Source organism: Delphinapterus leucas, chromosome 2, assembly GCF_059928025.1.
Source record: "Delphinapterus leucas isolate spDelLeu-1000000601 "Yukka" chromosome 2, BTC_Dleu_Yukka2, whole genome shotgun sequence".
Taxonomy (NCBI): domain Eukaryota; kingdom Metazoa; phylum Chordata; class Mammalia; order Artiodactyla; family Monodontidae; genus Delphinapterus; species Delphinapterus leucas.
This window is the reverse complement of record NC_143130.1, coordinates 42050991-42195169: the sequence shown is the minus strand read 5'-3', so window position 1 is coordinate 42195169 and position 144179 is coordinate 42050991. Positions and strand designations below refer to the sequence as shown.

Sequence of the window (144179 nt, the reverse complement as noted above, 5' to 3'; positions counted from 1 at the left end):
TCGATATTTTGTCAACATCGTCGGCACAGCAGACTTCACATGTTCCATGATCTTGTCCTTGTTCTTTAGATTCGTGCCAATGATTGAATGATTCATGTTATAAGAATGAGCAATGTCTAACATCTTTTTACCTCACTTCACTCTCTCAATTACTTTCACTTTTGTTTCCATCATTATCGCTTGGCCCTTCTTAACAGTACCAGCTCCATCACCGCTGCTTTTACGCTTGCTTCCAGACATCTTGGGCTTGAAACAAAGGTACTGTACTACTGTATACAGTACTGTAAAGTACACAAAAGCACAACCACTTATTGAGGATGCACACACGTGACAACGTATGCCAGACACGTAAACTAACTTACATGATTGGACATGCGAATGGACGTTTGCATCTTTGAAAGTTTGCAACTTGAAGGTTTGTATGTAGGTGACTTACTGTATTTGTACTGCCTAGGGAGAACTACCTAGGAAAACTGTGGTATGATTTATGTCAGAGAATGTTTTGCTTATGTTCTCTTCTAGGAGTTTTAAGGTGTCTTCTCTTATATTTAAGCATGTAAGCCGTTTTGAGTTTATTTTTGTGTATGGTGTGAGGGTATGTTCTGACTTCACTGATTTGAATACGGCTGTCCAACTTTCAAAACATCACTTGCTGAAGAGACTGTCTTTTCCCCATTGTATATTCTTGCCTCCTTTGTCGAAGGTTAATTGACCATAGGTGTGTGGGTTTATTTCTGGGCTCTCTATTCCATTCCATTGATCCATGTATCTCTTTCTGTGCCAGTACTATGCGGTTTTGATTACTGTAACTTTGTAGTATTGTCTGAAGTTTAGGAGGGTTATGCCTCCTGTTTTGTTCTTTTTCCTCAGGGTTGTGTTGACAGTTCTGACTTTTTATGGTTCCAGATACATTTTAGGATTATTTGTTCTAGTTCTGGGGAAAATGTCATGGGCAATTTCATAGGGATCACATTAAATCTGTAGATTGCTTTGGGTAGTATAGCCATTTTAACAGTATTAATTCTTCCCATCCAAGAGCATGGGATGTTTTTCCATTTCTCTGAATCATCTTCAGTTTCCTTTACTAATGTTTTGTAGTTCTCAACATATAAGTCTTTCACCTCCTTGGTGAGGTTTATTCCTAAGTATTTTATTTTTTGATGCCATTTAAAAAGGATTGCTTGTTTACATTTCCTTTCTGATATTTCATTGTTAGCGTAAAGAAATGCAACCAGGGACTTCCCTGGTGGCTCCATGTTGAGAATCCGCCTGCCAATACAGGGGACATGGATTTGAGCCCTGGTGCAGGAAGATCTCACATGCCGTGGAGCAACTAGACCTGTGTGCTACAAGTGCTTAGCCTGCACACTAGAGCCCGTGAGCCACAACTACTGAGCCCGTGTGCCACAACTACTTAAGTCCGCGCGCCTAGAGCCCGTGCTCCGCAACAAGAGAAGCCACTGCAATGAAAAGCCTGTGCACCACAATGAAGACTAGCCCCCACTGGCCACAACTAGAGAAAGCCCGTGCACAGCAATGAAGACCCAATGCAGCCAAAATAAATAAAAAAAAAAGAAAAACCAAGAAATGCAACCAATTTATGTATGTTAATCTTGTATCCTGCTACTTTGCTGAATTTATCAGTTCTAGTAGTTTTTGTGTGGAACTTTTAGGGTTTCCTTTATATATATTATCATGTCATCTGCATATAATGACAACTTTACCTCTTCCCTTCCAATGTGGTTAGATTTTATTTCCTTTTCTTGTCTGATTGTTGTGGCTAGGACTTCCAATACTATGTTGAAGAGAAGAGGTGACAGTGGGCATCCTTGTCTTGTTCCAGATTTTAGGGGGAAGGCTTTCAGCCTATGAACATTGAGTATTATATTCCTCTATACCCACTTTGGTAAGTGTTTTTTATTTTATTTTATTTTATTTTTGCGGTACGCAGCCCTCTCACTGTTGTGATCTCTCCTGTTGCAGAGCACAGGCTCCAGACGTGCAGGCTCAGTGGCCATGGCTCACGGGCCCAGCCACTCCGCAGCATGTGGGATCTTCCCGGACCGGGGCACGAACCAGTGTCCCCTGCATCAGCAGGCGGACTCTCAACCACTGCGCCACCAGGGAAGCCCCTGGTAAGTGTTTTTATCATGAATGGATGTTGAACTTTTTCAAATGCTTTTTCGGCATCTATTGAGATGATCATTTGTTTTGTGTTTTTCCTTTGTTGATGGGGTGTATCATGTTGATTGATTTGCATATGTTGAAACAACTTTGTGACACTGGGGTGAATCAAATTTGGTCATGGTGTATGATCCTCTTATGTGTTGTTGGATTCGGTTTACTAATATTCAGTTGAGAATTTTTGCATCTATATTTATCAAAGATATTGGCCTGCAATTTTCTTTTCTGGTAGTGTCTTTCTCTGTGTTTTTTTTTTAAGTCTTTATTGAATTTGTTCCAATATTGCTTCTGTTTTATGTTTTGGTTTCTTGTTTGTGAGGCATGTGGGATCTTAGCTCCACCATCAGGGATTGAACCCGCCCCCCCTGCACTGGAAGGCGAAATCTTAACTGCTGGACCATCAGAAAAGTCCCCATCTGTTTTTTGTTTGTTTGTTTTAGTAAATTTCTTTCTTTCTTTATTTTTGGATGCATTGGGTGTCCATTGCACTGGCTCTCTCTAGTTGTGGCAAGTGGGGGCTACTCTTCATTGTGGTGTGCAGGCTGTTCATTGCAGTGGCTTCTTTTGTTGCAGAGCATGGGCTCTAGATGCGCAGGCGTCAGCAGTTGTGGCTATCAGGCTCAGTAATTGTGGCTCCTGGGCTGTAGAGCGCATACTCAGTAGTTGTGGCACACAGGCTTAGTTGCTCTGCGGCATGTGGGATCTTCCCAGACCAGGGCTTGAACCTATGTCCCCTGCATTGGCAGACAGATTCTTAACCACTGTGCCACCAGGGAAGTCCCCCCGATCTGTTTTTGATATCAGGGTGATGGTGGCTTCATAGAATGTCTTTGGAAGTATTCCTTACTCTTCAATCTTTTCAAAGAGTTTGAGAAGAATCAGTATAAGTTTTGCTTTGTATATTTGGTAGAATTTGCCTGTGAAACCATCTGATCCTGGACTTTTGTTGGTAGGGAGTTTTTTTAAATTACAGATTCCATTTTGTTTTTAGTGATCAGTATGTTCAAGTTATCTATTTCTTCTTGATTCAGTTTTGTTTGGCAGTAAAAATACAACATATATTTTTAGGTTATGTTAGCACCTAAATACTTACCATGTATTAGACCACAAAAGAGTGAAGAAAAAAATATTAAAATATTTTTTCAAATAGAAAAAGTATTGAAATATTTTTAAGAAATTGGGGTAATAATACTAATTACAATAATGACAAATTGTTCTGAACTTAAACACTACTTTATCTAAGATGCTTATTATAAACATGATATTATATGCTTATTGTTTTAAAATACATGGAATGTTTTCTCCTTTCTAATGTAATTCTTTTATTTTACCTGTATATTGTGAAAAAACTTTAGTTGCACATAATATAAAAAATTACACTTTAATAGGAGATATTTATCCAGTTACATTTACTATAGTACTGAAAATACTTAGGTTTAGGGTTACAATGTTATTGAGTGCTCTTTTTTCTATTTATTTTTTAAAAGATTTAATTTCGGGGGGGCATAAAATGTTTGTTTATTTATTTATTTATATCACCTTATTGGACTATAATTGGTTTACAATGGTGTGTTAGTTTCTGCTTTATAACAAAGTGAACAAGCTATACATATACATATATCCCCATATCTCTTCCCTCTTGCGTCTCCCTCCCATCCTCCCTATTCCACCCCTCTAAGTGGTCACAAAGCACTGAGCTGATCTCCCTGTGTTATGCAGCTGTTTCTTACTAGCTATCTATTTTACATTTGGTAGCATATATAAGTCCATGCCACTCTCTCACTTCGTCCCAGCTTACCCTTCCCCCTCCCCATGTCCTCAAGTCCATTCTCTATGTCTGTGTCTTTATTCCTGTCCTGCCCCTAGGTTCTTCTGAACCATTTTTTTTTCTTTTTTTTAGATTCCATATATATGTGTTAGCATACAGTATTTGTTTTTCTCTTTCTGACTTACTTCACTCTGTATGACAGACTCTAGGTCCATCCACCTCACTACAAATAACTCAATTTCATTTCTTTTTATGGCTGAGTAATATTCCATTTTATATTGAAGATGTGCAACATCTTCTTTATCCATTCATCAGTTGATGGACACTTAGATTGCTTCCGTGTCCTGGCTATTGCAAATAGAGCTGCAATGAACAATGTGGAACATGACTCTTTTTGAATTATGGTTTTCTCCAGGTATATGCCCAGTAATGGGATTGCTGTGTCATATGGTAGTGGTAGTTCTATTTTTAGGTTTTTAAGGAACCTCCATACTCTTCTCAATAGTGGCTGTATCAATTTACACTCCCACCAATGGTGCAAGAGGGTTCCATTTTCTCCACACCTCTGCAGCATTTATTGTTTGTAGATTTTTTTGATGATGTCCATTCTTACCTGTGTTTGGTGGTGCCTCATTGTAATTTTGATTTGCATTTCTCTAATGATCAGTGATGTTGAGCATCCTTTCATGTGTTTGTTGGCAATCTGTATATCTTCTTTGGATAAATGTCTATTTAGGTCTTCTGCCCATTTATGGTTTGGGTTGTTTGTTTTTTTGATATTGATCTGCATGGGCTGCTTGTAAAGTTTGGAGATTAATCGTTTGTCAGTTGCTTCGTTGGCAAATATTTTCTCCCATTCTGAGGGTTGTCTTTTCGTCTTGTTTATGTTTTCCTTTGCTGTGCAAAAGCTTTTAAGTCTCATTAGGTCTCATTTGTTTATTTTTGTTTTTATTTCCACTTCTCCAGGAGGTGGGTCAAAAAGGATGTTGCTGTGATTGATGTCATAGAGTGTTCTGCCTATGTTTTCCTCTAAGAGTTTTATAGTGTCTGGCCTTATATTTTGGTGTTTAATCCATTTTGAGTTTATTTTTGTGTATGGTGTTAGGGAGTGATCTAATCTCATACTTTTACATGTACCTGTCCAGTTTTCCCAGCACCACTTATTGAAGAGGCTGTCCTTTCTCCACTGTATATTCCTGCCTCCTTTATCAAAGATAAGGTGACCATATGTGGGTGGGTTTATGTCTGGGCTTTCTATCCTGTTCCATTGATCTATCTTTCTGTTTTTGTGCCAGTACCATACTGTCTTGATTACTGTAGCTTTGTAGTATAGTCTGAAGTCAGGGAGCCTGATTCCTTCAGCTCCATTTTTCGTTCTCAAGATTGCTTTGGCTATTCGAGGTCTTTTGTGTTTCCATACAAATTGTGAAATTTTTTGTTCCAATTCTCTGAAAAAATGCCATTGGTAGTTTGATAGGGATTGCATTGAATCTGTAGATTGCTTTGGGTAGTATAGTCATTTTCACAATGTTGATTCTTCCAATCCAAGAACGTGGTATATCTCTCTATCTGTTTGTGTCATCTTTGATCTCTTTCATCAGTGTCTTATAGTTTGTTGAGTAAACGTCTTTTGTCTCCTTAGGTGGTTTATTCCTAGGTATTTTATTCTTTTTGTTGCAGTGGTAAATGGGAGTGTTTCCTTAATTTCTCTTTCAGATTTTTCATCTTTAGTGTACATGAATGAAAGAGATATCTGTACATTAATTTTGTATGCTGCAACCTTACCAGATTCATTGATTAAATCTAGTAGACTTCTGGTAGCATCTTTAGGAGTCTCTATGTATAGAATCATGTCATCTGCAAACAGTGAGAGTTTAACTTCTTCTTTTCCGATTTGGATTCCTTTTATTTCTTTTTCTTCTCTGGTTGCTGTAGCTAAAAATTCCAAAAGTGTGTTGAATAATAGTGGTGAGAGTGGGCAACCTTGTCTTGTTCCTGATCTTGGTGGAAATGGTTTCACTTTTTCACCATTGAGAATGATGTTGGCTGTGCGTTTGTCATAGATTGCCTTTATTATGTTGAGGGAAGTTCCCTCTATGCCTACTTTCCGGAGGTGTTTTTTTTTTTATCATAAATGGGTGTTTAATACTGTCAAAAGTATTTTCTGCATCTATTGAGCTGATCATATGGTTTTTATCCTTCAGTTTTTTAATATGGTGTATCACATTGATTTGCATGTATTGAAGAATCCTTGCATCCCTGGGATAAACCCCACTTGATCTTGGTGTATGATCCTTTTAATGTGCTGCTGGATTCTGTTTGCTAGTATTTTGCTGTGGACTTTTGCATCTATGTTCATCAGTGATATTGGCCTGTAGTTTTCTTTCTTTGTGGCATCTTTGTCTGGTTTTGGTATCAGGGAGATGGTGGTCTCATAGAATAAGTTTGGGAGAGCCCCTCCCTCTGCTATATTTTGGAAGAGTTTGAGAAGGATAGGTGTTAACTCTTCTCTAAATGTTTGATAGAATTTGCCTGTGAAGCCGTCTGGTCCTGGGCTTTTGTTTGTTGGAAGATTTTTAATCACAGTCTGAATTTCAGTGCTTGGGATTGGTTTGTTTATAGTTTCTGTTTCTTCCTGGTTCAGTCTTGGAAGGTTGTGCTTTTCGAAGAATTTGTCCATTTCTTCCAGGTTGTCCATTTTATTGGCATATAGTTGCTTGCAGTAATCTCTCATGATCCTTTGTATTTCTGCAGTGTCAGTTGTTACTTCTCCTTTTTCATTTGTAATTCTATTGATGTGAGTCTTCTCCCTTTTTTTCTTGATGAGTCTGGCTAATGGTTTATCAATTTTGTTTATCTTCTCAGAGAACCAGCTTTTAGTTTTTTTGATCTTTGCTGTTGTTTTCTTCATTTCTTTTTCATTTATTTCTGATCTGATCTTTATGATTTCTTTCCTCTGCTGACTTTGGGGTTTTTTTTTCTTTCTTTCTCTAATTGCTTTAGGTGTAAGGTTAGCTTGTTTATTTGAGATGTTTCTTGTTTCTTGAGGTAGGATTGTATTGCTATAAACCTCCCTCTTACAGCTGCTTTTGCTGCATCCCATAGGTTTTGGGTCTTCATGTTTTCATTGTCATTTGTTTCTAGGTACTTTTTTGTTTCCTCTTTATTTCTTCAGTGATGTCTTGGTTATTAAGTAGTGTATTGTTTAGCGTCCATGTGTTTGTATTTTTGTACAGATTTTTTCCTGTAATTGATTGTAATTGTAGTCTGATAGCATTGTGGTTGGAAAAGATACTTGATACGATTTCAATTTTCTTAAATTTACCAAGGCTTAATTTGTGACCCAAGATATGATCTATCCTGGAGAATGTTCCTCGAGCACTTGAGAAAAAGCGTATTCTGTTGTTTTTGGATGGAATGTCCTATAAATATCAATTAAGTCCATCTTGTTTAATGGGTCATTTAAGCTTGTGTTTCCTTATTTATTTTCATTTTGGATGATCTGTTCATTGGTGAAAGAGGGGTGCTAAAGTCCCCTACTATGATTGTGTTACTGTCGATTTCCCCTTTTATGGCTGTTAGTATTTGCCTTATGTATTGAGGTGCTCCTATGTTGGGTGCATAAATAGGTATAATTGTTATATCTTCTTCTTGGATTGATCCCTTGATCATTATGTATTGTCCTTCTTTGTCTCCTGTAATAGTCTTTATTTTAAAGTTTTTTTGTCTGATATGAGAATTGCTACTCTAGCTTTCTTTTGATTTCCCTTTGCATGAAATACTTTTTCCATCCCCTAACTTTCAGTCTGTATGTGTCCCTAGGTCTGAAGTGGGTCTCTTGTAGACCACATATTTACTGGTCATGTTTTGGGATCTATTCAGCCAGTCTATGTCTTTTGGTTGGAGCATTTAATCCATTTACATTTAAGGTAATTATTGATATGTATGTTCTTATTACCATTTTCTTAATTGTTTTGGGTTTGTTATTGTAGGTCTTTTCCTTCTCTTGTGTTTCCTGCCTAGAGAAGTTCCTTTAGCATGTGTTGTAAAGCTGGTTTGGTGGTGCTGAATTCTCTTAGCTTTTGCTTGTTTGTAAAGGTTTTAATTTCTCTGTCAAATCTGAATGAGATCCTTGCTGTGTCGAGTAATCTTGGTTGTAGCTTTTCCCCTTTCATCACTTTAAATATGTCCTGCCAGTCCCTTCTGGCTTGCAGAGTTTCTGCTGAAAGATCAGCTGTTAACCTTATGGGGATTCCCTTGTGTGTTATTTGTTGTTTTTTCCTTGCTGCTTTTAATATTTTTTCTTTGTATTTAATTTTTGATAGTTTGATTAATATATGTTTTGGCATGTTTCTCCTGGGGTGTATCTTGTATGGGACTCTCTGCACTTCCTGGACTTGATTAATGATTTCTTTTCCCATATTAGGGAAGTTTTCAACTATTATCTCTTCAAATATTTTCTCAGTCTCTTTCTTTTTCTCTTCTACTTCTGGGACCCCTATATTCGAATGTTGGTGTGTTTAATGTTGTCCCAGAGGTGTCTCAGATTGTCCTCAATTATTTTCATTCTTTTTTCTTTATTCTGCTCTGCAGTAGTTATTTCCACTACTTTGTCTTCCAGGTCATTTATCCATTCTTCTGCCTCAGTTATTCTGGTATTGTTTCCTTGTAGAGAATTTTAATTCCATTTATTGTGTTGTTCATCATTGTTTGTTTGCTCTTTAGTTCTTCTAGGTCCTTGTTAAATGTTTCTTTTATATTCTTCATTCCAGTTCCAAGATTTGGGATCATCTTTACTATCATTACTTTGAATTCTTTTTCTGGTAGTCTGCCTATTTCCTATACATTTGTTTGCTCTGGTGGGATTTTACCTTGCTCCTTCATCCGCTGTGTGTTTCTCTGTCTTCTCATTTGGCTTTGGGGACTGTGTTTGGGGTCTCCTTTTCGCAGGCTGCAGATTCGTAGTTCCCGTTGTTTTTGGTGTCTGCCCCCAGTGGCTGAGGTTGGTTCAGTGGGTTGTGTAGGCTTTCTGGTGGAGGGGACTGGTGCCTGTGTTCTGGTGGGTGTGTCTGGATCTTGTCTTTTTGGTGGACAGGTCCGCATCCGGTGGTGTGTTTTGGGGTGTCTGTGGCCTTATTATGATTTTAGGCAGCCTCTCTGCTAATGGGTGGGCCTGCATTCCTGTCTTGCTAGTTGTTTGGCATGGGATGTCCCGCACTGGATCTTGCTGGTCTCTGAGTGGAGTTGGGTCTTTGCATTGAGACAGATATCTCTGGGAGGCTTTCGCCATTTGATATTACAAGGTGCCGGAGGTCTCTGGTAGACCAATGTCCTGAGCTTGGCTCTCCCAACTCAGAGGCACAGGCCTGACACCCGGCCGGAGCACCAAGACCCTGTCAGCCACATGGCTGGGGGTGAGAGCAAGAGGTAGCTTTGGTACATCTCAAAGACCACCAATGAGATTCACTGACCATTTTCTCTCCAGAAGTGAAGAAAACAAAATTCAGTCTTTGGTTAGTCAGCCACTTTGGTAGCCAGCCTCCAAGATGGCCCTAATTATCCCCTAATTATCTCCCAGTCTTCATGTACCTGTGTGGCTCCTCGCACTTGAAAAGGGCTGACTGTTTAACTAATAAGAAATTGCAGAAATGACAAAGCGCAGCTTGCAAAGTTATAAAAGGCATTGCAGCTTCTGGTTTGGTTTCTGCTAGATCACTCAGCCTGGGGTAAGCCAGCTGCCATGTCATGAGGACACTCAAGCAGCTCTAAGGAGAGATCCGTGTGGTAAGGAACTGAGGCCTTTTACCTACAGCCACGTGAGTGAGTCATCTCAGAAGTCAAAAGATTTAATTTTATTTATTTTTGGTTGCGTTGTGTCTTCGTTGCTGCACAAGGTTCCTCTAGTTGTGTCAAGCAGGGATTACTCATCGTTGTGGTGCACGGGCTTCTCCTTGAGGTCGTTTCTCTTGTTGTGGAGTATGGGCTCTAGGTGCATGGGCTTCAATAGTTGTGTCATGCAGGCTCAATAGTTATGGCTTGCAGGCTCTAGAGCGCAGGCTCAGTAGTTGTGGCACACGGACTTAGTTGCTCTGTGGCATGTGGGATCTTCCCAGACCAGGGACTGAACCCCTGTCCCCTGCATTGGCAGGCAAATTCTTACCCACTGTGCCACCAGGGAAGTCCAGTGTGCTCTTTTTTAAGCCTAGTCTGTTTTCATTATTTTCTATCTTAACGATTCTGTATTAAATAAAAAAAATAATATTCCTTTCTACCCTTCCTCTTTGAGGATTATATATGAAGAAGTATGTCTTATTTATTAATCTCAAATTTTCACCTTACTTTTAAGAAGTAATCACAATGTCAAGTATTTAATACTTTTCACTTCCACCTTGAAAAGCATGGATATTAAAGTGCTAATATAATTACTTTTCCTAGTCTATCGTTTTTACTTTTTGTTATGTATACAAAACAACTAAAAACATGCATAGTTTGTAAGGAAATGACAAATTTCAGAAAATTCAGAATCTGAATACACTCTATACATAGCTTCTAGATAAAGACACAGAAAATTGCCAGATACTCAGAGGCCCCCTGGTGCCATTCTAGCGACTCCCCTTAAGGTTTAATATTGTTCTTGTATCTAACAAAAAGATCATGTTACCTGTATTTTGTAGTTTATATAAATGTTATGGCACAGTAAAATCACTTATGGATTGGGCTTTTTTATTTTATGTTGCTTGTGAATATGCCTATATGGCTGCCTGTTGTTGTGATCATGCATTGCCACTGTTGCATAGGATTCCATAGTGTAAATATTTAACTATTACTTAATCTATTCCAATGTGTATTACAATATGAGTGATTTTCAGTTTGTGTCTATTGAGAATAGCACTGGTATATAAATTCTAGAACTTGAGCTTTGGTGGTGTGTGTATAAATTATTGTTCAGTATACATGTAGCAGTAAAATTTTCGAGTCATAGCTTTCATGTGTTTATCTTTTTAGATATTTCTAAATATTTTCAAAAAATTTGTATGATTTTTCATCCTCAGCAACAGTGAATGAGATTCAAGGGTTATACACATTCTTGTCAAACTTCATAATACCTGTCATTTTCATTTGAACTTTCTGGTTGGTGAGTGATAATTCCAGGTATTACTTTTTTGCATTTAATTGACTACTAGGAAGCCAAGCATCTTTTGATATGTTTACTTAACATTCTGTACTCTCTTTTTTGAAATATCTTTTGGTATATTTTCCCCATTTTTGCTATTACATTATTTTCTTATTGAAGACTTCTTTTTTTTTAACATCCGAAGACTTCTTATTTAGGAGTTTTTAATATATGCTTGCTATGAGTTCTTCTCTCTGTCTCTCCCTCTCTTTCTTTAGATGAGTGTCAGTTTTTAATGTTAATAACATCTAATTTGTTATTTTCCTATTTATTTAGTCTTTTTTCTATTTATTTATGTAGTCTTCTTATCTGTAGCAGAACACATTATTTATTCTAAACCACAAATATGTTTTCATTTCTTCAATAAGTCTAATTATTAAGCTTTAAATTTAAATTAACTTTCTAAACTAAATATGTTGTATCATAGTAAGTATTAATTTTTCTATGACAGCTGAAAGGTTACATTTATTCAGAAAATGTTGTATTCAACTTTCTTTTCAGTTGCTCCTACTTCTCATTGGTTCACAGAGGTAAACATCACTTCATCCATGGGTCTGACTTTTCTCTGATTTCTCATGGTCATTCTCACTAATTCGTCTGGCCTCCTGAAATCTTTAGCAATCCCATTATTCCACAGAAGCAAAAACCTTCCTTGGGCCTTTTTCCTCAGAAGATTGATTATTCCCACATTTTAAATGGGAGATTGCAATAAGTTAGGAGAAAATGCCACAAGGGTCTCTCATTTTTTTTTCACATCTTGTATCAGCCTCTGCTTGCAGTCTGTGTTCAAATATTTTTGTACAACACATTGATGGAAGATGCCAGTTGTTTCTCCCCTTGGGGCAAAAGACAGATTAATTACCTGACAAATAAAATAAAGACAGTGTCTTGCTCTGTTCAAATGTTGGACAGGATTGCTTGCATTCTAATTTAAAAGTTTCAGGAGACTGAAGCTTAAGATTCCTAAGCTTTAATCCATACTTGCACCATGCACAGCACCCAATAGGACTGCTTTACATAACCCCATGAGACTTTTGTGTGCAAGTGGAACAGATAAAAATATAAAACTATTGCTGTCTTTTTGTGTCATAAAAATGATTTTTTGTCTTATTTAAAATATTTTTTCTAAAATCCAAAAACGTGTCAGGCTAAAATATTGGAATTTCAAATATGGTAAAATCTAAGACCCTTCAAATTTCTTTCCAGTTTTGTTGATGATGGGATGCCGTCAGAGATATGACTTCATTAAACACAATAGGTAAGATTCCTTCATAAGCCTGATTGGGTAATATGAAAATAATCCCCGGAAAAATCTGCACATTTTCTAGTTCTCAAGTATTGGTTAAGATGGTAGAAAGGGCCCTTCATTGTCCTATATGTGAATGCAGATCAGTTGAGGGAGGTGGGGATAAAACAAGCAGCCTAAATACCCTTTATGTTTGTTGTACTACTGGTAGAAAGAGGAAGGGTCAACATGTCACCATGGTTGACATAGCAAATAAGCTGCTTGAAACTACACAGAAATGTACCTGCTTGTACTTTCTGTGCAGTTACCCTCTCTTTTGGTGTGCCCTGATACCTCCCTCAACTTATGTACCAACTCCACCAGCATTAAGCAGAAATCCAAAGAAATCTATTATTTGGAATTATGAGGAAGAGAAGACTCGAAAATTTTATAGCATGCTCTATACGAGTATACATGTCATCATCCTTATCTATGTCATGCCATGCATGGAGGGTCAGTAGGTTCAGGGGATTCTGGAAGCACCAAGGTCTGTGGGGTTAATCACAGCTGCATTCATGGGCAGTAAAAGAGAAGGGCCTTACCTTGGTCACTTTCCCAATGCTAGTAGCTACAAAAAGAAGAGGACAGCAGACATCTTAGGGAGAAGAGCGAACATTAAATGAAATGTCCTAATTACTCTAGGCAACCTCTCATGATAGCCTCCCATAGCTCCTCAAATCCCTACATCCTTGCACAAGGGATAGTGTAATATTACTGGAGTGTGTGACTGCAGATTAACATTATTTTTGTTGAAAAAAATGAAAGTAGGTTCAAGTGATAGTGTTTGAAAAGTGTTCACAGTGCGAGGGAAGCTGTTGTAACAATGTGGACAGAACCCTTTGGATGGATTCATCATATTTTTGTTGTTGTTTTTTCTTTTGCTGCTTCAGAATCTGTAGTAGAGATTGGTGTGTTCCATGATGCATTGCCGCTTCTTATAAGTTTTAGATGGAATACCCCATTAGGAAGAAGTGCACATAAGGAAGATTAGTGAGTCAAACTCCTCTGCTCTCTGTCAGCAGTGGGTGCAAAGGGATTTAGACCAAGTTCTTTCATCCTTTGATGTGCAAAGTTTTCACTATATGAATGATGTTTTGTTTGTTTGCAGGTCAGGAGCCTTGGTCTCAATATCCCTGTTTAAATAGTGTTATCACATGTCTGCCAGAAAGAATTTCTGATGATGCTGGAAAAAATTGAGAGTTATCATTAACAATTAAGGGTTTTGTAGCAACATGGCTGGACCTAGAGTTTGTTATACTGAGTGAAGCAAGTCAGACACAGAAAGACAGATATCATATGATATTGCTTATATGAGGAATCTAAAAAAGAAAAAAAAAGGTACAAATGAACTAATTTACACAACAGAAATAGAGTCATGGATATAGAAGACAAACTTAGGGAAGGGATAAATTGGGAGATTGGGACTGACCTATACACACTAGTATATATAAAATAGATAAGTATTGATAAGGACCTGCTTTATAGCACAGGGAACTCTACTCAATGGTGTGTACTGGCATATACGGGAAAAGAATCTTAAAAACAACAACAAGGGTTTTGGGATTATATAATAAATATAAATGTGCAACCCTTTAACATGAAAGGAAGAATCAGTTAACTCTGTGGTCCCTGTTATGGTGTAAACATTTTGTACCTCTAATTTAAAAATTTTGAAACCCAGCTCCCATGTTGATGGTTTTAGGAGGTGGGGCTTTTGGGAGGTGATTAGGTCATGAGGCCAGAGACCTCAAACATGGGATTAGTGACCTAATAAATGTAGCACACAGAAGATCTGATGCCCATCACATGATTTCATTGCCAAGCGAGAAGACCCACATTATGAACCAGATATTGTTCCCTCACCAGACACTAAGTCAGCTGGCAACTTTTTTTTTAAATTAATTAATTAAGTAATTTCTTGGCTGCGTTGGGTCTTTGTTGCAGTGTGAAAGCTTCTCATTGGGTGGCTTCTCTTGTTGTGGAGCACAGGCTCTAGGCGTGCGGGTTTCAGTAGTTGTGGCACACGGGCTCAGTAGTTGTGGCCTGTGGGCTCTAGAGTACAGGCTCAGTATTTGTGGTGCATGAGCTTAGTTGTTGCATGGCATGTGGGATCTTCCCGGACCGGGGCTAAACCCGTGTCCCCTTTATTGGTAGGCAGATTCTTAACCACTGTACCACCAGGGAGCCCCTGGTAACTTGTTCTTGAACTTTTCAGCCTCAGCAATTATGAGAAAACAAAAATATTCTGTTGTTTGTAAAATACCAAGTCTCTCGTATTTTGTTTTAGCAGTCAAAGAGTTGGCTGAGGAGAAATATCTGTGAGCTTGAAGACATATCAAGAGAAACCTTTAAATCTCAAAAGAGAAAATGGGCAGGAAAGAAATCAACAGAACAGAGTAATCAATAATTGTGGAACAATGAAAATGCTGTGACCTATACATAATGGGTATAGTAGGAGGAGAATAAAGATAACAAAGAACAGAAAATATTTTTTAAAAAAATGACTGAGAATCTCCCCAAATGAATGTCTGACACTAAATCCACAACATCCAAACTTAGAGGAACATATGAATAGTAAAGAAAACTGACCAATATCTCTCAGGAACATCAATGCAAAAATCTTCAACAAAATATTAACAAATCGAGTCCAACAATATTTTGAGAGAATTTTATATCATGAATGAGAGGGAATAATCCCAGGTATGCAAGGCTGGTTCAACATTCTAAAATCAAATAATTATATCCATCATATCAGCACCCTAAAGACAATCATTAGGGTATCAATAGATTCAGAAGACCTTTGAAAAAATCTAACACCCATTCTTCATAAAAACTCTCAGTTAAAGAAATAGACTGGAGCTTTCTAAAGTTGATAACAAAGATCTACAGGAAACTTTTGTCTTACATCATGATTAATGGTCAAAAACATGAAGCTTTTCCACTAAGTTCAGGTAAAAGCAAGGATGTCCCCTTTCATGCCTCCTTTTCCATATTTTACTCCAAGTCCTTGCTAATTCAATAAGGCATGAAAATAAATAAAACAAATACAGGTTGGGTAGAAAAAAATGAAAGCAGCCTAAATAAAATGTGGACCAATATACTTATGGACACCTCACCAAAGAAAATAGACACTATGCATATAAGTATACAGAATAATAATCCAGATTACATGCTGCCATGAAAAAGCAAATTAACAATACAATTACATACGATTTTAGCCATTAGAATGGCTAAAATGTGAACAATGACAAGAATAAATTCTGTAGGGGATGTGGAACAATAGGAAATGTCATTTGTTATTGGTGGAAAGGAAAAATAATACAGCTACTTCGGTAGTCTGATTGGCACTTGCTATAATATTGAACATTCCCTTACTGTACAATCCGGCAAGTGTTCTCATGGATATTTACTGAAAGTAGTTTAAAACATACTTCCAGACGAAAACCTGCATATGGATATTTATAGCACCTAATTCAATATTGCCAAAATGTGAATGAAACTAAGGTGTCCTCCAATAGGTGAATGAAATGATATAGTGTTAATATATTCTGGGAATGGGATAATATTGAGCACTAAAAAAGTAAGCTATCAAGCCATAAAAATATATGGGAATTCTTATTTTCTTTTGAAATATAGGTGATTTTCTTTATTTTGTAATTTTAATTTTCTTGGAGTATAGTTGATTTACAATGTTGTGTTCATTTCAGCTGCACAGCAAGTGATTCAGTTACACATATGCATATATTCATTCTTTTTCAGATTCTTTTCTGATAAAGGTATTCCCAGAATATTGAGTAGAGTTCCCTGTGCTGTACAGTAGGTCCTTGTTGCTTGTCTATGTTATATAGAGTAGTATTCATATGTTTACCCCAAGTTCCTGATTTATCCCTACCCCCACCTTTCTCCTTTGGTAACCATAAGTTTTGTTTTCCAAGTCTACCTCTGTTTTGTAAGTTAGTTCATTTGTATCAATTTTTAGGTTCCACCTAGAAGTGATATCATACAATATTTGTCTTACTGTGTCTGACTTACTTCACTTAGTACAGTCATCTCTAGGTCCATCCATGTTACTGCAATTGGCATTATTTTCTTCTATTTTATGGCTGAGTCGTATTCCATTATATATATGTACCCCGTATTCGTTACCTATATTCATATGTTGATGGACATTTTGGTTGCTTCCATGTCTTCGCTATTGTAAAGAGTGTTGCAGTGAACATTGGGGAAGATGTGTCTTTTCGATTTATGGTTTCCTCCAGATATGCGCACAGGAGTGAACTTGCTGGATCATCTGGTAGCTCTATTTTATTTTATTTTATTTTATTTCATTTCATTTCAATTTCAATTTTTTTGGAGTATAGTTGATTTACAATGTTGTGTTACTTTCTGCTGCACAGCAGAGTGAAGCAGTTATACATATATCCAATCCTTTTTGGATTCCTTTCCCATACAGGTCATTACAGAGTATTGAGTAGAGTTCCCTGTGCTATACAGTAGGCCCTTATTTGTTATCTCTTTTATATATAGTGGTGTGTATATGTCAATCCCAATTTCCAGTTTATCCCTCCCGCCTCCCCTTACTCTGGTAACCTCCATTCTGTGCCCCATAGTGGCTGTTACCAATTGGCATTGCCACCAGTAATGTAGTATTCATGGCGCAGTGGTTAAGAATCGGCCTACCAGTGCAGGGGACACAGGTTCGAGCCCTGGCCCAGGAAGATCCCACAGGCCACAGAGCAACTAAGCCCGTGCGCCACAACTACTGAGTCTGCGCTCTAGAGCCCACGAACCACAACTACTGAGCTCACATGCCACAACTACTGAAGCCTGTGTGCCTAGAGCCTGTGCTTCACAACAAGAGAAGCCACCACAAACAGAAGGCTGCGTACCACAACAATGAGTAGCCCCCGCTTGCTGCAACTATAGAAAAGCCGCACGCAGCAACAAAGACCCAACGCAGATTAAAAAATAATAATAATAAGTAGTAGGTTTCTCTTTTTTCCACACCCTCTGAAGTATTTCTTGTTCGTAGACATTGTGAGGATGGCTATTCTGACTGGTTCCTGGTGATACTTCTTTGTACATCTGATTTGCATTTGTCTAACATAAAGCAATGGTGAGCATCTTCATATGTGCTTTATTTTTTTTGAAGTGTGAGTAAAATTTACCCCTTGAAAAAGGGTTATTGAAAGGTTGCCTGGTTCTGAAGTCTATTTCGATTACCTACCCCAAGACATTTTTTGAGGGCTGTTGTCATTTACAGCTCCCCAGGCATTGTGAATATGAAGTGCCTATAAGGTCCAGTTTTAGAATTGTTGTTATGGGAAACAGAAGGCGGCAGGATTTCTACTGTCCCTCTCTGGTTACTGACACAACCTTAGATGTAGGGAAAGTCTTGTTCCTGGGTTGTAAATTAGAATGGAATGTGCCTGACCAAACATGTAAGGGCTTCTGTCCCATTCCTTCTTCCCCCTTACCCTTCATCCCCCAAACAAGTATAAACCCCTGCAAAATCACCTGTTGAGGGTGCTTTCTTGTAGAGTGGGATGACCCTAACGAAGGAGTCGGGAGGTTGGAACCCAAACACCAGGATATGTTGAGACAGGTGATTTTCCAAATGTTATCCAGCCCAGAGAGTCCACCATCCTTTGGGTGTCAGAGGGTTGGTTTAGTAGTATGAGGGCACACTTAGATCTGGAGATTGTGATCCCATGCAGAGGGGACCAGGTACTACAAGTTCAAGGGGTCGAAGTAGCCGGCGTATCCTCCCGAGGTCCTCAGGCCCTCAATAGTCCAGCCTTGGGACCAAATTGGGTCTGTGTCCAGGGATGTGACACTAGCACGTTCACCACGACTAAACGAATTTAGTGATCATTTTTCTTTTCTGTAATTTAATTTTAAATTTATAATGGAGTATAGTTGATTTATCATCTTGTGTTCGTTTTTGATATACACCAACATGATTCATTTATACAGAGATGACTATATATTCTTTTTGGAATTATTTTCCCATTGTGGTTACTAAAGGGTGTTGAGAAGAGTTCCAAGTGCTCTACAGCAGGTCCATGTTGATTACAAGTTTTCCCTCTGTAAATATGTATATACTAACTCCAACCTCATGATTTATGCCTCCAACACAGCTTTCCAGTTTGGTAACCATAGGTTTGTGTTCTAAGTCTGGGACTCTGTTTCTGTGTTGTAAGATAGTACCTTTGTATCAATTGTTAGATTCCACCGATAAGTAATATCATATGACATTTATCATTGTCTGATTTATGACACTTAGTATGAATGTATCTAGGTCCTTCCGAGTGGCTGCAAATGGCCTTATTTCATTCATTTCATGGCTGAGTAATATTCCATTGTACATATCTACCATAATTTCTTTACCCAGTCTTCCTTCCAAGGACGTTTAGGTAGCTTCCAAGTAGAGGCTTTTGTAAACAGGGCTGCATAAATTTTGGAGTGCCTGGGTCCTGTCAATTTATTTTTTTTCCAAGATACAGGCCCAGGAGTGGAAGCGCCATATGCTCTGAAGCTCTGTTTTTTAGATTTTTAAGGAATCACCACCCACTTCTCCCCAGTGGCTGTTAGCAATTTACATTCCCACCATCAGCTTGTCAGGGTTCCCTTTTCTCTACACCCTGCATTTCAGGTTTTACACTTTGTGAGCTTGGCCATCCTGACTGGTGCGAAGTGATACCTCTTTGTAGTATAATTTACATTGCCCGCCTGTTTTGTTGGGCAAATATGGAGTAAGGGTTTTTCCTGAATATATTAAGGAATAACGCATATGGCCTTTTTGGCCAACTGCATCATTGGCGATGTTCAGCAGCTTTGCATGTGCTTTAATGGCGAGTGCAAACTACCTCTTGAAATCCCTTTCCTGCAATTCTGCCTTGCTTGCAAGGCCTTTACGAATACTTGGCTCAAGAAATGACTCCATTAGAGGTGTCAATTACAACCCTGCATGTTTGTGAATTGCAGTGCCCCTGAGCACCAGTTTTCAACTTGTTGTTTAGGGAAGCAGCCACAAAGGGGCAGGATTTCTACCGACCCATTCCGGTTACTGGGGCACCTGAAGGGATAGGGAAATTCTTCTTCCAGATTAGGAAACTAGAGTGGCATATGCCTGTCCAAACATCTAGGGCTTGTGTCTCATTCCATCCCCCCAATCCCCTTCTTCACACGGAAAGTTCCAAGCTGTGCAAAACTGGCTGTTGAGTGTGCTGCCTTCCCGAAGTGGGGAGACTCCAAGGAAAGGAGCTGGGGAACCTGAATACCAGGAGAAGTGGAGATGAGGTGACTTTCCCAAACGCTTCCCGAACAGACGGTGTACCATCCTCTGGTTGTCCCATTCATGTTTTAGCTGTAGGAAGAGTCCCCTGCACCTGGAGATTTGGGACCCATGGAATGGGGGCCAAGCAGTATTACTCTAAAAGGGCTGCATTTGCTGTCCCATCCTCACCAAGCCTCTCAGACCCACGAGTGTAGAGCCTTTGGTCCCATCCAGCTGTGTGTCTAGATGTGTTCAGTCCAGGTTGCATCACAGCCCTTGAACAAATTTTGTAAGAATTTCTCTCTCTCTCACTTTTTTTCTTGTTCTTGTTATTTAATTTTATAATGGGGTATAGCTGATTTTCAATACTGTGTTTCTTCCTGCTATACATCTATCCACTTGATTCACTTAAAGAGAGACACCAATAAATTTTTTACAGATTCTTACCAGTCTCATGTATCCTTTTCTGGTGACAACAGTGTGCTGAGTCCAGCTCTTTGAGCTATACAGTAGTTCCTGTCGATTACCTATTTTGTTTATGGAACCGTATCTATGCTAATTCCAACCTCCTGGTTTATGCATCACCCCACCCCACCTTTCTCCTTTAGCAGCCAGAAGTGTGTTTTCTAAATGTGTGACTCTGTTCCTGTGTTGTAATTGAGTTCATGTGTAGCCATTTTTAGATACCATCCATAAGTGATGCCTTATGATAAGTCTCTTTTTATGTCTGACTTTATGTCACTTAGAATGATTGTACCTCAGTCTCCACGAGTTGCTGCAACTGGCCTTATTTCACTGATTTAACTGCTCAGTCATATTCCATTGTACATAAGTACCACATCTTCTTTTTCCATTTTTTACTTCCAAGGACATGTAAGTTGTACCCAAGTCGAGGCATTTCTAAACAGAGCAGCACTAAACGTAGGGGTGCCTGTGTCCTGTCGATTTTTGGTTTTCCCAAATATATACGCCCGTGAGTGGAAGTGCCCTATGCTCTGTAGCTCTGTTTTTTTAGATGTTTTAGGAAACACCATACACTTCTCCAGAGTGGCCGTTGGCAATTTACATCCCGCCCATAAGCCTAACAAGGCTCCCTTTTCTCCACAGCCTGTCCTGCATTTCTGTTTTTTACACATTTTCAGGATGGGCCTTTAGACAAATGCGAAGTGAGACTTCTTTTTAGTGCTGATTTGCAGTGCCCACTTGTTTGGTAGGCCAAAAAGAACGTATGCCTTTTTTCCTGAATATATTCAGGAAAAAACGGATATGCCCTTTTTGGCCAACTGCATCATTGTCGAAGTTCTGCCGCTTATCATGTGATTTAAAGGCGAGTCCAATCTACTTTTTGAAAACTGTTTCCTGTAATTCTGCTTTGCTTTCAAATCCTCTCCGTTGCCTTACCTCAATATATTTTTGGATTATAGCTATCATTTATATCCCTGCAGGTTTGAAAATTGCAGTGCCCCTGAGCTCCATTTTTCAAATCGCCATTTTGGAAGCTGGCTGCAAAACCACAGGATTGCTTCAGGCCCTATTCTGGTTCAGGGGGGCAGGCTGACCCTTTGGTTCATTCTTCTTCCTGATGGGAAATTAGACTGACATGTGCCTGTCGAAACAGCTACAGCTAGTCTCTCATTGGTTCCCCCTCTTCCGATTCATCCTCCGGACAAATTGCAAACTGTGCGAAACAGGAGGTTAAAGGTGCTGATTGCCCAAGTGGGGAGATTGTCAGTAAAGCGGCTAGAATGGCAAACCCGAGCACCAGGAGATGAAAAATGAGGTGCGTTTTAGAGACCTTTCCCGATCATACAGTGTACCATCCTCTGGGTTTCCCATGCATGTTTTAGCTGTAGGAAGATTCCCTTCAACCTGGAGAGTTGGGACCCATGAAATGGGTAGCACGCAGTATTACTTGAAAGGGTCTGCCTTTGCTCACCCAACCACACCAATCCTCTCAGCCCCAAGATGTCCAGACTTATGTCTCATCCAGCTGTGGGTGTAGATGTGGTCAGTCCAGGTTGCATCACAGCCCCTGAACGAATTTTGTAAGAATTTCTCTCTTTCACTGTCTTTGTGTTTTGTTATTGAAATTTATTTTTATAATGGGGCTTAGCTGAGTTTCATTGCTGTGTTTATGCCGCTTTACACACACTTGATTCACTTACAGAGAGATACGAATACATAGGTTTTAAGATTCTTACTAGTCAGATATATTGTTCTGCGGTGAATAGGGGATGTTGCATTCAGTTCATTGAGCAGGGAGTAGGTCTTGTCTATTACATATTTGGTTTATGGAACGGTATCTGTGCTAATTTAAAACTCTTGTTTTATGCATCACCCCACCTCATCTTTCCACTTAAGCAGCCATAAGTGTGTTTTCTAAATGTGTGACTCTGTTCTGGTTTGTAATTCAGTTCATGTGTAGCCATGTGTACATTCTCTCTCTAAGTGATATTTTATGCTAAGTTTATTTTTCTGTGTGACTTATTTCACTTAGAATCATCGTACCTAAATCCATTCATTATGCTGCTACTAGCCTTATGACGTTGATTTCATGGCTGAGTGATATTCCACTGTACATAATTACCATAATTTCATTATCCATTTTTGTCTTTCCTGGGATATTTAATGTGTACTGAAGTCGAGGTTCTTATAAACAGAGCAGCCCTAAACTTTGGAGTGCCTGTGTCTTGTTAATTTTTAGTTTTCCCAAGACAAATGCCCATGAATGGAAGTGCCCTATGCACTGTAGCTCTGTTTTTTAGATGTTTTAGGAAACACAATACTGGTCTCCAGAGTGGCTGTCTGCAATTTACATCCCGCCCGTCAGCACAACAAGGCTCCCTGTTCTCCATGGCCTGTCCTTCATTTCTGGTTTTTACACTTTTTTCCGATGGCCCTTTTGACTGGTGGGAAGTGACACTTCCTTGTAGTGCGGATTTGCCTTGCCTGCTTGCTTGCTTGGCCAAAAACGGCATGTGCGTTTTTTTACTGAATATATTCAGGAAAAAATGCATACACCGTTTTTGGCCAACGGCATCATTGTCGAAGTTCTGCCACTTTTCCTGTGCTTTAAAGGCGAGTCCAATGTACCTCTTGAAATCTGTTGCCTGCAATTCTGCCTTGCTTTCAAATCCTCTTCGTTGCCTTACCTCAATATATTTTTGGACGACAGTTGTCCTTTAACTCTGCAGGTTTGTGAATTACAGTGCCCCTGAGCTCCATTTTTCAACTCGCTTTCTTGTGAGCTGGCTGCAAAACCGCAGGATTGCTTCAGGCCCTATTCTGGTTCGGGGCGGCAGGCTGCGCCTTTGGTTAATTCTTCTTCCTGATGGGAAATTAGACTGACATGTTCACGTCCAAACACCTACAGCTCGTCTCTCACTGGTTCCCCCTCTTCCAGTTCATTCTCCGCACAAATTGCAAACTGCAAAACAGGAGGTTAAAGGCACTGACTCTCCAAGTGGGGAGATTGTTAGTAAAGTGGCTGGAATGGTGACCCCCAGCACCAAGAGAGGAAAAGTGAGGTGCGTTTTAGAAACCTTTTCCGATCACACGGTGTACCATCCTCTGGGTTTCCCATGCATGTTTTAGCTATAGGAAGATTCCCTTCAACCTGGAGAGTTGGGACCCATGGAATGGGTAGCACGCAGTATTGCTTTAAAGGGTCTGCATTTGCTCACCAAAACTCACCAATCCTCTCAGCCCCAAGTGTCCAGCCTTATGTCTCATCCAGCTGTGGGTGTAGATGTGGTCATTCCAGGTTGCATCACAGCCCCTGAACAAATTTTGTAAAAATTTCTTTCTCTTTCACTGTCGCTGCGTTTTGTGTTTGAAATTTATTTTTATAATCGGGTTTAGCTGAGTTTCAGTGCTGTGTTTATGCCGCTTTACACACACTTGATTCTCTTACAGAGAGATATCAATACATAGGTTTTAAGATTCTTACTAGTCCCATATAGTCTTCTGCGATGAATAGGGGGTGTTGAGTCCAGTTCATTGAGCAAGGAGTAGGTTTTGTCTATTACATATGTGGTTTATGGAATGGTATCTGTGCTAATTTCAAACTCTGGTTTTATGTATCACCCCACCTCACCTTTCCCCTTAAGCAGGCATAAGTGTGTTTTCTAAATGTGTGACTCTGTATGCTTTGTAATTCAGTTCATGTGTAGCCATGTGTACATTCCCTCTATAAATGATATCTTATGATAAGTTTCTTTTTTTGTGTGACTTATTTCACTTAGAATCATCGTACCTAAATCCACTCATTATGCTGCTACTGGCCTTATGACATTGATTTCATGGCTTAGTGATATTCCATTGTATATAAGTGCCAACATTTCTTTATCCATTATTCTCTTTCCTGGGATATTTAAGGTGTACCGAAGTCAAGGTTCTTGTAAACAGAGCAGCCCTAAATATTGGGGTGGCTGTGTCTTTTTGATTTTTAGTTTTCCTAAGACATATGCCCATGAGTGGAAGTGCCCTATGCTCTGTAGCTCTGTTTTTTAGGTATTTTTGTTTGTTTGTTTGTTTGTTTTCCGGTACGCGGGCCTCTCACTGTTGCGGCCTATCCCGTTGCGGAGCACATGCTCCGGACGCGCAGGCTCAGTGGCCATGGCTCACGGGCCCAGCCGCTCCGCGGCATGTGGGATCTTCCCGCACTGGGGCACGAACCCATGTCCCTGCATTGGCAGGTGGACTCTCAACCACTGCGCCACCAGGGAAGCCCTCTGTTTTTCAGATATTTTAGGAAACACTATACACTCCTCCAAAGTCGCTGTTGGCAATTTACATCCCGCCCATCAGCGTAACAGGTCTCCCTGTTCTCCATGGCCTGTCCAGCCTTTCTGATGTTTACACTTCTTTCCGATGGCCCTTTTGACCGGTGGGAAGTGAGACTTCTTTGTAGTGATGATTTGCATGGCCCATTTGCTTGGTTGTCCAAAAAGGGCGTATGCGTTTTTTCCTGAATATATTCAGGAAAAAACGCATACGCCCTTTTTGGCCAACGGCATCATTGTCGAAATTCTGCCGCTTTTCATGTGCTTTAAAAGCGACTCCAATTTACCTCTTGAAATCTGTTGCCTGCAATTCTGCCTTGCTTTCAAAACCTCTTCGTTGCCTTACCTCAATATATTTTTGGACGAGGGTTCTCCTTTATAACTGAAGGTTTGTGAATTGCAGTGCCCCTGCGCTCCATTTTTCAACTCGCTTTTTTGTGAGCTGGCCGCAAAACCGCAGGATTGCTTCAGGCCGTGTTCTGGCTCCAAGGCAGCAGGCTGAGCCTTTGGTTAATTCTTCTTCCTGATGGGAATTTAGAGTGACCTGTGCCTGTCCAAACACCTACAGCTAGTCTCTCACTGGTTCCCCTTCTTCCAGTTCATCCTCGGCACAAATTGCAAACTGCAAAACAAGAGGTTAAAGGCACTGACGCTCTAAGTGGGGAGATTGTTAGTAAAGCAGCTGGAATGGCGAACCCGAGCACCAGGAGAGGTAAAATGAGGTGCATTTTAGAAACCTTTCCCGATCACACCGTGTACCATCCTCTGGGTTTCCCATGCATGTTTTAGCTGTAGGAAGATTCCCTTGAACCTGGAGAGTTGGGACCCATGGAATGCGTAGCACGCAGTATTACTTTAAAGGGCCTGCATTTGCTCACCCAACCTCACCAATTCTCTCAGCCCCAAGACTGTCCAGCCTTATGTCTCATCCAGGTGTGGGTGTCGATGTGGTCAATATAGGTGGCATCACAGCCCCTGAACGAATTTTCTAATAATTTTTCTCTCTTTCGCTGTCTTTGTGTTTTGTTATTGAAATTTATTTTTATAATGGGGTTTAGGTGATTTTCACTGCTGTGTTTATGCTGCTCTACACACACTTGATTCCCTTACGGGGACATATCAATACATAGGTTTTAAGTTTCTTACTAGTCAGATATATTCCCCTGAGGTGAATAGGGAGTGTTGAGTCTAGTTCATTGAGCAAGGAGTAGGTCTTGTCTATTACATATGTGGTTTATGGAATGGTATCTGTGCTAATTTCAAACTCTGGTTTTTTGCATCACCCCACCTCACCTTTCCCCTTAAGCAGGCATAAGTTTTTTTTTCTAAATGTGAGACTCTTGTTCTGCTCTGTAATTCAGTTCATGTGTAGCCATGTGTACATTCCCTCTATAAATGATATCTTATGATAAGTTTCTTTTTTTGTGTGACTTATTTCACTTAGAATCGTCATACCTAAATCCACTCATTATGCTGCTACTAGACTTAGAACATTGATTTCATGGCTGAGTGAAAATCCGTTCTACATAATTACCGCAACTTCTTTATCCATTTTTCTCTTTCCTGGAATATTTAAGGTGTACTGAACTTGAGGTTCTTGTAAACATAGCAGCCCTAAATTGTGGGGTGCCTGTGTCTTTTTGATTTTTATTTTTTGCAAGATATACGCCCATGGGGGAAGTGCCCTATGCTCTGTAGCTCTGTTTTTGAGATGTTTTAGGAAACACCATTCACTTCTCCAGAGTGGCTGTTGGCAATTTACATCCCACCCATCAGGGTAACAAGGCTCCCTGTTCTCCATGGCCTGTCATTCCTTTCTGGTTTTTACACTTTTTTTGGATGGCCCTTTTGACCGGTGGAAAGTGAGACTTCTTAGTAGTAAGGATTTGCATTGCCCACTTGCTTGGGTGGCCAAAAAAGGCGGATGCTTTTTTTCCTGAATATATTCAGGAAAAAACGCATCCGCCCTTTTTGGCCAATGTAATCATTGTCGAAGTCCTGCCACTATTCATGTGTTTTAAAGGCAACTCCAATCTACCTCTTGAAATCCGTTGCCTGCAATTCTCCCTTGCTTTCAAAACCTCTTCGTTGCCTTACCTCAATATATTTTTGGACGACAGTTGTCCTTTATAACTCTGCCGTTTTGTGAATTGCAGTGCCCCTGAGCTCCGTTTTCTAACTCGCTTTTTTGTGAGCTGGCCGCAAAACCGTAGGATTGCTTCAGGCTCTATTCTGGTTCCGGGGCGTCAGGCCGAGCCGTTGGTTAATTCTTCTTTCTGATGCGAAATAGAGTGACATGTGCCTGTCGAAACACCTACAGCTAGTCTCTCATTGGTTCCCCCTCTTCCCATTCATCCTCTGGACAAATTGCAAACTGTGCGAAACAGGAGGTTAAAGCTGCTGATTCTCCAAGTTGGGAGATTTTTAGTAAAGCAGCTGGAGTGGCGAACCCGATCTCCAGGAGATGAAAAATAATGTGCATTTTAGACACCTTACCCCATCACATGGTGTACAGTCCTCTTGGTTTCCCATGCATGTTTTAGCTGTAGGAAGATTCCCTTGAACCTGCAGATTTGGTACCCATGGAATGGGTACCAGGCAGTATTACTTTAACGGGTCTGCATTTCCTCACCCAACCTCACTAATTCTCTTAGCAAGAATAGTTTCCAGACTTATGTCTCATCCTGCTGTGGGTCTAGATGTGTTCAATCCATGTTGAATCACAGCTCCTGAGCGAGAGTTATAAGAATTTTTCTCTGTCTCACTGTCTTTTTTTTAAATTTATTTTTACATGGGTTACAGTTGATTTTCAATGCTCTGTTTCTTGCTGCTGTACATCTACTTGATTCACGTACAGAGAGACATCAATAATTTTTTTTCAGATTCTTACCAGTTGTATATATTCTTTTCCGGTGACTTGACTGTGCTGAGTGCAGTTCTTTGAGGTACCATGTAGGCCTTGTCGATTATCAATTTGGTATTTGGAACAGTGTCTTTGCTAATTTCAACCTCCTGGATAATGCCTCACCCCTCCCCACCTTTCCCGTTTAGCAGCCTTATGTGTGTTTTCTACATATTTGACTATGTTTCTGTTTTGTAATTTATTTCATCTGTAGCTACGTAGCTCTTCCGGAGTTGTTGCAACTGGCCTTATTTCATTGATTTCCGGGCTGAGTAATATTCCACTCTACGTAAGTACCACATCTCTCTTATCCATTTTTTCCTTCCAGGGTCATTTAGGTTATATCCAAATCGAGGCTTTTTTAAACAGAGGTGTGGTAAATGTTGGGGTGCCTGTGTCCTGTCGAGTTTTGTTTTTCCCAAGATATACGCCCATGAGTGCAAGTGCCCTATCCTCTGTAGCTCATTTTTTAGATGTTTAGTAAACACAACACACTTCTCCAGAGTGGCCGTTGGCAATTTACATTTCCACTATCAGCCTCACAGGGCTCCCTTTTCTCCTCGCCCTGTCCTGCATTTCTGGTGTTTACACTTTATGAGGACGGCTCTTCTGACTGATGCGAAGTGATGCCTTTTGTAGTATTGATTTCCAGTGCCCACCTGTTTGGTTGGCTAAAAAGAGTGTATGCTCTTTTCTTGAATATATTCAGAAAAAACGCATATGCCCTTTTTGGCCAACTGCATCGTTGGAGATGTTCAGCCCCTCTTCTTGTGCTTTTATGGCGAGTCCTTTCTACCTCTTCAAATCCCTTTCCTGCCATTCTCCCTTGCTTACAAGTCCTTTTTGGTGACTTCCCTCAAGACATTTTTTGACGATAGATATTTTCAACTCTGCAGTTTCATGAATTTTAGTGCCCCTGAGTTCCATTTTTCAACTTGTGTTTTTGGGAACTGGCCACAAAACAGCGGGATTTCCTCAAGCCCTATTCTGTTTCCGTGGGCAATCCTAGCCTTTGGTCAATTCGTCTTCCTGATTGGAAATTAGAGTGACATGTGCCTGTCCGAACATCTAGGACTTGTCTCTCATTGTTTCTCATCCTTCCGCTTCATCCTCTGGACAAATTCCAAACTGTGCGCAACAGGATGTTGACGGTGCTGACATCCCCAAGTGGGGAGATTGTTAGGAAAGACGCTGGAGGGGTGAACCCAAGCACCGGGAGATGCGGAGATGAGATGCGTTTTCCAAACTCTTCCCGATCAGACAGTGTACCATCCTCTGGGTGTGACAGGCATGTTTTAGCAGTAGGAAGGGTCCCGTGCATGTAAGGAGAACACCAGGATTTTTTCCAAATCAGTGTCTCCCCGAACCCCAAGCTGGGGAATTTTTAAGCTACGGCTACACGTATGTTCATTAAGGGCCTTGGGGTGTAGGCAGAGTCCGAACTTTAGATGATTGAAGTCTTCAGGGTCAGAAGCGCTCACCATCGGCTTCCATTAGGTTACATTTTATCTGTAGTTGATAGATGATGTCGATAAAAATATTTATTCTTTTTCAGATTATTTCCCCTTATAGGTTATTGCAAAATATTGAGTGTAGTTCCCTGTGCTATACAGTAGTTCCTTGTTGATGATCTATTTTATACATAGCAGTGTGTATGTGTTAATCCCAAACTGTTCATTTATCCCTCCTCCCACCTTTCCCCTTTGGTAATAATAAATTATAAGATTTTATACTTCTCAGAAATGGGGGAGCTGAAAGAGAGGTATCATTTTCAATGGAAAAGCATTCAAAACAAGATTGAAGCTTCAGCCAAGATTATTAGATGTACATCCTTGGAAAGAAATCACTTCATTTCTCTAATGTTGACCTGACAAATAAGACAAACCTCTTCACTGAACTTGCTTGTAATAAAGTGGTGGAAATATCAAATGGAAGTGTTGGAAACATCTTATTTTACCCGAGCCTTACACACTGCTCTATGTTAATTACAGTTTGGCTCACACATCTGTTCATTGAAGTTACAATGTTCTCAAATTCTGTTACTGATCCTCCAGAGTGGGCCCCAACAAGGGTCTCCCTGCCCAGTGTCATTGGAGCCAACAGATCGAGACTGAGTTTGGTTCAGAAGCAAAGGAAACTTTATATTTTGATCAGAGAATGGAGAGGTGATAGCGTGTGCTCCTCCGCGGGCTGTGTAGGGATCCCGGCAGCGTCAGCAGCAGGGAGGGGGCGGAGCTCTCAAGGGCCGTATTGGCTGCAGCTTAGGCTCTATGTCGCGGAGTCTGCACGGGGCCCTCGAGCTGAGGTGTCGACCCAGCCATTCTGCACTAGGAAATCGGGTCTGAAGTGCCGGGTGTGGGACCTCTGCATGCGGAACCCTAGGAGCACGTGAGATTAGACAAAGCACAAAGGAAAAAAAGGTTAGACTTTATTTTATTGCCCAGATTCTATTTTTATCTCCCAGAAATTTTTAATGGGCTTTGCCGGTGACAAACCCCTCCTCTGCCTTTTGTCCTGTTCCTCATTCTTGGGGCGCTGAGGGTGCAGACCCCTCTTCTGTAACTGCTTCGTGCTGAGCTGGGAGTCCTCATACCCGGGTGGGAGGGGGCAGAACTTCTCCCTAGCAGCCTCCAGGTGACGTTGGTTGTCCCCAGGCCTCCTGCCTCACTGCTCGTCCGCCTGAGCACCAGCATTGGAAGTGTTATACATTCTAATGACCTTTAAGGGTCCAGGAAACAGATGCGCAGAGACGCTGGGGGGGCCGGTTTAACCCCGCCCCACATTTGTTCGGCCACCTTAGGCTGACGGTTTCTGCCAGCCTAGATGCTCGGACCAGTAGTCTGCGCTTTCTTCAATTAGGCCCCTGAATTAACGTACAAACAGCACCAGGTGTCACAGCCCTGCCTGCTCAACTCCCAGACGGTCCAGGGTCAGTGGTGATCCTGGACCATGACGGCCACTGAGTCAACGGCCTTTTGAAGCAGCCAGGAGTCCAGCCGGTCTTATTGGCCGCCGTCACCGCGGTGTCTGTAGGCTTTTCTATGGTGACAGCGTGATATACGGTTCCCCCGCCAAGCTTATTAGCTCCCCTCTGGGTGCAGTAAGTCCTGCAAGCAGTAGTCTGCTCTTTTGGGGCACACTCTTGTTGTTTTCTGAGAGAAACTCCAGGTTAAGTGATGGTCACACGAGTCGTCATGGGGGCCCGTTGCCCCCGGTTGTCTCTCTGGAGGTTGGAGTTGGAGGGCCTCCTCACTCGAGGTCAGTGTGCCCACGGAGCGACCCCTGCAACTTCAGGGCATGGTGGGTGGTTAGGATCACCACGTGGGGTCCTTTTCCCTTAGGAGGGAGCTGGCCTTGTGGGCTGCTGATTTCCAGGTTTTTAGATACCCCCAGTATCCTGGCCGGATGGGGCGGCGGGCCAAGCCCTTGATGACTGTAGTTTATCCTACCTGGAGGGCATTCTTGCATTGTTCAATTTCAAGTGGTCCCAGTTTTTACACTAATACTCCAAGGGCGATTCACCTTCGACCGGGAATGCAAAGGTCAAAGGGTTTAGCTAAATTAGGGAGTTCCAGGGCAAGGATCTGAATTAACTGCTCTTTCCATTCTTGAAAGGCCTCTTCTGGATTCTATTCAAAAGGATCATCATCTTTTCCTTTCAGTGTTTCATACAGAGGCCCAGCTATTAGACTGTAGTTAGGGATCCAGATGCAGCAAACCCCGGCCTCCCCAGGAACCCCTAAACTGTCTTCTAGTTTTAGAAGGGGTAAGGCTGCAAATGGCTTCTTCCCTTTCCTGGGATGCGCTTCTCCGACCTTCTGTGAGAATGAAGCCCAGGCAGGTCACCTTAGTCTGTGATATTTGAGCCTTTCTCTTGGACACCTTTTATCCTTTATTGGCTGGGTAGTTCAGAGGCCTCCTTAGTAGGGCTGGCGATCAGAATGTCATCTGCATATTGAAGAAGGGTTCCCTTTTCCAGAGGTAGAACTTTTAGGTCTTTAGCTAACGTTTCCCCAAAGATGGTGTGGGAATTTTTGAACCCCTGGGGCAGGACAGCCAGCAGTATTGTTTTTGTTGTATGTTGAGTCCTGCCACTCACAAGCCAAAATTTCTTGTGACTCTGGGACTAATGGAATACAGAAGAAGGCATCACTGAAGTCTAATACAGAATACCATGTCCTGGTGGATGGTAGAATGACCAGCAGGGTGTAGGAATTAGGAACTACTGGATGTATATCCTCGGTGGCTTCACTGACTGTCCTGACATCCTTTACCACATCCCCAGCAGCCCACGGGGCTCTCGTGGTCAGGCCAATCCCAGGATATGGAGCTCACCTGGGCAGGTCCCCCCGCAGCCCATGGGGCTCTCATGGTGAAGCCCCTCCCAGGATATTGAGTTCACCTGGGCAGGTCCTCAGCAGCCCACGGGGCTCTAGTGGTTAGGCCCCTCCCAGTATATGGGGCTCACCTGGGCAGATCCCCAGCAGCCCACGGGGCTCTCATGTTCAGGCCCCTCCCAGGGTATGGAGCTCACCTGTGCAGCTACCCAGCAGCCCATGGGGCTCTCGTGGTCAGGCCCCTCCCAGGATACGGAGCTCCCCTGGGCAGGTACCCCGGCAGGGCTGGGCACACAGGAACCGTGCACATAGCCCTCAGTGCAGAGCACCCCCAGCTCACCTGTCGCTCAGAGATGACAAAGAGCACCTCAGAGCAGGACTTGAACTAACAAACAGCAGCTCTGACAGGTCTGTGACCCTGGGCATCACTCTGTGCGGCCTCCCTCCGCCTGGTCTTCCAGAGACTTCCACTGCAGCCGGGGCACCAGGCCTCTGTCTCCACCCACCACCCCTCCTCTCCCTGACTCCTGGGTTCCTCTCATTAGGAGAGGGTCTTCTTGAAGTTGTCTCGCACTCATGGGCCAGATAAAATGATTAGAAAACAAGCCGGAGCTGCAGTCCCTTGTCTATCCTGACTCTCAGGAGCCCATACCTGTTCCTTGGACCTGGCCAGTTCAGCAAGGTCCATTTTCTGCAACTGTGAGCCCCTGAAGGGTGAGGATTGGCTGACCTGGGCAGCCTGACCCTGCCGGCCAGCCCTCCCCAGGTGTGCCTGGGTTGAGGTCAATATAAACACCGCTCCAGGCAGCAAGAGCCCCTGCAGCTGTGCCTGACGCCATATTCTCTGCTCCGTCAGCAGTCTCGGGGCTGTGCTGGTGGGAGGGAGTGAGGGGCCACGGCTTTGTGGGTGGCCCGGTGTGAGTGGGGCTCTGCTGGACTTTCTGCAGGAGTTGCCAGGCTGCCACCTCCTAAAGAAGAGGATGTGTCACCCATACCTGCCGCTGTAATTTCTCCCCGAGCAGAGGTGAGGAAGGAAAAAAGCAGTGGGGGCCGGGGCAGGAGGGGTACCTCAGGGAAATGGAAAGCTTCCAGAAGAGCGCCCGGGGCCAGGACCATCCTGGCTGGCCTGCAGGCACCAAGTTGGCCGGCCTGCTGTCGCTGGTGTGGCTCCACGGCCCTTCCTCTAGGATTTCAAGTCCTTATACACATTCAGGTGTTTTACCTGGGAAGGGTGGGAACAGTTCAGCAGCATCTACTTGGGGCTCAGCTCACGTTTACTCAGAGACGCCTCAGCACGGTCCCCCAGCTTTGCAATGAGGACGCTTATTGCGGGGGGCGGGGCTGCTGGCTGCATGGGAGATTTCCCCACCTCTGACCAACTTCAGAATTGTTTACCACTGGAGCAAGTGCCCTGATAGGGTTTTCCTTGTATAACTGGTGGGTTCTGTTTTTTTTTTCTTTTTTTCATTTTTGGTTCAAGGTAGATTTTATTCCTCTTTTTTGTATTTATAGATACAAGCATGGAAATCATTCATTCATATAAATACATCTATGTGAAGGGAAGAACTTTTTCTGTTTTATTTTTATTTTTTTAATTTTTTAATTTTATTTTTATTTTTTTATACAGCAGGTTCTTACTTGTTATCTATTTTATACATATAAGTGTATACATGTCAATCCCAATCTCCCAACTCATCCCACCACCACACCCCCACAGCTTTCCCCCCTTGGTGTCCATACGTTTGTTCTCTACATCTGTGTCTCTATTTCTGCCCTGAAAACTGGTTCATCTGTACCATTTTTCTAGGTGCCACATATATGCATTAATATACAATATTTGTTTTTCTCTTTCTGACTTACTTCACTCTGTATGACAGTCTCTAGATCCATCAACATCTCTACAAATGACCCAATTTCATTCCTTTTTATGGCTGAGTAATATTCCATTTTATATATGTACCACATCTTTATCCATTCGTCTGTCTGTGGGCATTCAGGTTGCTTCCATTACCTGGCTATTGTAAATAGTGCTGCAATGAACATTGTGGTGAATGTATCTTTTTGAATTATGGTTTTCTCTGGGTATATGCCCAGTAGTGGGATTGTTGGATCATATGGTAATTCTATTTTTAGTTTTTTAAGGAACCTCCATACTGTTCTCCATAGTGACTGTATCAGTTTACATTCCCACCAATAGTGGAAGAGGGTTCCTTTTCTCCACACCCTCTCCAGCATTTGTTGTTTGTAGATTTTCTGATGATGCCCATTTAGCAGGTGTGAGGTGATACCTCATTGTAGTTTTGATTTGCATTTCTCTAATAATTAGTGATGTTGAGCAGCTTTTCATGTGCTTCTTGGCACATGAAAAAATTCTTGCATCTTCTCGATCTTTGCCTACATTCTTTTTCCAAAGTCTTGGATCATCTTCACTATCATTATTCCAAATTCTTTTTCTGGAAGGTTACATATCCCCACATCATTTCATTGTTTTTCTGGGGATTTATCTCGTTCCTTGATCTGGTATAAAGTCCTCTGCCTTTTCATTTTCTCTATCTTTCTGTTAATGTGGTTTTCCTTCCACAGGCTGCAGAAATGTAGTTCTTGCTTCTGCTGTCTGCTCTCTGGTGGATGAGTCTATCTTAGAGGCTTGTGCAAGCTTCCTTATGGGAGGGACTGGTGGTGGGTAGAGCTGGGTGTTGCTCTGCTGGGCAGAGCTTTACTGCTTGTCTGTGGATTAAATAAAATGTAATAAAAAGTTTAATCCGCTTGTCTGCTGATGCATGGGGCTGGGTTCCCTCCCTGTTGTTTGTTTGGCCTGAGGCGACCCAGCACTGGAGCCTACCTTGCTCTTGGTGGGGCTAATGGCGGACTCTGGGAGGGCTCACGCCAAGGAGTATTTCCCAGAACTTCTGCTTCCAGTGTCGTTGTCCCCATGGTGAGCCACAGCCACTCCCCACCTCTGCAGGAGACCTCTAAAACTAGCAGGTAGGTCTGGTCATTCGCCTATGGGGTGACTGCTCCTTCCCCTGGGTCCTGATGTGCACACTACTTTGTGTGTGCCCTCCAAGAGTGGAGTCTCTGTTGAGACTCTGAGTCTCTGAGTGCAGTTGAGACTCTGAGACTCGGGGTGGAGTCGCACAGACTCTGGGTCCTGTGAAGCTTCGATGCTTTGTGGTTCTAGAAATCCTATAAGAGACAGTCCACAGCAGGTGAAGCTAATGCTGTTAGTAGAGGTGGTGAAGCCAAAGATCTGCAGTTCCGACTAGAGGTGCCGATGTACATACAGGGCAAAATCATCTCCTGTGAATATAGTTCAGGCATGTTTAAGATGAATGCAGTCATGTTAATGCCTAACATCTTCTATCTTGTGCCTCTCCTCAGGGACCCCATCCTCAGTTCCTGAGTCTCCTGTAAGTCATGTACAGGGGAATGGAGAGTGAGCTCTGTCCAGTCTGAGCCCTGAGTTACTTTGTGTGTATCTTAGGATACTTTGTATTTCTGTGGTGGCTGTTGTAACATCATCTCTTTCATTTCTGATTTATTTGGGCTCGCTTTTTTTAAAAAAACATACTACTGTTGTCTTTTACTCTTTACAGAAATTGAATAAGTGTTTGATCTACTACCCTTACTCTATGTATACTTTTTGCAGTGTGATTTTTACTTTTGTTTGTTTTCTTGTTACTATCAATAATTAGTGAGACTTCTTTTAAGCTACCTTCAGCATTGCTTATAAAGCTGCTTTATTAGTGATGACAGAGCTTTAATGGAAGTTGTGTTCTGGTTGTAAAGTAGAATGCAATGTGCCAGCAAAAAGCCCCTTAAGTTTATGTCTCATTACTTCTTGTTCTTTTTTTAAATTAATTTTTATTTTTTATCAGAGCAAATATGATTAAAATGTTTTGTTTGTTCTAGGTGTGCAAGACTTGGTTCTTTTACACATATTCATGTATCTATACTTCTTCAGATCGTTTTCTCATGTAGGTTATGACACAATGTTGAGTAGTCTTCTCTTGGTATTCCGTAGGTCTTTGGTGATTATATATTTAACATGTGTTTCTATGTCTATGTTAACCCCAATACCCTAATGTATCCAATCCTCACACCTTTCCATTTGGTGAACCATAAGTTTGTTTAATGAATCTGTGATTGCCTTTCTCTGTGGAAATATCTTCATTGGTATCACTTTTAGCTAACACCTATTAAGTGATATTATAGGATATGTGCCTTTTGCTGTCTGACTTAGTACAATTTGCCTGATGACCTCTAGAACCATCTATGGTGCTGCAAATGGCATTGTTTCATTTTTTTCCCTAGGTAATACTCCATCTGTACATGTACCAGTTCTTCTTTGTCCACTCACCACTTGATGAACTTTTTGGTTGCCTCCATGTCTTGGCTATTGTAATACTGCTGCAATGCACATTTGCCTGGCTGTGTCTTTCCAATTCTGTCTTCTTATGTTATCGGCCCAGGAGTGGGCCTCCTGTATCACATGGTATGTCAGGGTTTACCTTTTAAAGGCACCAAGTATCTGTTCTCACTACTGGCTATTTCCAGGTTACGTCCCACTTAAAGTTGAGGGTATGCATTTCTCCACATCACCTTCAGCATTTATTGTTTGTAGTTTTCTTGCTGATGGATATTCTGAATGGTGTGAGCTGATACTTCTTTGTGGTTGAATTTGCATGTGACTCATAATCCGTTGAAATTGAGCTTTAAGGCATGTCCTTTTTATTTTTCAAACTGTGATTACAGCTTAGTTCTTCTAAGTGTTTTCTTAAAGTATGTGTCACATTTTGAAATTTATTGGCCATTACCTCTCTCAAGACATTTTGAGGGCAGATTTCATTTACAGCCCTGCAGTACGTGTTCACATGAAGTGACCATTAGCACAGGCTTTAAAGTTGCTTTTGCAGGTAACGGCCAGAGTGCAGCAGCCTTTCTTCGTTCACCATGCTGGTACTAGGAAAACAGACCTTCCGGCCAGTGGTCTTCCTCGGCTATAAATTAGAGTGGAATGTGCCCAGATAAACTCCCCAAAGCTGATGTCTCCTTACTTATGTTTGTTATTTAATTTGAATTTATATATATACACGTATATATATATATATATATACGTGTATATATACATATATATATATATATATATATATATATATATATTTCTTTTTTTCGATACGCGGGCCTCTCACTGTTGTGGCCTCTCCCTTTACGGAGCACAGGCTCCGGACATGCAGGCTCAGCAGCCATGGCTCACAGGCCTGGCCGCTCCACGGCATGTGGGATCTTCCCAGACCGGGGCACGAACCCATGTCCCCTGCATCGGCAGGCGGACTCTCAACCACTGCGCCACGAGGGAAGCCCTGAATTTATATTTTTTATTGGAGTCATATGCCATTGTGTACATGGACCACTTCTTCTTTGTGCATTCCTCTGTTGATGGACATTTTCGCTGCTTCCAAGTGTTGGCTATATTATATATTGCTGGAGTGCAAGATTGCCAGCCTGTGATTTTTTGATTCTCATTTTCTCAGGTGATAGGCCCAGCAGTGGGTGTGACTGATTGACTAGTAGCTCAATGTTTACCTTTTCAAAGCACCTCTATTGTGTTTTCATTAGTGGCTCTTACCACATCCCCCTTATAACCGAGGGTATGCATTTCTCCACAATCCCTTCAGCATTTATTGTTTGCAGCATCTTTGCTAATGGCCATTCTGACTGCTGTGACCTGATAGGTTTTTGTAATTTCGGTTTGCCTGTCTTTAAAAATTCCTAAAATTCATCATTTTTCCACGCCTTTTTCTTTTATGTTAAAAAGAAAAACTGTGAGTACAATATATCTCTTCAATTTGTCTTCTTGGAATGTTGACCTCTTTTGAATTTTTGGTCGATATTCGACCCCAGGATTTTTTGGAGGGCAGTTGTCATTACAGAACTGCAAGTTTGGTGAATATTTAGTGACCTTTAGCACTGGGTTTAAAGCTGCTGCTGTGGGAAAGGGCCACAAGGAGGCAGCATTTCTCCATTCCCAAACCTGGGTACTAGGGCAGCAGAGCCTTTCTGGAAGTCATGTTCCTAGGTTGTAAGTTAGAATGGAATGTGCCAGGAGAAACGCCCATAAGTTTATGTCTCATTACTTCTTCTTGGTTTTAAATTTTTTTTTAATTGGGGTAATGATTACAATATTGTTTGTCCAGGTGTACACAATCTGGTTCATTTGTACAATATGTATGTCTATTCATGTTCAGATCCTCTTCCCATGTAAAATATTACAGAGTGTTCCGTAGACCTCCCTTGCTATATGGTCAGTCTTTTTGATATATGTTTATAATATGTATTTGTATATGTACGGTAACACTAATTTTAATTTATCCGTTCTGCCCTTTGCTTTTCGATAAGCATACTTAATTTCTAAGTCTGTGAGTATCTTTCTCTGTGGAAATATGTTCGTGTTAGTTATTAGATAACGCCTATAAGTGATATCATAGGATATAGGTCTTTTGCTTTCTGACTTACCTCATGTTCTGTGCTTATCTCCAAGCTCCTCTATGGTGCCTCAAATAGCAGTGTTTCATTGTTTTCCATGGCTAATATTCCATTGTGTATATGGACCATTTTTTCTTTAACCATTCATCTGTTGATGGACATTTTGGTTGCTTCACTCTTTTGGCTATTGTGAATAAGGCTGCAGTGCAGCTTTTGCAGCCCGGGTCTTCTCGATTCTGGTCTTCTCAGGTGAGAGGCCCAGTGGTGTGATTGCTGGATTGAATGGTACCTCAATTTTTACTTTTAAACGCAGCTCCTTTCTGTTCTCATTATTGGCTGTTACCACTTTACATCTCATCAGCAGCTAGAGGGTACACAGTTCCCTAAAACCCCTCCAGTATTTATTGTTTGTAGACTTTTTGCTGATGGTCATTTGACTGGTGTGAGTTGAAACTTTTTTGTAGATTAGATTTGCATGATTCTAATAATTCCTGAGGTTGAGCTTTTATCCATTTTCCTTTTTTTAAAACACAGTGAGTAAAACTTGTCTTCATACTATCTTCTTGAAAAATTTGCCTGTTTTGAATTTTTTCACCATTCCCTCCCTCAGCACGATATTTGAGGGCAGGTGTCCTTTACAGCCCTGAGTCCTTGTGAATGTTAAGTGACCATTAGCTGTGGGTTTAAAGCCGCTCTTGCGGGAAACGGCCACAAGGCGGCAGCATTTCTACATTTCCAATTCTGGGTTTTGGGGCAACAAAGCTTTCCTGGAAATCGTGTTAGTAGGCTTCAAATTAGAGTGGATTGTGCCAGCGCAAACCCCCAAGAGCTTATATCTCCTTACTTGTTTGCTTTTTAAATTTAATTTTTATTAGGTATCACAGAAAATTTAATAAAAATGTTGTTTCTCCTAGGTGTACAGAATCTGGTTCATCATATCAACGTATCTGTCTATTCATCTTTGGATCCTTTCCCGTGTAGGTTATTACAGAGTGTTGAGTAGACCTCTCTTGGTATTCCATAGGTATTTTGTGATTATATATTTCATATGTATTAATACATGTCTGTTAACCCCCATATCCTAACTCATGCATACACCTTTCCATTTGGTTAAACATAATATTTTTTTCTTAATCCATGCTTTTTCTTCTCTTGGAAATATGTTCATGTGTATCAATTTTTAGGTAACACCTAGAAGTGATGTCATAGGATATCTGTTTTTCAGTTTCTTTCTTACATCAAGTTGGGTGATTATCTCTAGGTCCTTATATGGTGGTGCCAACGGCACTGTTTCATTGTTTTCCATGGCTAACATTCCATTGTTTACATGGACCACTTCCTCTTTGTGCATTTTTCTGTTGATGGACATTTTGGTTTCTTCCAAGTCTTTGCTATGTTAAATGTTCCTGCAGTTCTGGTTTGGCAGCCTGTGTCTTTTCCATTCTGCTCTGCTCAGGTGATAGGTGCATCCAAGGACCTACCAGATCACACGGTAACTCAATTGTTACCCTTAAATGCACCTCCATTATGTTCTCAATACTGGCTGTTACCAGTTTACAACCCCCCAGCAGCTAGAGGGTACACAGTTCTCTGAAACCCCTTCAGTATTTACTCTTTGTAGACTTTTTGCTGAAGAAAATTCTGATGGCTGTGAGGTGAACATTTCTCTAATTGGATTTGCATGGCTTTATTAATTGCTGATGTTTAGCATTTTTCAATTCCATTTCATTTTAAAGAAAAAAAAAGAAAAGACAAAATGTGCGTAAAATATGCCTCTTGAAATTGTCTTCTTGAAATGTTGACGTCTTTTGAATTTTCTGGTCGATTTTACGACCCCAGGATTTTTTGTGATGGCAGGTGTCATTTACAGGCCTGCAATTATTTTGAATATTAAGTGACCATTAGCACTGTTGTGTGAAATGGCCAGAAGGCGGCAGCACTTCTCCTTACCAAATCTGGTTACTAGGGCAACAGAGCCATAATGGAAGTAGTGTTGTAGGTTGTAAATTAGAACCAAATGTGCCAGGAAAAGCCCCTTAAGATTATGTCTCATTACTTCTTGTTCGTTTTTTTAATTTAATTTTTATTTTTTATCACAACAAGTTTGATTACAATGTTTTGCTTGTTCTAGGTGTGCAAGATGTGGCTCTTTTACACACACACACACACACACATATATATATATTCTTCAGATCCTTTTACCATGTAGGTTATGACACAATGTTGAGTAGCCTTCTCTTGGTATGCCGTAGGTCTTTGGTGATTATATATTTCACATGTGTTTGTATATCTCTGTTAACCCCAATATTGTAATGTATCCAATCCTCACACCTTTCCATTTGTTGAGCCATATGTTTGTTTAATGAATCTGTGATTGCCTTTCTCTGTGGAAATATCTTCACTGGTATCAGTTTTTAGGTAACACCTATAAGTGATAGGATATTTGTCTTTCGCTTTCTCACTTACTACAAGTTGCATGATTACCTCTAGACTCCTCTATGGTCCTGCAAATGGCATTGTTTCATTTTTTTCCTTGGCCAGTATTCCATCTGTACATGTACCAGTTCTTCTTTGTCCACTCATCTCTTTTTTTTTTTTTTTTTTTTTTTTTGCGGTACACGGGCCTCTCACTGTTGTGGCCTCTCCCGTTGTGGAGCACAGGCTCTGGACGCGCAGGCTCAGCGGCCATGGCTCACGGGCCCAGCCGCTCCACGGCATGTGGGATCCTCCCGGACCGGGGCACGAACCTGTGACCCCTGCATGGGCAGGCGGACTCTCAACCACTGCGCCACCAGGGAAGCCCTGCCCACTCATCTCTTGATGGACGTTTTGGATGCTTCCATGTCTTGGCTATTGTAATGCTTCTACAGTACAGATTTGCCTGCCTGTGTATTTCCAATTCTGTCTTAGGATATAGCCTGAGGAGTGGGCCTGCTGGATCATATCATAGCTCAAGGTTGACCTTTTAAAGGCACCTCCATTCTGTTCCCATTAGTGGCTCTTACCAGGTTACGTCCCACTTCAAATTGAGGTTATGCATTTCTCCACAACCTCTTCAGCATTGATCATTTGTAGTTTTTTTGCTGATGGCTATTCTGAGTGGTGTGAGCTGATACCTCTTTGTGGTTGGATTTTCATGTGTCTCATAATCCCTTGAAATTGAGCTCTCAGGCATGTCCTTTTATTTTTCAAACTGTTATTACAGCTGACTTCTTCAAATTGTTTTCTTGAAGTATGTGCCATATTTTGAAATTTTTTGGCCTTTACCTGCGTCAAGACATTTTAAGGGCAGGTTTCATTTGCAGCCCTGCAGTACTTGTGCATATGAAGTGCCCATTAGCACAGATTTCAAAGCTGCTGTTGCACGTATCGGCCAGACGGCGACTGCATTTCTACGTTCCCCACTCTGGTACCTAGGGAAACAGACCTTCCTGCCAGTGGTATTCCTCAGTTATAAATTAGACTGCAGTGTGCCCTGATATACCCCCAAAAGCTTATGTCTCCTTACTTATGTTTGTTTTTCAAATTTAATTTATATTTTTTAGTGGAGTAATATCCCATTGTGTACATGGACCACTTCTTTGTGCATTCCTGTGTTGATGGACATTTTCGTTGCTTCCAAGTGTTGGCTATGGTAAATATTGCTGGAGTGCAGTATTGCCAGCCTGTGACTTTTGATTCTCATTTTCTCAGGTGATAGGCCCAATAGTGGGTATGATTCATTGACTGGTAGCTCAATGTTTACCTTTTCAAAACACCTCCATTGTGTTCTCACTAGTGGCTCTTACCACGTCCATTTAACACCGAGCGTACGCATTTTTCCACAACCCCTTCAGCATTTATTGTTTGCAGAATGTTTTCTCATGGCCACTCTGACTGGTGTGAGCTGATAGGTTTTTGTAATTTGGATTTGCATGTCTTTAATAATTCCTAATATTCAGCATTTTTCCACACCTTTCTCTTTTCTTTAGAAAAAAAAGTGTGAGTACAATATACCTCTTGAAATTGTCTTCTTGGAAGGTTGCCCTCTTTTGAATTTTGTGGTCTACTTTCAGCCCCAGGAATTTTTTTGAGAGCAGGTGTCATTTACATGCCTGCAATGATTGTGAATATTTAGTGACCATTAGTACTGGGTTTAAAGCTGGTGTTGTGGGAAATGGCCACAAGGCGGCAGCAATGGAATGTGCCAGGAAAAAGTCCCTGAAGTTTATGTCTCATTACTTCTTGTTCATTCTTTTAATTGTTTTAATCGGGGTAATGATTAGGATACAGTTTGTTCTACGTGTACACAGTCTGGCTCATTTGTACATCATATATATCTATTCATGTACAGATCAGTTTCCCATGTAAAGGATTGCAGAGTGTTCTGTAGGCGTCTCTTGCTATGTGCTCGGGCTTTTTGATATATGTACTTAATCTGTATTTGTATAGGTATGGTAAACCTAATCTTAATTTATACATTGCCACCACCTTTCCTTTTAGATACGCATAGTTTATTTTGTAAGTCTGTGTGTGTTTTTCTCTGTGTAAATATGTCCATTTTTGTCAGTTGTTAGGTAACACCTATAAGTGATATCATAGGATATATGTCTTTAGCTTTCCAACTTACCGCATGTTCTGTGATTATCTCTAGGCTTATCTATGGTACCTCAAAGAGCAGTGTTTCATTGTTTTCCATGGCTAATATTGCATTGTGTACATGGACCACTTCTTTATCCATTCATCTGTTGATGGACATTTAGGTTGCTTCCATGTCTTGGTTATTGTGAATAAGGCTGCAGTGCAGCTTTTGCAGCCTGTGTCTTCTGGATTCTAGTCTTCTCATGTGAGAGGCCCAGCAGTGGGCCTGCTGCATTCAATGGTAGCTCAATTTTTACTTTTAAATACAGCTCCTTTCTGTTCTCATTATTGGCTGTTACCACTTCACATCTCATCAGCAGCTAGAGGGTACACAGTTCTCAAAAACCACTTCAGCATTCATTATTTGTAGACTTTTTGCTGATGGTCAGTCGACGTGCGTGAGTTGAAACCTTTTTGTAGATTAGATTTGCATGAGTGTAATAATTCCTGAGGTTAAGCTTTTATCCATTTTCCTTTTTAAAAAAAGACAGTGAGTAAAACTTACGTCTTCATACCATCTTCTTGAAAAATTAGCCTCTTTTGAATTTTTTTAGCCATTCCCTCCCTCAGCACAATTTTTTTAGGGCAGGTGTTCTTTACAGCCCTGAGGCCTTGTGAATGTTCAGTGACCATTAGCTGTGGGTTTAAAGCTGCTCTTGCGGGAAACGGCCGCAAGGCGGCAGCATTTCTACATTTCCAACTCTGGGTTTTGGGCAACAGAGCTTTCCTGGAAATCGTGTTAGTAGGCTTCAAATTAGAGTGGAATGTGCCAGCGCAAATCCCCAAGAGCTTATATCTCCTTACTTGTTGTTTTTTAAATTTAATTTTTATTAGGTATCAGAGCAAATTTGATAAAAATGTTATTTTTCCTAGGTGTACAGAATCTGGTTCATCATATCAATATATCTGTCTATTCATCTTTGGATCCTTTCCCGTGTAGGTTATTACAGAGTGTTGAGTAGACCTCTCTTGGTATTCCATAGGTATTTTGTGATTATATATTTAATATATGTTAGTACATGTCTGTTAACTGCCATATCTTAATTCATTCATTCCTTACACCTTTCCATTTGGAGAAACATAATTTTATTTTCTTAGTCCATGCGTGTCCTTCTCTTGGAAATAATTTCATGGGTATCAATTTTTAGGTAACACCTAGAAGTGATGTCATAGGATATCTGTCTTTCGGTTTCTTTCTGACTTCAAGTTGGGTGATTATCTCTAGGTCCTTATATGGTGGTGCAAACAGCACTGTTTCATTGTTTTCCATGGCTAATATTCCATTGTGTACATGGACCACTTCTTCTTTGTGCATTTTTCTGTTCATGGACATTTTGGTTTCTTCCAAGTCTTGGCTATGTTAAATGTTCCTGCAGTGCAGGATTGCCAGCCTGTGTCTTTTTCATTCTGGTCTGCTCAGGTGATAGGTGCATCAAAGGACCTACCAGTTCACATGGTAGCTCAATTTTTACCTTTAAACACACCTCCATTATGTTCTCACTACTGACTGTTACCAGTTTACATCCCCCCAGCAGTTAGAGGGTACACAGTTCTCTAAAACCCCTTCAGCATTTATTCTTTGTAGACGTTTTGCTGATGGTCAGTCGACTAGTGTGAGTTGAAACTTTTTTGTAGATTAGATTTGCATGAGTCTAATAATTCTTGAGGTTGAGCTTCTATCCATTTTCTTTTTTTGAGAAGAGAGTAAGTCAAACTTACCTCTTCATAGTACCTTCTTGAAAAATTTTTCTTTTTTGATTTTTTTTGCCCGTTTCTCACCTCAGGACATTTTTTGAGGGCAGGTGTCCTTTACACCCCTGAGTCCTTGTGAATGTTAAGTGACCATTAGCTGTGGGTTTAAAACCGCTCTTGCGGTAAACGGCCACAAGGCGGCACATTTCTACATTTCCAACTCTGGGGTTTGGGGCAACAGAGCCTTCCTGGAAGTCGTGTTAGTAGGCTGCAAATTAGAGTGGAATGTGCCAGGGCAAATCCCCAAGCGCTTATATCTCCTTACCTCTTGTTTGTTTTTTAAATTTAATTTTTATTATCAGAGCAAATTTGATTAAAATGTTGTGTTTGTTCTAGGTGTACAGAATCTGGTTCATTATATGTGTGTATCTATCTATTCATCTTTGGTTCCTTTCCCGTGTAGGTTATTACAGAGTGGTGAGCTCAATTTTTTTTTTTTTTTGCAGTACGCTGGCCTCTCACCGTTGTGGCCTCTCCCGTTGCGGAACACAGGCTCCAGACGCGCAGGCTCATCGGCCATGGCTCACGGTCTTAGTTGCTCCGCGGCATGTGGGATCTTCCTGGACCGGGGCAAGAACCCGTGTCCCCTGCATCGGCAGGCGGACTCTCAACCACTGCGCCACCAGGGAAGCCCGGTGAGCTCAATTTTTAACTTTAAACACACCGCCATTCTCTTCTCACTACTGGCTGTTACCATTTTACGTCCCACCAGCAGCTAGAGGGGTCACAGGTCTCTAAAACCCTTTCAGCATTCATGTTTTGTAGACTATTTTGCTGATGATCATTCTGAAGGTAGTAAGGTGAACATTTTTGTAGATTGAATTTGCATGACTTTATTAGTTCCTGTTATTGAGCATTATTCCATCATATTTTTTAAACAAAAAGAAAAAGAAAGAAAAGACAAAATGTGCGTAAAATATGCCTCTGGATATTGTCTTTTTGAAATGTTGACGTCTTTTGAATTTTCTGGTCGATTTACGACCCCCGGAATATTTTGAGGCCCGGTGTCCTTTACAGTCCTGCACATATTTTGAAAATTAAGTGACCATTAGCGTTTGGTTTAAAGCTGCTGTTGTGTGAAACAGCTACAAGGTGGCAGCATTTCTCCTTTACCAAATCTGGTTACCAGGGCAACGGAGCCTTAATGGAAGTCCTGTTCTACGTTGTAAATTAGAATGGAATGTGCCAGGAAAAATTCCTTTAAGTTTATGTCTCATTATTTCTTGTTCATATTTTTAATTTAATTTTTATTTTTTATCGCAGCAAATTTGATTACAATGTTTTGTTTGTTCTAGGTGTGTAAGATGTGGTTCTTTCACACATATACATATATCTATTCTTCTTTGGATCCTTTTCCCATGTAGGTTATGACACAATGCTAATAACACCTTTCGATTTGGGGAACCATAAGTTTGTTTAATGAATCTGTGATTGCCTTTCTCTGTGGAAATATCTTCATTGTTATCAATTTTTAGGTAACACCTATAAGTGATATCATACGCTAGGTGTCTTTCGCTTTCTCACTTACTACAAGTTGCGTGATTACCTCTAGACTCATCTATGGTGCAGCAAATGGCATTGTTTCACTTTTTCCTTGGCTAATATTCCATCTCTACATGTAGCAGTTCTTCTTTGTCCACTCATCTGTTGATGGACTTTTTGATTGCTTCCATGTCTTGGCTATTGTAATACTGCTGCAATGCAGATTTGCCTGCCTGGTCTTTCCAATTCTGTCTTCTTAGGTTATGGGCCCAGAAGTGGGCCTGCTGGATCGTATAGTAGCTCAATGTTTACCTTTTAAAGGCAACTGCATTCTGTTCCTATTAGTGGCTCTTAACAGTTTACGTCCCACTTCAAATTAAGGGTATGCATTTCTCCAAACCTCTTCAGCATTGATCGTTTGTAGTTTCTTTGCTGATGGTTATTCTGAGTGGTGTGAGCTGATATCACTGTGTGGTTGGATTTGCGTGTGTCTCATAATCCCTTGAAATTGAGCTTTCAGGCATGTCCTTTTATTTTTCAAACTTTTATTACAGCTTACTTCTTCAAATGGTTTTCTTGAAATATGTGCCACATTTTGAAATATTTTGGCCTTTACCTCCCTCAAGACATTATGAGGGCAGGTTTCCTTTACAGCACTGCAGTACTTGTTCATATGAAATGACCATTGGCACAGGTTTTGAGCTGCTTTTGCAGGTAACAGCCAGAGGGCAGCAGCATTTCATAATTCTCTGAAATGTAATTAAACACACAATATATATATTTTTTCTTTTAAATTTCCATTTTTATTTTTTTAAAGTATAATTATAATTCGAGTTCTTTGTAACAAGTGAAATTTTAAAAGATTAAAGGAAAAGATAATATTTTACCACTTGCCATCCTTTCCCATTCCGTGAAACGAGCAGCATAATGTGTAGATTTCTCACTTTATCCAGGTGTTCTATTCATCTGTAACATCATGTTTCTCACGGTAGAAAAACAGATTTATCTCTCACACTTTTTATAGGCTACAAAAGAGTCCATAGAACAGAAGTACCAAGCATTTCAGACTTATATTTTTGAGGGACACTCATTTACTTTCTGTTTTATTTTGTTGTTCTGCTAATTTGTTTTCAACCCAGAAAAATATTTTTTAAAAAACAAAAAACCAAAATTTAGTTAGGGGTAAGGATTAGGGTTTAGGGTATGGGTTAGGGTACAGTTTAGGATTAGGGTACAGGTTAGGGATAGGGTACGGGTTAGGGTTACGGTACGGGTTAGGGTACAGGTTAGCGTAAGGGTTAGGGTTAGGGTATGGGTTAGGGTATGGCTATGGGTTAGGGTGCGGGGTAGGGTTAGGGTATGGGTTACGGTACAGTTTAGGGTACGGCTATGGGTTAGGATTAGGTTATGGGTTAGGCTACGGGTTAGGGTATGGGTTAGGGTTAGGATACAGGTTAGGATTCGGGTACGGGTTAGGGTTAGAGTACAGGTTAGAGTACGGTTACAGGTTAGGGTTAAGGTGTGGGTTACGGTGTGTGTTAGTCTTAGCGTACGGGTTAGGCCTTGGGTCTGGGTTAGGTTATGGGTCAGGGTTAGGGTACGAGTTAGTGTTAGGGTCCGGGTTAGCTTTAGGGTACGGGTTAGGGTTAGGACAGGTTAGGGTACGGCTATGGGTTAGGTTTAGGGTTAGGTTATGGGTTAGTGTTAGGGTACGGGTTAGGGTTCGGTTACAGGTTAGGGTTAGGGTATGGGTTAGGGTTAGGGTACAGATTAGGGTTAGGTTAGGGGTAGGGTTAGGGTACGGTTTAGGGTACGGGTTAGGTTTAGGGTATGCGTTAGGGTTACGGTATGGGTTAGGGTTAGGGTAAGCTTTACGGTTAAGGTATTTATTAAACCTCTACCACTCTCCAGATATCACTTAGCACGTAAAGGAATATTATGTGTGGTCCAGCCATGGAGAACACTTTAGACACTAGGATAAGACAAAGAACACACACATTATAAATCACATTAGGATTTTGTTTTTAACCTGTACATTAAAACACTAGTGCTTAGGAAATCTAATGGAGGCAGAAGCAGTAAAGGATAGTTTTATGGGAATAAAATAACACATTTTCTGTAGAATCCACAGATTTTGACTGGTTAGAAAGTCAAAGAGGAATGCTTTTATTCTGAAGATGTAAACCCTCTTTTAAATTGAACTGTTATTGGAAGTTAGAAATTTTTTGTTGCTGTTGTATCGCTTTGTGTTTTCATGATTATTCTGCTTGCATCTCCCTTGTTAAACCTTTGATATGGGGAAGAGTGCCATTACTGGAAATGAGTTTACAGAATTATTCTCAAAAACAGAAGGAAATGGTTCTCACCTAAATATTAAGAAATAATCTCTAAACTGGTATACTAACAGAATTATGATTTAGGGATAATAATTCTATGAAATGTAATTAAACACACAATGTATATTTTTTCTTTTAAATTTACATTGTTATTTTTTTAAAGTACAATTATAATTCAAGTTCTTTGTAACAAGTGAAATTTAAAAAGATTAAAGGAAAAAATAATATTTTACCACTTGCCATCCTTTCCCACTCCCTTAAACGACCAGCATAATGTGTAACTTTCTTATTTTATCCAGGTGTTCCTTACATCTGGAGCATCATATTTCTCACTGTAGAAAAACAGATTTAGCTCTCACACTTTTTATAGGCTACGTAACAGTCCATAGAACAGAAATATCAAGTATTTCAGACTTCGCTTTTTGAGGGACACTCAGGTTACTTTCTGTTTTATTTTGTTGTTCTGGTAATTTGTTTAAACCCCAGAAAAATAGTTTTTAAAATACAAAAAAAAATAAGTTAGGGGTAAGGATTAGTGTTTAGCATATGTGTTAGAGTACGGGTTAGGGTTACTGTCAGGGTTAGGGTACGGGATAGGGTTAGGGTACAGGTTAGGGTACGCCTATGGGTTAGGGTTAGTGTATGGGTTAATGTTAGGATACGGGTTAGGGTATTCATTATGGTTAGGTTTAGGGGACGGATTAGGTTTAGGGTTAGGGTATGCTTTAGGGTTAGGGTATTTATTAAACCTCTCCAACTCTCCAGATATCACATAGCACGTAAAGGAATATTATATGGGGTCCAGCCATGGAGAACAATTTGACACTAAGGTAAGACAAAGAACACACACAGTATGAATAAGTCACATTATGATTTTGTTTTTAACCTGTATATTAAAACACTAGAGCTCAGGAAATCTAATGGAGGCAGAAGCAGTAAAGGGTAGTTTTATGGGAATAACATCACAGATTTTCTATAGAATACACAGGATTTTACTGGTTAGAAAGTCAAGGAGGAATGCTTTTATTCTAAAGATATAAACACTCTTCTAAAGTGAGCTGTTATGGGAAGTTAGATTTTATTTTTTGCTGTGGTATTGCTTTGTATTTTCATGATTATTCTGCTTGCATCTCCCTTGTTAAACCTTTGATTTGGGGAAGAGTGCCATTACTGGAAATGAGTTTACAGAATTATTCTCAAAAACAGAAGGAAATGGTTCTCACCTAAATATTAAGAAATAATCTCTATACTGGTGTACTAACAGAATTATGATTCAGAGATAATTCTATGAAGTGTATTTACACACACTATACTTATTTTTTTTCTTTTAAATTTCCATTGATACTTTTTTTAAAGTACAATTATAATTCAAGTTCTTTGTAACAAGTGAAATTTAAAAAGATTAAAGAAAAAGATAATATTTTACCACTTGCCATCCTTTCCCACTCCCTGAAACGACCAGCATAATGTGTAGCTTTCTTATTTTATCCAGGTGTTCCTTACATCTGGAGCATCATATTTCTCACTGTAGAAAAACAAATTTAGCTCTCACACTTTTTATAGGCTACATAACAGTCCATAGAACAGAAGTACCAAGTATTTCAGACTTAGCTTTTTGAGGGACACTCAGGTTACTTTCTGTTTTATTTTGTTGTTCTGCTAATTAGTTTTAACTCAGAAAAATATTTTTTAAAATACAAAAAGAAATAAATTAAGTTAGGGATAAGGATTAGGGTTTAGGGTACGGGTTAGGGTACGGGATAGGGTATGGGTTAGGGTTAGGGTACAGGCTGGATTAGGGTACAGGTTAGGGTTAGGGTATGGGTTAGAGTTACAGTACGGGTTAGGGTTAGGGTAAAGTTTAGGGTATGGTTACGGGTTAGGGTAAGGGTACGAGTTAGGGTATGGGTTAGTGTTAGGGTATGGGTTAGGATTAGGGTACGTGTTAGGGTATGGGTTAGGGTTAGGGTACAGGTTAGGGTAAGGATACAGGTTAGTGTTAGGGTATGGGTTAGTGTATGGGTTATGGTTTGGGTACGGTTTATGGTTAGGGTATGGCTTAGGCTTAGGGTACAGGTAAGGGTTAGGGTACAGTTTAGGGTACGGCTACGGGTTAGGGTTAGGGTACGTGTTAGAGTATGGTTTAGGGTTAGCGTACGGGTTAGGGTTATGTTATTGTTTAGGTGTATGGTTAGGGTATGGGTTAGGTTTAGGGTATGGGTTAGGGTTAGGTTATGGGTTAGGTTTTGGATTAGGGTACACTTTAGGGTTAGGGTACGTGTTAGGGTTAGGGTACGAATTAGCGTACAGGTTAGGGTACGGCTAGGGGTTAGGGTTAGGTTATGGGTTAGGATATGGTTTAGGGTTAGCTTATGGGTTAGGGTTATTTTATGGGTTAGGGTACGGCTTAATGTTAGGGTACGGGTTAGGACTAGGGTAAGGGTTAGGGTATAAGTTAGGGTTTAAGGTACAGGTTAGAGTATGGCTACAGGTTAGGTTTAGGGTACGGGTTAGGGTATAGTACGGGTTAGGGTTAGGGTATGGGTTAGGGTAGGGTTAGGGTTAGGGTACGCTTTAGGGTTAGGGTATTTATTAAACCTCTCCCACTCTCCAAATATCACTTACCATGTAAAGGAATATTATTTGGGGTCTAGCCCTGGAGAAACTTTAGACACTAGTATAGGACAAAGAACACACACATTATAAATAAATCACATTAGGATTTTTTTCAACCTCTGCATAAAAACACTAGTGCTTAGGAAATCTAATGAAGGCAGAAGCAGTAAAGGGTAGTTTTATGGGAGTAACATCACAGATTTTCTGTAGAATACACAGATTTTGACTGGTTAGAAAGTCAAGGCAGAATGCTTTTTTTCTGAAGATATAAACCCTCTTCTAAATTGAGCTGTTATTGGAAGTTAGAAACTTTTTGTTGTTTTGTATTGCTTTGTGTTTTCATGATTATTCTGCTTGCATCTCCCTTGTTAAACCTTTGATTTGGGGAAGAGTGCCATTACTGGAAATGAGTTTACAGAATTATTCTCAAAAACAGAAGGAAATGGTTCTCACCTAAATATTAAGAAATAATCTCTGTACTGGTGTACTAATAGAATTATGATTTAGGGATAATAATTCTATGAAATGTAATTAAACATACAATATATATATTTTTCTTTAAATTTCCATTGTTTTTTACAGCTTTATTGGAGTATAATTGCTTTACAATGATGTGTTAGTTTCTGCTTTATAACAAAGTGAATCAGTTATACATGTAGATATGTTCCCATATCTCTTCCCTCTTGTGTCTCCCTCCCTCCCACTCTCCCTATCCCACCCCTCTAGGTGGTCACAGAGCACCGAGCTGATCTCCCTGTGCTATGTGGCTGCTTCCCACTAGCTATGTAATTTACGTTTGGTAGTGTATATATGTCCATGCCACTCTCTGTTTGTCACAGCTTACCCTTCCCCCTCCCCATATCCTCAAGTCCATTCTCTAGTAGGTCTTTGTCTTTATTCCTGTCTTACCCCTAGGTTCTTTATGACATTTTTTCTTAAATTCTATATATATGTGTTAGCATACGGTATTTGTCTTTCTCTTTCTGACTTACTTCACTCTGTATGACACACTCGAGGTCCATCCACCTCATTACAAATAGCTCAATTTCGTTTCTTTTTGTGGCTGAGTCATATTCCATTGTATATATGTGCCACATCTTCTTTATCCATTCATCCGATGATGGACACTTAGGTTGTTTCCATCTTCTGGCTATTGTAAATAGAGCTGCAATAAACATTTTGGTACATGACTCTTTTTGAATTATGGTTTTCTCAGGGCATATGCCGAGTAGTGGGATTGCTGTGTCATATATTTGTATATTCTATTTGTATATGTTCTATTTGTAGTTTTTTAAGGAACCTCAATACTGTTCTCCATAGTGGCTCTACTAATTCACCTTCCCACCAGCAGTGCAAACGTGTTCCCTTTTCTCCACACCCTCTCCAGCATTTATTGTTTCTAGATTTTTTGATGATGGCCATTCTGACTGGTGTGAGATGATATCTCATTGTAGTTTTGATTTGCATTTCTCTAATGATTAATGATGTTGAGCATTGTTTCATGTGTTTGTTGGCAGTCTGTATAAATTCTTTGGAGAAATGTCTATTTAGATCTTCTGCCCATTTTTGGATTGGGTTTTTTGTTCTTTTGTTATTGAGCTGCATGAGCTGCTTGTAAATTTTGGAGATTAATCCTTTGTCAGTCGCTTCATTTGCAAACATTTTCTCCCATTCTGAGGGTTGTCTTTTGGTCTTGTTTATGGTTTCCTTTGCCGTGCAAAAGCTTTGAAGTTTCATTAGGTCCCATTTGTTTATTTTTGTTTTTATTTCCATTTCTCTAGGAGGTGGGTCAAAAAGGATCTTGCTGTGATTTATGTCATAGAGTGCTCTGCCTATGTTTTCCTCTAAGAGTTTGATAGTTCCTGGCCTTACATTTAGGTCTTTAATCCATTTTGAGCTTATTTTTGTCTGTGGTGTTACGGAGTGATCTAATCTCATACTTTTACATGTACCTGTCCAGTTTTCCCAGCACCACTTACTGAAGAGGCTGTCCTTTCTCCACTGTACATTCCTGCCTCCTTTATCAAAGATAAGGTGACCATATGTGCGTGGGTTTATCTCTGGGCTTTCTATCCTGTTCCATTGATCTATATTTCTGTTTTTGTGCCAGTACCATACTGTCTTGATTACTGTAGGTTTGTAGTATTGTCTGAAGTCAGGGAGCCTGATTCCTCCTGTCGGCTTTTTGTTCTCAAGATTGCTTTGGCTATTCGGGGTCTTTTGTGTTTCCATACAAATTGTGAAATTTTTTATTCTAGTTCTGTGAAAAATGCCAGTGGTACTTTTATAGGGATTGTAAATTACTTTGGGTAGTAGAGTCATTTTCACAATGTTGACTCTTCCAATCCAAGAACATGGTATATCTCTCCATCTATTTGTATCATCTTTAATTTCTTTCATCAGTGTCTTATAATTTTCTGCATAGAGGTCTTTTGTCTGCTTAGGTAGGTTTATTCCTAGATATTTTATTCTTTTTGTTGCAGTGGTAAATGGGAGTGTTTTCTTGATTTCATTTTCAGATTTTTTCATCATTACTGTATAGGAATGCCAGAGATTTCTGTGCATTAACTTTGTATCCTGCTACTTTACCAAATTCATTGATTAACTCTAGTAGTTTTCTGGTAGCATCTTTAGGATTCTCTATGTATAGTATCATGTCATCTGCAAACAGTGACAGCTTTACTTCTTCTTTTCCGATTTGGATTCCTTTTCTTCTCTGATTGCTGTGGCTAAAACTTCCAAAACTATGTTAAATAAGAGTGGTGAGAGTGGGCAACCTTGTCTTGTTCCTGATCTTAGTGGAAATGCTTTCAGTTTTTCACCATTGAGGATGATGTTGGCTGTGAGTTTGTGATATATGGCCTTTATTACGTTGAGGAAAGTTCCCTCTTTGCCTACTTTCTGTAGGGTTTTTATCATAAATGGGTGTTGAATTTTGTCGAAAGCTTTCTCTGCGTCTATTGAGATGACCATGTGGTTTTTCTCCTACAATTTGTTAATATGGTGTATCACATTGATTGATTTGCGTATACTGAAGAATTCTTGCATTCCTGGAATAAACCCCACTTGATCACAGTGTATGATCCTTTTAATGTGCTGTTGGATTCTGTTTGCTAGTATTTTGTTGAGGATTTTTGCATCTATGTTCATCAGTGATATTGGCCTGTAGTTTTCTTTCTTTGTGACATCCTTGTCTGGTTTTGGTATCAGGATGATGGTGGCTTCTTAGAATGAGTTTGGGAGTGTTCCTTCCTCTGCTATATTCTGGAAGAGTTTGAGAAGGATAGGTATTAGCTCTTCTCTTAATGTTTGATAGAATTCGCCTGTGAAGCCATCTGGTCCTGGGCTTTTGTTTGTTGGAAGATTTTTAATCACAGTCTCAGTTTCAGTGCCTGTGATTGGTCTGTTCATATTTTCTATTTCTTCCTGATTCAGTCTTGGCAGGTTGTGCATTTCTAAGAATTTGTCCATTTCTTCCAGGTTGTCCATTTTATTGGCATAGAGTTGCTTGTAGTAATCTCTCTTGATATTTTATATTTCTGCAGTGTCAGTTGTTACTTCTCCTTTTTCATTTATAATTCTATTGATTTGAGTCTTCTCCCTTTTTTTCTTGATGAGTCTGGCTAGTGGTTTATCAATTTTATCTTCTCAAAGAACCAGCTTTTAGTTTTATTGATCTTTGCTATTGTTTCCTTCATTTTTTTCCATTTATTTCTGATCTGATCTTTATGATTTCTTTCCTTCTGCTAAGTTTGGGGTTTTCTTGTTCTTCTTTCTCTAATTGCTTTAGGTGCAAGGATAGGTTCTTTATTTGAGATGTTTCCTGTTTCTTTTGTTTTAACATCTTTATTGGAGTATAATTGCTTTACAATGGTGTGTTAGTTTCTGCTTTATAACAAAGTGAATCAGTTATACATATACATATGTTCCCATATCTCTTCCCTCTTGCGTCTCCCTTCCTTCCACCCTCCCTATCCCACCCCTCCAGGTGGTCACAAAGCACCGAGCCAATATCCCTGTGCCATGCGGCTGCTTCCCACTAGCTATCTACCTTACGTTTGTTAGTATATATATGTCCATGCCTCTCTCTCGCCCTGTCACAGCTCACCCTTCCCCCTCTCCATATCCTCAAATCCATTCTCCAGTAGGTCTGTGTCTTTATTTTTGTCTTATCCCTAGGTTCTTCATGACATTTTTTTTCTTAAATTCCATATATATGTGTTAGCGTACGGTATTTGTCTTTCTCTTTCTGACTTACTTCACTCTGTATGACAGACTCTAGGTCTATCCACCTCATTACAAATAGCTCAATTTCGTTTCTTTTTGTGGCTGAGTCATATTCCATTGTATATATGTGCCACATCTTCTTTATCCATTCATCCGATGATGGACACTTAGGTTGTTTCCATCTTCTGGCTATTGTAAATAGAGCTGCAATAAACATTTTGGTACATGACTCTTTTTGGATTATGGTTTTCTCAGGGCATATGCCGAGTAGTGGGATTGCTGTGTCATATATTTGTATATTCTATTTGTATATGTTCTATTTGTAGTTTTTTAAGGAACCTCAATACTGTTCTCCATAGTGGCTGTACTAATTCACCTTCCCACCAGCAGTGCAAGCGTGTTCCCTTTTCTCCACACCCTCTCCAGCATTTATTGTTTCTAGATTTTTTGATGATGGCCATTCTGACTGGTGTGAGATGATATCTCATTGTAGTTTTTCCTGTTTCTTAAGGTAGGATTTTATCGCTATAAACTTCCGTCTTAGAGCTGCTTTTGCTGCATCCCATAGGTTTTCGGCTGTCGTGTCTCCATTGTCATTTGTTTCTAGGTATTTTTTGATTTCCTCTTTGATTTCTTCAGTGATCGCTTCGTTATTAAGTAGTGCATTGTTTAGCCTCCATGTGTTTGTATTTTTTACAGATCTTTTCCTGTAATTGATATCTAGTCTTATAGCATTGTGGTCAGAAAAGATACTTGATACAATTTCAGTTTTCTTAAATTTACCAAGGCTTGATTTGTGACCCAAGATATGATGTATCCTGGATAATGTTCCCTGAGCACTTGAGAAAAATGTGTATTCTGTTGTTTTTGGATGGAATGTCCTATAAATATCAATTAAGTCCATCTTCTTTAATGTATCATTTAAAGCTTGTGTTTCCTTATTTATTTTCATTTTGAATGATCTGTCCATTGGTGAAAGTGGCGTGTTAAAGTCCCCTACTATGAATGTGTTACTGTCGATTTCCTGTTTTATGGCTGTTAGTATTTGCCTTGTATATTGAGGTGCTCCTATGTTGGGTGCATAAATATTTCCAATTGTTATATCTTCTTCTTGGATCGATCCCTTGATCATTATGTAGTGTCCTTCTTTGTCTCTTCTAACAGTCTTTATTTTAAAGTCTGTTTTGTCTGATATGAGAATTGCTACTCTGGCTTTCTTTTGGTTTCCATTTGCATGGAATATCTTTTTCCATCCCCTCACTTACAGTCTGTATGTGTCTCTAGGTCTAAAGTGGGTCTCTTGTAGACAGCATATATATGGGTCTTATTTTTGTATCCATTCAGCCAGTCTGTGTCTTTTGGTGGGAGCATTTAATCCATTTACATTTAAGGTAATTATCGATATGTATGTTCCTATTCCCATTTTCTTAATTGTTTTGGGTTTGTTATTGTAGGTCTTTTCCTTCTCTTGTGTTTCTTGCATATAGAAGATCCTTTAGCATTTGTTGTAAAGCTGGATTGGTGGTGCTGAACCCTCTCAGCTTTTGCTTGTCTGTAAAGGTTTTAATTTCTCCATCAAATCTGAATGAGATCATGCTGGGTAGAGTAATCTTGGTTGTAGGTTTTTCTCCTTTATCACTTTAAATATGTCCTTCCATTCCCTTCTGGCTTGCAGAGTTTCTGCTGAAAGATCAGCTGTTAACCTTATGGGGATTCCCTTGTGTGTTATTTGTTGTTTTTCCCTTGCTGCTTTTAATATGTTTTCTTTGTATTTAACTTTTTACAGTTTGATTAATATGTGTCTTGGCCTGTTTCTCCTTGGATTTATCCTGTATGGGACTCTCTGTGCTTCCTGGACTTGATTAACTATTTCCTTTCCCATATTAGGGACGTTTTCAACTATAATCTCTTCAAATGTTTTCTCAGTCCCTTTCTTTTTCTCTTCTTCTTCTGGAACCCCTGTAATTCGAATGTTGGTGCATTTAATGTTGTCCCAGAAGTCTCTGAGACTGTCCTCAGTTCTTTTCATTCTTTTTCTTTATTCTGCTTGCAGTAGTTATTTCCACTATTTTTTTTTCCAGGTCACTTATCCGTTCTTCTGCCTCAGCTATTCTGCTATTGATCCTTTCTAGACCATTTTAAATTCCATTTATTGTGTTGTTCATTGTTGCTTGTTTCATCTTTAGTTCTTCTGGGTCCTTGTTAAATGTTTCTTGCATTTTCTCTATTCTATTTCCAAGATTTTGCATCATCTTTACTATCATTATTCTGAATTATTTTTCAGGTAGACTGTCTATTTCCTCTTCATTTGTTAGGTCTGGTGGGTTTTTATCTTGCTCCTTCGTCTGCTGTGTGTTTTTTTGTCTTCTCATTTTGCTTATCTTACTGTGTTTGGGGTCTCCTTTTTGCAGGCTGCAGGTTCGTAGTTCCCGTTCTTTTTGGTGTCTGTCCCCAGTGGCTAAAGTTGGTTCAGTGGGTTGTGTAGGCTTCCTGGTGGAGGGGACTAGTGCCTGTGTTCTGGTGGATGAGGCTGGATCTTCTGGTGGACAGGTCCACATCTGGTGGTGTGTTTTGGGGTGTCTGTGGACTTATTGTGATTTTAGGCAGCCTCTCTGCTAATGGGTGGGGTTGTGTTCCTGTCTTGCTAGTTGTTTGGCATAGGGTGTCCAGCACTGTAGCTTGCTGGTCGTTGAGTGAAGCTGGGTGTTGGTGTTGGGATGGAGATCTCTGGGAGATTTTCGCCGTTTGATATTATGTGGAGCTGGGAGGTCTCTTGTGGACCAGTGTCCTGAAGTTGGCTCTCCCAACTCAGAGGCACAGCACTGACTCCTGGCTGCAGCACCAAGAGCCTTTCATCCACATAGCTCAAAATAAAAAGGAGAAAGGTAGAAAGAAAGAAAGAGGATAAAATAAAATAAAATAAAGTAAGGTAAAATAAAGTTATTAAAATAAAAAAATTATTATTAAGAAAAAAAAATTTTTAAGTAAAAAAAAAAAACAAGCAGACAGATAGAACCCTAGGACAAATGGTGAAAGCAAAGCTATACAGACAAAATCTCACACAAAAGCATACACATACACACTTACAAAAAGAGGAAAAGGGGAAAAAATAATAAATCTTGCTCTCGAAGTCCACCTCCTCGATTTGGGATGATTCGTTATCTATTCAGGTATTCCACAGATGCAGGGTACATCAGGTTGATTGTGGAGATTTAATCGGCTGCTCCTGAGGCTGCTGGGAGAGATTTCCCTTTTTCTTCTTTGTTCGCACAGCTCCTGGGGTTCAACTTTGGATTTGGCCCCACCTCTGCATGTAGGTCGCCAGAGGGTGTCTGTTCTTCGCTCAGACAGGACGGGGTTAAAGGAGCCGCTGATTCGTGGGCTCCGGCCCACTCAGGCTGGGGGGAGGGAGGGGTATGGAGTTCAGTGCGAGCCTGCGGCAGCAGAGGCCGGCATGACGTTGCACCACGTTGCACCAGCCTGAGGCGCGCTGTGCGTTTTCCCGGGGAAGTTGTCCCTGGATCCTGGGACCCTGGCAGTGGTGGGCTGCACAGGCTCCCCGGAAGGGAGGTGTGGATAGTGACCTGTGCTCGCACACAGGCTTCTTGGTGATGACAGCAGCAGCCTTAGCGTCTCATGCCCGTATCTGGGGTCTGGGCTGTTCGCCACGGCTCGCGCCCGTCTCTGGAGCTCCTTTAAGCAGTGCTCTTAATCCCCTCTCCTTGCGCACCAGAAAACAAAGAGGGAAGAAAAGGTCTCTTGCCTCTTCGGCAGGTCCAGATTTTTACCAGACTTCCTTCCGGCTAGCCATGGTGCACTAACTCTTTCAGGCTGTGTTCATGCCGCCAGTCCTCTCCCTGCGCTCCGACCGAAGCCCGAGCCTCAGATCCCAGCCCCGCCCACCCCGGCAGGTGAGCAAACAAGCCTTTCTGGCTGGTGATTGCCAGTCGGCACCGATCCTCTGTGCGGGAATCTCTCCGCTTTGCCCTCCGAACCCTGTGGCTGTGCTCTCCTCCGTGGCTGTGAAGCTTTCCTGCTCCGCCACCCTCAGTTTCTGGCAGCGAAGGGGCTTCTAGTGTGTGGAAACCTTTCCTCCTCCTCAGCTCCCTCCCACTGGTGCAGGTCCTGTCCCTATTCATTTGTCTCTGTTTTTTCTTTTGCCCTACCCAGGTACGTGTGGAGTTTCTTGCCTTTTGGGAGGTCCGAGGTCTTCTGCCAGCATTCAGTAGGTGTTCTGTAGGAGTTCTTCCACATGTAGATGTATTTCTGATGTATCTATGGGGAGGAAGGTAATCTCCACGTCTTACTCTTTCGCCATCTTCCCCTAGATACTCATTTTTCCTCTCCTGGTGCTCGGGTTTGCCATTCCAGCAACGTTACTAACAATCTCCGCACTTGGAGAGTCAGGGCCTTTAACCTCCTATTTCGCACAGTTTGCAATTAGTGCGGATGATGAACGGGAAGAGGGGGAACCAATGAAGACTACCATTGTTACTTTTTAAAAGCACAATTATAATTCAAGTTCTTTGTAACAAGTGAAATTTAAAAAGATTAAAGGAAAAGAAAATATTTTACCACTTGCCATCCTTTCCCACTCTCTGAAACGACCAGCAAAATGTGTAGCTTTCTCATTTTATCCAGGTGTTCCTTACATCTGGAACATCATGTTTCTCACAGAAGTAAAACTGATTTAGCTCTCACACTTTTTACAGGCTACATAACAGTCCATAGAACAGAAGTACCAAGTATTTCACGCTTAACTTTTTGAGGGACACTCAGGTTAGTTTGTTTTATTTTGTTGTTCTGCTAATTTGTTTTAACCCCAGAAAAATATTTTTTAAAATACAAAGAAAAAATTAAGTTAGGGGTAAGGATTAGGGTTTAGCATACAGGTTAGGGTATGGGTTAGGGTTAGGGTACAGGTTAGGATTAGGGTACAGGTTAGGGTTAGGGTACGGGTTAGGATACAGGTTAGGGTATGTCTATGGGTTAGGGTTAGGGTACGGGTTAAGGTATGGGTTAGGATTAGGGTACGGGTTATGGTACGGTTTAAGGTTAGGTTTAGAGTATGGGTTAGGGTTAGGGTACAGCTTAGGATTAGGGTACGGGTTATGGTACGGTTTAGGGTTATGGTTAGGGTGATGGTAAGGTTACGGGTTAGGGTTAGAGTACAGTTTAGGGTATGGCTATGGGTTACGGGTAGGGTACAGGTTAGGGTATGGGTTAGTGTTAGGGTAGGGGTTAGGATTATGGTACAGGCTAGGGTACGGGTTAGGGTTAGGTTTAGGGTTAGGGTACGGCTTAGGGTACAGCTATGGGTTAGGTGTAGGGTACGGGTTAGGGTTAGTGTATGGGTTAGGGTATGGTTTAGGGTTAGTGTATGGGTACGGGTTAGGGTACGGGTTAGGGTTATGGTACAGTTTAGGGTTAGGGTACACTTTACAGTATGGCTACGGTTTAGGGTTAGGTTACAGGTTAGGGTATGGTGTAAGGTTTGGGTTAGTGTTATGCTACGGGTTAGGATGAGGGTTACTGTATGGTTTAGGGTACAGGTTAGGGTATGGCTACAGGTTAGGGTTAGCATATGGCTTAGGGTATGGTTTGGTGTTAGGGTACTGGTTATGATTAGGGTACAGTTTAGGGTACTGGTTCGGGTTAGGGTAAGGTATAGGGTTAGGGTATGGGTAAGGGTTGGTACAGTTTAGGGTATGGCTATGGTTTAGGGTTAGGGTACGGGTTATTGTTAGGGTACGGGTTAGGGTACGGGTACAGGATAGGGTTAGGGTACAGTTTAGGGTGTGGCTATGGTTAGGGTGAGGGTACATGTTAGGGTACAGGTTAGTGTTAGTGTATGGGTTAGGATTAGGGTACAGGTTAGGGTACAGCAATGGGTAAGGGTTAGGGTACGTGTTAGGGTACGGGTTAGTGTTAGGGTACGGGTTAGGATGAGGGTACTGTTTAGGGTACGGGTGAGGGTTAGGGTTACAGTACGGGTTAGGGTTAGGGTACAGTATAGGGTATGGCTACAGTTTAGGGTTAGTGTACCGGTTAGTGTTAGGGTACGCATTAGCATTAGGGTAACGGTTAGCGTATGACTTAGGGTTAGGGTTAGTGTATGGCTTAGGGTTAGGGTACAGTTTAGGGTATGGCTACGGGCTAGGGGTAGGGTACCAGTTAGTGTTAGGGTACGGTCTAGGGTAGAGTTTAGGGTTAGGGTACGGGTTACGGTTAGTGTATGGCTTAGGGTTAGGGTATGGGTTAGGATTAGGGTACGAGTTTGAGTTAGGGTACGCTTTAGGGTTAGGGTATTTGTTAAACCTTTCCCACTCTCCAGATATCACTTAGCACATAAAGGAATATTATTTGGGATCCAGCCATGGAGAAGACTTTAGAAACTAGGATAAGACAAAGAACACACACATTATAAATATATCACATTAGGATTTTGTTTTTAACCTGTACATTAAAACACTAGTGCTTAGGAAATCTAATGGAGGCAGAAGCAGTAAAGGGTAGTTTTATGGGAGTAACATCACAGATTTTCTGTAGAATACACAGATTTTGACTGGTTAGAAAGTCAAGGCAGAATGTTTTTGTTCTGAAGATATAAACCCTCTTCTAAATTGAGCTGTTATTGGAAGTTAGAAATTTTTTGTTGCTGTTGTATCACTTTGTGTTTTCATGAATATTCTGCTTGCATTTCCCTGTTAAACCTTTGATTTGGGGAAGAGTGCCATTACTGGAAATGAGTTTACAGAATTATTCTCAAAAACAGAAAGAAATGGTTCTCACCTAAATATTAAGAAATAATCTCTATACTGGTATACTAACAGAATTATGATTCAGGGATAATACTATGAAATGTAATTAAACACACAATATATTATTTTCTTTTAAATTTCCATTGTTACTTTTTAAAAGCACAATTATAATTCAAGTTCTTTGTAACAAGTGAAATTTAAAAAGATTAAAGGAAAAGAAAATATTTTACCACTTTCCATCCTTTCCCACTCCCTGAAACGACCAGCATAATATGTAGCTTTCTCATTTTATCCAGGTGTTCCTTACATCTGAAACATCATGTTTCTCACTGTGGAAAAACAGATTTACCTCTCACACTTTTTATAGGCTACTTAACAGTCCATAGAACAGAAGTACCAAGTATTTCAGACTTAGCTTTTTGAGGGACACTCAGGTTAGTTGCTGTTTTATTTTGTTGTTCTGCTAATTTTTTTTAACCCCAGAAAACTATTTTTTAAAATACAAAAAAAAAATTAACTTAGGGGTAAGGATTAGGGTTTAGTGTACAGGTTAGGGTACGGGTTAGGGTTATGGTACAGTTTAGGATTAGGGTACAGGTTAGGGTTAGGGTACGAGTTAGGGTTAGTGTATGGGTTAGGATACAGATTAGGGTACGGGTTAGGGTTAGGGTTGGGTACGGTGTAGGGTTAGGGTTTGGTTTAGGGTTAGTGTACAGTTCAGGGTACAGGTTAGGGTACGACTATGGGTTAGGGTTAGGATACGGATTAGGGTACAGTTTAGTGTTAGGGTATGGGTTCAGATTAGGGTACAGGTGAGGGTACGGGCTAGGGTTAGGGTACAGGTTAGAGTTAGGGTACAGTTTAGGGTATGGCTACGGGTTAGGGGTAGGGTACATGTTAGGGTACAGATTAGTGTTAGTGTACGGGTTAGGATTAGGGTACGGGTTAGGGTTAGGGTTAGGGTTAGGGCATGGGTACAGTTTATGGTACAGGTTAGGGTACGGCAATGGGTTAGGGTTAGGGTAAGTTTTAGGGTATGGGTTAGTGTTAGCATACGGGTTAGGATTAGGATACGGTTTAGGGTACGATTTTGAGTTAGGGTTAGGGATACGGTACTGGTTAGGGTTAGGGTACAGTTTAGGGTATGGCTACGGTTTAGGGTTAGGGTACAGGTAAGGGTATGGGTTAGTCTTATGATACGGGTTAGGATTAGGGTACGCGTTAGGTTACGGTTTAGGGTTAGGGTTAGGGTATGGGATAGGATTAGGGTACAGTTTAGGGTATCGGTATGGGTTAGCGTTAGGGTATGTGTTAGTGTATGGGTTAGTGTTAGGGTACGGGTTAAGATTAGGGTACATTTTAGTGTACGGGTTAGGATTAGGGTAAAGTTTAGGGTGAGGTTTCAGCTTAGGTTTAGTGTTAGGGGTAGGGTACAGTTTAGTGTATGGCTACGGGTTAGGGGTAGGGTAAATGTTAGGGTTAGGGTTAGATTTACGGTACAGGTTAGGATTAGGGTACAGGCTAGTGTACATTTTAGGGTTAGGGTTATGGTACGGGTTAGGGTACAGGTTAGGGTTAGTGTTAGGGTATGGCTTAGGATTAGGGTACAGGGTTGGGTACAGTTTAGGGTTAGGGTTAAGGTACGAATTAGGGTTAGTGTATGGTTTAGGGTTAGGGTACGGGTTAGGATTCGGGTATGGCTTAGTGTACGCTTTAGGTTTAGGGTATTTATTAAACCTCTCCCACTCTCCAGATATCACTTAGCATGTAAAGGAATATTATTTGGGGTCCAGCCAGGGAGAAGACTTTAGACACTAGGATAAGACAAAGAATACACACATTATAAATAAATCACATTAGGATTTTGTTTTTAACCTGTACATTAAAACACTAGTGCTTAGGAAATGTAATGGAGGCAGAAGCAGTAAAGGGTAGTTTTATGGGAATAACATCACAGAGTAGAATACACAGATTTTGCCTGGTTAGAAAGTCAAGGCGGAATGCTTTTTTCTGAAGATATAAACCCTCTTCTAAATTGAGCTATTATTGGAAGTTAGAAATTTTTTGTTGCTGTTGTATTGCTTTGTGTTTTCATGATTATTCTGCTTGCATCTCCCTTGTTAAACCTTTGATTTGGGGAAGAGTGCCATTACTGGAAATGAGTTTACAGAATTATTCTCAAAAACAGTTCTCACCTAAATATTAACAAATAATCTCTATACTGGTGTACTAACCGAATTATGACTCAGGGATAATAATTCTATAAAATGTAAATAAACACACAATATATATTTTTCTTTTAAATTTACATTGTTTTTTTAAAAGTACAATTATAATTCCAGTTCTTTGTGACACATTAAATTTAAACAGATTAAAGGAAAAGAAAATATTTTAACAGTTGCCATCCTTTCCCACTCTCTGAAACGACCAGCATAATGTGTACCCTTCTCATTTTATCTAGGTGTTCCTTACATCTGAAACATCATGTTTCTCACTGTAGAAAAACAGATTTAGGTCTCACACTTTTTATAGGCTACATAACAGTCCATAGAACAGAAGTACCAAGTATTTTAGACTTAGCTTTTTGAGGGAACTCAGGTTACTTTTTGTTTTATTTTGTTGTTGTGCTCATTTATTTTAACCCCAGAAAAGTATTATTTTAAAATACACACACAAAAAATTAAGTTAGGGGTAAGGATTAGGGTTTCGGGTATGGGTTGGGGTATTGGTTAAGGTATGGGTTAGGGTAAGGGTACGGGTTAGGGTGCCATTTAGGGTTAGGGGTAATGTTAGGTTTAGGGTTAGTGTACGGTTTAGGGTAAAGGTTAGGGTTAGGATATGGGTTAGGGTTAGGATACGGGTTAGTGTACAGTTTAGTGTTAGGGTTCAAGTTAGGTTTAGGGTACAGGTTAGGTTACAGGCTAGGGTTAGGATTAGGGTACGGGTTAGAGTACAGTTTAGGGTTACGGTTAGGGTTTTTCTACGGGATAGAGTTAGGGTACAGTGTAGGGTAAGGCTAGGGGTTAGGGTTAGGGTATGTGTTACGGTACGTGTTAGTTTTAGTGTATGGGTTAGGTTTAGGGTATGGTTTAGGGTACAGGTTAGGGTTACAGTACGGATTAGGGTTAGGGTACAGTTTAGTGTATGGCTACGGTTTAGGGTTAGGGTATGGGTTAGGATATGGGTTAGGGTACAGGTTAGTGTTAGCATACGGGTTAGTATTAGGGTATGGTTTAGGGTATTGGTATGGGTTAGCGTTACGGTACGGGTTAGGGTTAGGGTACAGTTTAGGATATGGCTACGGTTTAGGGTTAGGGTATGGGTTAGAGTATGGGTTAGTGATAGGGTACAGATTAGAACTAGGGTACGGGTTAGGGTATGGTTTAGGGTTAGGGTTAGAGTACAGGATAGGGTTAGGGTACAGTTTAGCGTATGGATACGGGTTAGGCGTAGGGTATGTGTCAGTGTTAGGGTAGTGATAGGGTGTGGGTTAGGATTAGGGTACAGGCTAGGGTACAGTATAGGGTTAGGGTTTGGGTTAGGGTTAGGGTTAGTTTATGGGGTAGGGTTAGGGTACGGGTTAGGGTTAGAGTATGGGATAGGGTTAGGGTTAGGGTATGCTTTAGGTTTAAGGTATTTATTGAACCTCTCTCACTCTCCAGATATCACTTAGCACGTAAAGGAATATTATTGGTATCCAGCCAGGGAGAAGACTTTAGACACTATGAAAGGACAAAGAACACACACATTATAAATAAATCACGCTAGGATTTTGTTTTTAACCTCTACTTTAAAACACTAGTGCTTAGGAAATCTAAGGGAGGCAGAAGCAGTAAAGGGTATTTTTATGGGAATAACATCACAGAGTTTCTGTGGAATACACAGATTTTGCTTGGTTAGAAAGTCAAGGCGGAATGCTTTTGTTCTGAAGATATAAACCCTCTTCTAAATTGAGCTGTTATTGGAAGTTAGAAATTTTTTGTTGCTGTTGTATCGTTTTGTGTTCTCATTATTCTGCTTGCATCTCCTTGTTAAACCTTTGATTTGGGGAAGAGTGCCATTACTGGAAATGAGTTTACAGAATTATTCTTAAAAACAGAAGGAAATGGTTCTCACCTAAATATTAACAAATAATCTCTATACTGGTGTACTAACAGAATTATGATTTAGGGATAATAATTCTATGAAATGTAATTACACACACAATATATATATTTTTTCTTTTAAATTTCCATTGTTACATTTTAAAAGTACAATTATAATTCCAGTTCTTTGTAACAAGTGAAATATAAAAAGATTAAAGGAAAGAAAATATTTTACCACTTGCCATCCTTTCCCACTCCCTTAAACGATCAGCATAATGTGTAGCTTTCTCATTTTATCCAGGTGTTCCTTATATCTGGAACATCATGTTTCTGACTGGAGAAAAACAGATTTAGCTCTCACACTGTTTATAGGCTACATAACAGTCCATAGAACAGAAGTACCAAGTATTTCAGACTTGGCTTTTTGAGGGACACTCAGGCTAGTTTCTGTTTTATTTTGTTCTGCTAATTTGTTTTAACCCCCAAAAAATATTTTTTAAAATACAAAAAAAAACACAAGTTAGGGATAAGGATTAGGGTTTAGGGTACGGGTTATGGTACGGGTTAGGGTATGGGTTAGGGTACAGGATAGGGTATGGGTAAGGGTTAGGGTTAGGATACGGGTTAGGTTTAGGGATAGTGTATGCTTTAGGGTACAAGTTAGGGTACGGCTACAGGTTAGGGTTAGGGTACCGGTTATTGTACGGTTTAGTATTAGGGGACGGGAAAGGATTAGGGTACAGGTTCGGGTACGGTTTAGGGTTAGGTTTGGGGTATGGGTTAGGGTATAGTTTAGGGTATGGCTATGGTTTAGGGTTAGGGTACGGGTTAGGATACGGGTTATTGTTAGGCTACCGGTTGGGATTAGGTTACGGTTTAGTGTACTGGTTAGGGTTAAGGGATTGGTTAGAATTAGGGTACAGGTTAGGGTTAGGTTTAGGGTTAGTGTATGGTTTACGGTACAGGTTAGGATACGGGTTAGGGTTAGGATATGGGTTAGGGTACAGTTTACTGTTAGGGTACAGGTTAGGGTAAAGGTAGAGTTTAGGGTATGGCTGTGCGTTAAGTGTAGCGTAGGGGTTAGGGTTAGGGTTAGTGTTAGGGTACGGGTTAGGATTAGGGTACGGGCTAGGGTACAGTTTAGGGTTAGAGTTAGGGTTAGGGTTAGTGTATGGGCTATGGTTAGGGTACGGGTTAGGGGTAGGGTACGCTTTAGGGTTAGGGTATTTATTAAACCTCTCCAACTCTCCATATATCACTTAGCACGTAAAGGAATATTATTTGGGGTCCAGCCAGGGAGAAGGCTTTAACACTAGGATAAGACAAAGAACACACACATTATAAATAAATCACATTAGGATTTTGTTTTTAACCTGTACATTAAAACACTAGTGCTTAGGAAATGTAATGGAGGCAGAAGCAGTAAAGGGTAGTTTTATGGGAATAACATCACAGAGTAGAATACACAGATTTTGCCTGGTTAGAAAGTCAAGGCGGAATGCTTTTGTTCTGAAGATATAAACCCTCTTCTAAATTGAGCTATTATTGGAAGTTAGAAAGTTTTTGTTGCTGTTGTATTGCTTTGTGTTTTCATGATTATTCTGCTTGCATCTCCCTTGTTAAACCTTTAATTTGGGGAAGAGTGCCATTACTGGGAATGAGTTTATAGAATTATTCTCAAAAACAGAAAGAAATGGTTCTCACCTAAATATTAAGGAATAATCTCTATACTGGTGTACTAACAGAATTATGATTTAGGGATAATAATTCTATGAAATGTAATTAAACACACAATATATATATTTTTTCTTTTAAATTTCGATTGTTACTTTTTTAAAGTAAAATTATAATTCAAGTTCTTTGTAACAAGTGAAATTTAAAAAGATTACAGGAAAAGAAAATATTTTACCACTTGCCATCCTCTCCCACTCCCTCAATCGACCAGCAAAATGTGTAGCTTTCTCATTTTATCCAGGTGTTCCTTACATCCGGAACATCATGTTTCTCATTGTAGCAAAAACAGACTTAGCTCTCACACTGTTTATAGGTTACATAACAGTCCATAGAGCAGAAGTACCAAGTATTTCAGACTTAGCATTTTTTTAACATCTTTATTGGAGTATAATTGCTTTACAATGGTGTGTTAGTTTCTGCTTTACAACAAAATGAATCAGTTATATATATACATATGTTCCCATATCTCTTCCCTCTTGCATCTCCCTCCCTCCCACCCTCCCTATCCCACCCCTCCAGGCGGTCACAAAGCACCGAGCTGACCTCCCTATGCTATGCGGCTGCTTCCCACTAGCTATCGACCTTACGTTTGGTAGTGTATATATATCCATGCCTCTCTCTCGCTTTGTCATAGCTTACCCTTCCCCCTCCCCATATCCTCAAGTTCATTCTCTAGTAGGTCTGTGTCTTTATTCCTGTCTTACCCCTAGGTTCTTCATGATATTTTTTTCTTAAATTCCATATATGTGTTAGCATACGGTATTTGTCTCTCTTTCTGACTTACTTCACTCTCTATGACAGACTCTAGGTCTATCCACCTCATTACAAATAGCTCAATTTCGTTTCTTTTTATGGCTGAGTAATATTCCATTGTATATATGTGCCACATCTTCTTTATCCATTCATCCGATGATGGACACTTAGGTTGTTTCCATCTCCAGGCTATTGTAAATAGAGCTGCAATGAACATTTTGGTACATGACTCTTTTTGAATGATGGTTTTCTCAGGGTATATGCCCAGTAGTGGGATTGCTGGGTCATATGGTAGTTCTATTTGTAGTTTTTTAAGGAACCTCCATACTGTTCTCCACAGTGACTGTATCAATTTACATTCCCACCAACAGTGCAAGAGTGTTCCCTTTTCTCCACACCCTCTCCAGCATTATTTGTTTCTAGATTTTTTGATGATGGCCATTCTGACTGGTGTGAGATGATATCTCATTGTAGTTTTGATTTGCATTTCTCTAATGATTAGTGATGTTGAGCATTCTTTCATGTGTTTGTTGGCAGTCTGTATATCTTCTTTGGAGAAATGTCTATTTAGGTCTTCTGCCCATTTTTGGATTGGGTTGTTTGTTTGTTTTTGTTATTAAGCTGCATGAGCTGCTTATAAATTTTGGAGATTAATCCTTTGTCAGTTGCTTCATTTGCAAACATTTTCTCCCATTCTGAGGGTTGTCTCTTGATCTTGTTTATGGTTTTCTTTGCTGTGCAAAAGCTTTGAAGTTTCATTAGGTCCCATTTGTTTATTTTTGTTTTTATTTCCATTTCTCTAGGAGGTGGGTCAGAAAGTATCTTGCTGTGATTTATGTCATAGAGTGTCCTGCCTATATTTTCCTCTAAGAGTTTGATAGTTTCTGGCCTTACACTTAGGTCTTTAATCCATTTTGAGCTTATTTTTGTCTATGGTGTTAGGGAGTGATCTAATCTCATACTTTTACATGTACCTGTCCAGTTTTCCCAGCACCACTTACTGAAGAGGCTGTCCTTTCTCCACTGTACATTCCTGCCTCCTTTATCAAAGATAAGGTGACCATATGTGCGTGGGTTTATCTCTGGGCTTTCTATCCTGTTCCATTGATCTGTATTTCTGTTTTTGTGCCAGTACCATACTGTCTTGATTACTGTAGCTTTTTAGTATAGTCTGAAATCAGGGAGCCTGATTCCTCCAGCTCTGTTTTTCGTTCTCAAGATTGCTTTGGCTATTCGGGGTCTTTTGTGTTTCCATACAAATTGTGAAATTTTTTATTCTAGTTGTGTGAAAAATGCCAGTGGTAGTTTCATAGGGATTGCACTGAATCTGTAGATTGCTTGGGGTAGTAGAGTCATCTTCACAATGTTGATTCTTCTAATCCAAGAACATGGTATATCTCTTCATCTATTTGTATCATCTTTAATTTCTTTCATCAGTGTCTTATAATTTTCTGCATAGAGGTCTTTTTTCTCCTTAGGTAGGTTTATTCCTAGATATTTTCATTTTGTTGCAATGGTAAATGGGAGTGTTTTCTTGATTTCACTTTCAGATTTCTCATCATTAGTGTATAGGAATGCCAGAGATTTCTGTGCATTAACTTTGTATCCTGCTACTTTACCAAATTCATTGATTAACTCTAGTAGTTTTCTGGTAGCATCTTTAGGATTCTCTATGTGTAGTATCATGTCATCTGCAAACAGTGACAGCTTTACTTCTTCTTTTCCGATTTCGATTCCTTTTATTTCCTTTTCTTCTCTGATTGCTGTGGCTAAAACTTCCAAAACTATGTTAAATAAGAGTGCTGAGAGTGGGCAACCTTGTCTTGTTCCTGATCTTAGTGGAAATGCTTTCAGTTTTTCACCATTGAGGACGATGTTGGCTGTGGGTTTGTCATATATGGCCTTTATTACGTTGAGGAAAGTTCCCTCTATTCCTACTTTCTGCAGGGTCTTTATCATAAATGGGTGTTGAATTTTGTCGAAAGCTTTCTCTGCGTCTATTGAGATGACCATATGGTTTTTCTACTTCAATTTGTTAATATGGTGTATCACGTTGATTGATTTGTGTATATTGAAGAATCCTTGCATTCCTGGAATAAACCCCACTTGATCATGGCGTATGATCCTTTTAATGTGCTGTTGGATTCTGTTTGCTAGTATTTTGTTGAGGATTTTTGCATCTATGTTCATCAGTGATATTGGCCTGTAGTTTTCTTTCTTTGTGACATCCTTGTCTGGTTTTGGTATCAGGGTGATGGTGGCCTCATAGAATGAGTTTGGGAGTGTTCCTCCCTCTGCTATATTTTGGAAGAGTTTGAGAAAGATAGGTATTAGCTCTTCTCTAAATGTTTGATAGAATTCGCCTGTGAAGCCATCTGGTCCTGGGCTTTTGTTTGCTGGAAGATTTTTAATCACAGTTTCAATTTCAGTGCTTGTGATTGGTCTGTTCATATTTTCTATTTCTTCCTGATTCAGTCTTGGCAGGTTGTGCATTTCTAAGAATTTGTCCATTTCTTCCAGGTTGTCCATTTTATTGGCATAGAGTTGCTTGTAGTAATCTCTCATGATCTTTTGTATTTCTGCAGTGTCAGTTGTTACTTCTCCTTTTTCATTTCTAATTCTGTTGATTTGAGTCTTCTCCCTTTTTTTCTTGATGAGTCTGGTTAATGGTTTATCTATTTTGTTTATCTCCTCAAAGAACCACCTTTTAGCTTTATTGATCTTTCCTATCATTTCCTTCATTTCTTTCTTCATTTCTTTCTGATCTTATTTTTATGATTTCTTCTAACTTTGGGGGTTTTTTGTTCTTCTTTCTCTAATTGCTTGAGGTGCAAGGTTAGGTTGTTTATTCGAGATGTTTCCTGTTTCTTAAGGTAGGATTGTATTGCTATAAAATTCCCTCTTAGAACTGCTTTGGCTGCATCCCATAGATTTTTGGGTCGTCGTGTCTCCACTGTCATTTGTTTCTAGGTATTTTTTGATTTCCTCTGTGATTTCTTGATTGATCACTTCATTATTAAGTAGTGTATTGTTTAGCCTCCATGTGTTTGTATTTTTTACAGATCTTTTCCTGTAATTGATATCTAATCTCATAGCGCTGTGGTCGGAAAAGATACTTGATACAATTTCAATTTTCTTAAATTTACCAAGGCTTGATTTGTGACCCAAGATATGATGTATCCTGGATAATGTTCCCTGAGCACTTGAGAAAAATGTGTATTCTGTTGTTTTTGGATGGAATGTCCTATAAATATCAATTAAGTCCATCTTCTTTAATGTATAATTTAAAGCTTGTGTTTCCTTATTTATTTTCATTTTGGATGATCTGTCCATTGGTGAAAGTGGCGTGTTAAAGTCCCCTACTATGAATGTATTACTGTCGATTTCCCCATTTATGGCTGTTAGTATTTGCCTTATGTATTGAGGTGCTCCTATGTTGGGTGCATAAATATTACAATTGTTATATCTTCTTCTTGAATTGATCCCTTGATTATTATGTAGTGTCCTTCCTTGTCTCTTCTAATAGTCTTTATTTTAAAGTCTATTTTGTCTGATATGAGAATTGCTACTCCTGATTTCTTTTGGTTTCCATTTGTATGGAATATCTTTTTCCATCCCCTTACTTTCAGTCTGTATGTGTCTCTAGGTCTAAAGTGGGTCTCTTGTAGACAGCACATATATGGGTCTTGTTTTTGTATTCATTCAGCCAACCTGTGTCTTTTTGTGGGAGCATTTAATCCATTTACATTTAAGGTAATTATCGATATGTATGTTCCTATTCCCGTTTTCTAAATTGTTTTGGGTTCGTTATTGTAGGTCTTTTCCTTCTCTTGTGTATCTTGCCTAGAGAAGTTCCTTTAGCATTTGTTGAAAAGCTGGTTTGGTGGGGCTGAACACTCTCAGCTTTTGCTTGTCTGTAAAGGTTTTAATTTCTCCATCAAATCTGAATGAGATCCTTGCTGGCTAATCTTGGTTGCAAGTTTTTCTCCTTCATCACTTTAAACATGTCCTGCCACTCCCTTCTGGCTTGCAGAGTTTCTGCTGAAGATCAGCTGTTAACCTTATGGGGATTCCCTTGGGTGTTATTTGTTGTTTTACCCTTGCTGCTTTTAATATGCTTTCTTTGTATTTAATTTTTGACAGTTTGATTAATACGTGTCTTGGCGTATTTCTCATTGGATTTATCCTGTATGGGACTCTCTGTGCTTCCTGGACTTGATTAACTATTTCCTTTCCCATATTAGGGACGTTTTCAACTATAATCTCTTCAAATATTTTCTCAGTCCCTTTCTTTTTCTCTTCTTCTTCTGGAACCCCTGTAATTCAAATGTTGGTGCATTTAATGTTGTCCCAGAGGTCTCTGAGACTGTCCTCAGTTCTTTTCATTCTTTTTTCTTTATTCTGCTCTGCAGTAGTTATTTCCACTATTTTATTTTCCAGGTCACTTATCCGTTCTTCTGCCTCAGTTATTCTGCTATTGATCCCATCTAGAGTATTTTTCATTTCATTTATTGTGTTGTTTATGGTTGTTTTTTTTTTTAAACATCTTTATTGGGGTATAATTGCTTTACAATGGTGTGTTAGTTTCTGCTTTATAACAAAGTGAATCAGTTATACATATACATATGTTCCCATATGTCTTCCCTCTTGCGTCTCCCTCCCTCCCACTCTCCCTATCCCACCCCTCCAGGCTGTCACAAAGCACCGAGCTAATATCCCTGTGCCTTGCGGCTGCTTCCCCCTAGCTATCTACCTTACTACGTTTGTTAGTGTGTATATGTCCATGACTCTCTCTCGCCCTGTCAAAGCTCACCCTTCCCCCTCCCCATATCCTCAAGTCCGTTCTCCAGTAGGTCTGCTTCTTTATTCCTGTCTTACCCCTAGGTTCTTCATGACATTTTTTTCCCCTTAAATTCCATATATATATGTGTTAGCATACGGTATTTGTCTTTTTCTTTCTGACTTACTTCACTCTGTATGACAGACTCTAGGTCTATCCATCTCATTACAAATAGCTCAATTTCATTTCCTTTTAAGGCTGAGTAATATTCCATTGTATATATGTGCCACATCTTCTTTATCCATTCATCCGATGATGGGCGCTTAGGTTGTTTCCATCTCTGGGCTATTGTAAATAGAGCTGCAATGAACATTTTGGTACATGACTCTTTTTGAATTTTGGTTTTCTCAGGGTATATGCCCAGTAGTGGGATTGCTGGGTCATATGGTAATTCTATTTGTAGTTTTTTAAGGAACCTCCATACTGTTCTCCATAGTGGCTGAACCAATTCACATTCCCACCAGCAGTGCAAGAGTGTTCCCTTTTCTCCGCACCCTCTCCAGCATTTATTGTTTCTAGATTTTTTGATGATGGCCATTCTGACTGGTGTGAGATGATATCTCATTGTAGTTTTGATTTGCATTTCTCTAATGATTAATGATGTTGAGCATTCTTTCATGTGTTTGTTGGCATTCTGTATATCTTCTTTGGAGAAATGTCTGTTTAGGTCTTCTGCCCATTTTTGGATTGGGTTGTTTGTTTTTTTGTTATTGAGCTGCATGAGCTGCTTGTAAATTTTGGAAATTAATCCTTTGTCATTTGCTTCATTTGCAAATATTTTCTCCCATTCTGAGGGTTGTCTTTTGGTCTTGATTATGGTTTCCCTTGATGTGCAAAAGCTTTGAAGTTTCATTAGGTCCCATTTGTTTATTTTTGTTTTTATTTCCATTACTCTAGGAGGTGGGTCAGAAAGCATCTTGCTGTGATTTATGTCATAGAGTGTTCTGCCTATGTTTTCCTCTAAGAGTTTGATAGTTTCTGGCCTTACATTTAGGTCTTTAATCCATTTTGAGCTTATTTTTGTGTATGGTGTTAGGGAGTGATCTAATCTCATACTTTTACATGTACCTGTCCAGTTTTCCCAGCACCATTTATTGAAGAGGCTGTCCTTTCTTCACTGTACATTCCTGCCACCTTTATCAAAGATAAGGTGTCCATATGTGCGTGGGTTTATCTCTGGGCTTTCTATCCTGTTCCATTGATCTATCTTTCTGTTTTTGTGCCAGTACCATACTGTCTTGATTACTGTAGCTTTGTAGTATAGTCTGAAGTCAGGGAGCCTGATTCCTCCAGCTCCTTTTTTCGTTCTCAAGATTGCTTTGGCTATTCGGGGTCTTTTGTGTTTCCATACAAATTGCAAAATTTTTTGTTCTAGTTCTGTGAAAAATGCCAGTGGTAGTTTGATAGGGATTGCATTGAATCTGTAGATTGCTTGGGGTAGTAGAGTCATCTTCACAATGTTGATTCTTCCCATCCAAGAACATGGTATATCTCTCCATCTATTTGTATCATCTTTAATTTCTTTCATCAGTGTCTTATAATTTTCTGCATACAGGTCTTTGGTCTCCTTAGGTAGGTTTATTCCTAGATATTTTATTCTTTTTGTTGCAATGGTAAATGGGAGTGTTTTCTTGATTTCACTTTCAGATTTTTCATCATTAGTATATAGGAATGCCAGAGATTTCTGTGCATTAACTTTGTATCCTGCTACTTTACCAAATTCATTGATTAGCTCTAGTAGTTTTCTGGTAGCATCTTTAGGATTCTCTATGTATAGTATCATGTCATCTGCAAACAGTGACAGCTTTACTTCTTCTTTTCCGATTTGGATTCCTTTTATTTCCTTTTCTTCTCTGATTGCTGTGGCTAAAACTTCCAAAACTATGTTGAATAAGAGTGGTGAGAGTGGGCAACCTTGTCTTGTTCCTGATCTTAGTGGAAATGCTTTCAGTTTTTCACCATTGAGGATGATGTTTGCTGTGGGCTTGTCATATATGGCCTTTATTATGTTGAGGAAAGTTCCCTCTATGCCTACTTTCTGCAGGGTTTTTATCATAAATGGGTGTTGAATTTTGTCGAAAGCTTTCTCTGCATCTATTGAGATGATCATATGGTTTTTCTCCTTCAATTTGTTAATATGGTTTATCACATTGATAGATTTGCGTATATTGAAGAATCCTTGCATTCCTGGAATAAACCCCACTTGATCATGGTGTATGATCCTTTTAATGTGCTGTTGGATTCTGTTTGCTAGTATTTTGTTGAGGATTTTTGCATCTATGTTCATCAGTGATATTGGCCTGTAGTTTTCTTTCTTTGTGACATCCTTGTCTGGTTTTGGTATCAAGGTGATGGTGGCCTCGTAGAAGGAATTTGGGCGTGTTCCTCCCTCTGCTATATTTTGGAAGAGTTTGAGAAGGATAGGTGTTAGCTCTTCTCTAAACGTTTGATAGAATTCACCTGTGAAGCCATCTGGTCCTGGGCTTTTGTTTGTTGGAAGATTTTTAATCACAGTTTCAATTTCAGTGCTTGTGATTGGTCTGTTCATATTTTCTATTTCTTCCTGATTCAGTCTTGGCAGGTTGTGCATTTCTAAGAATTTGTCCATTTCTTCCAGACTGTCCATTTTATTGGCATAGAGTTGCTTGTAGTAATCTCTCATGATTTTTTTTATTTCTGCAGTGTCAGTTGTTACTTCCCCTTTTTCATTTCTAATTCTATTGATTTGAGTCTTCTCCCTTTTTTTCTTGATGAGTCTGGCTAGTGGTTTATCTATTTTGTTTATCTTCTCAAAGAACCAGCTTTTAGTTTTATTGATCTTTGCTATTGTTTCCTTCATTTCTTTTTCATTTATTTCTGATCTGATCTTTATGATTTCTTTCCTTCTGCTAGCTTTGGGGTTTTTTTGTTCTTCTTTCTCTAATTGCTTGAGGTGCAAGGTTAGGTTGTTTATTCGAGATGTTTCCTGCTTCTTAAGGTGGGCTTGTATTGCTATAAACTTCCCCCTTAGAACTGCTTTTGCTGCATCCCATAGGTTTTGGGTCGTTGTGTCTCCATTGTCATTTGTTTCTAGGTATTTTTTTATTTCCTCTTTGATTTCTTCAGTGATCACTTCATTATTAAGTAGTGTATTGTTTAGCCTCCACGTGTTTGTATTTTTTACAGATCTTTTCCTGTAATTGATATCTAGTCTCATGGCGTTGTGGTCAGAAAAGATACTTGATACAATTTCAATTTTCTTAAATTTACCAAGGCTTGATTTGTGACCCAAGATATGATCTATCCTGGAGAATGTTCCATGAGCACTTGAGAAAAATGTGTATTCTGTTGTTTTTGGATGGAGTGTCCTATAAATATCAATTAAGTCCATCTTGTTTAATGTATCATTTAAAGCTTGTGTTTCCTTATTTATTTTCATTTTGGATGATCTGTCCATGGGTGAAAGTGGGGTGTTAAAGTCCCCTACTATGAATGTGTTACTGTCGATCTCCCCTTTTATGGCTGTTAGTATTTGCCTTATGTATTGAGGTGCTCCTATGTTGGGTGCATAAATATTTACAATTGTTATATCTTCTTCTTGGATCGATCCCTTGATCATTATGTAGTGTCCTTCTTTGTCTCTTGTAATAGTCCTTATTTTAAAGTCTATTTTGTCTGATATGAGAATTGCTACTCCAGCTTTCTTTTGGTTTCCATTTGCATGGAATATCTTTTTCCATCCCCTTATTTTCAGTCTGTATGTGTCTCTAGGTCTGAAGTGGGTCTCTTGTAGACAGCATATATAAGGGTCTTGTTTTTGTATCCATTCAGCCAATCTGTGTCTTTTGGTGGGAGCATTTAGTCCATTTACATTTAAGGTAATTATCGATATGTATGTTCCTATTCCCATTTTCTATATTGTTTTGTGTTCGTTATTATAGGTCTTTTCCTTCTCTTGTGTTCCTTGTCTAGAGAAGTTCCTTTAGCATTTGTTGTAAAGCTGGTTTGGTGGTGCTGAACTCTCTCAGCTTTTGCTTGTCTGTAAAGGTTTTAATTTCTCCATCAAATCTGAATGAGATCCTTGCTGGGTAGAGTAGTCTTGGTTGCAGGTTTTTCTCCTTCATCACTTTCAGTATGTCCTGCCACTCCCTTCTGGCTTGTAGGGTTTCTGCTGAGAGATCAGCTGTTAACCTTATGGGGATTCCCTTGTGTGTTATTTGTTGTTTTTCCCTTGCTGCTTTTAATATGCTTTCTTTGTATTTAATTTTTGACAGTTTGATTAGTATGTGTCTTGGCGTATTTCTCCTTGTATTTATCCTGTATGGGACTCTCTGTGCTTCCTGGACTTGATTAACTATTTCCTTTCCCATATTAGGGAAGTTTTCAACTATAATCTCTTCAAATATTTTCTCAGTCCCTTTCTTTTTCTCTTCTTCTTCTGGAACCCCTATAATTCGAATGTTGGTGCGTTTAATGTTGTCCCAGAGGTCTCTGAGACTGTCCTCAGTTCTTTTCATTCTTTTTTCTTTATTCTGCTCTGCAGTAGTTATTTCTACTATTTTATCTTCCAGGTCACTTATCCGTTCTTCTGCCTCAGTTATTCTGTTATTGATCCCATCTAGAGTACTTTTAATTTCATCTATTGCGTTGTTCATCACTGCTTGTTTCATCTTTATTTCTTCTAGGTCCTTGTTAACTGTTTCTTGCATTTTGTCCATTCTACTTCCAAGATTTCGGATCATCCTTACTATCATTATTCTGAATTCTTTTTCAGGTAGACTGCCTATTTCCTCTTCATTTGTTAGGTCTGGTGCATTTTTATCTTGCTCCTTCATCTGCTGTGTGTTTTTCTGTCTTCTCATTTTGCTTATCTTACTGTGTTTGGGGTCTCCTTTTTGCAGGCTGCACGTTCGTAGTTCCCGTTGTTTTTGATGTCTGTCCCCAGTGGCTAAGGTTGTTTCAGTGGGTTGTGTAGGCTTCCTGGTGGAGGGGACTAGTGCCTGTGCTGTGGTGGATGAGGCTGGATCTTGTCTCTTTAGTGGGCAGGTTCACGTCTGGTGGTGTGTTTTGGGGTGTCTGTGGCCTTATTATGATTTTAGGCAGCCTCTCTGCTAATGGGTGGGGTTGTGTTCCTGTTTTGCTAGTTGTTTGGCATAGGTTGTCCAGCACTGTGGCTTGCTGGTCGTTGAGTGAAGCTGGGTGCTGGTGTTAAGATGGAGGTCTCTGGGAGATTTCTGCTGTTTAATATTATGTGGAGCTGGGAGGTCTCTTGTTGACCAGTGTCCTGAAGTTGGCTCTCCTACCTCAGAGGCAGAGCCCTGACTCCTGGCTGGAGCACCAAGAGCCTTTCGTCCACACGGCTCAGAATAAAAGGGAGAAAAAGTAGAGAGAATTAGTAGAAGTATGAGGAAAGAAAGAAGGAAAGGAGGAAAGGAAGGAAGGAAGAAAGAAGCAAAGAAGGAAAGAAAGGAGGGAGGGAGGGAGGGAGGAAGGAAGGAGGGAAAGAAGGAAAAAAGACAGAAAGAAAGAAGATAAGTAAAAATAAAATAAAGTATAATATAGTTATTGAATTAAAAAATATTTAGAAAAAAAAAAGGGACGGATAGAACCTTAGGACAAATGTTGGAAGCAAAGCTATACAGAGAAAATCTTACACAGAAGCAGACACATACACCTTCACAAAAAGAGGTAAAGGGGGAAAAATCATAAATCTTGCTCTCAGAGACCACCTCCTCAATTTGGGGTGATTCGTTGTCTAAAGGAGGGAAGGAAGGAAGGAAAGAAAGAAAGAAAGAATGAAGGTAAAGTATAATAAAGTTATTACAATTAAAATTAATTATTGAGAAAAAAAAATTTTTTTTAAAACCATGGACAGATAGAGCCCTAGGACAAATGGTGGAAGCAAGAGTATACAGGCAAGGTCTCACACAGTAGTATACACATACACATTCACAAAAAGAGGAAAAGGGAAAAAAATCATAGATCTCGCTCCTAAAGTCCACCTCTTCAATTTGGGATCATTCCTTGTCTATTCAGGTATTCCACAGATGCAGGGTATATCAAGTTGATTGTGGAGCTTTAATCCGCTGTTTCTGAGGCTGCTGGGAGAGATTTCCCTTTCTCTTCTTTGTTCTCACAGCTTACAGGAGCTCAGCTTTGGATTTGGCCCTGCCTCTGCGTGTAGGTCGCTGGAGGGCGTCTGTTTTTTGCTCAGACAGGACAGGGTTAAAGGAGCCGCTGATTCGGGGGCTCTGGCTCACTCAGGCCGGGGGTGGGGGGGGAAGGAGGGGCACTGTGTGCGGGGCGGGCCTGCGGCGTCAGAGGCGGCGTGACGTTGCGGCAGAGGCCGGCGTGACGTTGCACCAGCCTGAGGCCCGCCGTGCGTTCTCCCGGGGAAGTTGTCCCTGGTTCCCGGGAACCTGGCAGTGGCGGGCTGCACAGGCTCCGCGGAAGAGGGGTGTGGAGAGTGACCTGTGCTCGCACACAGGCCCCTTGGTGGCGGCAGCAGCAGCCTTAGCGTCTCCCGCCCGTTTCTGGGGTCCGCGCTTTTAGCCGCGGCTCGCGCCCGTCTCTGGGGTTCGCGCTTTTAGCTGCGGCTCGCGCCCGTCTCTGGGGTTCGCGCTTTTAGCCGCGGCTCGCGCCCGTCTCTGGAGTTCCTTTAAGCAGCGCTCTTAAACCCCTCTCCTCGCGCACCAGGAAACAAAGAGGGAAGAAAAAGTCTCTTGCCTCTTCGGCAGGTGCAGGCTTTTCCCCGAACTCCCTCCCGGCTAGTCGTGGTGCACTAACCACTTCAGGCTATGTTCAAGCCGCCAACCCCAGTCCTCTCCCTGCGCTCCGTCCAAAACCGAAACCTGAGCCTCAGCTCGCAGCCCCGCCCGCCCCGGCGGGTGAGCCGACAAGCCTCTCGGGCTGGTGAGTGCCGGTCGGCACCGATCCTCTGTGCGGGAATCTCCCGCTTTGCCCTACGCACCCGTCGCTGTGCACTACTCCGCGGTCCCGAAGCTCCCCCCTCCGCCTCCCGCAGTCTCCGCCCGCGGAGGGTCTTCCTAGTGTGTGGAAACTTTTCCTCCTTCACAGCTCCCTCCCACTGGTGCAGGTTCCGTCCTTATTCTTTTGTCTCTGTTTTTTCTTTTTTTCTTTTGCCCTACCCAGGTACGTGGGGAGTTTCTTGCCTTTTGGGAGGTCTGAGGTCTTCTGCCAGCCTTCAGTAGGTGTTCTGTAGGAGTCGTTCCACGTGTAGATGTATTTCTGGTGTATCCGTGGGGAGGAAGGCGATCTCTGCGTCTTACTCTTCCGCCATCTTCAAGGTCCCCCCTATGGTTGTTTTTCATCTTTAGTTCTTCTGGGTCCTTGTTAAATGTTTCTTGCATTTTCTCTATTCTATTTCCAAGATTTTGCATCATCTTTACTATCATTATTGTGAATTCTTTTTCAGGTAGCCTGCGTATTTCCTCTTCATTTGTTAGGTCTGGTGGGTTTTTATCTTGCTCCTTCGTCTGCTGTGTGTTTTTCTGTCTTCTCATTTTGCTTATCTTACTGTGTTTGGGGTCTCCTTTTTGCAGGCTGCAGGTTCATAGTTCCTGTTGTTTTCGGTGTCTGTCCCCAGTGGCTAAGGTTGGTTCAGTGGGTTGTGTAGGCTTCCTGGTGGAGGGGACTAGTGCCTGTGTTCTGGTGGATTAGGCTGGATCTTGTCTCTCTGGTGGGCAGGTCCACATCTGGTGGTGTGTTTTGGGGTGTCTGTGGACTTATTGTGATTTTAGGCAGCCTCTCTGCTAATGGGTGGGGTTGTGTTCCTGTCTTGCTAGTTGTTTGGCATAGGGTGTCCAGCACTGTAGCTTGCTGGCCGTTGAGTGAAGCTGGGTGTTGGTGTTGGGATGGAGATCTCTGGGAGATTTTCACCATTTGATATTATGTGGAGCTGTGAGGTCTCTTGTTGACCAGTGTCCTGAAGTTGGCTCTCCCACCTCAGAGGCACAGCACTGACTCCTGGCTGCAGCACCAAGAGCCTTTCATCCACACGGCTCAGAATAAAAGGGAGAAAAAGTAGAGAGAAATAATTAGTATAAGTAGGAAGAAAGAAAGAAAGGAAGGAAGGAATAAAGAAAGAAGAAAAGAAGGAAAGAAAGGAGGGAGGGAGGGAGGGATGGTGGGAAGAAGGAAGAAAGGAAGGAGGGAAGGAAGGAAAAATGAAAGAATATAAAGTAAAATAATAATAGTTATTAAATTAAATAATAATTATTAAGAAAATTTTTTTTAAAAAAACAGATTGAACCTTAGGACATATGGTGGAAGCAAAGCTATACAGACAAAATCTCATACAGAAGCATACACACTCACAAAAAGAGGAAACGTCCCTCTCAAAGTCCACCTCCTGAATTTGGGATGATTTGCTGTCGGAAGGAAGGAAGGGAGGGAGGGAGGGAGGGAGGAAGGAAGATAAAGCAAAATAAAATAAAAAATAATTATTTAGAAGAAAATTTAAAAAAAACAGATGGATAGAACCCTAGGACAAATGGTGGAAGCAAAGCTATACAGACAAAATCTCACACAAAGCATACACATACACACTCACAAAAGAAAATGGGAAAAAATCATAAATCTTGCTCTCAAAGTCCACCTCCTGAATTTGGGATGATTCGTTGTCTAAAGGCGGGAAGGAAGGAAGGAAGGAAAGAACGAAGGTATAGTAAAATAAAGTTATTAAAGTAAAAGTAATTATTAAGGAAAAAAATTAAAAGAAAAAACAGACTGATAGAACCCTCGGGCAAATGGTGGAAGCAAAGCTATACAGACAAAATCTCACACAAAAGCATACACATACTCACAAAAAGAGGAAAAGGGGAAAAATCATAAATCTTGCTCTCAAAGTCCACCTCCTTAATTTGGGATGATTCGTTGTCTATTCATGTATTCCACAGATGCAGGGTACATCAAGTTGATTGTAGAGCTTTAATCCGCTGCTTCTGAGGCTGCTGGGAGAGATATCCCTTTCTCTTCTTTGTTCTCACAGCTCCCAGGGGCTCAGCTTTGGATTTGGCCCTGCCTCTGCGTGTAGGTCGCCGGAGGGCGTCTCTTCTTCGCTCAGAGTTAAAGGAGCCGCTGATTCGGGGGCTCTGGCTCACTCAGGCCGGGGAGAGGGAGGGGCACGGAGTGTGGGGCGAGCCTGCGGTGGCAGAGGCCAGCGTGACGCTGCACCAGCCTGAGGCACGCTGTGCGTTCTCCCAGGGGAGTTGTCCCTGGATCCCGGGACCCTGGCAGTGGCGGGCTGCACAGGCTCCCCAGAAGGGGGCTGTGGATAGTGACCTGTGCTCGCACACAGGCTTCTTGGTGGCGGCAGCAGCAGCCTTAGCGTCTCATGCCCGTCTCTGGGGTCTGCGCTTTTAGCCGCGGCTCGCGCCCGTCTCTGGAGCTCCTTTAAGCAGCGTTCTTAATCCCCTCTCCTCGCACACCAGGAAACAAAGAGGGAAGAAAAAGTCTCTTGCCTCTTCGGCAGGTCCAGACTTTACCCCGGACTCCCTCCTGGCCAGCCGTGTCGCACTAACCCCCTGCAGGTTGTGTTCACGCCGCCAATCCCAGTCCTCTACCTGCGCTCCGAACAAAGCCCGAGCCTCAGCTGCCAGCCCCACCCGCCCCGGCGGGGGAGCAGACAAGCCTCTCGGGCTGGTGAGTGCCGGTCGGCACCGATCCTCTGTGAGGGAATCTCTCCGCTTTGCCCCCCGCACCCATGTTGCTGTGCTCTCCTCCGCGGATCCGAAGCTTTCCCCTTCCACCACCCGCAGTCTCCGCCCGCGAAGGGGCTTCCTAGTGTGTGGAAACTTTTCCTCCTTCACAGCTCCCTCCCACTGGTGCTGGTCCCATCCCTATCCTTTTGTCTCTCTTTATTCTTTTTTCTTTTGCCTTACCCAGGCATGTGGGGAGTTTCTTGCCTTTTGGGAGGTCTGAGGTCTTCTGCCAGCATTCAGTACGTGTTCTGTAGGAGTTGTTCCATGTGTAGATGTATTTCTGGTGGATCTGTGGGGAGGAAGGTGATCTCCGCCAGACTTAGTTTTTGAGAGACACTCAGGTTAGTTTCTGTTTTATTCTGTTGTTCTGCTAAATTGTTTTAACCCCAGAAAAATATTTTTTAAAATAGAAAAACAATTAAGTTATGGGTAAGAATTAGGTTTTAGGGTATGGGTTAGGTACCAGTTAGGGTTAAGGTACAGGTAAGGATTAGGGTACAGGTTAGGGTTAGGGTATGGGTTAGTGTATGGGTTAGGGTTAGGATTAGGGTAAGGGTTAGGTTTAGGGTTAGCGTATGGTTTAGGGTACATGGTAGTGTACGGCTACGGTTTAGGCTTCGGATACGGGTTAAGGTATGGTTTAGTGTTACTGTACGGGAAAGGATTAGGGTAGAGATTAGGGTATGGTTTAGGGTTAAGTTTAGGGTTAGGGTATGGGTTAGGGTATAATTTAGGGTATGGCTATGGTTTAGGGTTAGTGTACGGCTTAGGGTATGGTTTAGGGTTAGGGTTAGGATACTGGATAGGGTTAGGGTACAGTTGAGGGTATGGTTACGGGTTAGGGTACTTTTTAGGGTATGGTTTATTGTTAGTGTATGCGTTAGGATTAGGGTATGGGTTAGGGTAAGGGTTAGAATTAGGGCACAGGTACAGTTTAGGGTACAGGTTAGGGTATGGCAGTGGGTTAGGGTTAGGGTACATGTTAGGGTACGGGTTAGTGTTAGCATACGGGTTAGGATTAGGGTACGGTTTAGCATTAGGATTAGGGTTACGGTATCGGTTAGGGTTAGGGTACAGTTTCGGGTATGGGTATGGTTTAGGTTTAGGGTACGGGTTAGGGTATGGGTTAGTGTTAGGGTACGGATTAGGGTTAGGGTACGGGATAGGGTTAGGGTACAGTCTAGGGTATGGCTACGGGTTAGAGTTAGGGTACATGTTAGGGTACGGGTTGGTGTTAGTGTACAGGTTAGGATTAGGGTATGAGTTAGGGTAAGGATTAGGGTTAGGGTTAGGGTGATGGAACGGGTATGGTTTAGGGTAAAGGCTAGGGTCAACAACGGGTTAGGGTTAGGGTACGTGTTAGGGTACGGGTTAGTATTAGCGTACGGGTTAGGATTAGGGTACGGGTTAGGGTTAGGGTTATGGTACGGGTTAAGGTTAGGGTACAGTTTAGGGTATGGCTATAGGTTAGGGTAAGTTTTAGGGTATGGTTTATTGTTAGTGTATGGGTTAGGATTAGGGTATGGGTTAGGGTAAGGGTTAGGGCACGGATACAGTTTAGGGTACAGGTTAGGGTATGGCAACGGGTTAGGGTTAGGGTACGTGTTAGGGTATGGGTTAGTATTAGCGTACGGGTTAGGATTAGGGTGCGGTTCAGTGTACAGGTTAGCGTTAGGATTAGGGTTACGGTATTGGTTAGGGTTAGTGTACAGTTTCAGGTATGGGTACGGTTTAGGGTTAGGGTGTGGGTTAGGGTATGGCTTAGTGTTAGGGTACGGATTAGGGTTAGGATATGGGATAGGGTTAGGGTACAGTCTAGGGTATGGCTACGGGTTAGAGTTAGGGTACATGTTAGGCTACTGGTTAGTGTTAGTGTACGGGTTAGGATTAGGGTACAGGCTAGGGAAAGGATTAGGGTTAGGCTTAGGGTGATGTCATGGGTATGGTTTAGGGTAAAGGCTAGGGTCAGCAACGGGTTAGGGTACGAGTTAGTGTTAGCGTACGGGTTAGGATTAGTTTATGGTTTAGGGTATGGGTTAGGTTTAGGGTTACGGTACGGGTTAGGGTATGGGTTAGGGTACGGGTTAGTGTTAGGGTATGGCTTAGGATTAGGGTACATGTTAGGGTCCGGTTTAGGGTTAAGGTATGGGTTAGGGTTAGGGTACAGTTTACGGTATGGCTACGGGTTAGGGGTAGTATATGGGTTAGGTTTAGGGTTAGTGTTAGGGTACGGGTTAGGATTAGGGTACGGGCTAGGGTATAGTTTAGGCTTAGGGTTAGGGTTAGGGTACAGCTTAGGGTTAGAGTATGCTTTAGGCTTAGGGTTAGGGTATGCATTAGGGTTAGGTTATTTATTAAATCTCTCCCACTCTCCAGATATCACTTAGCACGTAAAGGAATATTATTGGGGTCCAGCCATGGAGAAGTCTTTAGACACTAGGATAAGACAAAGAACTCCCACATTATAAATAAATCACATTAGGATTTTGTTTTAACCTGTATATTAAAACACTAGTGCTTAGGAAATCTAATGGAGGCAAAAGCAGTAAAGGGTAGTTTTATCGGAGTAACATCACAGATTTTCTGTAGAATACACAGCTTTTTACCTGTTAGAAAGTCAAGACAGAATGCTTTTGTTCTGAAGATATAAACTCTCTTCTAAATTGAGCTATTATTGGAAGTTAGAAATTTTTTGTTGCTGCTGTATTGCTTTGTGTTTTCTTGATTATTCTGCTTGCATCTCCCTTGTTAAACCTTTGATTTGGGGAAGAGTTACGGGTATGGGTAAGGTTTAGGGTTAGTGTACGGGTTAGGGTACGGGTTAGTGTTAGGGTACGGATTAGGGTTTGGGTACGGGTACAATTTAGGGTTTGTGTACGGGTTAGGGTATGGGTTAGTGTTAGGGTATGGATTAGGGTTAGGGTTAGGGTATGGGATAAGGTTAAGGTACAGTCTAGGGTATGGCTACATGTTAGAGTTAGGGTACATGTTAGGGTACGGGTTAGTGTTAGTGTACGGGTTAGGATTAGGTTACGGGTTAGGGAAAGGATTAGGGTTAGGCTTAGGGTGATGTCACGGGTATGGTTTAGGGTAAAGGCGAGGGTCAGCAATGGGTTAGGGTAAGGGTTAGGGTATGGGTTAGTGTTAGCATACGGGTTAGGATTAGGGTATAGTTTAGGGTACGGGTTAGGGTTAGGGTTACAGTGCGGGTTAGGGTAATGTTTAGGGTATGGCTATGGTTTAGGGTATGGGTTAGGGTTAGGGTACGGGTTAGGATTAGGGTTAGCATTAGGGTACTGGATAGGGTTAGGGTACAGTTCAGGGTATGGCTACAAGTTAGGGTTAGGGTACGTGTTAGGGTACCCGTTAGTGTTAGTGTATGGGTTAGGATTAGGGTACAGGTTAGGTTAAAGTTAGGGTTAGGGCATGGGTACGTTTCAGGGTTCAGGTTAGGGTACGACAATGGGTTAGGGTTAGGGTACATGTTACGGTACCGGTTATTGTTAGGTTACAGGTTAGGATTAGGGAACGGTTTAGGGCACGGGTTAGGGTATGGGTTAGGGTTAGGGTACAGTTTAGGGTATGGCTACAGTTTAGAGTAAGGGTACGGGTTAGGGTACAGGTTAGTGTTAGGGTATGGTTTAGGATTAGGGTACATGTTAGGGTCTGGTTTAGGGCTAGGATATGGGTTAGGGTACAGTTTACGGTATGGCTATGGGTTAGGGGTAGTATATGGGTTAGGTTTAGGGTTAGTGTTAGGGTACAGGTTAGGATTAGGGTACGGGCTAGGGTATAGTTTAGGGTTAGGGTACGCATTAGGGTTAGAGTATGCTTTAGGGTTAGGGTTAGGGTACGCATTAGGGTTAGGTTATTTATTAAATCTCTCCCACTCTCCAGATATCACTTAGCACGTAAAGGAATATTATTGGGGTAGAGCCATGGAGAAGCCTTTAGACACTAGGATAAGACAAAGAACTCCCACATTATAAATAAATCACATTAGGATTTTGTTTTTAACCTGTATATTAAAACACTAGTGCTTAGGAAATCTAATGGAGGCAGAAGCAGTAAAGGGTAGTTTTATGGGAATAACATCACAGATTTTCTATAGAATACACAGATTTTGCCTGGTTAGAAAGTCAAGGCGGAATGCTTTTGTTCTGAAGATATAAACCCTCTTCTAGATTGAGTTGTTATTGGAAGTTAGAAATTTTTTGTTGCTGTTGTATTGCTTTGTGTTTTCATGATTATTCTGCTTGCATCTCCCTTGTTAAACCTTTGATTTGGGGAAAAGTGCCATTAGTGGAAGTGAGTTTACAGAATTATTCTCAAAAACAGAAGGAAATGGTTTTCACCTAAATATTAAGAAATAATGTCTATACTGGTGTACTAACAGAGTTATGATTCAGGGATAATAATTCTATGAAATGTAATTAAACACACAATATATATTTTTTCTTTTAAATTTCCATTGTTACTTTTTAAAAGCACAATTATAATTACAGTTCCTTGTAACAAGTGAAATTTAAAAAGATTAAAGGAAAAGAAAATATTTTACCACTTGCCATCCTTTCCCACTCCCTGAAATGACCAGCATAATGTGTAGCTTTCTTATTTTTTCCAGGTGCTCCTTAAAATCTGGAACATCATGTTTCTCACTGTAGAAAAACAGATTTAGGTTTCACACTTTTTATAGGCTACATAACAGTCCACAGAACAGAAGTACCAAGTATTTCAGATTTAGCTTTTTGAGGGACACTCAGGTTAGTTTGTTTTATTTTGTTGTTCTGCTAATTTGTTTTATCCCCAGAAAAATATTTTTTAAAAGACTAAAAATAATTCTTAAGTTAGGGGTAAGGATTAGGGTTTAGGGTACGGTTTAGGGTATGGGTTACGATTAGGTTACAGGTTAGGATTAAGATATAGGTTAGGGTTAGCGTACGGAAGGAGTTAGGTTACGGGTTCGGGTACAGATTAGTGTACGGGATAGAGTTAGGGTTAGGGTGTAGGTTAGGGTTACGTTTAGGGTTAGTGTTCGATTTAGGGTACAGGTTAGGGTATGGCTACAGGTTAGGGTTAGGATACGGGTAAGGTCACGGCTTAGTGTTAGGGTATGGGTTAGGATTTGCGAACAGGTTAGGGTACGGGTTATGGTTAGCATTAGTGTTAGGATATGGGTTAGGTTTAGGGTACCGGTTAGGGTACGGGTTAATGTTAGGGTACAGGTTAGGATTAGGGTATGGGTTAGGGTATGGTTTAGGGTTAGGGTTAGTGTACGGGATAGGGCTAGGGTACAGTTTAGGCTATTGCTACAGGTTAGGGTTAGGGTATGGGTTAGGGTTAGGGTTAGGGCACGGGTACTGTTTAGGGTACAGGCTAGGGTATGGCAACGTGTTAGATTTAGGGCTTTAGGGTATGGTTTAGTGTTAGGGTACGGGTTAGGATTAGGGTATGGTGTAGGGTACGGGTTAGGGTTAGTGTTGCAGTATGTGTTAGGGTTAGGGTACAGTTTAGCATATGGCTACAGGCTAGGGTTAGGGTACTTGTTAGGGTACGAGTTAGTGTTAGTGAACGGGTTAGGGTAGAGTACGTGTTAGGGTAACGTTTAGGGTTAGGCATGGTTCAGGGTACAGTTTAGGGTATAGCAATGGGTTAGTGTCAGGGTATGTGTTAGGGTATGGGTTAGTGTTAGGGTATGAGTTAGGATTAGGGTACTCTTTAGGGTAAGGGTTAGGGTTAGTTTTAGGGTATGGGTTAGGGTTAGGGTACAGTTTAATATATGGCTACGTGTTAACAGTAGGGTACAGGTTAGGGTTAGGTTTAGTGTTAGGGTACAGTTTAGAGTTAGAGTTAGGGTTAGGGTTAGCGTATGGGTTAAGCTTAGGGTACAGGTTAGGGTTAGAGTACGGGTTAGGTTTAGGCTTAGGGTACAGTTTAGGGTTAGAGTACGGGTTAGGTTTAGGTTTAGGGTACGCTTTAGGGTTAGGGTATTTATTAAACCTCTCCCACTCTCCAGATATCACTTAGCACGTAAAGGAATATTTGTGGTCCAGCCGTGGAGGAGACTTCAGAAACTAGAATAAGACAAAATACACATATTATAAATAAATCACACTAGGATTTTGTTTTTACCCTGTACAACAAAACACTAGTGCTTAGGAATTCTAATGGAGGCAGAAGCAGTAAAGGGTAGTTTTATGGGAGTAACATCACAGATTTTCTGTAGAATCCACAGATTTTTGCTGGTTAGAAAGTCAAGATGGAATGCTTTTGTTCTGAAGATATACACCCTCTTCTAAGTTGAGTTATTATTGGAAGTTAGAAAGTTTTTGTTGCTGTTGTATTGCTTTGTGTTTTCATGATTATTCTGCTTGCATTTCCCTTGTTAAACTTTTGATTTGGGGAAGAGTGCCATTACTGGGAATGAATTTACAGAATTCTTCTCAAAGACAGAATGAAATTGTTCTCACCTAAATATTAAGAAATAATATCTATACTGGTGTACTAACAGAATTATGATTCAGGCATAATAATTCTATGAAATGTAATTAAACACAATATATATTTTTCTTTTAAATTTCGATTGTTACTTTTTAAAAGTACAATTATAATTCAAGTTCTTTGTAACAAGTGAAATTTGAAAAGATTAAAGGAAAAGAAAATATTTTACCAATTGCCATCCTTTCCCACTCCCTGAAACGACCAGCAAAATGTGTAGCTTTCTTATTTTATCCAGGTGTTCCTTACATCTGGAACATCATGTTTCTCATTGTAGAAAAACAGACTTAGCTCTCACACTGTTTATAGGTTAGTCCACAGAACAGAAGTACCAAGTATTTCAGACTTAGCTTTTTGAGAGACACTCAGGTTAGTTCTGTTTTATTTTGTTGTTCTGCTAATTTGTTTTAGCCCCAGAAGCATATTTTTAAAAATAGAATAAAAAAATTAAATTAGGGGTAAGTATCAGGGTTTAAGGTATGAATTAGGGTACTCATTAGGGTTAGGGTACAGGTTAGGATTAGGGTACAGGTTAGGGTTGGGGTATGGGTTAGGGTTAGGGTACGGGTTAGGTTTAGGGTTAGCGTACCGTTTAGGGTACAGGTTAGGCTTAGGATACGGGATAGGGTACGGTTTAGTGTTACTGTACGGGATAGGATTAGGGTAGAGGTTAGGGTATGGTTTAGGGTTAAGTTTAGGGTTAGAGTATGGATTAGCGTTAGGGTATAGTTTAGGGTATAGCTACGGTTTAGGGTTAGGATACTGGATAGGGTTAAGGTACAGTTTAGGGTATGGCTACGGGTTAGGGTACGTGTTAGGGTATGGTTTATTGTTAGTGCACAGGATAGGTTTAGGTTACGCTTTAGGGTACGGGTTAGGGTACAGTTTCGGGTATGGGTACAGGTTAGGGTACAGGTTAGTGTTAGGGTACGGGTTAGGATTAGGGTTAGGGTAAGGGATAGGGTTAGGTTACAGTCTAGGGTATGGCTACGGGTTAGAGTTAGGGTATGTGTTAGCGTACGGGTTAGTGTTAGTGTACAGGTAAGGATTAGGGTACAGGTTAGGATTAGGGTACGGTTCAGTGCTAGGGTATGGGTTAGGGGTAGGGTATGGGTTAGGTTTAGGGTTAGTGTTAGGGTTAGGGTTAGTGTATGGGTTAGGGTACGGGTTAGCATACAGGTTAGTGTTAGTGTACGGGTTAGGAATAGGGTACGGTTTAGGGTAAGGGTTAGGGTTAGTGTTTGGGTTAGGTTTGGGTACAGGTTAGAGTTAGGGTACAGTTTAGGGTTATGGTACGGTTTAGGGTTAGTGTATGGGTTAGGGTATGGTTTAAGTTTAGGTTATTTATTAAATCTCTCCCACTGTGCAGATATCACTTAGCATGTAAAGGAATATTATTTGTGGTCCAGCCATGGAGAAGACTTTAGACACCATAAGACAAAGAACACACACATTATAAATAAATCACGCTAGGATTTTGTTTTTAACCTCTACATTAAAACACTAGTGCTTAGGAAATCTAACGGAGGCAGAAGCAGTAAAGGGTAGTTTTATGGGAATAACATCACAGATTTTCTGTAGAATACACAGATTTTTCCTGGTTAGAAAGTCAAGGCGGAATGCTTTTGTTTTGAAGATATAAACCCTCTTCTAAATTGAGCTGTTATTGGAAGTTAGAAATTTTTTGTTGCTGTTGTATTGCTTTGTGTTTTCATGATTATTCTGCTTGCATCTCCCTTGTTAAACCTTTGATTTGGGGAAGAGTGCCATTACTGGAAAAGAGTTTACAGAATTATTCTCAAAAACAGAAGGAAATGGTTCTCACCTAAATATTAAGAAATAATGTCTATACAGGTGTACAAACAGAATTATGATTCAGGGATAATAATTTTATGAAATGTAATTTAGCACACAATGTTTTTTTCTTTTAAATTTTCATTGTTACTTTTTAGAAGCACAATTATAATTTAAGTTCTTTGTAGCAATGAAATTTAAAAAGATTAAAGGAAAAGAAAATATTTTACCACTTGCTATCCTTTCCCACTCCCTGAAACGACCAGCATAATGTGTAGCATTCTCATTTTTTCCAGGTGCTCCTTAAAATCTGGAACATCATGTTTCTCACTGTAGTAAAACAGATTTAGCTCTCACACTGTTTATAGGCTACGTAACAGTCCATAGAACAGAAGTACCAAGTATTTAAGACTTAGCTTTTTGAGGGACACTTAGGTTATTTTGTTTTATTTTGTTGTTCTGCTAATTTGTTTTAACCCCAGAAGCATACTTTTAAAAATAGAATAAAAAAATTAAGTTAGGGGTAAGGATTAGGGTTTCGGGTACAGGATAGGGTACCGGTTTGGGTTAGGGTACAGCTTACGGTATGGCTACAGGATAGGGTTAGGATATGTGTTAGGGTACTGGTTAGTGTACATGTTATGATTAGGGTACGTGTTAGGTTTAGGGATAGGGCTAGGGTTAGGGTTAGGTTTAGGGCACGGGTACATTTTAGGGTACAGGTTATGGTACGGCAATGTATGAGGGTTAGGGTATGTGTTAGGCTACACATTAGGATTAGGGTACGGGTTAGGTTTAGTGTTAGGGTTACAGTATGGGTTAGGCTTAGGGTACAGTTTAGGGTATGGCTGCAGTTTAGGTTTAGAGTACGGTTTAGGGTATGGGTTTGTGTTAGGGTACGGGTTCAGATTAGGGTAAGGGGTAGGGTAGAGTTTAGGGTACAGGTTAGGATACGGCTATGGGTTATGGTTAGGATTAGGATATGCTTAAGGGTTATGGTATTTATTAAACCTCTCTCACTCTCCAGATATCACTTAGCACGTAAAGGAATATTATTTGGGGTCCAGCCATGGAGAAGTCTTTAGGCACTAGGATAAGACAAAGAATACACACATTTTAAGTAAATTACATCAGGATTTTGTTTTTAACCTGTACATTAAAACACTAGTGCTTAGGAAATGTAATGGAGGCAGAAGCAGTAAAGGGTAGTTTTATGGGAGTAACATCACAGATTTTCTGTAGAATACACAGATTTTGACTGATTGGAAAGTCAAGGCGGCATGCTTTTGTTCTGAAGATATAAACCCTCTTCTAAATTGAGCTGTTATTGAAAGTTAGAAATTTTTGTTGCTGTTGTATTGCTTTGTGTTTTCATGATTATTCTGCTTGCATCTCCCTTATTAAAACTTTGATTTGGGGAAGAGTGCCATTACTGGAAACGAGTTTACAGAATTATTCTCAAAAAAAGAAAGAAATGGTTCTTACCTAAATATTAAGAAATAATCTTTATACTGGTGTACTAACAGAATTATGATTCAGGGATAATAAGTCTATGAAATGTAATTAAACACACAATATATATTTTTTCTTTTAAATTTCCATTGTTACTTTTTAGAAGCACAATTATAATTCAAGTTCTTTGTAACAAGTGAAATTTAAAAAGATTAAAGGAAAAGAAAATATTTTACCAGTTGCCATCCTTTCCTACTCCCTCAATCGACCAGCATAATGTGTAGCTTTATTTTATCCAGGTGTTCCTTACATCTGGAACATCATGTTCCTCACTGTACAAAAACAGATTTAGCTCTCACACTTTTTTTTTACATCATTATTGGAGTATAATTGCTTTACAATGGTGTGTTAGTTTTTGCTTTATAACAAAGTGAATCAGTTATACATATACATATGTTCCCATATCTCTTCTCTCTTGTGTCTCCCTCCATCCCACCCTCCCTACCCCAACCCTCCAGGCGGTCACAAAGCACTGAGCTGATCCCCCTGTGCTATGCGGCTGCTTCCCACTAGCTATCTACCTTACGTTTGGTAGTGTATATATGTCCATGCCTCTCTCTCGTATTGTCACAGCTTACCTTTCCTCCCCCACATACCCTCAAGTCCATTCTCTAGTAGATCTGTGTCTTTATTCCTGTCTTACCCCTAGGTTATTCATGACATTATTTTCTTCTTAAAATCCATATATATGTGTTAGCATATGGAATTTCTCTTTCTCTTTCTGACTTACTTCACTCTGTATCACAGACTTTAGGTCTATCCACCTCATTACAAATAGCTCAATTTCGTTTCTTTTTATGGCTGAGTAATATTCCATTGTATATATGTGCCATATCATCTTTATCCATTCATCCGATGATGCACACTTAGGTTGTGTCCATCTCTGGACTATTGTAAATAGAGCTGAAATGAAAATATTGCTACATGATTCTTTTTGAATTATGGTTTTCTCAGGGTATATGCCAATACATGGAAGCAATGAAAAAGTCCATCAACAGATGAGTGAACAAAGATGAACTGGTACATGTAAAGATGGAATATTAGCCAAGGAAAAAATGACACAATGACATTTGCAGTATCGTAGATGAGTCTAGAGGTAATCAGGCAACATGTAGTAGGTCAGAAAGAGAAAGACACATGTCCTAGGTTATCACTTCACTTATAGGTGTTACCTAAAAATTGATACCAGTGAAGATATTTCCACAGAGAAAGGCAGTCACAGATTCATTAAACAAACTTATGGTTCACCAATGGAAAGGTGTGAGGATTGAATATATTAGGATATTGGGGTTAACAGAGATATACAAACACAGGTGAAGAATATAATCACCAGAGACCTACGGAATATCAAGCGAAGACTACTCAATATTGTGTCATAACATACATGGGAAAAGGATGCAAAGAAGGATAGATACATGTATATGTGTAAAAGAACCACATCTTGCACACCTAGAACAAGCAAAACACTGTAATGAAACTTGCAGTGATAAAAAATTCAAACTAATTTAAAAAAACGAACAAGAAGTAGTGAGAAATAAACTTAAGTGTCTTTTGCCTGGCACATTCCATTCTAATTTACAACCTAGAACACGACTTCCATTGAGGCTCTGTTGCCCAATAACCAGATTTGGTAAAGGAGAACTGCTGCTGCCTTGTGGCTGTTTCACACAACAGGAGCTCTAAACTCAGCGCTAATGGTTACTTGATATTCAAAATAATTGCAGGCCTGTAAATGACACCTGCCCCCAAAACAAATCCTTGGGTCGAAAATCGAGCAAAAGTCTCAAAAGACGTGCAAATTTCAAAACGACAATTTCAAGAGGCATATTTTACGCACATTTTGTCTTCTCTTTCTGTTTCTTACTTTTTTTGTTAAAAAAAAAAAGGGCATGGAAAAAGGCTCAACATCAGGAATTAATAAAGCCATGCAAATCCAGTCTACAAAAACGTTCACCTCACCACCGTCAGAATTATCATCAACAAAAAAGTCTACAAATAAAAAATGCTGAAGGGGTTTTAGAGAACGGCGTACCCTCGTGCTGCTGTTGGGATGTAACCTGGGAACAGCCAGTAGTGAGAACAGAATGGAGGTGTGTTTAAAGGTAAAAATTGAGCCACTATGTGGTCTGGTAGGCCAACTGATGGGTCTATCTCCTGAGTAGACTAGAATCAAAAAGACACAGGCTGGCAATCCTGAACTACACCAACATGTACCATAGCCAAGAATTGGAAGAAACCAAAATGTCCATCAACAGAGAAATGCACCAAGAAGAAGAGGTCCATGTACACAATGGAATATTAGCCAAGGAAAAGAATGAGACATTGCTGTTGGCACCACCATAGAAGGATCTAGAAATAATCAGACAACTGGAAGTAAGAAAGAACCCAAAAGACAGATATCCTCTGACGTCAGTTATAGGTGTTACCTAAAAATTGATACCCATGAATTTATTTCCAAGAGAAGGACACGCATGGATTCAGAAAACAAAAGTATGATTAACCACATGGAAAGGTGTAATGAATATATGAATTAGGGTATGGGGGTTAATAGACATATACTAATACTTATGAAATATATAATCACAAAATACCTATGGAATACCAAGAGAGGTCTACTCAACACTCCGTAGTAACCTACACGGGAAAGGATCCAAAGATGAATAGATTGATGCATAGATATAATGAACCAGATTCTGTACACCTAGAGCACACAATGTTTTTATCAAATTTGCTCGGATAATAGATAAAAATTAAATTTAAAAACCATACAAGAAGTAAGGAGATTTAAGCTCTTGGGGGTTTGCACTGGCACATTCCGCTGTAATTTGCAGCCTGCTAACACGATTTCCAGGAAGGCTGTGTTGCCCAAAATCCCAGAGTTGGAAATGTAGAAATGCTGCTGCCTTGTGGCCGTTTCCCAAAAGAGCAGCTTTAAACCCACAGCTAACGGTCACTTAACATTCACAAGGACACAGGGCTGTAAAGGACACCTGCCCTCAAAATTTGTGCTCAGGTAGGTAATCGCCAAAAAAATTCAAAACTGGCAAATTTTTCAAGTACATAGTATGAAGAGGTAAATTTTACTTTTTCCAAAAAAAAAGAAAATGGATAAAAGCTCAATATAAGGAATTATTAGACTCATGCAAACGTAACCTAAAAAAGGTTTCAAGTAACATAAGTAAACTACCATCAGCAAAAAGTCAACAAACAATAAACTGTGAAGGGGGTTAAGAGAACTGTTCCCTATAGCTGCTGGTGAGATGTACAGTGGTAACAGCCAATAATGAGAACAGAAAGGAGCAGCATTTAAAAGAAAACATTGAGCCACCATTCCATCCAGCAGAGCCACCGCTGAGACTCTCACCTGAGAAGACCAGACCTGAGAAGACACAGGCTGCAACAGCTGCACTGGAGCCATTTTCACAATAGCCAAGACATGGAAGCAACCAAAATGTCCATCAACAGATGAATGGATAAAGAAGTGGTCCATGTACATAAAGGCATATTAACGATGGAAAACAATGAAACACTGCTCTTTGAGGCACCATAGATGAGCCTAGAGATAATCACAGAACATGAGGTAAGTCGGAAAGCAAAAGACATATATCCTATGATATCACTTATAGGCGTTATCTAACAACTGACAGAAATGAACGTATTTCCACAGAGAAAGACACTCACAGACTTAGGAAACAAACCACGCTTATCTAAAAGGAAAGGTGGGGGGAATGGATAAATTAAGATTAGGGTTACCATAGGTACACAAATACATGTTAAATATATATATCAAAAAGACCGACCATATAGCAACGGAGGTCTACGGAACACTCTGCAATAATTTACATGGGAAGAGGAACTGTACATGAATATATATACACACACACACACACACACATATATATACAAACACACATATATAGTACAAATGAAACAGATTGTGTACACCTAAGAGAAAAAATATTCTAATCGTTACGCTGATTGAAAAAATTAAAACATCGAACAAGAAGTAATGTGACATAATCTTATGCGGGGTTTTCCTTGCACAAACCATGCTAATTTACAACTTGGGAACACAACTTCTAGAAAGTCTCTCCTGCCCTAATAATCAGGTTTGGAAATGGAGAAATGCTGCCGCCTTGTGGCCATTTCCCACAACAGCAGCATTAAACCCAGGGCTAATATTCACTAAATAGTCACACTCATTGCAGGCCTGTAAATGACACCTGCCCTCACAAAAAATCCTGGGGTCCAAAATCGACCAAAAAATTCAAAAGAAGGCAATGTTCCAAGAAGACAGTTACAACAGGTTTATTGTACTCACAGTTTTTTTTTCTGGTTTTGTTTAACAGATATAAAATTGGCGTGGAAAAATGCTGGACATTAGGAATTATTAAAGACATGCAAATCCAAATTACAAAATCCTATCAGCTTACATCACTCAGAATGGCCATGAGCAAAATTTCTGCAATAAAATAAATTCTGTACGGCTTGTGGAGAAATGTGTACCCTCGGTTCAAAGTGGAACATGGTAAGAGCCAGTAATGAAAACACAAACAAGGTGCCTTGAAAAAGTAAATATTGAGCTACCATTCAAGCAGGCATACCGACTACAGGGCCTATAGCCTCAGAGGATGAGAATGAAAAAGACACAGGCTGGCAATACTGCACTCCAGCTATATTTACCATAGCCAACATTTTGAAGCAACGAAAATGTACATCAACAGAGGAATGCAAAAAGAAGAAATGGTTCATGTACACAATGGCATATGGCTCCAATAAAAAATACAAATTCAAATTGAAAAACATAAGTAAGGAGACACCAGCATTTGGGGGATTATCCGGGCACATTCCACTCTAATTTATAACCGAGGAACACCACTGGCAGGAAGGTCTGTTTCCCTAGTTACCAGAGTGGGGAAAGCAGAAATGCTGCCACCCTCTGGCCGTTACCTGCAACAGCAGCCTTAAAACCTGTGCTAAGTGCCACTTCATATGCACAAGTACTGGAGGGCTGTAAATGAACCTGCCCTCAAAATGTCTTGAGGGAGGTAATGGCCAAAATATTACAAAATGTGGCACATACTTCAGGAAAACAATACGAAGAGGTAAGCTGCACTCACAGTTTGAAGAAAAAACGGACATGCCTGAAAGCTCAATTTCAAGGGATTATGAGACCCATGCAAACGCAACCACGAAGAGGTATCAGCTCAAACCGGTCAGAATAAACATCAGAAAAAAGGTACAAACAATAAATGCTGAAGGGGTTGTGGAGAGGTGCATACCCTCAACTTTAAGAGGGACGTAACCTGGTAAGAGCCACGAATGAGAACAGAATGGACGTGCCTTTACAAGGTCAACATTGAGCTACCGTATGATCCAGCAGGCCCACTCCTGGGCCTATAACCAAGGAAGACAGAATTGGAAAGACACAGGGAGGCAAATCTGCATTGCAACAGTATTACAATAGCCAAGACAGGAAAGCAACCAGGAAGTCCATCAACAGATGAGTGGACAAAGAAGAACTGGTATATGTACACACGGAATATTAGCCAAGGAAGAAAATGACACAGTTCCATTTGCAGCACCATAGATGAGTCTAGAGGTAATCACACAACTTGCAGGAAGTCAGAAAGAGAAAGACACATGTCCTAGGATATCACTTATAGGTGTCACCTAAAAATTGATACCAGTGAAGATATTTCCACAGAGAAAGGCAACCACAGCTTCATTAAACAAACTTATGGTTCACCGATGGAAAGGTGTGAGGATTGGATACATTAGGATATTGGGCTTCACAGACATACACAAACACAGGTGAAGTATATAATCACCAAAGACCATGGGAAAAGTATCCCAGGAAGAACAGACACATGTATATGTGTAAAAGAACCACACCTTGCACACGTAGAACAAGCAAAACATTGTAATCAAACTTGCTGTGATAAAAAATAAAAATGAAATTAATAAAACAAACAAGAAGTAGTGAGACATAAACTTAAGGCGCTTTTTCCTGGCACATTCCATTCTAATTTACAACCTACAACATGTCTTCCATTGAGGTTCTGTTGCCCTAGTAAACAGATTTTATAAAGGAGAACTGCTGCCACATTGTGGCCGTTTCACACAACAGCAGCTTTAAACCCAGGGCTAATGGTCCATTCATATTCAAAATAATTACAGGCCTTTAAATGACACCTGCCCCGAAAACAAATCCTGGGTTCGTGTATCAACCAAAAAATTCAAAAGACATCCACAATTCAAAACAATTTCAAGAGGTCATTTTACGCACATTTGTCTTCTCTTACTTTTCCTTTCTTTTTTTTTGTTAAAAAAGTGGGAATGGAAAAATGCTTAACATCAGGAATTAATGAAGTCATGCAAATCCAGTCTACAAAAACGTTCACCTCACTGCCGTCAGAATGGTCATCGGCAAACACGTGTACTAAGAATAAATGCTGAAGGGGTTTTAGAGAACGGCGTACCCTCTTGCTGCTGTTGGGATGTAACCTGGGAACAGCCGGTATTGACAGTAGAATGGAGGTGCATTTCAAGGTAAAAATTGAGCTACCTATGATCTGGTAGGCCCACTGATGGGCCTATCTCCTGAGTAGACTAGCATCAAAAAGACACAGGCTGGCAATCCTGCACTCCAGCAACGTGTACCATAGCCAAGAATTGGAAGAACCAAAATGTCCATCGACAGAGAAATGCACCAAAAAGAAGTGGTCCACGTACACAATGGAATATTAGCCAAGGAAAAGAATGAAACATTGCCGTTGGCACCACCATGGAAGGATCTAGAAATAATCAGCCAACTTGAACTAAGAAAGAACCCAAAAGACAGATATCCTCTGACGTCAGTTATAGGTGTTACCTAAAAATTGATACCCATGAATTTATTTCCAAGAGAAGGACACGCATGGATTCAGAAAACAAAAATATGTATGTTTAACCACATGGAAAGGTGTGAGGAACATATGAATTAGGGTATGGGGGTTAACAGACATGTACTAATACTTATGAAATATATAATCACAAAATACCTATGGAATACCAAGAGAGGTCTACTCAAAACCCTGTAATAACCTACACGGGAAAGGATCCAAAGATGAATAGATCGATGCATAGGTATAATGAACCAGATTCTGTACACCTAGAACACACACAATATTTTTATCAAATTTGCTCTGATAATAAATAAAACTTAAATTTAAAAAACAAACAAGAAGTAAGGAGGTTTAAGCTCTTGGGGGTTTGCCCTGGCACATTTCACTCTAATTTGCAGCCTGCTAACACGATTTCCAGGAAGGCTCTGATGCCCAAAAGCCCAGATTTGGAAATATAGAAATGCTGCCGCCTTGTGGCCGTTTCCCGCAAAAGCGGCTTTAAACCCACAGCTAACGGTCACTTCACATTCACAAGGCCTCAGGGCAGTAAAGGACACGTGACCTCAAAAAAGTGTCCTGAGCTGGGAATGGCCAAAATAATTAAAAACAGGCAAATGTTTAAAAGAGATTGTATGCAGAGGTAAGTTTCACTCTTTTTCAAAAAAACAAAAATGGATAACAGCTCAACATCAGGAATTATTAGACTCATGCAAATCTAATCTACAAAAAGGATTCAACTCACACACGTCAACTACCGTCAGCAAAAAGTCAACAAACAATAAATGCCAAAGGGCTTTTAGAGAACCCTGTACCCTCTAACTGCTGGTGAGATGTAAAGTGGTAACAGCCAATAATGAGAACAGAAAGGAGCAGCATTTAAAAGTAAAAATTGAGCCACCATTCCATCCAGCAGGGCCACCGCTGAGCCTCTCACCTGAGAAGAACAGAGTCAAGAAGACACAGGCTGCAACAGCTGCACTGCAGCCATTTTCACAATAGCCAAGACACGGAAGCAACCAAAATGTCCATCAACAGATGAATGGATACAGAAGAGGTCCATGTACACAAAGGCATATTAACGATGGAAAACAATGAAACAGTGCTCTTTGAGGCACATTGACGACCCTAGAGATAATCACAGAAAATGAGGTAAGTCGGAAAGCAAAAGACATATATCCTATGATATCACTTATAGGCGTTATCTAACAACTGACAGAAATGAACATATTTCCACAGAGAAAGACACTCACAGACTTCGAAAACAAACTACGCTTATCTAAAAGGAAAGGTGGGGGGAATGGATAAATTAAGATTAGGGTTACCATAAGTATACAAATACATATTAAATATATATATCAAAAAGTCCGACCATATAGCAAGGGAGGTCTATGGAACACTCTGTAATAATTTACATGGGAAGAGGATCTGTACATGAATATATATATATATATATATTTATTTATTTATACACACATATATAGTACAACTGAACCAGATTGTGTACACCTAAGACAAAAAATATTCTAATCGTTACGCTGATTAAAAAAATTAAAACATCGAACAAGAAGTAATGTGACATGATCTTATGCGGGGTTTTCCTGGCACATTCCATTCTAATTTACAACCTGGGGACACGACTTCCAGAAAGGCTCTGCTGCCCTAGTAATCAGGTTTGGGAATGGAGAAATGCTGCCGCCTTGTGGCCATTTCCCACAACAGCAGACTTAAACCTAGGACCAATGGTCACTATATATTCACACTCATTGCAGGCCTGTAAATGACACCTGCCCTCAACAACAATCCTGGGGTCCAAAATCGACCAAAAAATTCAAAAGAGGGCAACCTCCCAAGAAGACAATTTCAAGAGGTTTCTTGTACTCACAGTTGTTTTTCTGTTTCTGTTTAACAGATACAAAAAAGGCATGGAGAAATGCTGAACATTAGGAATTATTAAAGACATGCAAATCCAAATTACAAAAACCTAACAGCTCACACCAGTCAGAATGGCCATGAGCAAAATTTATGTAAAAAATAAATGCTGTAGGGGTTGTGGAGAAATGCATACCCTTGGTTCAAAGTGGGACATGGTAAGAGCCAGTAATGAAAACACAAACAAGGTGCCTTGAAAAGGTAAATATTCAGCTACCATTCAATCAGGCATACCCACTGCAGGGCCTATCGCCTCAGAGGATGAGAATGAAAAAGACACAGGCTGGCAATCCTGCACTCCAGCTATATTTACCATAGCCAACATTTGGAAGCAACGAAAATGTCCATCAACAGGGGAATGCACAAACAAGAAGTGGTCCGTGTACACAATGGCATATGTCTCCAATGAAAAATATAAATTCAAATTAAAACACCAAACTAGGTAAGGAGACACCAGCGTTTGGGGGATTATCCGGGCACATTCCACTCTAATTTATAACCGAGGAACACCACTGGCAGGAAGGTCTGTTTCCCTAGTTACCAGAGTGGGGAAAGCAGAAATGCTGCCACCCTCTGGCCGTTACCTGCAACAGCAGCCTTCAAACCTGTGCTAAGTGCCACTTCATATGCACAAGTACTGGAGGGCTGTAAATGAACCTGCCCTCAAAATGTCTTGAGGGAGGTAATGGCCAAAATATTACAAAATGTGGCACATACTTCAGGAAAACAATACGAAGAGGTAAGCTGCACTCACAGTTTGAAGAAAAAACGGACATGCCTGAAAGCTCAATTTCAAGGGATTATGAGACCCATGCAAACGCAACCACAAAGAGGTATCAGCTCAAACCGGTCAGAATAAACATCAGAAAAAAGGTAGAAACAATAAATGCTGAAGGGGTTGTGGAGAGGTGCATACCCTCAACTTTAAGAGGGACGTAACCTGGTAAGAGCCACGAATGAGAACAGAATGGACGTGCCTTTACAAGGTCAACATTGAGCTACCGTATGATCCAGCAGGCCCACTCCTGGGCCTATAACCAAGGAAGACAGAATTGGAAAGACACAGGGAGGCAAATCTGCATTGCAACAGTATTACAATAGCCAAGACAGGAAAGCAACCAGGAAGTCCATCAGCAGATGAGTGGACAAAGAAGAACTGGTATATGTACACACGGAATATTAGCCAAGGAAGAAAATGACACAGTTCCATTTGCAGCACCATAGATGAGTCTAGAGGTAATCACACAACTTGCAGGAAGTCAGAAAGAGAAAGACACATGTCCTAGGATATCACTTATAGGTGTCACCTAAAAATTGATACCAGTGAAGATATTTCCACAGAGAAAGGCAACCACAGCTTCATTAAACAAACTTATGGTTCACCGATGGAAAGGTGTGAGGATTGGATACATTAGGATATTGGGCTTCACAGACATACACAAACACAGGTGAAGTATATAATCACCAAAGACCATGGGAAAAGTATCCCAGGAAGAACAGACACATGTATATGTGTAAAAGAACCACACCTTGCACACGTAGAACAAGCAAAACATTGTAATCAAACTTGCTGTGATAAAAAATAAAAATGAAATTAATAAAACAAACAAGAAGTAGTGAGACATAAACTTAAGGCGCTTTTTCCTGGCACATTCCATTCTAATTTACAACCTACAACATGTCTTCCATTGAGGTTCTGTTGCCCTAGTAAACAGATTTTATAAAGGAGAAGTGCTGCCACATTGTGGCCGTTTCACACAACAGCAGCTTTAAACCCAGGGCTAATGGTCCATTCATATTCAAAATAATTACAGGCCTTTAAATGACACCTGCCCCGAAAACAAATCCTGGGTTCGTGTATCAACCAAAAAATTCAAAAGACATCCACAATTCAAAACAATTTCAAGAGGTCATTTTACGCACATTTGTCTTCTCTTACTTTTCCTTTCTTTTTTTTTTGTTAAAAAAGTGGGAATGGAAAAATGCTTAACATCAGGAATTAATGAAGTCATGCAAATCCAATCTACAAAAACGTTCACCTCACTGCCGTCAGAATGGTCATCGGCAAACACGTGTACTAAGAATAAATGCTGAAGGGGTTTTAGAGAACGGCGTACCCTCTTGCTGCTGTTGGGATGTAACCTGGGAACAGCCGGTATTGACAGTAGAATGGAGGTGCATTTCAAGGTAAAAATTGAGCTACCCTATGATCTGGTAGGCCCACTGATGGGCCTATCTCCTGAGTAGACTAGCATCAAAAAGACACAGGCTGGCAATCCTGCACTCCAGCAACGTGTACCATAGCCAAGAATTGGAAGAACCAAAATGTCCATCGACAGAGAAATGCACCAAAAAGAAGTGGTCCATGTACACGATGGAATATTAGCCAAGGAAAAGAATGAAACATTGCCGTTGGCACCACCATGGAAGGATCTAGAAATAATCAGCCAACTTGAACTAAGAAAGAACCCAAAAGACAGATATCCTCTGACGTCAGTTATAGGTGTTACCTAAAAATTGATACCCATGAATTTATTTCCAAGAGAAGGACACGCATGGATTCAGAAAACAAAAATATGTATGTTTAACCACATGGAAAGGTGTGAGGAACATATGAATTAGGGTATGGGGGTTAACAGACATGTACTAATACTTATGAAATATATAATCACAAAATACCTATGGAATACCAAGAGAGGTCTACTCAAAACCCTGTAATAACCTACACGGGAAAGGATCCAAAGATGAATAGATCGATGCATAGGTATAATGAACCAGATTCTGTACACCTAGAACACACACAATATTTTTATCAAATTTGCTCTGATAATAAATAAAACTTAAATTTAAAAAACAAACAAGAAGTAAGGAGGTTTAAGCTCTTGGGGGTTTGCCCTGGCACATTTCACTCTAATTTGCAGCCTGCTAACACGATTTCCAGGAAGGCTCTGTCGCCCAAAAGCCCAGATTTGGAAATATAGAAATGCTGCCGCCTTGTGGCCGTTTCCCGCAAAAGCGGCTTTAAACCCACAGCTAACGGTCACTTCACATTCACAAGGACTCAGGGCAGTAAAGGACACGTGACCTCAAAAAAATGTCCTGAGCTGGGAATGGCCAAAATAATTAAAAACAGGCAAATGTTTAAAAGAGATTGTATGCAGAGGTAAGTTTCACTCTTTTTCAAAAAAAGAAAAATGGATAACAGCTCAACATCAGGAATTATTAGACTCATGCAAATCTAATCTACAAAAAGGATTCAACTCACACACGTCAACTACCGTCAGCAAAAAGTCAACAAACAATAAATGCCAAAGGGCTTTTAGAGAACCCTGTACCCTCTAACTGCTGGTGAGATGTAAAGTGGTAACAGCCAATAATGAGAACAGAAAGGAGCAGCATTTAAAAGTAAAAATTGAGCCACCATTCCACCCAGCAGGGCCACCGCTGAGCCTCTCACCTGAGAAGAACAGAGTCAAGAAGACACAGGCTGCAACAGCTGCACTGCAGCCATTTTCACAATAGCCAAGACACGGAAGCAACCAAAATGTCCATCAACAGATGAATGGATACAGAAGAGGTCCATGTACACAAAGGCATATTAACGATGGAAAACAATGAAACAGTGCTCTTTGAGGCACATTGACGACCCTAGAGATAATCACAGAAAATGAGGTAAGTCGGAAAGCAAAAGACATATATCCTATGATATCACTTATAGGCGTTATCTAACAACTGACAGAAATGAACATATTTCCACAGAGAAAGACACTCACAGACTTCGAAAACAAACTACGCTTATCTAAAAGGAAAGGTGGGGGGAATGGATAAATTAAGATTAGGGTTACCATAAGTATACAAATACATATTAAATATATATATCAAAAAGTCCGACCATATAGCAAGGGAGGTCTATGGAACACTCTGTAATAATTTACATGGGAAGAGGATCTGTACATGAATATATATATATATATATATATATATATTTATTTATACACACATATATAGTACAACTGAACCAGATTGTGTACACCTAAGACAAAAAATATTCTAATCGTTACGCTGATTAAAAAAATTAAAACATCGAACAAGAAGTAATGTGACATGATCTTATGCGGGGTTTTCCTGGCACATTCCATTCTAATTTACAACCTGGGGACACGACTTCCAGAAAGGCTCTGCTGCCCTAGTAATCAGGTTTGGGAATGGAGAAATGCTGCCGCCTTGTGGCCATTTCCCACAACAGCAGACTTAAACCTAGGACCAATGGTCACTATATATTCACACTCATTGCAGGCCTGTAAATGACACGTGCCCTCAACAACAATCCTGGGGTCCAAAATCGACCAAAAAATTCAAAAGAGGGCAACCTCCCAAGAAGACAATTTCAAGAGGTTTCTTGTACTCACAGTTGTTTTTCTGTTTCTGTTTAACAGATATAAAAAAGGCATGGAAAAATGCTGAACATTAGGAATTATTAAAGACATGCAAATCCAAATTACAAAAACCTAACAGCTCACACCAGTCAGAATGGCCATGAGCAAAATTTATGTAAAAAATAAATGCTGTAGGGGTTGTGGAGAAATGCATACCCTTGGTTCAAAGTGGGACATGGTAAGAGCCAGTAATGAAAACACAAACAAGGTGCCTTGAAAAGGTAAATATTCAGCTACCATTCAATCAGGCATACCCACTGCAGGGCCTATCGCCTCAGAGGATGAGAATGAAAAAGACACAGGCTGGCAATCCTGCACTCCAGCTATATTTACCATAGCCAACATTTGGAAGCAACGAAAATGTCCATCAACAGGGGAATGCACAAACAAGAAGTGGTCCGTGTACACAATGGCATATGTCTCCAATGAAAAATATAAATTCAAATTAAAACACCAAACTAGGTAAGGAGACACCAGCGTTTGGGGGATTATCCGGGCACATTCCACTCTAATTTATAACCGAGGAACACCACTGGCAGGAAGGTCTGTTTCCCTAGTTACCAGAGTGGGGAAAGCAGAAATGCTGCCACCCTCTGGCCGTTACCTGCAACAGCAGCCTTAAAACCTGTGCTAAGTGCCCCTTCATATGCACAAGTACTGGAGGGCTGTAAATGAACCTGCCCTCAAAATGTCTTGAGGGAGGTAATGGCCAAAATATTACAAAATGTGGCACATACTTCAGGAAAACAATACGAAGAGGTAAGCTGCACTCACAGTTTGAAGAAAAAACGGACATGCCTGAAAGCTCAATTTCAAGGGATTATGAGACCCATGCAAACGCAACCACAAAGAGGTATCAGCTCAAACCGGTCAGAATAAACATCAGAAAAAAGGTAGAAACAATAAATGCTGAAGGGGTTGTGGAGAGGTGCATACCCTCAACTTTAAGAGGGACGTAACCTGGTAAGAGCCACGAATGAGAACAGAATGGACGTGCCTTTACAAGGTCAACATTGAGCTACCGTATGATCCAGCAGGCCCACTCCTGGGCCTATAACCAAGGAAGACAGAATTGGAAAGACACAGGGAGGCAAATCTGCATTGCAACAGTATTACAGTAGCCAAGACAGGAAAGCAACCAGGAAGTCCATCAACAGATGAGTGGACAAAGAAGAACTGGTATATGTACACACGGAATATTAGCCAAGGAAGAAAATGACACAGTTCCATTTGCAGCACCATAGATGAGTCTAGAGGTAATCACACAACTTGCAGGAAGTCAGAAAGAGAAAGACACATGTCCTAGGATATCACTTATAGGTGTCACCTAAAAATTGATACCAGTGAAGATATTTCCACAGAGAAAGGCAACCACAGCTTCATTAAACAAACTTATGGTTCACCGATGGAAAGGTGTGAGGATTGGATACATTAGGATATTGGGCTTCACAGACATACACAAACACAGGTGAAGTATATAATCACCAAAGACCATGGGAAAAGTATCCCAGGAAGAACAGACACATGTATATGTGTAAAAGAACCACACCTTGCACACGTAGAACAAGCAAAACATTGTAATCAAACTTGCTGTGATAAAAAATAAAAATGAAATTAATAAAACAAACAAGAAGTAGTGAGACATAAACTTAAGGCGCTTTTTCCTGGCACATTCCATTCTAATTTACAACCTACAACATGTCTTCCATTGAGGTTCTGTTGCCCTAGTAAACAGATTTTATAAAGGAGAAGTGCTGCCACATTGTGGCCGTTTCACACAACAGCAGCTTTAAACCCAGGGCTAATGGTCCATTCATATTCAAAATAATTACAGGCCTTTAAATGACACCTGCCCCGAAAACAAATCCTGGGTTCGTGTATCAACCAAAAAATTCAAAAGACATCCACAATTCAAAACAATTTCAAGAGGTCATTTTACGCACATTTGTCTTCTCTTACTTTTCCTTTCTTTTTTTTTTGTTAAAAAAGTGGGAATGGAAAAATGCTTAACATCAGGAATTAATGAAGTCATGCAAATCCAATCTACAAAAACGTTCACCTCACTGCCGTCAGAATGGTCATCGGCAAACACGTGTACTAAGAATAAATGCTGAAGGGGTTTTAGAGAACGGCGTACCCTCTTGCTGCTGTTGGGATGTAACCTGGGAACAGCCGGTATTGACAATAGAATGGAGGTGCATTTCAAGGTAAAAATTGAGCTACCCTATGATCTGGTAGGCCCACTGATGGGCCTATCTCCTGAGTAGACTAGCATCAAAAAGACACAGGCTGGCAATCCTGCACTCCAGCAACGTGTACCATAGCCAAGAATTGGAAGAACCAAAATGTCCATCGACAGAGAAATGCACCAAAAAGAAGTGGTCCATGTACACGATGGAATATTAGCCAAGGAAAAGAATGAAACATTGCCGTTGGCACCACCATGGAAGGATCTAGAAATAATCAGCCAACTTGAACTAAGAAAGAACCCAAAAGACAGATATCCTCTGACGTCAGTTATAGGTGTTACCTAAAAATTGATACCCATGAATTTATTTCCAAGAGAAGGACACGCATGGATTCAGAAAACAAAAATATGTATGTTTAACCACATGGAAAGGTGTGAGGAACATATGAATTAGGGTATGGGGGTTAACAGACATGTACTAATACTTATGAAATATATAATCACAAAATACCTATGGAATACCAAGAGAGGTCTACTCAAAACCCTGTAATAACCTACACGGGAAAGGATCCAAAGATGAATAGATCGATGCATAGGTATAATGAACCAGATTCTGTACACCTAGAACACACACAATATTTTTATCAAATTTGCTCTGATAATAAATAAAACTTAAATTTAAAAAACAAACAAGAAGTAAGGAGGTTTAAGCTCTTGGGGGTTTGCCCTGGCACATTTCACTCTAATTTGCAGCCTGCTAACACGATTTCCAGGAAGGCTCTGTCGCCCAAAAGCCCAGATTTGGAAATATAGAAATGCTGCCGCCTTGTGGCCGTTTCCCGCAAAAGCGGCTTTAAACCCACAGCTAACGGTCACTTCACATTCACAAGGCCTCAGGGCAGTAAAGGACACGTGACCTCAAAAAAGTGTCCTGAGCTGGGAATGGCCAAAATAATTAAAAACAGGCAAATGTTTAAAAGAGATTGTATGCAGAGGTAAGTTTCACTCTTTTTCAAAAAAAGAAAAATGGATAACAGCTCAACATCAGGAATTATTAGACTCATGCAAATCTAATCTACAAAAAGGATTCAACTCACACACGTCAACTACCGTCAGCAAAAAGTCAACAAACAATAAATGCCAAAGGGCTTTTAGAGAACCCTGTACCCTCTAACTGCTGGTGAGATGTAAAGTGGTAAGAGCCAATAATGAGAACAGAAAGGAGCAGCATTTAAAAGTAAAAACTGAGCCACCATTCCACCCAGCAGGGCCACCGCTGAGCCTCTCACCTGAGAAGAACAGAGTCAAGAAGACACAGGCTGCAACAGCTGCACTGCAGCCATTTTCACAATAGCCAAGACACGGAAGCAACCAAAATGTCCATCAACAGATGAATGGATACAGAAGAGGTCCATGTACACAAAGGCATATTAACGATGGAAAACAATGAAACAGTGCTCTTTGAGGCACATTGACGACCCTAGAGATAATCACAGAAAATGAGGTAAGTCGGAAAGCAAAAGACATATATCCTATGATATCACTTATAGGCGTTATCTAACAACTGACAGAAATGAACATATTTCCACAGAGAAAGACACTCACAGACTTCGAAAACAAACTACGCTTATCTAAAAGGAAAGGTGGGGGGAATGGATAAATTAAGATTAGGGTTACCATAAGTATACAAATACATATTAAATATATATATCAAAAAGTCCGACCATATAGCAAGGGAGGTCTATGGAACACTCTGTAATAATTTACATGGGAAGAGGATCTGTACATGAATATATATATATATATATTTATTTATTTATTTATACACACATATATAGTACAACTGAACCAGATTGTGTACACCTAAGACAAAAAATATTCTAATCGTTACGCTGATTAAAAAAATTAAAACATCGAACAAGAAGTAATGTGACATGATCTTATGCGGGGTTTTCCTGGCACATTCCATTCTAATTTACAACCTGGGGACACGACTTCCAGAAAGGCTCTGCTGCCCTAGTAATCAGGTTTGGGAATGGAGAAATGCTGCCGCCTTGTGGCCATTTCCCACAACAGCAGACTTAAACCTAGGACCAATGGTCACTATATATTCACACTCATTGCAGGCCTGTAAATGACACGTGCCCTCAACAACAATCCTGGGGTCCAAAATCGACCAAAAAATTCAAAAGAGGGCAACCTCCCAAGAAGACAATTTCAAGAGGTTTCTTGTACTCACAGTTGTTTTTCTGTTTCTGTTTAACAGATATAAAAAAGGCATGGAAAAATGCTGAACATTAGGAATTATTAAAGACATGCAAATCCAAATTACAAAAACCTAACAGCTCACACCAGTCAGAATGGCCATGAGCAAAATTTATGTAAAAAATAAATGCTGTAGGGGTTGTGGAGAAATGCATACCCTTGGTTCAAAGTGGGACATGGTAAGAGCCAGTAATGAAAACACAAACAAGGTGCCTTGAAAAGGTAAATATTCAGCTACCATTCAATCAGGCATACCCACTGCAGGGCCTATCGCCTCAGAGGATGAGAATGAAAAAGACACAGGCTGGCAATCCTGCACTCCAGCTATATTTACCATAGCCAACATTTGGAAGCAACGAAAATGTCCATCAACAGGGGAATGCACAAACAAGAAGTGGTCCGTGTACACAATGGCATATGTCTCCAATGAAAAATATAAATTCAAATTAAAACACCAAACTAGGTAAGGAGACACCAGCGTTTGGGGGATTATCCGGGCACATTCCACTCTAATTTATAACCGAGGAACACCACTGGCAGGAAGGTCTGTTTCCCTAGTTACCAGAGTGGGGAAAGCAGAAATGCTGCCACCCTCTGGCCGTTACCTGCAACGGCAGCCTTAAAACCTGTGCTAAGTGCCACTTCATATGCACAAGTACTGGAGGGCTGTAAATGAACCTGCCCTCAAAATGTCTTGAGGGAGGTAATGGCCAAAATATTACAAAATGTGGCACATACTTCAGGAAAACAATACGAAGAGGTAAGCTGCACTCACAGTTTGAAGAAAAAACGGACATGCCTGAAAGCTCAATTTCAAGGGATTATGAGACCCATGCAAACGCAACCACAAAGAGGTATCAGCTCAAACCGGTCAGAATAAACATCAGAAAAAAGGTAGAAACAATAAATGCTGAAGGGGTTGTGGAGAGGTGCATACCCTCAACTTTAAGAGGGACGTAACCTGGTAAGAGCCACGAATGAGAACAGAATGGACGTGCCTTTACAAGGTCAACATTGAGCTACCGTATGATCCAGCAGGCCCACTCCTGGGCCTATAACCAAGGAAGACAGAATTGGAAAGACACAGGGAGGCAAATCTGCATTGCAACAGTATTACAGTAGCCAAGACAGGAAAGCAACCAGGAAGTCCATCAACAGATGAGTGGACAAAGAAGAACTGGTATATGTACACACGGAATATTAGCCAAGGAAGAAAATGACACAGTTCCATTTGCAGCACCATAGATGAGTCTAGAGGTAATCACACAACTTGCAGGAAGTCAGAAAGAGAAAGACACATGTCCTAGGATATCACTTATAGGTGTCACCTAAAACTTGATACCAGTGAAGATATTTCCACAGAGAAAGGCAACCACAGCTTCATTAAACAAACTTATGGTTCACCGATGGAAAGGTGTGAGGATTGGATACATTAGGATATTGGGCTTCACAGACATACACAAACACAGGTGAAGTATATAATCACCAAAGACCATGGGAAAAGTATCCCAGGAAGAACAGACACATGTATATGTGTAAAAGAACCACACCTTGCACACGTAGAACAAGCAAAACATTGTAATCAAACTTGCTGTGATAAAAAATAAAAATGAAATTAATAAAACAAACAAGAAGTAGTGAGACATAAACTTAAGGCGCTTTTTCCTGGCACATTCCATTCTAATTTACAACCTACAACATGTCTTCCATTGAGGTTCTGTTGCCCTAGTAAACAGATTTTATAAAGGAGAAGTGCTGCCACATTGTGGCCGTTTCACACAACAGCAGCTTTAAACCCAGGGCTAATGGTCCATTCATATTCAAAATAATTACAGGCCTTTAAATGACACCTGCCCCGAAAACAAATCCTGGGTTCGTGTATCAACCAAAAAATTCAAAAGACATCCACAATTCAAAACAATTTCAAGAGGTCATTTTACGCACATTTGTCTTCTCTTACTTTTCCTTTCTTTTTTTTTTGTTAAAAAAGTGGGAATGGAAAAATGCTTAACATCAGGAATTAATGAAGTCATGCAAATCCAATCTACAAAAACGTTCACCTCACTGCCGTCAGAATGGTCATCGGCAAACACGTGTACTAAGAATAAATGCTGAAGGGGTTTTAGAGAACGGCGTACCCTCTTGCTGCTGTTGGGATGTAACCTGGGAACAGCCGGTATTGACAATAGAATGGAGGTGCATTTCAAGGTAAAAATTGAGCTACCCTATGATCTGGTAGGCCCACTGATGGGCCTATCTCCTGAGTAGACTAGCATCAAAAAGACACAGGCTGGCAATCCTGCACTCCAGCAACGTGTACCATAGCCAAGAATTGGAAGAACCAAAATGTCCATCGACAGAGAAATGCACCAAAAAGAAGTGGTCCATGTACACGATGGAATATTAGCCAAGGAAAAGAATGAAACATTGCCGTTGGCACCACCATGGAAGGATCTAGAAATAATCAGCCAACTTGAACTAAGAAAGAACCCAAAAGACAGATATCCTCTGACGTCAGTTATAGGTGTTACCTAAAAATTGATACCCATGAATTTATTTCCAAGAGAAGGACACGCATGGATTCAGAAAACAAAAATATGTATGTTTAACCACATGGAAAGGTGTGAGGAACATATGAATTAGGGTATGGGGGTTAACAGACATGTACTAATACTTATGAAATATATAATCACAAAATACCTATGGAATACCAAGAGAGGTCTACTCAAAACCCTGTAATAACCTACACGGGAAAGGATCCAAAGATGAATAGATCGATGCATAGGTATAATGAACCAGATTCTGTACACCTAGAACACACACAATATTTTTATCAAATTTGCTCTGATAATAAATAAAACTTAAATTTAAAAAACAAACAAGAAGTAAGGAGGTTTAAGCTCTTGGGGGTTTGCCCTGGCACATTTCACTCTAATTTGCAGCCTGCTAACACGATTTCCAGGAAGGCTCTGTCGCCCAAAAGCCCAGATTTGGAAATATAGAAATGCTGCCGCCTTGTGGCCGTTTCCCGCAAAAGCGGCTTTAAACCCACAGCTAACGGTCACTTCACATTCACAAGGCCTCAGGGCAGTAAAGGACACGTGACCTCAAAAAAGTGTCCTGAGCTGGGAATGGCCAAAATAATTAGAAACAGGCAAATGTTTAAAAGAGATTGTATGCAGAGGTAAGTTTCACTCTTTTTCAAAAAAAGAAAAATGGATAACAGCTCAACATCAGGAATTATTAGACTCATGCAAATCTAATCTACAAAAAGGATTCAACTCACACACGTCAACTACCGTCAGCAAAAAGTCAACAAACAATAAATGCCAAAGGGCTTTTAGAGAACCCTGTACCCTCTAACTGCTGGTGAGATGTAAAGTGGTAAGAGCCAATAATGAGAACAGAAAGGAGCAGCATTTAAAAGTAAAAATTGAGCCACCATTCCACCCAGCAGGGCCACCGGTGAGCCTCTCACCTGAGAAGAACAGAGTCAAGAAGACACAGGCTGCAACAGCTGCACTGCAGCCATTTTCACAATAGCCAAGACACGGAAGCAACCAAAATGTCCATCAACAGATGAATGGATACAGAAGAGGTCCATGTACACAAAGGCATATTAACGATGGAAAACAATGAAACAGTGCTCTTTGAGGCACATTGACGACCCTAGAGATAATCACAGAAAATGAGGTAAGTCGGAAAGCAAAAGACATATATCCTATGATATCACTTATAGGCGTTATCTAACAACTGACAGAAATGAACATATTTCCACAGAGAAAGACACTCACAGACTTCGAAAACAAACTACGCTTATCTAAAAGGAAAGGTGGGGGGAATGGATAAATTAAGATTAGGGTTACCATAAGTATACAAATACATATTAAATATATATATCAAAAAGTCCGACCATATAGCAAGGGAGGTCTATGGAACACTCTGTAATAATTTACATGGGAAGAGGATCTGTACATGAATATATATATATATATATATATTTATTTATTTATACACACATATATAGTACAACTGAACCAGATTGTGTACACCTAAGACAAAAAATATTCTAATCGTTACGCTGATTAAAAAAATTAAAACATCGAACAAGAAGTAATGTGACATGATCTTATGCGGGGTTTTCCTGGCACATTCCATTCTAATTTACAACCTGGGGACAGGACTTCCAGAAAGGCTCTGCTGCCCTAGTAATCAGGTTTGGGAATGGAGAAATGCTGCCACCTTGTGGCCATTTCCCACAACAGCTGACTTAAACCTAGGACCAATGGTCACTATATATTCACACTCATTGCAGGCTGTAAATGACACGTGCCCTCAACAACAATCCTGGGGTCCAAAATCGACCAAAAAATTCAAAAGAGGGCAACCTCCCAAGAAGACAATTTCAAGAGGTTTCTTGTACTCACAGTTGTTTTTCTGTTTCTGTTTAACAGATATAAAAAAGGCATGGAAAAATGCTGAACATTAGGAATTATTAAAGACATGCAAATCCAAATTACAAAAACCTAACAGCTCACACCAGTCAGAATGGCCATGAGCAAAATTTATGTAAAAAATAAATGCTGTAGGGGTTGTGGAGAAATGCATACCCTTGGTTCAAAGTGGGACATGGTAAGAGCCAGTAATGAAAACACAAACAAGGTGCCTTGAAAAGGTAAATATTCAGCTACCATTCAATCAGGCATACCCACTGCAGGGCCTATGGCCTCAGAGGATGAGAATGAAAAAGACACAGGCTGGCAATCCTGCACTCCAGCTATATTTACCATAGCCAACATTTGGAAGCAACGAAAATGTCCATCAACAGGGGAATGCACAAACAAGAAGTGGTCCGTGTACACAATGGCATATGTCTCCAATGAAAAATATAAATTCAAATTAAAACACCAAACTAGGTAAGGAGACACCAGCGTTTGGGGGATTATCCGGGCACATTCCACTCTAATTTATAACCGAGGAACACCACTGGCAGGAAGGTCTGTTTCCCTAGTTACCAGAGTGGGGAAAGCAGAAATGCTGCCACCCTCTGGCCGTTACCTGCAACGGCAGCCTTAAAACCTGTGCTAAGTGCCACTTCATATGCACAAGTACTGGAGGGCTGTAAATGAACCTGCCCTCAAAATGTCTTGAGGGAGGTAATGGCCAAAATATTACAAAATGTGGCACATACTTCAGGAAAACAATACGAAGAGGTAAGCTGCACTCACAGTTTGAAGAAAAAACGGACATGCCTGAAAGCTCAATTTCAAGGGATTATGAGACCCATGCAAACGCAACCACAAAGAGGTATCAGCTCAAACCGGTCAGAATAAACATCAGAAAAAAGGTAGAAACAATAAATGCTGAAGGGGTTGTGGAGAGGTGCATACCCTCAACTTTAAGAGGGACGTAACCTGGTAAGAGCCACGAATGAGAACAGAATGGACGTGCCTTTACAAGGTCAACATTGAGCTACCGTATGATCCAGCAGGCCCACTCCTGGGCCTATAACCAAGGAAGACAGAATTGGAAAGACACAGGGAGGCAAATCTGCATTGCAACAGTATTACAGTAGCCAAGACAGGAAAGCAACCAGGAAGTCCATCAACAGATGAGTGGACAAAGAAGAACTGGTATATGTACACACGGAATATTAGCCAAGGAAGAAAATGACACAGTTCCATTTGCAGCACCATAGATGAGTCTAGAGGTAATCACACAACTTGCAGGAAGTCAGAAAGAGAAAGACACATGTCCTAGGATATCACTTATAGGTGTCACCTAAAAATTGATACCAGTGAAGATATTTCCACAGAGAAAGGCAACCACAGCTTCATTAAACAAACTTATGGTTCACCGATGGAAAGGTGTGAGGATTGGATACATTAGGATATTGGGCTTCACAGACATACACAAACACAGGTGAAGTATATAATCACCAAAGACCATGGGAAAAGTATCCCAGGAAGAATAGACACATGTATATGTGTAAAAGAACCACACCTTGCACACGTAGAACAAGCAAAACATTGTAATCAAACTTGCTGTGATAAAAAATAAAAATGAAATTAATAAAACAAACAAGAAGTAGTGAGACATAAACTTAAGGCGCTTTTTCCTGGCACATTCCATTCTAATTTACAACCTACAACATGTCTTCCATTGAGGTTCTGTTGCCCTAGTAAACAGATTTTATAAAGGAGAAGTGCTGCCACATTGTGGCCGTTTCACACAACAGCAGCTTTAAACCCAGGGCTAATGGTCCATTCATATTCAAAATAATTACAGGCCTTTAAATGACACCTGCCCTGAGAACAAATCCTGAGGTCACATATCGACCAAAAAATTCAAAAGACATCCACAATTCAAAACGACTATTTCAAGAGGCCATTTTACGCACATTTGTCTTCTCTTACTTTTCCTTTCTTTTTTTTGTTAAAAAAGTGGGAATGGAAAAATGCTTAACATCAGGAATTAATGAAGTCATGCAAATCCAATCTACAAAAACGTTCACCTCACTGCCGTCAGAATGGTCATCGGCAAACACGTGTACTAAGAATAAATGCTGAAGGGGTTTTAGAGAACGGCGTACCCTCTTGCTGCTGTTGGGATGTAACCTGGGAACAGCCGGTATTGAGAACAGAATGGAGGTGCATTTTAAGGTAAAAATTGAGCTACCCTATGATCTGGTAGGCCCACCGATGGGCCTATCTCCTGAGTAGACTAGCATCAAAAAGACACAGGCTGGCAATCCTGCACTCCAGCAACGTGTACCATAGCCAAGAATTGGAAGAACCGAAATGTCCATCAACAGAGAAATGCACCAAAAAGAAGTGGTCCATGTACACGATGGAATATTAGCCAAGGAAAAGAATGAAACATTGCCGTTGGCACCACCATAGAAGGATCTAGAAATAATCAGCCAACTTGAACTAAGAAAGAACCCAAAAGACAGATACCCTATGGCATCAGTTGTAGGAGTTACCAAAAAATTGATACCCATGAAATTATTTCCAGGAGAAGGACACGCATGGATTCAGAAAACAAAAATATGTATGTTTAACCACATGGAAAGGTGTGAGGAACATATGAATTAGGGTATGGGGGTTAACAGACATGTACTAATACTTATGAAATATATAATCACAAAATACCTATGGAATACCAAGAGAAGTCTACTCAAAACCCTGTAATAACCTACACGGGAAAGGATCCAAAGATGAATAGATCGATGCATAGGTATAATGAACCAGATTCTGTACACCTAGAACACACACAATATTTTTATCAAATTTGCTCTGATAATAAATAAAACTTAAATTTAAAAAACAAACAAGAAGTAAGGAGGTTTAAGCTCTTGGGGGTTTGCCCTGGCACATTTCACTCTAATTTGCAGCCTGCTAACACGATTTCCAGGAAGGCTCTGTCGCCCAAAAGCCCAGATTTGGAAATATAGAAATGCTGCCGCCTTGTGGCCGTTTCCCGCAAAAGCGGCTTTAAACCCACAGCTAACGGTCACTTCACATTCACAAGGACTCAGGGCAGTAAAGGACACGTGACCTCAAAAAAATGTCCTGAGCTGGGAATGGCCAAAATAATTAAAAACAGGCAAATGTTTAAAAGAGATTGTATGCAGAGGTAAGTTTCACTCTTTTTCAAAAAAAGAAAAATGGATAACAGCTCAACATCAGGAATTATTAGACTCATGCAAATCTAATCTACAAAAAGGATTCAACTCACACACGTCAACTACCGTCAGCAAAAAGTCAACAAACAATAAATGCCAAAGGGCTTTTAGAGAACCCTGTACCCTCTAACTGCTGGTGAGATGTAAAGTGGTAAGAGCCAATAATGAGAACAGAAAGGAGCAGCATTTAAAAGTAAAAACTGAGCCACCATTCCATCCAGCAGGGCCACCGCTGAGCCTCTCACCTGAGAAGAACAGAGTCAAGAAGACACAGGCTGCAACAGCTGCACTGCAGCCATTTTCACAATAGCCAAGACACGGAAGCAACCAAAATGTCCATCAACAGATGAATGGATACAGAAGAGGTCCATGTACACAAAGGCATATTAACGATGGAAAACAATGAAACAGTGCTCTTTGAGGCACATTGACGACCCTAGAGATAATCACAGAAAATGAGGTAAGTCGGAAAGCAAAAGACATATATCCTATGATATCACTTATAGGCGTTATCTAACAACTGACAGAAATGAACATATTTCCACAGAGAAAGACACTCACAGACTTCGAAAACAAACTACGCTTATCTAAAAGGAAAGGTGGGGGGAATGGATAAATTAAGATTAGGGTTACCATAAGTATACAAATACATATTAAATATATATATCAAAAAGTCCGACCATATAGCAAGGGAGGTCTATGGAACACTCTGTAATAATTTACATGGGAAGAGGATCTGTACATGAATATATATATATATATATATATATATATTTATTTATACACACATATATAGTACAACTGAACCAGATTGTGTACACCTAAGACAAAAAATATTCTAATCGTTACGCTGATTAAAAAAATTAAAACATCGAACAAGAAGTAATGTGACATGATCTTATGCGGGGTTTTCCTGGCACATTCCATTCTAATTTACAACCTGGGGACACGACTTCCAGAAAGGCTCTGCTGCCCTAGTAATCAGGTTTGGGAATGGAGAAATGCTGCCGCCTTGTGGCCATTTCCCACAACAGCAGACTTAAACCTAGGACCAATGGTCACTATATATTCACACTCATTGCAGGCCTGTAAATGACACGTGCCCTCAACAACAATCCTGGGGTCCAAAATCGACCAAAAAATTCAAAAGAGGGCAACCTCCCAAGAAGACAATTGCAAGAGGTTTCTTGTACTCACAGTTGTTTTTCTGTTTCTGTTTAACAGATATAAAAAAGGCATGGAAAAATGCTGAACATTAGGAATTATTAAAGACATGCAAATCCAAATTACAAAAACCTAACAGCTCACACCAGTCAGAATGGCCATGAGCAAAATTTATGTAAAAAATAAATGCTGTAGGGGTTGTGGAGAAATGCATACCCTTGGTTCAAAGTGGGACATGGTAAGAGCCAGTAATGAAAACGCAAACAAGGTGCCTTGAAAAGGTAAATATTCAGCTACCATTCAATCAGGCATGCCCACTGCAGGGCCTATCGCCTCAGAGGATGAGAATGAAAAAGGCACAGGCTGGCAATCCTGCACTCCAGCTATATTTACCATAGCCAACATTTGGAAGCAACGAAAATGTCCATCAACAGGGGAATGCACAAACAAGAAGTGGTCCGTGTACACAATGGCATATGTCTCCAATGAAAAATATAAATTCAAATTAAAACACCAAACTAGGTAAGGAGACACCAGCGTTTGGGGGATTATCCGGGCACATTCCACTCTAATTTATAACCGAGGAACACCACTGGCAGGAAGGTCTGTTTCCCTAGTTACCAGAGTGGGGAAAGCAGAAATGCTGCCACCCTCTGGCCGTTACCTGCAACAGCAGCCTTAAAACCTGTGCTAAGTGCCCCTTCATATGCACAAGTACTGGAGGGCTGTAAATGAACCTGCCCTCAAAATGTCTTGAGGGAGGTAATGGCCAAAATATTACAAAATGTGGCACATACTTCAGGAAAACAATACGAAGAGGTAAGCTGCACTCACAGTTTGAAGAAAAAACGGACATGCCTGAAAGCTCAATTTCAAGGGATTATGAGACCCATGCAAACGCAACCACAAAGAGGTATCAGCTCAAACCGGTCAGAATAAACATCAGAAAAAAGGTAGAAACAATAAATGCTGAAGGGGTTGTGGAGAGGTGCATACCCTCAACTTTAAGAGGGACGTAACCTGGTAAGAGCCACGAATGAGAACAGAGTGGACGTGCCTTTACAAGGTCAACATTGAGCTACCGTATGATCCAGCAGGCCCACTCCTGGGCCTATAACCAAGGAAGACAGAATTGGAAAGACACAGGGAGGCAAATCTGCATTGCAACAGTATTACAGTAGCCAAGACAGGAAAGCAACCAGGAAGTCCATCAACAGATGAGTGGACAAAGAAGAACTGGTATATGTACACACGGAATATTAGCCAAGGAAGAAAATGACACAGTTCCATTTGCAGCACCATAGATGAGTCTAGAGGTAATCACACAACTTGCAGGAAGTCAGAAAGAGAAAGATACATGTCCTAGGATATCACTTATAGGTGTCACCTAAAAATTGATACCAGTGAAGATATTTCCACAGAGAAAGGCAACCACAGCTTCATTAAACAAACTTATGGTTCACCGATGGAAAGGTGTGAGGATTGGATACATTAGGATATTGGGCTTCACAGACATACACAAACACAGGTGAAGTATATAATCACCAAAGACCATGGGAAAAGTATCCCAGGAAGAATAGACACATGTATATGTGTAAAAGAACCACACCTTGCACACGTAGAACAAGCAAAACATTGTAATCAAACTTGCTGTGATAAAAAATAAAAATGAAATTAATAAAACAAACAAGAAGTAGTGAGACATAAACTTAAGGCGCTTTTTCCTGGCACATTCCATTCTAATTTACAACCTACAACATGTCTTCCATTGAGGTTCTGTTGCCCTAGTAAACAGATTTTATAAAGGAGAACTGCTGCCACATTGTGGCCGTTTCACACAACAGCAGCTTTAAACCCAGGGCTAATGGTCCATTCATATTCAAAATAATTACAGGCCTTTAAATGACACCTGCCCCGAAAACAAATCCTGGGTTCGTGTATCAACCAAAAAATTCAAAAGACATCCACAATTCAAAACAATTTCAAGAGGTCATTTTACGCACATTTGTCTTCTCTTACTTTTCCTTTCTTTTTTTTTTATTAAAAAAGTGGGAATGGAAAAATGCTTAACATCAGGAATTAATGAAGTCATGCAAATCCAATCTACAAAAACGTTCACCTCACTGCCGTCAGAATGGTCATCGGCAAACACGTGTACTAAGAATAAATGCTGAAGGGGTTTTAGAGAACGGCGTACCCTCTTGCTGCTGTTGGGATGTAACCTGGGAACAGCCGGTATTGACAATAGAATGGAGGTGCATTTCAAGGTAAAAATTGAGCTACCCTATGATCTGGTAGGCCCACTGATGGGCCTATCTCCTGAGTAGACTAGCATCAAAAAGACACAGGCTGGCAATCCTGCACTCCAGCAACGTGTACCATAGCCAAGAATTGGAAGAACCAAAATGTCCATCGACAGAGAAATGCACCAAAAAGAAGTGGTCCATGTACACGATGGAATATTAGCCAAGGAAAAGAATGAAACATTGCCGTTGGCACCACCATAGAAGGATCTAGAAATAATCAGCCAACTTGAACTAAGAAAGAACCCAAAAGACAGATACCCTATGGCATCAGTTGTAGGAGTTACCAAAAAATTGATACCCATGAAATTATTTCCAGGAGAAGGACACGCATGGATTCAGAAAACAAAAATATGTATGTTTAACCACATGGAAAGGTGTGAGGAACATATGAATTAGGGTATGGGGGTTAACAGACATGTACTAATACTTATGAAATATATAATCACAAAATACCTATGGAATACCAAGAGAAGTCTACTCAAAACCCTGTAATAACCTACACGGGAAAGGATCCAAAGATGAATAGATCGATGCATAGGTATAATGAACCAGATTCTGTACACCTAGAACACACACAATATTTTTATCAAATTTGCTCTGATAATAAATAAAACTTAAATTTAAAAAACAAACAAGAAGTAAGGAGGTTTAAGCTCTTGGGGGTTTGCCCTGGCACATTTCACTCTAATTTGCAGCCTGCTAACACGATTTCCAGGAAGGCTCTGTCGCCCAAAAGCCCAGATTTGGAAATATAGAAATGCTGCCGCCTTGTGGCCGTTTCCCGCAAAAGCGGCTTTAAACCCACAGCTAACGGTCACTTCACATTCACAAGGACTCAGGGCAGTAAAGGACACGTGACCTCAAAAAAATGTCCTGAGCTGGGAATGGCCAAAATAATTAAAAACAGGCAAATGTTTAAAAGAGATTGTATGCAGAGGTAAGTTTCACTCTTTTTCAAAAAAAGAAAAATGGATAACAGCTCAACATCAGGAATTATTAGACTCATGCAAATCTAATCTACAAAAAGGATTCAACTCACACACGTCAACTACCGTCAGCAAAAAGTCAACAAACAATAAATGCCAAAGGGCTTTTAGAGAACCCTGTACCCTCTAACTGCTGGTGAGATGTAAAGTGGTAAGAGCCAATAATGAGAACAGGAAGGAGCAGCATTTAAAAGTAAAAACTGAGCCACCATTCCATCCAGCAGGGCCACCGCTGAGCCTCTCACCTGAGAAGAACAGAGTCAAGAAGACACAGGCTGCAACAGCTGCACTGCAGCCATTTTCACAATAGCCAAGACACGGAAGCAACCAAAATGTCCATCAACAGATGAATGGATACAGAAGAGGTCCATGTACACAAAGGCATATTAACGATGGAAAACAATGAAACAGTGCTCTTTGAGGCACATTGACGACCCTAGAGATAATCACAGAAAATGAGGTAAGTCGGAAAGCAAAAGACATATATCCTATGATATCACTTATAGGCGTTATCTAACAACTGACAGAAATGAACATATTTCCACAGAGAAAGACACTCACAGACTTCGAAAACAAACTACGCTTATCTAAAAGGAAAGGTGGGGGGAATGGATAAATTAAGATTAGGGTTACCATAAGTATACAAATACATATTAAATATATATATCAAAAAGTCCGACCATATAGCAAGGGAGGTCTATGGAACACTCTGTAATAATTTACATGGGAAGAGGATCTGTACATGAATATATATATATATATATATATATATATTTATTTATACACACATATATAGTACAACTGAACCAGATTGTGTACACCTAAGACAAAAAATATTCTAATCGTTACGCTGATTAAAAAAATTAAAACATCGAACAAGAAGTAATGTGACATGATCTTATGCGGGGTTTTCCTGGCACATTCCATTCTAATTTACAACCTGGGGACACGACTTCCAGAAAGGCTCTGCTGCCCTAGTAATCAGGTTTGGGAATGGAGAAATGCTGCCGCCTTGTGGCCATTTCCCACAACAGCAGACTTAAACCTAGGACCAATGGTCACTATATATTCACACTCATTGCAGGCCTGTAAATGACACGTGCCCTCAACAACAATCCTGGGGTCCAAAATCGACCAAAAAATTCAAAAGAGGGCAACCTCCCAAGAAGACAATTGCAAGAGGTTTCTTGTACTCACAGTTGTTTTTCTGTTTCTGTTTAACAGATATAAAAAAGGCATGGAAAAATGCTGAACATTAGGAATTATTAAAGACATGCAAATCCAAATTACAAAAACCTAACAGCTCACACCAGTCAGAATGGCCATGAGCAAAATTTATGTAAAAAATAAATGCTGTAGGGGTTGTGGAGAAATGCATACCCTTGGTTCAAAGTGGGACATGGTAAGAGCCAGTAATGAAAAAGCAAACAAGGTGCCTTGAAAAGGTAAATATTCAGCTACCATTCAATCAGGCATGCCCACTGCAGGGCCTATCGCCTCAGAGGATGAGAATGAAAAAGGCACAGGCTGGCAATCCTGCACTCCAGCTATATTTACCATAGCCAACATTTGGAAGCAACGAAAATGTCCATCAACAGGGGAATGCACAAACAAGAAGTGGTCCGTGTACACAATGGCATATGTCTCCAATGAAAAATATAAATTCAAATTAAAACACCAAACTAGGTAAGGAGACACCAGCGTTTGGGGGATTATCCGGGCACATTCCACTCTAATTTATAACCGAGGAACACCACTGGCAGGAAGGTCTGTTTCCCTAGTTACCAGAGTGGGGAAAGCAGAAATGCTGCCACCCTCTGGCCGTTACCTGCAACAGCAGCCTTAAAACCTGTGCTAAGTGCCCCTTCATATGCACAAGTACTGGAGGGCTGTAAATGAACCTGCCCTCAAAATGTCTTGAGGGAGGTAATGGCCAAAATATTACAAAATGTGGCACATACTTCAGGAAAACAATACGAAGAGGTAAGCTGCACTCACAGTTTGAAGAAAAAACGGACATGCCTGAAAGCTCAATTTCAAGGGATTATGAGACCCATGCAAACGCAACCACAAAGAGGTATCAGCTCAAACCGGTCAGAATAAACATCAGAAAAAAGGTAGAAACAATAAATGCTGAAGGGGTTGTGGAGAGGTGCATACCCTCAACTTTAAGAGGGACGTAACCTGGTAAGAGCCACGAATGAGAACAGAGTGGACGTGCCTTTACAAGGTCAACATTGAGCTACCGTATGATCCAGCAGGCCCACTCCTGGGCCTATAACCAAGGAAGACAGAATTGGAAAGACACAGGGAGGCAAATCTGCATTGCAACAGTATTACAGTAGCCAAGACAGGAAAGCAACCAGGAAGTCCATCAACAGATGAGTGGACAAAGAAGAACTGGTATATGTACACACGGAATATTAGCCAAGGAAGAAAATGACACAGTTCCATTTGCAGCACCATAGATGAGTCTAGAGGTAATCACACAACTTGCAGGAAGTCAGAAAGAGAAAGATACATGTCCTAGGATATCACTTATAGGTGTCACCTAAAAATTGATACCAGTGAAGATATTTCCACAGAGAAAGGCAACCACAGCTTCATTAAACAAACTTATGGTTCACCGATGGAAAGGTGTGAGGATTGGATACATTAGGATATTGGGCTTCACAGACATACACAAACACAGGTGAAGTATATAATCACCAAAGACCATGGGAAAAGTATCCCAGGAAGAATAGACACATGTATATGTGTAAAAGAACCACACCTTGCACACGTAGAACAAGCAAAACATTGTAATCAAACTTGCTGTGATAAAAAATAAAAATGAAATTAATAAAACAAACAAGAAGTAGTGAGACATAAACTTAAGGTGCTTTTTCCTGGCACATTCCATTCTAATTTACAACCTACAACATGTCTTCCATTGAGGTTCTGTTGCCCTAGTAAACAGATTTTATAAAGGAGAACTGCTGCCACATTGTGGCCGTTTCACACAACAGCAGCTTTAAACCCAGGGCTAATGGTCCATTCATATTCAAAATAATTACAGGCCTTTAAATGACACCTGCCCCGAAAACAAATCCTGGGTTCGTGTATCAACCAAAAAATTCAAAAGACATCCACAATTCAAAACAATTTCAAGAGGTCATTTTACGCACATTTGTCTTCTCTTACTTTTCCTTTCTTTTTTTTTTGTTAAAAAAGTGGGAATGGAAAAATGCTTAACATCAGGAATTAATGAAGTCATGCAAATCCAATCTACAAAAACGTTCACCTCACTGCCGTCAGAATGGTCATCGGCAAACACGTGTACTAAGAATAAATGCTGAAGGGGTTTTAGAGAACGGCGTACCCTCTTGCTGCTGTTGGGATGTAACCTGGGAACAGCCGGTATTGACAATAGAATGGAGGTGCATTTCAAGGTAAAAATTGAGCTACCCTATGATCTGGTAGGCCCACTGATGGGCCTATCTCCTGAGTAGACTAGCATCAAAAAGACACAGGCTGGCAATCCTGCACTCCAGCAACGTGTACCATAGCCAAGAATTGGAAGAACCAAAATGTCCATCGACAGAGAAATGCACCAAAAAGAAGTGGTCCATGTACACGATGGAATATTAGCCAAGGAAAAGAATGAAACATTGCCGTTGGCACCACCATAGAAGGATCTAGAAATAATCAGCCAACTTGAACTAAGAAAGAACCCAAAAGACAGATACCCTATGGCATCAGTTGTAGGAGTTACCAAAAAATTGATACCCATGAAATTATTTCCAGGAGAAGGACACGCATGGATTCAGAAAACAAAAATATGTATGTTTAACCACATGGAAAGGTGTGAGGAACATATGAATTAGGGTATGGGGGTTAACAGACATGTACTAATACTTATGAAATATATAATCACAAAATACCTATGGAATACCAAGAGAAGTCTACTCAAAACCCTGTAATAACCTACACGGGAAAGGATCCAAAGATGAATAGATCGATGCATAGGTATAATGAACCAGATTCTGTACACCTAGAACACACACAATATTTTTATCAAATTTGCTCTGATAATAAATAAAACTTAAATTTAAAAAACAAACAAGAAGTAAGGAGGTTTAAGCTCTTGGGGGTTTGCCCTGGCACATTTCACTCTAATTTGCAGCCTGCTAACACGATTTCCAGGAAGGCTCTGTCGCCCAAAAGCCCAGATTTGGAAATATAGAAATGCTGCCACCTTGTGGCCGTTTCCCGCAAAAGCGGCTTTAAACCCACAGCTAACGGTCACTTCACATTCACAAGGACTCAGGGCAGTAAAGGACACGTGACCTCAAAAAAATGTCCTGAGCTGGGAATGGCCAAAATAATTAAAAACAGGCAAATGTTTAAAAGAGATTGTATGCAGAGGTAAGTTTCACTCTTTTTCAAAAAAAGAAAAATGGATAACAGCTCAACATCAGGAATTATTAGACTCATGCAAATCTAATCTACAAAAAGGATTCAACTCACACACGTCAACTACCGTCAGCAAAAAGTCAACAAACAATAAATGCCAAAGGGCTTTTAGAGAACCCTGTACCCTCTAACTGCTGGTGAGATGTAAAGTGGTAAGAGCCAATAATGAGAACAGGAAGGAGCAGCATTTAAAAGTAAAAACTGAGCCACCATTCCATCCAGCAGGGCCACCGCTGAGCCTCTCACCTGAGAAGAACAGAGTCAAGAAGACACAGGCTGCAACAGCTGCACTGCAGCCATTTTCACAATAGCCAAGACACGGAAGCAACCAAAATGTCCATCAACAGATGAATGGATACAGAAGAGGTCCATGTACACAAAGGCATATTAACGATGGAAAACAATGAAACAGTGCTCTTTGAGGCACATTGACGACCCTAGAGATAATCACAGAAAATGAGGTAAGTCGGAAAGCAAAAGACATATATCCTATGATATCACTTATAGGCGTTATCTAACAACTGACAGAAATGAACATATTTCCACAGAGAAAGACACTCACAGACTTCGAAAACAAACTACGCTTATCTAAAAGGAAAGGTGGGGGGAATGGATAAATTAAGATTAGGGTTACCATAAGTATACAAATACATATTAAATATATATATCAAAAAGTCCGACCATATAGCAAGGGAGGTCTATGGAACACTCTGTAATAATTTACATGGGAAGAGGATCTGTACATGAATATATATATATATATATATATATATATTTATTTATACACACATATATAGTACAACTGAACCAGATTGTGTACACCTAAGACAAAAAATATTCTAATCGTTACGCTGATTAAAAAAATTAAAACATCGAACAAGAAGTAATGTGACATGATCTTATGCGGGGTTTTCCTGGCACATTCCATTCTAATTTACAACCTGGGGACACGACTTCCAGAAAGGCTCTGCTGCCCTAGTAATCAGGTTTGGGAATGGAGAAATGCTGCCGCCTTGTGGCCATTTCCCACAACAGCAGACTTAAACCTAGGACCAATGGTCACTATATATTCACACTCATTGCAGGCCTGTAAATGACACGTGCCCTCAACAACAATCCTGGGGTCCAAAATCGACCAAAAAATTCAAAAGAGGGCAACCTCCCAAGAAGACAATTGCAAGAGGTTTCTTGTACTCACAGTTGTTTTTCTGTTTCTGTTTAACAGATATAAAAAAGGCATGGAAAAATGCTGAACATTAGGAATTATTAAAGACATGCAAATCCAAATTACAAAAACCTAACAGCTCACACCAGTCAGAATGGCCATGAGCAAAATTTATGTAAAAAATAAATGCTGTAGGGGTTGTGGAGAAATGCATACCCTTGGTTCAAAGTGGGACATGGTAAGAGCCAGTAATGAAAAAGCAAACAAGGTGCCTTGAAAAGGTAAATATTCAGCTACCATTCAATCAGGCATGCCCACTGCAGGGCCTATCGCCTCAGAGGATGAGAATGAAAAAGGCACAGGCTGGCAATCCTGCACTCCAGCTATATTTACCATAGCCAACATTTGGAAGCAACGAAAATGTCCATCAACAGGGGAATGCACAAACAAGAAGTGGTCCGTGTACACAATGGCATATGTCTCCAATGAAAAATATAAATTCAAATTAAAACACCAAACTAGGTAAGGAGACACCAGCGTTTGGGGGATTATCCGGGCACATTCCACTCTAATTTATAACCGAGGAACACCACTGGCAGGAAGGTCTGTTTCCCTAGTTACCAGAGTGGGGAAAGCAGAAATGCTGCCACCCTCTGGCCGTTACCTGCAACAGCAGCCTTAAAACCTGTGCTAAGTGCCCCTTCATATGCACAAGTACTGGAGGGCTGTAAATGAACCTGCCCTCAAAATGTCTTGAGGGAGGTAATGGCCAAAATATTACAAAATGTGGCACATACTTCAGGAAAACAATACGAAGAGGTAAGCTGCACTCACAGTTTGAAGAAAAAACGGACATGCCTGAAAGCTCAATTTCAAGGGATTATGAGACCCATGCAAACGCAACCACAAAGAGGTATCAGCTCAAACCGGTCAGAATAAACATCAGAAAAAAGGTAGAAACAATAAATGCTGAAGGGGTTGTGGAGAGGTGCATACCCTCAACTTTAAGAGGGACGTAACCTGGTAAGAGCCACGAATGAGAACAGAGTGGACGTGCCTTTACAAGGTCAACATTGAGCTACCGTATGATCCAGCAGGCCCACTCCTGGGCCTATAACCAAGGAAGACAGAATTGGAAAGACACAGGGAGGCAAATCTGCATTGCAACAGTATTACAGTAGCCAAGACAGGAAAGCAACCAGGAAGTCCATCAACAGATGAGTGGACAAAGAAGAACTGGTATATGTACACACGGAATATTAGCCAAGGAAGAAAATGACACAGTTCCATTTGCAGCACCATAGATGAGTCTAGAGGTAATCACACAACTTGCAGGAAGTCAGAAAGAGAAAGATACATGTCCTAGGATATCACTTATAGGTGTCACCTAAAAATTGATACCAGTGAAGATATTTCCACAGAGAAAGGCAACCACAGCTTCATTAAACAAACTTATGGTTCACCGATGGAAAGGTGTGAGGATTGGATACATTAGGATATTGGGCTTCACAGACATACACAAACACAGGTGAAGTATATAATCACCAAAGACCATGGGAAAAGTATCCCAGGAAGAATAGACACATGTATATGTGTAAAAGAACCACACCTTGCACACGTAGAACAAGCAAAACATTGTAATCAAACTTGCTGTGATAAAAAATAAAAATGAAATTAATAAAACAAACAAGAAGTAGTGAGACATAAACTTAAGGCGCTTTTTCCTGGCACATTCCATTCTAATTTACAACCTACAACATGTCTTCCATTGAGGTTCTGTTGCCCTAGTAAACAGATTTTATAAAGGAGAACTGCTGCCACATTGTGGCCGTTTCACACAACAGCAGCTTTAAACCCAGGGCTAATGGTCCATTCATATTCAAAATAATTACAGGCCTTTAAATGACACCTGCCCCGAAAACAAATCCTGGGTTCGTGTATCAACCAAAAAATTCAAAAGACATCCACAATTCAAAACAATTTCAAGAGGTCATTTTACGCACATTTGTCTTCTCTTACTTTTCCTTTCTTTTTTTTTTGTTAAAAAAGTGGGAATGGAAAAATGCTTAACATCAGGAATTAATGAAGTCATGCAAATCCAATCTACAAAAACGTTCACCTCACTGCCGTCAGAATGGTCATCGGCAAACACGTGTACTAAGAATAAATGCTGAAGGGGTTTTAGAGAACGGCGTACCCTCTTGCTGCTGTTGGGATGTAACCTGGGAACAGCCGGTATTGACAATAGAATGGAGGTGCATTTCAAGGTAAAAATTGAGCTACCCTATGATCTGGTAGGCCCACTGATGGGCCTATCTCCTGAGTAGACTAGCATCAAAAAGACACAGGCTGGCAATCCTGCACTCCAGCAACGTGTACCATAGCCAAGAATTGGAAGAACCAAAATGTCCATCGACAGAGAAATGCACCAAAAAGAAGTGGTCCATGTACACGATGGAATATTAGCCAAGGAAAAGAATGAAACATTGCCGTTGGCACCACCATAGAAGGATCTAGAAATAATCAGCCAACTTGAACTAAGAAAGAACCCAAAAGACAGATACCCTATGGCATCAGTTGTAGGAGTTACCAAAAAATTGATACCCATGAAATTATTTCCAGGAGAAGGACACGCATGGATTCAGAAAACAAAAATATGTATGTTTAACCACATGGAAAGGTGTGAGGAACATATGAATTAGGGTATGGGGGTTAACAGACATGTACTAATACTTATGAAATATATAATCACAAAATACCTATGGAATACCAAGAGAAGTCTACTCAAAACCCTGTAATAACCTACACGGGAAAGGATCCAAAGATGAATAGATCGATGCATAGGTATAATGAACCAGATTCTGTACACCTAGAACACACACAATATTTTTATCAAATTTGCTCTGATAATAAATAAAACTTAAATTTAAAAAACAAACAAGAAGTAAGGAGGTTTAAGCTCTTGGGGGTTTGCCCTGGCACATTTCACTCTAATTTGCAGCCTGCTAACACGATTTCCAGGAAGGCTCTGTCGCCCAAAAGCCCAGATTTGGAAATATAGAAATGCTGCCGCCTTGTGGCCGTTTCCCGCAAAAGCGGCTTTAAACCCACAGCTAACGGTCACTTCACATTCACAAGGACTCAGGGCAGTAAAGGACACGTGACCTCAAAAAAATGTCCTGAGCTGGGAATGGCCAAAATAATTAAAAACAGGCAAATGTTTAAAAGAGATTGTATGCAGAGGTAAGTTTCACTCTTTTTCAAAAAAAGAAAAATGGATAACAGCTCAACATCAGGAATTATTAGACTCATGCAAATCTAATCTACAAAAAGGATTCAACTCACACACGTCAACTACCGTCAGCAAAAAGTCAACAAACAATAAATGCCAAAGGGCTTTTAGAGAACCCTGTACCCTCTAACTGCTGGTGAGATGTAAAGTGGTAAGAGCCAATAATGAGAACAGAAAGGAGCAGCATTTAAAAGTAAAAACTGAGCCACCATTCCATCCAGCAGGGCCACCGCTGAGCCTCTCACCTGAGAAGAACAGAGTCAAGAAGACACAGGCTGCAACAGCTGCACTGCAGCCATTTTCACAATAGCCAAGACACGGAAGCAACCAAAATGTCCATCAACAGATGAATGGATACAGAAGAGGTCCATGTACACAAAGGCATATTAACGATGGAAAACAATGAAACAGTGCTCTTTGAGGCACATTGACGACCCTAGAGATAATCACAGAAAATGAGGTAAGTCGGAAAGCAAAAGACATATATCCTATGATATCACTTATAGGCGTTATCTAACAACTGACAGAAATGAACATATTTCCACAGAGAAAGACACTCACAGACTTCGAAAACAAACTACGCTTATCTAAAAGGAAAGGTGGGGGGAATGGATAAATTAAGATTAGGGTTACCATAAGTATACAAATACATATTAAATATATATATCAAAAAGTCCGACCATATAGCAAGGGAGGTCTATGGAACACTCTGTAATAATTTACATGGGAAGAGGATCTGTACATGAATATATATATATATATATATATTTATTTATACACACATATATAGTACAACTGAACCAGATTGTGTACACCTAAGACAAAAAATATTCTAATCGTTACGCTGATTAAAAAAATTAAAACATCGAACAAGAAGTAATGTGACATGATCTTATGCGGGGTTTTCCTGGCACATTCCATTCTAATTTACAACCTGGGGACACGACTTCCAGAAAGGCTCTGCTGCCCTAGTAATCAGGTTTGGGAATGGAGAAATGCTGCCGCCTTGTGGCCATTTCCCACAACAGCAGACTTAAACCTAGGACCAATGGTCACTATATATTCACACTCATTGCAGGCCTGTAAATGACACGTGCCCTCAACAACAATCCTGGGGTCCAAAATCGACCAAAAAATTCAAAAGAGGGCAACCTCCCAAGAAGACAATTTCAAGAGGTTTCTTGTACTCACAGTTGTTTTTCTGTTTCTGTTTAACAGATATAAAAAAGGCATGGAAAAATGCTGAACATTAGGAATTATTAAAGACATGCAAATCCAAATTACAAAAACCTAACAGCTCACACCAGTCAGAATGGCCATGAGCAAAATTTATGTAAAAAATAAATGCTGTAGGGGTTGTGGAGAAATGCATACCCTTGGTTCAAAGTGGGACATGGTAAGAGCCAGTAATGAAAACGCAAACAAGGTGCCTTGAAAAGGTAAATATTCAGCTACCATTCAATCAGGCATGCCCACTGCAGGGCCTATCGCCTCAGAGGATGAGAATGAAAAAGGCACAGGCTGGCAATCCTGCACTCCAGCTATATTTACCATAGCCAACATTTGGAAGCAACGAAAATGTCCATCAACAGGGGAATGCACAAACAAGAAGTGGTCCGTGTACACAATGGCATATGTCTCCAATGAAAAATATAAATTCAAATTAAAACACCAAACTAGGTAAGGAGACACCAGCGTTTGGGGGATTATCCGGGCACATTCCACTCTAATTTATAACCGAGGAACACCACTGGCAGGAAGGTCTGTTTCCCTAGTTACCAGAGTGGGGAAAGCAGAAATGCTGCCACCCTCTGGCCGTTACCTGCAACGGCAGCCTTAAAACCTGTGCTAAGTGCCCCTTCATATGCACAAGTACTGGAGGGCTGTAAATGAACCTGCCCTCAAAATGTCTTGAGGGAGGTAATGGCCAAAATATTACAAAATGTGGCACATACTTCAGGAAAACAATACGAAGAGGTAAGCTGCACTCACAGTTTGAAGAAAAAACGGACATGCCTGAAAGCTCAATTTCAAGGGATTATGAGACCCATGCAAACGCAACCACAAAGAGGTATCAGCTCAAACCGGTCAGAATAAACATCAGAAAAAAGGTAGAAACAATAAATGCTGAAGGGGTTGTGGAGAGGTGCATACCCTCAACTTTAAGAGGGACGTAACCTGGTAAGAGCCACGAATGAGAACAGAGTGGACGTGCCTTTACAAGGTCAACATTGAGCTACCGTATGATCCAGCAGGCCCACTCCTGGGCCTATAACCAAGGAAGACAGAATTGGAAAGACACAGGGAGGCAAATCTGCATTGCAACAGTATTACAGTAGCCAAGACAGGAAAGCAACCAGGAAGTCCATCAACAGATGAGTGGACAAAGAAGAACTGGTATATGTACACACGGAATATTAGCCAAGGAAGAAAATGACACAGTTCCATTTGCAGCACCATAGATGAGTCTAGAGGTAATCACACAACTTGCAGGAAGTCAGAAAGAGAAAGATACATGTCCTAGGATATCACTTATAGGTGTCACCTAAAAATTGATACCAGTGAAGATATTTCCACAGAGAAAGGCAACCACAGCTTCATTAAACAAACTTATGGTTCACCGATGGAAAGGTGTGAGGATTGGATACATTAGGATATTGGGCTTCACAGACATACACAAACACAGGTGAAGTATATAATCACCAAAGACCATGGGAAAAGTATCCCAGGAAGAATAGACACATGTATATGTGTAAAAGAACCACACCTTGCACACGTAGAACAAGCAAAACATTGTAATCAAACTTGCTGTGATAAAAAATAAAAATGAAATTAATAAAACAAACAAGAAGTAGTGAGACATAAACTTAAGGCGCTTTTTCCTGGCACATTCCATTCTAATTTACAACCTACAACATGTCTTCCATTGAGGTTCTGTTGCCCTAGTAAACAGATTTTATAAAGGAGAACTGCTGCCACATTGTGGCCGTTTCACACAACAGCAGCTTTAAACCCAGGGCTAATGGTCCATTCATATTCAAAATAATTACAGGCCTTTAAATGACACCTGCCCCGAAAACAAATCCTGGGTTCGTGTATCAACCAAAAAATTCAAAAGACATCCACAATTCAAAACAATTTCAAGAGGTCATTTTACGCACATTTGTCTTCTCTTACTTTTCCTTTCTTTTTTTTTTGTTAAAAAAGTGGGAATGGAAAAATGCTTAACATCAGGAATTAATGAAGTCATGCAAATCCAATCTACAAAAACGTTCACCTCACTGCCGTCAGAATGGTCATCGGCAAACACGTGTACTAAGAATAAATGCTGAAGGGGTTTTAGAGAACGGCGTACCCTCTTGCTGCTGTTGGGATGTAACCTGGGAACAGCCGGTATTGACAATAGAATGGAGGTGCATTTCAAGGTAAAAATTGAGCTACCCTATGATCTGGTAGGCCCACTGATGGGCCTATCTCCTGAGTAGACTAGCATCAAAAAGACACAGGCTGGCAATCCTGCACTCCAGCAACGTGTACCATAGCCAAGAATTGGAAGAACCAAAATGTCCATCGACAGAGAAATGCACCAAAAAGAAGTGGTCCATGTACACGATGGAATATTAGCCAAGGAAAAGAATGAAACATTGCCGTTGGCACCACCATAGAAGGATCTAGAAATAATCAGCCAACTTGAACTAAGAAAGAACCCAAAAGACAGATACCCTATGGCATCAGTTGTAGGAGTTACCAAAAAATTGATACCCATGAAATTATTTCCAGGAGAAGGACACGCATGGATTCAGAAAACAAAAATATGTATGTTTAACCACATGGAAAGGTGTGAGGAACATATGAATTAGGGTATGGGGGTTAACAGACATGTACTAATACTTATGAAATATATAATCACAAAATACCTATGGAATACCAAGAGAAGTCTACTCAAAACCCTGTAATAACCTACACGGGAAAGGATCCAAAGATGAATAGATCGATGCATAGGTATAATGAACCAGATTCTGTACACCTAGAACACACACAATATTTTTATCAAATTTGCTCTGATAATAAATAAAACTTAAATTTAAAAAACAAACAAGAAGTAAGGAGGTTTAAGCTCTTGGGGGTTTGCCCTGGCACATTTCACTCTAATTTGCAGCCTGCTAACACGATTTCCAGGAAGGCTCTGTCGCCCAAAAGCCCAGATTTGGAAATATAGAAATGCTGCCGCCTTGTGGCCGTTTCCCGCAAAAGCGGCTTTAAACCCACAGCTAACGGTCACTTCACATTCACAAGGACTCAGGGCAGTAAAGGACACGTGACCTCAAAAAAATGTCCTGAGCTGGGAATGGCCAAAATAATTAAAAACAGGCAAATGTTTAAAAGAGATTGTATGCAGAGGTAAGTTTCACTCTTTTTCAAAAAAAGAAAAATGGATAACAGCTCAACATCAGGAATTATTAGACTCATGCAAATCTAATCTACAAAAAGGATTCAACTCACACACGTCAACTACCGTCAGCAAAAAGTCAACAAACAATAAATGCCAAAGGGCTTTTAGAGAACCCTGTACCCTCTAACTGCTGGTGAGATGTAAAGTGGTAAGAGCCAATAATGAGAACAGAAAGGAGCAGCATTTAAAAGTAAAAACTGAGCCACCATTCCATCCAGCAGGGCCACCGCTGAGCCTCTCACCTGAGAAGAACAGAGTCAAGAAGACACAGGCTGCAACAGCTGCACTGCAGCCATTTTCACAATAGCCAAGACACGGAAGCAACCAAAATGTCCATCAACAGATGAATGGATACAGAAGAGGTCCATGTACACAAAGGCATATTAACGATGGAAAACAATGAAACAGTGCTCTTTGAGGCACATTGACGACCCTAGAGATAATCACAGAAAATGAGGTAAGTCGGAAAGCAAAAGACATATATCCTATGATATCACTTATAGGCGTTATCTAACAACTGACAGAAATGAACATATTTCCACAGAGAAAGACACTCACAGACTTCGAAAACAAACTACGCTTATCTAAAAGGAAAGGTGGGGGGAATGGATAAATTAAGATTAGGGTTACCATAAGTATACAAATACATATTAAATATATATATCAAAAAGTCCGACCATATAGCAAGGGAGGTCTATGGAACACTCTGTAATAATTTACATGGGAAGAGGATCTGTACATGAATATATATATATATATATATATTTATTTATACACACATATATAGTACAACTGAACCAGATTGTGTACACCTAAGACAAAAAATATTCTAATCGTTACGCTGATTAAAAAAATTAAAACATCGAACAAGAAGTAATGTGACATGATCTTATGCGGGGTTTTCCTGGCACATTCCATTCTAATTTACAACCTGGGGACACGACTTCCAGAAAGGCTCTGCTGCCCTAGTAATCAGGTTTGGGAATGGAGAAATGCTGCCGCCTTGTGGCCATTTCCCACAACAGCAGACTTAAACCTAGGACCAATGGTCACTATATATTCACACTCATTGCAGGCCTGTAAATGACACGTGCCCTCAACAACAATCCTGGGGTCCAAAATCGACCAAAAAATTCAAAAGAGGGCAACCTCCCAAGAAGACAATTTCAAGAGGTTTCTTGTACTCACAGTTGTTTTTCTGTTTCTGTTTAACAGATATAAAAAAGGCATGGAAAAATGCTGAACATTAGGAATTATTAAAGACATGCAAATCCAAATTACAAAAACCTAACAGCTCACACCAGTCAGAATGGCCATGAGCAAAATTTATGTAAAAAATAAATGCTGTAGGGGTTGTGGAGAAATGCATACCCTTGGTTCAAAGTGGGACATGGTAAGAGCCAGTAATGAAAACGCAAACAAGGTGCCTTGAAAAGGTAAATATTCAGCTACCATTCAATCAGGCATGCCCACTGCAGGGCCTATCGCCTCAGAGGATGAGAATGAAAAAGGCACAGGCTGGCAATCCTGCACTCCAGCTATATTTACCATAGCCAACATTTGGAAGCAACGAAAATGTCCATCAACAGGGGAATGCACAAACAAGAAGTGGTCCGTGTACACAATGGCATATGTCTCCAATGAAAAATATAAATTCAAATTAAAACACCAAACTAGGTAAGGAGACACCAGCGTTTGGGGGATTATCCGGGCACATTCCACTCTAATTTATAACCGAGGAACACCACTGGCAGGAAGGTCTGTTTCCCTAGTTACCAGAGTGGGGAAAGCAGAAATGCTGCCACCCTCTGGCCGTTACCTGCAACGGCAGCCTTAAAACCTGTGCTAAGTGCCCCTTCATATGCACAAGTACTGGAGGGCTGTAAATGAACCTGCCCTCAAAATGTCTTGAGGGAGGTAATGGCCAAAATATTACAAAATGTGGCACATACTTCAGGAAAACAATACGAAGAGGTAAGCTGCACTCACAGTTTGAAGAAAAAACGGACATGCCTGAAAGCTCAATTTCAAGGGATTATGAGACCCATGCAAACGCAACCACAAAGAGGTATCAGCTCAAACCGGTCAGAATAAACATCAGAAAAAAGGTAGAAACAATAAATGCTGAAGGGGTTGTGGAGAGGTGCATACCCTCAACTTTAAGAGGGACGTAACCTGGTAAGAGCCACGAATGAGAACAGAGTGGACGTGCCTTTACAAGGTCAACATTGAGCTACCGTATGATCCAGCAGGCCCACTCCTGGGCCTATAACCAAGGAAGACAGAATTGGAAAGACACAGGGAGGCAAATCTGCATTGCAACAGTATTACAGTAGCCAAGACAGGAAAGCAACCAGGAAGTCCATCAACAGATGAGTGGACAAAGAAGAACTGGTATATGTACACACGGAATATTAGCCAAGGAAGAAAATGACACAGTTCCATTTGCAGCACCATAGATGAGTCTAGAGGTAATCACACAACTTGCAGGAAGTCAGAAAGAGAAAGATACATGTCCTAGGATATCACTTATAGGTGTCACCTAAAAATTGATACCAGTGAAGATATTTCCACAGAGAAAGGCAACCACAGCTTCATTAAACAAACTTATGGTTCACCGATGGAAAGGTGTGAGGATTGGATACATTAGGATATTGGGCTTCACAGACATACACAAACACAGGTGAAGTATATAATCACCAAAGACCATGGGAAAAGTATCCCAGGAAGAATAGACACATGTATATGTGTAAAAGAACCACACCTTGCACACGTAGAACAAGCAAAACATTGTAATCAAACTTGCTGTGATAAAAAATAAAAATGAAATTAATAAAACAAACAAGAAGTAGTGAGACATAAACTTAAGGCGCTTTTTCCTGGCACATTCCATTCTAATTTACAACCTACAACATGTCTTCCATTGAGGTTCTGTTGCCCTAGTAAACAGATTTTATAAAGGAGAAGTGCTGCCACATTGTGGCCGTTTCACACAACAGCAGCTTTAAACCCAGGGCTAATGGTCCATTCATATTCAAAATAATTACAGGCCTTTAAATGACACCTGCCCCGAAAACAAATCCTGGGTTCGTGTATCAACCAAAAAATTCAAAAGACATCCACAATTCAAAACAATTTCAAGAGGTCATTTTACGCACATTTGTCTTCTCTTACTTTTCCTTTCTTTTTTTTTTTGTTAAAAAAGTGGGAATGGAAAAATGCTTAACATCAGGAATTAATGAAGTCATGCAAATCCAATCTACAAAAACGTTCACCTCACTGCCGTCAGAATGGTCATCGGCAAACACGTGTACTAAGAATAAATGCTGAAGGGGTTTTAGAGAACGGCGTACCCTCTTGCTGCTGTTGGGATGTAACCTGGGAACAGCCGGTATTGACAATAGAATGGAGGTGCATTTCAAGGTAAAAATTGAGCTACCCTATGATCTGGTAGGCCCACTGATGGGCCTATCTCCTGAGTAGACTAGCATCAAAAAGACACAGGCTGGCAATCCTGCACTCCAGCAACGTGTACCATAGCCAAGAATTGGAAGAACCAAAATGTCCATCGACAGAGAAATGCACCAAAAAGAAGTGGTCCATGTACACGATGGAATATTAGCCAAGGAAAAGAATGAAACATTGCCGTTGGCACCACCATAGAAGGATCTAGAAATAATCAGCCAACTTGAACTAAGAAAGAACCCAAAAGACAGATACCCTATGGCATCAGTTGTAGGAGTTACCAAAAAATTGATACCCATGAAATTATTTCCAGGAGAAGGACACGCATGGATTCAGAAAACAAAAATATGTATGTTTAACCACATGGAAAGGTGTGAGGAACATATGAATTAGGGTATGGGGGTTAACAGACATGTACTAATACTTATGAAATATATAATCACAAAATACCTATGGAATACCAAGAGAAGTCTACTCAAAACCCTGTAATAACCTACACGGGAAAGGATCCAAAGATGAATAGATCGATGCATAGGTATAATGAACCAGATTCTGTACACCTAGAACACACACAATATTTTTATCAAATTTGCTCTGATAATAAATAAAACTTAAATTTAAAAAACAAACAAGAAGTAAGGAGGTTTAAGCTCTTGGGGGTTTGCCCTGGCACATTTCACTCTAATTTGCAGCCTGCTAACACGATTTCCAGGAAGGCTCTGTCGCCCAAAAGCCCAGATTTGGAAATATAGAAATGCTGCCGCCTTGTGGCCGTTTCCCGCAAAAGCGGCTTTAAACCCACAGCTAACGGTCACTTCACATTCACAAGGACTCAGGGCAGTAAAGGACACGTGACCTCAAAAAAAATGTCCTGAGCTGGGAATGGCCAAAATAATTAAAAACAGGCAAATGTTTAAAAGAGATTGTATGCAGAGGTAAGTTTCACTCTTTTTCAAAAAAAGAAAAATGGATAACAGCTCAACATCAGGAATTATTAGACTCATGCAAATCTAATCTACAAAAAGGATTCAACTCACACACGTCAACTACCGTCAGCAAAAAGTCAACAAACAATAAATGCCAAAGGGCTTTTAGAGAACCCTGTACCCTCTAACTGCTGGTGAGATGTAAAGTGGTAAGAGCCAATAATGAGAACAGAAAGGAGCAGCATTTAAAAGTAAAAACTGAGCCACCATTCCATCCAGCAGGGCCACCGCTGAGCCTCTCACCTGAGAAGAACAGAGTCAAGAAGACACAGGCTGCAACAGCTGCACTGCAGCCATTTTCACAATAGCCAAGACACGGAAGCAACCAAAATGTCCATCAACAGATGAATGGATACAGAAGAGGTCCATGTACACAAAGGCATATTAACGATGGAAAACAATGAAACAGTGCTCTTTGAGGCACATTGACGACCCTAGAGATAATCACAGAAAATGAGGTAAGTCGGAAAGCAAAAGACATATATCCTATGATATCACTTATAGGCGTTATCTAACAACTGACAGAAATGAACATATTTCCACAGAGAAAGACACTCACAGACTTCGAAAACAAACTACGCTTATCTAAAAGGAAAGGTGGGGGGAATGGATAAATTAAGATTAGGGTTACCATAAGTATACAAATACATATTAAATATATATATCAAAAAGTCCGACCATATAGCAAGGGAGGTCTATGGAACACTCTGTAATAATTTACATGGGAAGAGGATCTGTACATGAATATATATATATATATATATATTTATTTATACACACATATATAGTACAACTGAACCAGATTGTGTACACCTAAGACAAAAAATATTCTAATCGTTACGCTGATTAAAAAAATTAAAACATCGAACAAGAAGTAATGTGACATGATCTTATGCGGGGTTTTCCTGGCACATTCCATTCTAATTTACAACCTGGGGACACGACTTCCAGAAAGGCTCTGCTGCCCTAGTAATCAGGTTTGGGAATGGAGAAATGCTGCCGCCTTGTGGCCATTTCCCACAACAGCAGACTTAAACCTAGGACCAATGGTCACTATATATTCACACTCATTGCAGGCCTGTAAATGACACGTGCCCTCAACAACAATCCTGGGGTCCAAAATCGACCAAAAAATTCAAAAGAGGGCAACCTCCCAAGAAGACAATTTCAAGAGGTTTCTTGTACTCACAGTTGTTTTTCTGTTTCTGTTTAACAGATATAAAAAAGGCATGGAAAAATGCTGAACATTAGGAATTATTAAAGACATGCAAATCCAAATTACAAAAACCTAACAGCTCACACCAGTCAGAATGGCCATGAGCAAAATTTATGTAAAAAATAAATGCTGTAGGGGTTGTGGAGAAATGCATACCCTTGGTTCAAAGTGGGACATGGTAAGAGCCAGTAATGAAAACGCAAACAAGGTGCCTTGAAAAGGTAAATATTCAGCTACCATTCAATCAGGCATGCCCACTGCAGGGCCTATCGCCTCAGAGGATGAGAATGAAAAAGGCACAGGCTGGCAATCCTGCACTCCAGCTATATTTACCATAGCCAACATTTGGAAGCAACGAAAATGTCCATCAACAGGGGAATGCACAAACAAGAAGTGGTCCGTGTACACAATGGCATATGTCTCCAATGAAAAATATAAATTCAAATTAAAACACCAAACTAGGTAAGGAGACACCAGCGTTTGGGGGATTATCCGGGCACATTCCACTCTAATTTATAACCGAGGAACACCACTGGCAGGAAGGTCTGTTTCCCTAGTTACCAGAGTGGGGAAAGCAGAAATGCTGCCACCCTCTGGCCGTTACCTGCAACAGCAGCCTTAAAACCTGTGCTAAGTGCCCCTTCATATGCACAAGTACTGGAGGGCTGTAAATGAACCTGCCCTCAAAATGTCTTGAGGGAGGTAATGGCCAAAATATTACAAAATGTGGCACATACTTCAGGAAAACAATATGAAGAGGTAAGCTGCACTCACAGTTTGAAGAAAAAACGGACATGCCTGAAAGCTCAATTTCAAGGGATTATGAGACCCATGCAAACGCAACCACAAAGAGGTATCAGCTCAAACCGGTCAGAATAAACATCAGAAAAAAGGTAGAAACAATAAATGCTGAAGGGGTTGTGGAGAGGTGCATACCCTCAACTTTAAGAGGGACGTAACCTGGTAAGAGCCACGAATGAGAACAGAGTGGACGTGCCTTTACAAGGTCAACATTGAGCTACCGTATGATCCAGCAGGCCCACTCCTGGGCCTATAACCAAGGAAGACAGAATTGGAAAGACACAGGGAGGCAAATCTGCATTGCAACAGTATTACAGTAGCCAAGACAGGAAAGCAACCAGGAAGTCCATCAACAGATGAGTGGACAAAGAAGAACTGGTATATGTACACACGGAATATTAGCCAAGGAAGAAAATGACACAGTTCCATTTGCAGCACCATAGATGAGTCTAGAGGTAATCACACAACTTGCAGGAAGTCAGAAAGAGAAAGATACATGTCCTAGGATATCACTTATAGCTGTCACCTAAAAATTGATACCAGTGAAGATATTTCCACAGAGAAAGGCAACCACAGCTTCATTAAACAAACTTATGGTTCACCGATGGAAAGGTGTGAGGATTGGATACATTAGGATATTGGGCTTCACAGACATACACAAACACAGGTGAAGTATATAATCACCAAAGACCATGGGAAAAGTATCCCAGGAAGAATAGACACATGTATATGTGTAAAAGAACCACACCTTGCACACGTAGAACAAGCAAAACATTGTAATCAAACTTGCTGTGATAAAAAATAAAAATGAAATTAATAAAACAAACAAGAAGTAGTGAGACATAAACTTAAGGCGCTTTTTCCTGGCACATTCCATTCTAATTTACAACCTACAACATGTCTTCCATTGAGGTTCTGTTGCCCTAGTAAACAGATTTTATAAAGGAGAACTGCTGCCACATTGTGGCCGTTTCACACAACAGCAGCTTTAAACCCAGGGCTAATGGTCCATTCATATTCAAAATAATTACAGGCCTTTAAATGACACCTGCCCCGAAAACAAATCCTGGGTTCGTGTATCAACCAAAAAATTCAAAAGACATCCACAATTCAAAACAATTTCAAGAGGTCATTTTACGCACATTTGTCTTCTCTTACTTTTCCTTTCTTTTTTTTTTGTTAAAAAAGTGGGAATGGAAAAATGCTTAACATCAGGAATTAATGAAGTCATGCAAATCCAATCTACAAAAACGTTCACCTCACTGCCGTCAGAATGGTCATCGGCAAACACGTGTACTAAGAATAAATGCTGAAGGGGTTTTAGAGAACGGCGTACCCTCTTGCTGCTGTTGGGATGTAACCTGGGAACAGCCGGTATTGACAGTAGAATGGAGGTGCATTTCAAGGTAAAAATTGAGCTACCCTATGATCTGGTAGGCCCACTGATGGGCCTATCTCCTGAGTAGACTAGCATCAAAAAGACACAGGCTGGCAATCCTGCACTCCAGCAACGTGTACCATAGCCAAGAATTGGAAGAACCAAAATGTCCATCGACAGAGAAATGCACCAAAAAGAAGTGGTCCATGT

At 40.4% G+C, this 144179-nt stretch overlaps 1 long non-coding RNA gene across 1 annotated transcript; it reads left to right on the top strand.

Annotated features, from left to right (window-relative positions):
* Positions 1-34284: 34284 nt before the first annotated feature.
* Positions 34285-98358, top strand: LOC149750003 (uncharacterized). The gene is made up of 3 exons (XR_016392010.1): positions 34285-34698; positions 45018-45206; positions 97260-98358. It is a non-coding gene; the product is annotated as an uncharacterized LOC149750003 (long non-coding RNA).
* The last annotated feature ends 45821 nt before the right edge of the window (positions 98359-144179 follow it).